The 112,500-nt window shown below is 38.7% G+C and overlaps 1 protein-coding gene across 1 annotated transcript; it reads left to right on the top strand.

Moving 5' to 3' along the window:
• Positions 1-10,940: 10,940 nt before the first annotated feature.
• On the top strand, positions 10,941-62,421 carry LOC138853507 (CBP80/20-dependent translation initiation factor-like). The gene is made up of 7 exons (XM_070090480.1): positions 10,941-11,675; positions 23,020-23,119; positions 29,808-29,967; positions 38,462-38,613; positions 40,883-40,989; positions 53,279-53,386; positions 53,652-62,421. The coding sequence occupies exons 1-7, from the start codon at positions 11,601-11,603 to the stop codon at positions 53,877-53,879; spliced, it is 930 nt and encodes a 309-aa protein (XP_069946581.1). The 5' UTR covers positions 10,941-11,600; the 3' UTR covers positions 53,880-62,421.
• Positions 62,422-112,500: the final 50,079 nt, after the last annotated feature.

Here is a 112,500-nt window from a genome sequence, read left to right as displayed (position 1 = left end):
TGGAATGCAGGCGGGAGAGATACATGATTATATACACCTGGAAAATCCTAGAGGGACTAGTACCGAACTTGCACACGAAAATCACTCACTACGAAAGCAAAAGACTTGGCAGACGGGCTGCAGAAAACAATATGAAGTTCAACGATGAGAAATTTCAATTACTCAGATATGGTAAACATGAGGAAATTAAATCTTCATCAGAGTACAAAACAAATTCTGGCAACAAAATAGAGCGAAACACCAACGTCAAAGACCTGGGAGTGATTATGTCGGAGGATCTCACCTTCAAGGACCATAACATTGTATCAATCGCATCTGCTAGAAAAATGACAGGATGGATAATGAGAACCTTCAAAACTAGGGAGGCCAAGCCCATGATGACACTCTTCAGGTCACTTGTTCTATCTAGGCTGGAATATTGCTGCACTCTAACAGCACCTTTCAAGGCAGGTGAAATTGCCGACCTAGAAAATGTACAGAGAACTTTCACGGCGCGCATAACGGAGATAAAACACCTCAATTACTGGGAGCGCTTGAGGTTTCTAAACCTGTATTCCCTGGAACGCAGGAGGGAGAGATACATGATTATATACACCTGGAAAATCCTAGAGGGACTAGTACCGAACTTGCACACGAAAATCACTCACTACGAAAGCAAAAGACTTGGCAGACGATGCACCATCCCCCCAATGAAAAGCAGGGGTGTCACTAGCACGTTAAGAGACCATACAATAAGTGTCAGGGGACCGAGACTGTTCAACTGCCTCCCAGCACACATAAGGGGGATTACCAACAGACCCCTGGCAGTCTTCAAGCTGGCACTGGACAAGCACCTAAAGGCAGTTCCTGATCAGCCGGGCTGTGGCTCGTACGTTGGTTTGCGTGCAGCCAGCAGCAACAGCCTGGTTGATCAGGCGCTGATCCACCAGGAGGCCTGGTCACAGACCGGGCCGCGGGGGCGTTGACCCCCGAAACTCTCTCCAGGTAAACTCCAGGTAAACTCCAGACGATGCAACATCCCCCCAATGAAAAGCAGGGGTGTCACTAGCACGTTAAGAGACCATACAATAAGTGTCAGGCGCCCGAGACTGTTCAACTGCCTCCCAGCATACATAAGGGGGATTACCAACAGACCCCTGGCAGTCTTCAAGCTGGCACTGGACAAGCACCTAAAGTCGGTTCCTGACCAGCCGGGCTGTAGCCTGTACGTTGGTTTGCGTGCAGCCAGCAGCAACAGCCTGGTTGATCAGGCTCTGATCCACCAGGAGGCCTGGTCACAGACCGAGCCGCGGGGGCGTTGACGCCCGGAACTCTCTCCAGGTAAACTCCAGGTAAACACCAGGAATACTGGTAAATATATAAATTTGTGGACTGTATATTAAAAATAATAAATGGTTTTATATATACACAATTACATAACAGAAGGAAAATATATCTTAATATCACTCACCAATTTGACTGGAGATTAATGTATATCATACTCAGAAAACCTCACTCTAACTAAATCTATGAAAATAATGCTGGCCAGAATTACACACAAATCTAGAGAGCTTATCTGAGGTTCCTGCAGCTGTCTTGTCCAGTCGTCTGATATCTCAGGTTATGCAGGAATGCATATCCACCAATTTCACCTCCTATTTGAGAGGTGTCAGCACAATTTTAACCTCTAGGGCACGAAAAATTCTTCCCCATTCACCGTTTCTAATACAAATTCAAAACCAAGATGGCCAGTGTCTCCTTCTGCGCAGACGCAGACTCTCCGTTTTCTATGACATAAATATTATTAAATACAGTATGGCCATCTATTTACATATAAATACTGAATTTCTGGAAAATATATACAATATTTTCCACACTGTGGCCGGCCGGAGTTCGTTGCTAAACGATTCAAATTACTGCTTCCTTTAGGAGACGATTCCAGCCAGTTCTGGCTTGAGTGGCTGTTCTCCTAGTAGGTCTTACTACGATTTCATCTTCCGGCATCACTTGATCTGCGTTATCTTCCATATCACTCGTGTCACTTTCCCTCAGATTTTCATTTACGTTTGATTGAACACCTAATTCCAAGGGAATCAATTTATTAATTGTGCGTAAACTTTCCTGGCCACAATACAACACTTTGACATTCCTGACAACACCTTGTGCATCTGGGTACAATGTCAATACTTTGCCCAGAGGCCACAATGTTCGATGTTGTTCAGTGTCAATTAACACAATGTCACCTGGTTGATTGGTCTGTCGATTTACTGCCTCTGTCGCACCATAAAAGTGTTCACGTAGTGTAAGAAGATATTCCTTACGCCACACATTAGACCAATGATCAATTACTTTATTTAACATTTTAAATTTATTACACAACACTGCCGCATCATTGTAATCTTCATCACTTTCTCCCGGATTATCTCTATAGACAGGGGCAGCTTCCAATTTCCTTCCACATATTAGGTGAGAAGGTGTTAATACATCTGCATCAGGTGTATCACTCATGTACGAGAGAGGCCTATTATTTATACGATTTTCTGCCTCCACTAACACTGCACAGAATTCTTCCAAATTAATTCTCTTCCGGTGTAGTACTTTGCGGAGACACCTCTTCACTGTGTCTATCAGTCTTTTGTACAGCCATCCCCTGCCAAGGGGCTCTAGGAGTAATAAATTTCCAGGTACACCCTCGCTGGGTTAACAGAGATTGAACATCGTTACTATTATTTAATTCTATCAAGTGTTGAGCACCTGCTACAAAATTTGTGGCATTATCCGAAATCATCAACCTCAGACAGGATCTCCTAGCTGCAAATTTTCGAAACAGCTGTATAAACTGTTCTGCAGACAAGTCTTGTGCCACTTCTAAATGAACTGCCCTAGTAGCAGTGAAGTTTTTTTTCCTCTATATTCCATATGTTTGTCTTCTACATTAATTTCCTCATTTACAGCCATGATGCAATGTATTAAATTCAACTTAATAACACTGATTATGTACTAAATTATCCACTTTATAAAGGTAAATAGTGCAACTTACCTTTAAATAAATCCTAGCTACTTTCAGCTTAGCAATTACATGTAAAAAATTGTAATATAAATTTTAAATACACATTAATAATGTTAGCTACACTTGAGCTTAGCAATTATACATGTAAGAAATTTATATATAAATTTTAAATGTACATTAATACAAACCTTTAGCCAGCCTTGGCTTATCAAAATTATTATACAAATTAATATAAATCCTTGCCAGAATTTGGCATAGCAAAATTAATATTATACACATTAATATAATTAGCAACACTTGCCTTATCAATTACACATACATTGATATAAATCTTGGCCAGAATTGTCTTATCAAATTAATATTATACAAATTAATATAAACTTAGCCAGACTTGACTTATCAAAATTAATATTGTAATAATTATAATCCACTGCACATTAAATAAATTTGTGAACTTAACATCCACCTCCTGTCATTTCACATATAATTATTAAGTAATTAACCAATTAATGACTTCACTAATTACCTCCGGTTCAAGAAGGACCAATGGGCAAATTAAATGTGGAAAATTGCATTTATCTGAATGTAGCTAATTATGTACATAACAGTAAATGATAACAAAGATAATTATTATTTATCAATGTTACATAGACAAGTAGGAATTTGGGACACCTAGGTTGCAAAAAATGTCCCCCTTCGATACCTACCACTGTCATAACCACAAGTTGCTCTGGACCTATTAATTAAATGAAATATACATACACCAGGAATACTGGTAAATATATAAATTTGTGGACTGTATATTAAAAATAATAAATGGTTTTATATATACACAATTACATAACAGAAGGGAAATATATCTTAATATCACTCACCAATTTGACTGGAGATTAATGTATATCATACTCAGAAAACCTCACTCTAACTAAATCTATGAAAATAATGCTGGCCAGAATTACACACAAATCTAGAGAGCTTATCTGAGGTTCCTGCAGCTGTCTTGTCCAGTCGTCTGATATCTCAAGTTATGCAGGAATACACATCCACCAATTTCGCCTCCTATTTGAGAGGTGTCAGCACAATTTTAACCTCTAGAGCACGAAAAATTCTTCCCCATTCACCGTTTCTAATACAAATTCAAAACCAAGATGGCGAGTGTCTCCTTCTGCGCAGACGCAGACTCTCCGTTTTCTATGATATAAATATTATTAGATACAGTATGGCCATCTATTTACATATAAATACTGAATTTCTGGAAAATATATACAATATTTTCCACACAGAGGAAAAAAATAATGACCGTCAGATATCGTTGATAACCCGCAGACGCCTCTTGAAGGTCTGGAGATAAAGTTGTGAGAGAACATACACAGTGGCAGTTACGTAGAACAGTTCAGTAATAGAAAACAAGAGTAACAGACGTTCTATTCCAGGGTTTTATTTATTTATTAATTTATTTTTTTATTTGGACATGATACATAGTTGTACAAAGAAATATAGTGATTGGGTGTACATGCCAAAAGCCCCTTGTATGCAGAGCATTATGGGCAGCTTAAAATTAACTTAAGATTAACTAAGCAATGATATATTCAGTGGTAAAAATTATAGTAAACAAATTAAAACATGAAGTACAAATGAGTATTTCAAATAAGAAGCATTATAGTAACAAAAATGTAGCATAACAATGTAACAGAGATAACATTATAAGAGTGTGGCGGGAGTATTCCCTGGAGTATACCTGGAGGGTGTTACGGGGGTCAACGCCCCCGCTGCCCGGTCTATGACCAGGCCTCGCGGTGGATCAGGGCCTGATAAATCAGGCTGTTACTGCTGGCTGCACGTAAACCAACGCACGAACCACAGCTCGGCTGATCAGGTACTGACGTTAGGTGCCTGTCCAGCGCCTTCTTGAAGACAGCCAGGGATGTATTGGTAATGCCCCTTAAGTATGCTGGGAAGCAGTTGAACAGTGTTATTGTGTTATCTCTTAGTGTACTCACGGCACCTTTGCTTTTCATTAGCGTGGCGGGGGGAGATGTTGCACCGCCTGCCGAGTCTTTTACTTTTGTAGGGAGTGATTTTCATGTGCAGATTTGGGACTAGTCCTAGGATTTTCCAAGTGTATATTATCATGTAGCTTTCTCCCTTGCGTTCCAAGGAGTACAGTTCAAGAGACTTCAACCGTTCCCAGTAATTTAGGTGTTTTATTGTACTTATATGTGCAGTGAAAGTTCTCTGTATATTCTCCAGGTTTGCATTTACCTAGAATATACCTGGAGAGGGTTTCGAGGGTCAACGCCCCCCATATATGAAGAATAAGTTGGAATTCCGTGACCCGAACAGTTCACAATTACCTCTAAAATTAAGATATTTTTGATAAAAGCATTAATTTGGAGTAAAAGTCCCAAACTTTATAGATTTTAAAGACCTTTTTATATTTATTTAAAAATTAGAGAAATACCGTTCAGTTTCATCTTAATTAAGTGAGTTTGTAGGAAGCGGGTGTGTGCCATTTACTGGTTCCCAAACACAAGAGTCACAGCTGAAGAGAAATAAAAGCAATTCATCTTAATACTACTACTACTACTACTACTACTACTACTACTACTAATAATAATAATAATAATAATAATAATAATAATAATAATAATAATAATAATAATAGTCTTTATTTCTACATGGAACGACTGCTGCAGAATGTTAGTGACTGAAGATTACTGAACGTGAGAGATCAGATGCATTGCTAATGAGGTAATCAGTCCCTCAACCTTGAGTCGATGTGGTCAGTCCATCGACTCAAGGTTGAGGGACTGATTACCTCATTCTCCTCCTGTTCTTCAAGTTTATCCTTTGTATGGACTGATGAAGCCACTGTATGGCGAAACGTTTCCTCAATAAAGATGCCCAAGAGTTGCACATATGTCTAATTTAACAACATGTCGGCTCTTTGAACCATTCATCTACAATTACAGAACTGATAACCAGTGCAATATTATATTGTCAAACTTGTGCCATAATAAGAATTATAATACTTGTATTTTATAATTACTTACATAATCTAGTATTATAAACTTCTGTTTCTCTTATTTCAGTAAACATCTATTCAGAATCTACACCTTTGTCAAACCCTAAAATTATAACAGTTCAATATTAATTGATCAAATCTGTTCCTTATAAAGAGGAAACTGTAATTTTGTATTTGTTTTTACAAAAACTAGTGTAACAATCCATTAGCTAGCAAGATAAATTAGTTAAGTATCTTAATTATTAAGTTTAACACAATACTTATTCAAAAACCTAGTTGTTAGAGTCACTCTCATTCTTATGTTTACAAACACTGATCCTGATTTTTAACCTTGTATTAAATGACTTACATGAATCAAACAGCAACTGTAATTATTATACAGCAGACCAAGCTAAGACATTACTCAGACCTAACAATAACATAACTATCTTTAATTACAATGTCAGATCCTTGAGTAAACATTACGATGACCTCACAGCATTGCTCAATTCCCTTAATTCCAGTATGTCAATCATCACACTCACAGAAACTTGGCTAAAGCCTGGCACTACAGATGTCTATGCCATTCCTGGATACACAGCTGTACACAACTGTAGAACAGACCAGCAAGGGGCTAGAACAGCTATGTACTACTCAAATCAACTTGACTGTATCAATAATTCTTGCATAAGGGATGAGCATGGTGAATATATTATAGCTAAATTTAAATCAAAAGACCTGCAAAAACCCCTCACAGTTATAAACATCTACAGAGTACCACAGTCAAACATTTACCACTTTAGTGAAAAATTAGGGAATTTGATAACTGATGCACATATGAACAGAGACCACCTATTACTAACAGGAGATTTCAACATAAATCTACTGCATGACCAGGACCCACAAGTAACAATTCACAAACACTATGAGTAACTGCTTGTTGCTACCAACAATATCAAAACCTACAAGAATCTCCCAGAATAATATCTCTTTACTGGGCCACATCTGGACTAACCCCATATCCCCTTTAAAATCAGGCATAATCACAGACAACCCCACAGACCACTACCCTACCTTTCTCATAACCAACCTAGGTAAACTCCCCCAAGACACTACTAAAGTTACCTTCAGACTGCATAACGAAACAGCTGTAAATAACTTTATAGCAGCTATGAATAATGTCGACTGGCATAATGAGCTTGAAACATATACAGACACTAATGAATGTATTAATAATTTTATAAAAAGAACCCACTACCTCTATAACAAGCATTGCCCTAAAAAAACTTAACAGCTCACAGCAAAATGACTAAATAGTCCCTGGCTAACACCCACCATCCTCAAATCCATTAACACAAAGCACCAATATGAAAAACAGTACAGAATGGGTCAAATAACTAGAGGCCAGTCTAAACGTTACTCGCCAGCTCTTACCAGCCTGATAAGAAGGTCTAAAAAATTGTATTATGAAAACAGATTACAAAACATCAAAGGTGATATAAAAAAGACCTGGAAAACCCAATCTGATGTTTTAGGAACTAAAAGGATATCCAAAAACAAAACAATCAAATTAACAAAATCAGACGAACCTCTACTCCCACCAACTGAAACAGCAAACACTCAATGTTTTCTTCTCCACCAAAGGAAAGAATCTAGCAAGCAAAATCCCAAGCTCAAACACCCGTCCATCAGACTACCTCACAGGCACCTACCTGCATACACTCCAACCAACCCAACAGAGGTCTCACTCATCATCAACACCCTTAAGAACAAGGCAGGAGACATAAACAACTTGCCTACTTTTATGTACAAAAAAGCTTCACAAGTACTGTCACTAATCATTGCAACACTCTTTAACAAATCCATTGAATCCTCCACCTTCCCAGCAGTTCTCAAAATAGCGAGTTACCCTGATCCACAAAGTAGGTGATCAAGCCGACTTGAATAACTATAGACCAATTTCTAACTTATCACTACTCTCTAAAATCTTTGAAAAAATAATTCATAGACGGATTTATTCCTACCTCATCTCAAACAACATACTAAACAGAGGCGTCGCTAGAGTTGGTGTCACCCTGGACGGCATCTTTGGGGTTACCCCCATGAAATTCAAGGGCGGGGGGATGGGGGTAAACTCCGGTTACGTCACTACTACATGACCAGTGACAAATGTTTAGCAATATGAACGTTTAAGGACCATAAACTGAGCAAGAGAATACTTCTCAACTTTATTAATGATAAAATAAATAATCGTAGTAATATTGAGGAAACATAAACTCAAATACCACTTTGAGTACAGCCAACAGATCCTACATTTATTCATCTTCAACAATGCAAAAACAAAAACAAAAAAACTTGAAAAATAAAGAAAACATTGCAATATCAGAGAAACACTAGTTCCGATATGACCTTGAGTACAGGTAACATCTCAGTGAATCTGATCTTACATTTGACCTTGTGTACAGGTAACATCTCAGTGAATCTGATCTTACATTTGACCTTGTGTACAGGTAACATCTCAGTGAATCTGATCTTACATTTGACCTTGAGTACAGATAACATCACAGTAAATCTAATCTTACATTTCCTTGCCTTCAATTATGCAAAATCATGTATCAAATCATCAAAATCAACGAAGGATTCTTCTCTTCTGTTGGTGAGGCACTGTTTTGTGCATTAGTGTCACCTTCTTTAGAGGCTCTATGGTGTCACCCCCTAAATGGTGTCACCCGGGGCGGTCGGCCCCGCCCCCTTACGACGCCTCTGATACTAAACCCTTGTCAGTTTGGATTCAGGAATAATAAAAGCACAAATGATGCTATTATACACATGCTAGAGCTAATATATACAGCTCTCTATATATACGCAAATGGTGCAAACTTCCACACAACAAATCACAGTAGGAGTCCCACAAGGAAGCGTCCTAGGACCACTCCTCTTTCTCATCTACATCAATGACCTACCGAATGCATCACAGCTACATACGTCTTCTCACACCCAAACCCAGTCATACTGGCTAACACTGTTAATGCCGAATTGCAGAAATATCTACCTGGATGATGACGAATAAACTTACCCTAAATATTGACAAAACCTATTTCATTCAGTTTGGAACCAGAGCTACAAATGTTCCACTTACTATAACACTAAATGGATCACCCATAACAAGACATAACAGAGGGAAAATTCCTAGGAATCCACCTAGGCAGTAGCCTCAAATTAAAGACACATATATAACAAATTTCCAAGAAAATCTCTAAGACAGTAGGCATACTATCAAAGATACGGTACTATGTTCCAAAATCAGCTCTCCTGGCACTGTATCACTCACTCATCTACCCTTATCTCACATATGAAATTTGTGCATGGGAATCAACAATATCAAATCACCTAAGGCCACTAATAACCCAGCAAAAAGCTGCAATCAGAATGATAACAAATTCCCACTCGCGACAGCATACTCCACCTCTATTCAAGTCTAAATTTGCTCACCATAAAGAACATCCACACTTATTCATGTGCCTACTATATACATAGAACAACACACGCAAGCATAAACCCTCCACTCAAACTTTTCCTCACCAACCTTAACAGGACACACGACCAGAGCACAAGACATAGATCTCTTTTTGATGTACCGCGTGTCCATATCACACTGTGTAAAAACTCTATGCACATAAAGGGCCCCAAAATCTGGAATTCATTACCAGAACATACTAAAGTAACCTGGCCTGAAAATCAATTTAAGACTCTTCTAAAAAACCACTTACTTGCCCAGGACTAAATAATTAACACTCAGTATTTAACATTACCAATAATTCTCCCAATTACTTAAATCTTAAAATTTCAAGACAACATATAGCAAATTAATCATCTTTTGTTATACATTGTAATGTGACAAATTTGTACAACTATAATGCTTCAGTATCGATATGTTCAAATTTCATTGTTTCAAATACTCAATTGTACTTCATATTGTAAACTGTTTACTGTAATTGCTTTCATTGCTTGTTAATTTTAAGCCTGTCCATAATGCTCTGCATACAAGGGGTTTTTGGCATGTACCTGGAGTTTACCTGGAGAGAGTTCCGGGGGTCAACGCCCCCGCGGCCCGGTCTGTGACCAGGCCTCCTGGTGGATCAGAGCCTGATCAACCAGGCTGTTACTGCTGGCTGCACGCAAACCAACGTACGAGCCACAGCCCGGCTGGTCAGGAACCGACTTTAGGTGCTTGTCCAGTGCCAGCTTGAAGACTGCCAGGGGTCTGTTGGTAATCCCCCTTATTTATGCTGGGAGGCAGTTGAACAGTCTCGGGCCCCTGACACTTATTGTATGGTCTCTTAACGTGCTAGTGACACCCCTGCTTTTCATTGGGGGGATGTTGCATTGTCTGCTTTCGTAGTGAGTGATTTTCGTGTGCAAGTTCGGTACTAGTCCCTCTAGGATTTTCCAGGTGTATATAATCATGTATCTCTCCCGCCTGCGTTCCAGGGAATACAGGTTCAGGAACCTCAAGCGCTCCCAGTAATTGAGGTGTTTTATCTCCGTTATGCGCGCCGTGAAGGTTCTCTGTACATTTTCTAGGTCAGCAATTTCACCTGCTTTGAAAGGTGCTGTTAGTGTGCAGCAATATTCCAGCCTAGATAGAACAAGTGACCTGAAGAGTGTCATCATGGGCTTGGCCTCCCTAGTTTTGAAGGTTCTCATTATCCATCCTGTCATTTTTCTAGCAGATGCGATTGATACAATGTTATGGTCCTTGAAGGTGAAATCCTCCGACATGATCACTCCCAGGTCTTTGACGTTGGTGTTTCGCTCTATTTTGTGTCCAGAATTTGTTTTGTACTCTGATGAAGATTTAATTTCCTCGTGTTTACCATATCTAAGTAATTGAAATTTCTCATCGTTGAACTTCATATTGTTTTCTGCAGCCCACTGATGTCCGCCTGGAGCCTTGCAGTGTCTGCAATGGAAGACACTGTCATGCAGATTCGGGTGTCATCTGGAAAGGAAGACACGGTGCTGTGGCTGACATCCTTGTCTATGTCGGATATGAGGATGAGGAACAAGATGGGAGCGAGTACTGTGCCTTGTGGAACAGCTTTTCACCGTAGCTGCCTCGGACTTTACTCTGTTGACGACTACTCTCTGTGTTCTGTTAGTGAGGAAATTATAGATCCATCGACCGACTTTTCCTGTAATTCCTTCAGCACGCATTTTGTGCGCTATTACGCCATGGTCACACTTGTTGAAGGCTTTTGCAAAGTCTGTATATATTACATCTGCATTCTTTTTGTCTTCTAGTGCATCTAGGACCTTGTCGTAGTGATCCAATAGTTGAGACAGACAGGAGCGACCTGTTCTAAACCCATGTTGCCCTGGGTTGTGTAATTTATGGGTTTCTAGATGGGTGGTGATCTTGCTTCTTAGGACCCTTTCATAGATTTTTATGATATGGGATGTTAGTGCTATCGGTCTGTAGTTCTTTGCTATTGCTTTACTGCCCCCTTTGTGGAGTGAGGCTATGTCTGTTGTTTTTAGCAACTGTGTACACACAACTACTATATTTCCTTGTACAACTATGTATTATGTCCAAATAAACTTTACATGTGTGTAGTTGTTACCCTCAAGGAAGTAGTAGTGTCACCGGCCGGGTCAGGAACCAACAACAACAATACTCAAGTAAGTCAACACCACTCAACATATTATGATTGTTATACAATAACTTTTCTTTGTCAGATGAAGCATCAGTGACTGATAAATACTACTGTTGCTGATATATATGGTAGTAAACGCTAAACATGTAATATTATTGTCAATATACAGTTTTTTTTTTTCATGTATTGAGATGACAACACTTGAGTCGAGCCATCAGTAATTATAAATATATACAGAAGTAAATTTATTTAAGTACAGGTACACATGAGTACACTTATCATATATAGTAACATGTGCAAATTACCTAGGATAACCCAAAAAAGTCAGACAACTGACTTATTTCCATTGGGTTCCTTGTAATATCTTAACGGGATTACCACTAGCCCCCTGGTTGTCTTCAAGAAGGCACTGGACAGGCACTTAAAGTCAGTACCTGACCACCCGGGCTGTGGTTCGTACATTGGATTACATGCGGCCAACAGTAACAGCCTAATTGATCAGGCCCTGATCCCCCATGAGGCCTGGTCACAGACCGGGCTGCAGGGGCATTGACCCCCCGAAACCCTCTCCAGGTAAAGTCTAGCTGTAAGATACACTAGAAATAATAATAATAATCTTTATTTACTACAAGTACATGTTGACATCAATGACATACTACTATATAGAAAGCCCCTTGTTATGCTCAGCATTTTGGGCAAATTAGGTCAGTGTCCCAGGATGCAACCCACACCAGTCAACTAACACCCAGGTACCCATTTTACTTGATGGGGAGCATAGACAACAGGTGGAAAGAAGCACGCCCAATGTTTCTACTCTGGCTGGGAATCCAACCCAGACCTTTGCAGTGTGAAGCGAGAGCGTTAGCCACCAGGCCACCAGAGCCCCAATGACATACTACTGTATAGAAAGCCACTTGTTATACAGAGCATTTCAGGTATATTAGGTCAATTTTGTCCCAGGATGCGACCCACACCAGTCAATACCTAGGTACCCATTTTTACTGATGGGTGAACAGGACAGCAGGTGTCTTATGGAAACACATCTTAATGTTTGCACCCGTACCAGGGATTGAACCCCAGACCTCAGTGTGTGAGCTTAGTAACTCAACTGTGTGAAGATCAGTTCCAGTAAAAAAGAGGTACAATAGAAATTAAGTGAACCAAGTTATTTAAATGAACATTAAAGAGAGGATCATCTTACAGTAATAGGTACATTAATGTTAACTACAAGAAATCACTCTCCTCCTTTCTGTAGCTTTATTCATTAGGTACATTTTAGTTCTCTTCCTGAATTGGTTCATACTAGGACAGACTTTGACATGTGCAGGCAATCCATTCCATCCCTTTATTGCTGTACAATGAAAGGTGTTTGAAACCTGACCATGTACTGTAGGTACTACAAATTTGTTCACTTCACCCCTAGTACCATACTGGTTTTGGTTCCCAGCCTTGACAAACTTGGCAACAAGATATTCTGGGCACTGCTTGTGAGCAATTTTATAAACACGATTTAACTTCAGTTGCTTTACTCTGTCTTCAACATTCAGCATGTCCAGTTGTAATTCATCCTGGCCTACATTCTCTCTTGGACCCAGGTCCTGGATGAATCTCACCATTTTGTTCTGGGTTATTTGTAATTGGTCTTTCATTTTGTCTGTTAAAGCAGAGCACCGTGAAGAACAAGAATAATCTACATGACATTGTATAAGAGCTAGACATAGGTTTTGCAAGCCATCAATTCTCCTGACATGTTTGGGTCAAAGAGAATTCCCAGATATTTCACTGAAGATACTGAGGTGATGAGTTCCCCATTACACTGGACAATAAAAGCATTTACTGTTTTCAGTTTACTTTTTGTGCCGAAGAGTATGGCTTCTGTATTCCCGAGGGGTAGTGATAGTTTGTTGTCTACTAAGTATTTGCTGCAGGACTCTTAGTTTTTGTGATAGTACATTAGTTATATCTTATGGGTCTTCACCTGAGACTAGCAGAGCACTGTTATCTGCATACAACAGAAGCTTACACATGATGCTGATGGGCATATCATTCACATAACATAAAATTAGTAAAGGACCCAGAATACTACCTTGGGGACCCCCACCTCCTGTTAGCAGGGGTTCTGATTCTGTATTATTGTTCTTGACAATTTGTTTCCTGTTGCTCAGGTAGGACTTAAACCAGTCTGCAAAGCCTGTGTCAGTAGTTTGTAGTTTCTTCTATAACATATTATGGTTAACTGTATCGAATGCCTTTTGCAAGTCTATGGTCACCATTCCTGTGAGATTCTCGAATCACATTTGAGTTCTCAGGTAGTCCAGTAGATTAATTAGGGAGATATCAGTTGAATAATATCTGAAACCTGTATTAATATTGGTAGAATTACCGACAATATGTTAAGTAAAAGGACACAAATGCAACCAATGTGACATTTTATTGTGGCAACGTTTTGCTCTCCAGGCTTGATAAAGCTCCTGGAGAGTGAAACGTTGCCACAATAAAATGTGACATTAATTGCATTTGTGTCCTTTTACTTAACATATCTGAAACCTGATTGGTAACTATGAAGAATGTTTTTGTCATTAAGATATGTACTTGACTACTTTACAATACACTGCTGTCTCTAAAATTTTGGACATCACACTGAGTACATATACTGACAGGCTTAAGTTGCTGATGTCAGATCTATTGTTTTTCTTGATGGTAGGAGTAACTCTGGCTTCCTAGAACCCCTCTGACATGGTATTGGTGGACAAATTTATTATATGCACAATGGGGACTGACAATTCAGAGGCACCATCTTTTAGGAGTTTGGCTGGGATGTTATCTCGTCTGGTGCTTGTAGTTGAGTTAAACCTGCTTAGTTCCTTTTCATACGAAGTTATGAGATACACCTACTTCTTGGAAACTGTTTGTGGTGATTCCTTTATTTCTGTAGTAAGTTTTAAACTTATTGGATTCTGTGTTAAAAGTATTTGATGCAACTGGCAGTTTACTGACTGATGTTGATGCAGCATTTGTGTAGATTGAATTGAAACAATTTGCCACTTTAATTGTTTCATGGTACACCTTGTTATTTATATTTAGCACTATGTTAGATCTATCTGTGGGTTTAGGACATATCTTAAAAGCTCTCATTTGGCACTCTCTTCACCAGATTCACAAATTTTTAATTTGATGTTCTATCAAGGAAAGACCTGTAAAATTATTTGTCACACTAAGCCATACTCTTCCTCAGCCTGCATTTATTGTTGACTGGTGAACTTCATCCTATACCACTTTTATATGAATTATTGCAACTACACTGTTAAACTTGTGCTAGAATCCTAGCCCTCCAGTTGGAGTCAATATCCATTGTTATGATTAGTTTCTGCACCACCCTCCCTGTTCACTAAAGGGTAAAGGAGGTTTTGTGTGCGAGGGGCTTGGACTTCCAGCAGGCATGCGTGAGCGTGTTTGATAGGAGTGAATGGAGACAAATGGTTTTTAATACTTGACGTGCTGTTGGAGTGTGAGCAAAGTAACATTTATGAAGGGGTTCAGGGAAACCGGCAGGCCGGACTTGAGTCCTGGAGATGGGAAGTACAGTGCCTGCACTCTGAAGGAGGGGTGTTAATGTTGCAGTTTAAAAACTGTAGTGTAAAGCACCCTTCTGGCAAGACAGTGATGGAGTGAATGATGGTGAAAGTTTTCTTTTTCGGGCCACCCTGCCTTTGTGGGAATCGGCCAGTGTGATAATAATTTATTATTAATTTGGACATGATACATAGAGGTACAAAGAAATACATTGGTTAAGTGTAACATGCCAAAAGCCCCTTGTATGCAGAGCATTCTGGGCAGGCTTAAAATTAACTTAAGATTAACTAAACAATGATATATGTATTCAGTGGTAAAAATTATAGTAAGCAAATAACAATTAAGCACTAATGAGTATTTCAAAGACAGGTCATATGGTCATTTACTGAGTTGCTGTGCATTCAGTAGAATGGAGTATTCTGTTTGGTAATGTAATTAAAAAAACAAAGTTTAATAGGGTCACAGGTTAAACAGTTATGAGATACAATTATTCAGTATTTATTTAGTTGTGGGTGAGTAAGTGATTTTTAAGAAGAGACTTTAATTTATAAACAGTGTGTCTTTTATCACTTAAATGGCATAATCACTCCTCACTTCAGTGGTGGTATCATTGATGTCATATTGGTAGTCAAAACACGAGCTTAAAGTTTTGGTCTAGAGAATGCAAGATTTGAGGATGGTTATGGGAATAATCAAGAGTGAGGTGAACCTTGAATGAAAGATTCTTTTGGAATAGGTACATTTTGAATGACTAAATAAAATAATGCTTGAAACAGTCAACAAACAGGGTTTCATTCATCCATACTGTCTTGTTAGACCACCTGTTAATTAGGCAAAGTAGTTTTGTCTTTACCTTTTAACCCTTAAACTGTCCAAACGTAGATCTATGTTCACGTGCGTAGCGCTCCGACCTTGATTTTCCCCATTTGAAAGCGTGTAAAAAAAACAGATCTACATTTGGAACCTGCCGCACGTCAAGGTATATCTACACTTGGACAGTTTCAGGGTTAAAGCACTGGGGGTCTGTGAATGATAAATAATTATAGGGTTTCACCTGAAATCACCAGATGCATTAGCTCACAAATGTAAGCTCAAATGATCCTTTGCTACCTTGAATCTGGGTGCACTTTTCTCTTTCATGCTGATTTACATTCTAGATAACTTCTTCCAAAATAATTCTGTCTCGTCAGCTTAATACACTGGCTCAGGTGCATAACCACCCTTAGAAATAATTTCCTCCATCATGGCAGGGAAATGTTTTGAGACCAAAGGGTCAGCATGTGCATTTCCCCACAAAACTTAATATTATGCAGCTGTCTGCACATTTAAACTGACTGAACCATCCAGAATTGAATGACCACTCTCGTGATGTTGGTTTTCATACCTGCTCATGCAGTTTTATGGTATAATAGAGTTTACTTAAATTCTGGTTGCTAATGTATGTTGATGCTGAAATGCATGGAGAGCTTTTCTGCAGCTCTGTTGAGCTAGAGTTTGGGTGTTGTTACATCAGGAGGTGACTCAAGCCTTCCTCTAAAAACAATGGACTCACTCATGAGCTAACTGTGGTGGGATTTGAAATTTAACATATAGTACTGATGCCTTTTTTTTTTTTTCTTCAAAAATTTATGGCAATCTTCAATGTGCTATACCAATCACTTCCCATGTTAGGTGGATTTTGAGACATTTCACTCATATTATATTGAAAATTTACTGTGTGCATCTTTTACATGGAACTCCACTGTATCTAATTATATACATACTCTGAAAAATAACGCTTTACAAATAATAAATGAATCACATAAATATCCATAATGATCATTAATATACAATACAGTGGTGATATGTGTATGCAAATGTTCTTGTTTACAAACCTTACACATGGAAATTTACTTGTTGTTTTTCTGAAAATATTTCCCTCTTTATTGTTTTTGTTTCACTTTTTTAAATGTCATTTAGCATATATTGTATACTAAGGCCTCTATGGTATTAGTGCTTTAGGTTCATAGAAGGGATACCACAAAACCTCTACTTACCATATTTATCACAAATGTGACAAAGTTCACTTTTGCACCTTGGTTGAAATTCCAGTGCAGTACATAGTTATACAGTTGTTTTATCTTTGAATTTTTCTAACATGTAAACAACTTTCTTGTGATTTTATTGTGATTCTATTTTCTAACTAGTTCTTCTTCTCGTTTATTTCCACATATCTCCATCAGGAAGTGGAGCAAAATTCTTCCGTAAGCCATGCATGTCGTAAGAGGCGACTAAAATGCCAGGAGCAAGGAGCTAGTAACCCCTTCTCCTGTATACATTACTAAATTTAAAAAGAGAAACTTTAGTTTTTCTATTTAGGTCACCCTGCCTTGGTGGGATATGGCCAGGTCATTAAAAAAAAAAACTTCAAGCCAATTATATAATATGACTTATTTTCATTGTGATCATTTGACCCTCTTTCCTAGGATATGATGTGCAGTGGTTAACAAAACTCTCATACAGTGGAACCTCAGTTTTCATGATTAATCTGCTCGAAAAAGTCTGACAAAAACCAAATTGTATGAAAACTGAAGCAATATTTCCCATAAGAAATAATGTAAATCCAATTAATCCGTTTCAGACACGCAAAAATATTAACAAAAAATACATTTTATAGAGAATAACTATTGTTTTACATACAGAAAACAATGAGAAATAAATATAAATGACTAATGAAATGGATAAATGAACATTTAACATCACTTTTACCTTTTATTGAAGACTCTTGTTGGCGTATGGAAGATGGCGAGGAGGGGAGCGGGAGGAGGAGAGGTTATTGTTTGGAAGGGGAATCCCTGTCCATAAGGAATTCAGGTATCAAGGCCCTATCCCGGGTTACTTCCCTTCTGTCTTTTACTGGCACTATGACCAGCTTGAGAGTCACTGAACCCCTGTTGCACAAAAAATCTGTCCAGAGAGGTCTGTTTCTTGCATATCTTTAAGATTTGCCTAAAATGGGACAAGGCATTGTCATTAAACATGTTGCAGACACGGCTTGCAACTGCCTTGCCTTTTCGCAAATTATCTCCTCCAAAACACTACCTCCCGCTACCTGTTTTTCGTTGATCCACACCAACAACAACTCAACATCTTCGATTGTTTGTGAGCTCTGTTTCGTTAGCACATTTACCCCTTTCACAACATCAGCTTCCTTGATTTCTTTTCTCTTTGCCAGGATGGAACTGATTGTTGATGCGGACTTTCTGTACATCCTGGTGAGATTGTCATGCGTACACCACTTTCGTATTTTGCTACGAGTTCTTTCTTGAATTCTATCATGTTTCTCGAGTTCTTTATCAAAGGGCTGGCACTCGGAACTTTCTTTGGCCCCATGGTGGCTTATTTAGCAGTCGCACTCAATAAACAAGCACAAACAACAATGGATTATTATGAAATGTTTCGGATGACTGTGTGGGGTGATGCTCACTCAGCGAGAAACAAAGGCAGACTGAGTCATGAACGCATGGGATGCTTTGTGTGGGCGCTTGAGTGGCTGAGTCATGCGGGCAGGTGGATGAGTTTGGTACAGACCATTTTCAACTCTACAAAAACCTAGCGGATGTACAAAAACTGGGACAAAATTTTGACGAAAAAAGTCGTCGAAAACCGAATCCTACAAAAGCTAGGGCATATGAAAGCCGAGGTTCCACTGTACCTACTTTACTGCAAGGTGAACTGGGGAAACAGGTGCAATTAAACATACTGTACTTAATATTTCCACAACTGAATGATCCAGATTCAAGTCCAGGGCCTTCAGTTGTGAGCTGAAGGCACTAACTACCCATTAGAATATAAAAAAGCAGGGTCACTGCAGCAGGCCTACTAGCCCATGCTAGGCAAATCCAAATTATGTGGCTTTGTTATAATTTTTAGTACTTTTTCTACTTTTCCATGGAGATTTAATTGCTGTTTTCTCCATTTATACCTTAGAAATTTTCTTTAAAGTTAGTGCATTTTTCTCTGGTAACCTAATACACCATTTAAGTTTGTAGTCCTATGGCCAGTTTGGGAAAACAAACATGAAGCTACATTAATTTTGTCAAATCTTTTTTACTTTATTTATAAATTGTTAATTTTTGGTCATGCCATCACACATGTTGTCATGGAAGCTTTTAAAACATTGTTCATTTATTGGATATGCTTTGTTCTATTTTAATTTGTAGTATGAATTTTTCCTTATTGGTGAAAGCTTTAACCAAAATACAGTGGAACCTCTACTTATGAGTGCACCCATGAGCAGTCGCTCAGTTGATTGTTTGCTTCCAGACTCGAGTGAAATTTCCAGATGAAAGCGGGCCTCAGGGAAAGTTCCTTGATGCTGGTGAGGGACTCTTGCTCTTGATCTAGGGAATTGGATCTCATTTGTTTGTTAGACTATCTTATTGAAACTTTTGCAATGTATGATGGAAAGATGCTTCTTAATGTACACCAAAATTGAAAGAAATCGGACCATAAATAGCGGAGTTCACTTCTCTGTCATTAGCCACCCCATAGCTGTATATTTTTGTGTTTTTTATGGTTGTATTCTCGTATTTTTGGTCTCATTTTATAGAATGGAAGATATATTACAGAAATAGATATGATTTTGATTGATTTCATGATGAAAAATACCTTGAAATTGAGCTCAATGTTCAATTTTTTTGCAATGTTTTACTGGCCATTCCAACATGCAGTCATGAATGGGTTGACATTATTTATACAATTATTACAATAATGCAGTAGTCTGCATAACAGTAAATCTTCTATTTTTTGTGTGAATAAAATTCCAAATGGTAAGCAAGAGTATTGTAATAATAATAATAATAATAATATGTACAGTACTGTATAATATAATAATTATATAATATACATAATATAATATAAATTATTATAATAATACATACTAATAATAAATAATACTATAATTATAATAATACTACGTATAAGTGAGTTTGAGACCACCACCAAGAGACAGCATTACGTGTATTAAAACAACACTCAGTCCGCATGTGATTCAACTGGCGGTGGAGACAATTCTCGTGATTTGCTTACATTTCGTGCAGTTATTTTGCAGAATTTCTTTTTTCTAACCATGGGTCCTAAGACAGCAAGTGCAAAGGACAGCGCTGAGAAGAAAAAGAGGATGATTTCCATGGAATTAAAGCTGGAAATCTTTGATAAATACAAACTAAGAGTGTAGCATTAAGAGTGTAGCAATTAAGCAATAGAAAAAGGATGAAATAAAATGAACTCCTGACAGCATACGCCGCTGTGCCCAGCATCTCTTCTCCCTCATCAACCTTTGCCAGCATCTCTTCTCCAAGGTAAATGCTGTATTATTATTATTATTATTATTATTATTATTATTATTATTATTTTTTTTTTTTTTTTACAAACCAGCCGTATCCCACCAAGGCAAGGTGGCCCAAAAAGAAAAACGAAAGTTTCTCTTTTTAAATTTAGTAATTTATACAGGAGAAGGGGTAACTAGGCCCTTGCTCCCTGCATTTTAGTCGCCTCTTACAACATGCATGGCTTACGGAGGAAGAATTCTGTTCCACTTTTCCGTGGAGATAAGAGGAAATAAACAAGAACAAGAACTAGAAAGAAAATAGAAGAAAACCCAGAGGGGTCTGTATATATATGCTTGTACATGTATGTGTAGTGTGACCTAAGTGTAAGTAGAAGTAGCAAGACGTACCTGAAATCTTGTATGTTTATGAGACAGAAAAGAGACACCAGCAATCTTACCATCATGTAAAACAATTACAGGTTTCCATTTTACACTCACTTGGCAGGACAGTAGTACCTCCCTGGGCGGTTGTATTATTATTATTAATATTGTTATTGTTATTATTATTATTGTTGTTTTCCTTATGAAACTACCTAGTGATCTAATGGAGTTTGCCTTACAAACACTCCATTTTATGTTATAATAAAAGCAGGAACAATGGCTGCTGTGCCACCACCTCCACTATCACTACTCAAATATGTACTATAATGACATATTTCAGTCATTCTAGTGTATATACATGTATCATGTTTCTATGTTAACCCTTTGACTGTTGCGGCCGTATATATACGTCTTACGAGGTACTGTGTTTGACATATGTATACTCATAAATTCTAGCGCCTTCAAATCAAGCAGGAGAAAGCTGGTAGGCCCACATGTGAGAGAATTGATCTGTGTGGTCAGTGTGCATCATATAAAAAAAATCCTGGAGCACGCAGTGCATAATGAGAACAAAAAAACTCCGACCGTTTTTTTAATTAAAATGCCGACTTTGTGGTCTATTTTCGTACAGTATTTATGGTTGTATTCTCGTTTTCTTGGTCTCATTTGATAGAATGGAAAAAATATTACAGAAATAGAGGTGATTTTGATTGATTTTACTATAAAAAGAACCTAGAAATGGAGCTCAAAGTTGGGGAAATGTTTGATTTTTGCCAATGTTCAAAAGTAAACAAATGATGCCATTGTCCAATAAATGTCCAACTAGCCATTCTAATATGCAGTCATGAATGGGTTGATGTTATTTATACAATTATTACAGTATTGCAGTAGTCTGCATAATAGTAAGTCTTCTATTTTTTGTTTGAATAAAAATTCAAAATAGAAAGCAAGAGTAATATCAGAGGGGCCTGGAGACATGACTGATGAGCAAAGAAAATGTTATTTTAGAGCCAGGAATGTCTGCATTGTTCATTCTGGACCTTATTTTGAAATTGTCATATTTTTTAGTTTTCGTGAAATTGGCCAAATTGCAAATTTCTGACCACATTATTAGGTAGTTGAAATCGGTAAATGGGCAGTTTCTTGTACTCAATCGATAGAAAAAATGAAGTTCTAAAGAAATAGCTATGAGTTTGGGCGACTGAAATAATGGAATTAGCTGAAAAAAGACTCAAAGTGGGCGAAATCGCCGATTTGTAAACAGCGCTGAGGTCGCTAACTTCTCGAGAGCATAATTCCGTCAGTTTTCCATCAAATTTCGTTTTTTTTTGGTGTCATTACAATCGGGAAAAGATTCTCTATCATTTCATAAGAAAAAATAATTTTTTTTTTTTTTTTTAAATTTTGCGACACCCGGAGACACCTCAGGATTGGGGGTTGCGACAGTTAAAGGGTTAATATTGTTTATTATGTCTTGTTAGATGAATTGTGATAGATAAATAAGTCATAGAGTTGATATTAGGGAAATATTCAAGTATTTTGTCATGCCTGGACTTCCACCACTGGAATGGATTAATTCCACTTCAGTTAATTTAAATGCGCCAAATTGACTCTACAGATGAGCAAATCCAGATGCGAGCAAGGTCACGAAACGGATTAAACTCGTAAGTAGAGGTTCCACTATATTTTATTTTTACGCATTAATGGTAATTCTTGAGAAAATTATTTTTCTTTTTATATGTTCTATTGTAGGTTATCCAGAAAGCTGAAAATTATATAATGTTCTATTGTCTTACCACCACAAGATAGAATTTTTGTTAAGAACTGGATACTGTAAATCACTTGTAAGATATTTAATAAAACTAACATCTGTCCCCTCTCCTGCAAATTAAAAAGATTTAAGATTTTTTGTAAAAGCATAATGAGTCTTTTTTCATGCTGGAGAGTATTGGGGCACAAAGATACCTTACTTGGTGGCACAGAGTAAAATAAATTTAGCTTATTGATATTACTGGCAGGAAAATTAGTAAAAAAAAAAAAAAATGGCCAAGATTTTATGCATTTCCTTATTGTATATAAAATATGTATAAACTTTATTTTTCAGTTATTCCAGATACTATACCTCTGTAATAAGAAAATGCCAGGGAGAGGAAGAGCATTTGTTAAGACTGAAGTAGTCTCTCTTCGTCAACCAGGCCACTGCAGTAAGTTGAACATAAACTGTTACAAGTTTATTTTCACAAGGATAAAATTGTACTAGAGATTATTTAGCATCGGTTGTCATGCATGGAAAATCTGTAGTTATGTAAGGCATTTTGGGCACACTTAAGATTATGTGCACCTTAAAACTAACTGCTAAATAGCACATACCCAAGTTATTTGGAGATAGATTTTCAAATACAGTGATCATTCCAAGTAATAAAACTGATTATCAATGCTTTCTCCTTTCAACACACCGGCCGTATCCCACCGAGGCGAGGTGGCCCAAAAGGAAAAAGGAAAATTTCTCCTTTTACATTTAGTAATATAGTATACAGGAGAAGAGGTTACTAGCCCCTTTCTCCCTGCATTTTAGTCGCCTCTTACAACACGCATGGCTTACGGAGGAAGAATTCTGTTCCACTTCCACATGGAGATAAGAGGAAATAAACAAGAATAAGAACTAGAAAGAAAATAGAAGAAAACCCAGAGGGGTGTGTATATATGTGCTTGTACATCTATGTGTAGTGTGACCTAAGTGTAAGTAGAATTAGCATGATGTACCTGAAATCTTGCATGTTCATGAGATAGAAAAAAGGACACCAGCAATCCTACCATCATATAAAACAATTACAGGCTTTTGTTTTACACTCACTTGGCAGGACAGTAGTACCTCCCTGGGCAGTTGCTGTCTACCAACCTATATATGTATGTATGTGATAAGATAAGATAAGATAAGATTTCGTTCGGATTTTTAACCCCGGAGGGTTAGCCACCCAGGATAACCCAAGAAAGTCAGTGCGTCATCGAGGACTGTCTAACTTATTTCCATTGGGGTCCTTAATCTTGTCCCCCAGGATGCGACCCACACCAGTCGACTAACACCCAGGTACCTATTTGCTGCTAGGTGAACAGGACAACAGGTGTAAGGAAACGTGTCAAATGTTTCCACCCGCCGGGAATCGAACCCGGGCCCTCCGTGTGTGAAGCGGGAGCTTTAGCCACCAGACCACCGGGCCACCGGTATGTGTGTGTGTATATATATATATATTTTTTTTTTTTTTTTTTTTTTCAACAAGTTGGTCGTCTCCCACCGAGGCAGGGTGACCCAAAAAAAAAAGAAAGAAAATCCCCAAAAAGAAAATACTTTCATCATCATTCAACACTTTCACCACACTCACACATTATCACTGCTTTTGCAGAGGTGCTCAGAATACAACAGTTTAGAAGCATATACGTATAGAGATACACAACATATCCCTCCAAACTGCCAATATCCCAAACCCCTCCTTTAAAGTGCAGGCATTGTACTTCCCATTTCCAGGACTCAAGTCCGACTATATGAAAATAACCGGTTTCCCTGAATCCCTTCACTAAATATTACCCTGCTCACACTCCAACAGATCGTCAGGTCCCAAGTATCATTCGTCTCCATTCACTCCTATCTAACACGCTCATGCACGCTTGCTGGAAGTCCAAGCCCCTCACCCACAAAACCTCCTTTACCCCCTCTTTCCAACCCTTTCAAGGACGACCCCTACCCCTCTTTCCTTCCCCTATAGATTTATATGCTTTCCATGTCATTCTACTTTGATCCATTCTCTCTAAATGACCAAACCACCTCAACAACCCCTCTTCTGCCCTCTGACTAATGCTTTTATTAACTCCACACCTTCTCCTAATTTCCACACTCCGAATTTTCTGCATAATATTTACACCACACATTGCCCTTAGACAGGACATCACTGCCTCCAACCGTCTCCTCGCTGCTGCATTTACCACCCAAGCTTCACATCCATATAAGAGTGTTGGTACTACTATACTTTCATACATTCCCTTCTTTGCCTCCATAGATAACGTTTTTTGACTCCACATATACCTCAACGCACCACTCACCTTTTTTCCCTCATCAATTCTATGATTAACCTCATCCTTCATAAATCCATCCGCCGACACGTCAACTCCTAAGTATCTGAAAACATTCACTTCTTCCATACTCCTCCTCCCCAATTTGATATCCAATTTTTCTTTATCTAAATCATTTGATACCCTCATCACCTTACTCTTTTCTATGTTCACTTTCAACTTTCTACCTTTACACACATTCTCAAACTCATTCACTAACCTTTGCAATTTTTCTTTAGAATCTCCCATAAGCACAGTATCATCAGCAAAAAGTAACTGTGTCAATTCCCATTTTGAATTTGATTCCCCATAATTTAATCCCACCCCTCTCCCGAACACCCTAGCATTTACTTCTTTTACAACCCCATCTATAAATATATTAAACAACCATGGTGACATTACACATCCCTGTCTAAGACCTACTTTTACCGGGAAGTATTCTCCCTCTCTTCTACACACCCTAACCTGAGCCTCACTATCCTCATAAAAGCTCTTTACAGCATTTAGTAACTTACCACCTATTCCATATACTTGCAACATCTGCCACATTGCTCCTCTATCCACTCTATCATATGCCTTTTCTAAATCCATAAATGCAATAAAAACTTCCCTACCTTTATCTAAATGCTGTTCACATATATGCTTCAATGTAAACACTTGATCTACACATCCCCTACCCACTCTGAAGCCTCCTTGCTCGTCTGCAATTCTACATTCTGTCTTACCTCTAATTCTTTCAATTATAACCCTACCGTATACTTTTCCTGGTATACTCAGTAAACTTATTCCTCTATAATTTTTACAATCTCTTTTGTCCCCTTTCCCTTTATATAAAGGGACTATACATGCTCTCCGCCAATCCCTAGGTACCTTCCCCTCTTTCATACATTTATTAAACAAAAGTACCAACCACTCCAACACTATATCCCCCCCTGCTTTTAACATTTCTGTCATGATCCCATCAGTTCCAGCTGCTTTACCCCCTTTCATTCTACGTAATGCCTCACGTACCTCCACCACACTTACATTCTGCTCTTCTTCACTCCTAAAAGATGGCATACCTCCCTGGCCAGTGCATGAAATTACCGCCTCCCTTTCTTCCTTAACATTTAAAAGTTCCTCAAAATATTCTCGCCATCTACCTAATACCTCCCTCTCCCCATCTACTAACTCCCCTACTCTGTTTTTAACTGACAAATCCATACTTTCCCTAGGCTTTCTTAACTTGTTTAACTCACTCCAAAATTTTTTCTTATTTTCATTAAAATTTCTTGACAGTGCCTCTCCCACTCTTTCATCTGCTCTCCTTTTGCACTCTCTCACCACTCTCTTCACCTTTCTTTTACTCTCCATATACTCTGGTCTTCTTATAACACTTCTGCTTTGTAAAAACCTCTCGTAAGCTACCTTTTTCTCTTTTATCACACCCTTTACTTCATCATTCCACCAATCACTCCTCTTTCCTCCTGCCCCCACCCTCCTATAACCACAAACTTCTGCCCCACATTCCAATACTGCATTTTTAAAACTATTCCAACCCTCTTCAACCCCCCCACTACTCATCTTTGCACTAGCCCACCTTTCTGCCAATAGTCGCTTATATCTCGCCCGAACTTCCTCCTCCCTTAGTTTATACACTTTCACCTCCCTCTTACTTGTTGTTGCCACCTTCCTCTTTTCCTAACTACCTCTTACTCTAACTGTAGCTACAACTAAATAATGATCCGATATATCAGTTGCCCCTCTATAAACATGTACATCCTGGAGCCTACCCATCAACCTTTTATCCACCAATACATAATCTAACAAACTACTTTCATTACGTGCTACATCATACCTTGTATATTTATTTATCCTCTTTTTCATAAAATATGTGTTACTTATTACCAAATTTCTTTCTACACATAGCTCAATTAAAGACTCCCCATTTACATTTACCCCTGGCACCCCAAATTTACCTACTACTCCCTCCATAACATTTTTACCCACTTTAGCATTGAAATCCCCAACCACCATTACTCTCACACTTGATTCAAAACTCCCCACGCATTCACTCAACATTTCCCAGAATCTCTCTCTCTCCTCTACACTTCTCTCTTCTCCAGGTGCATACACGCTTACTATAACCCACTTTTCACATCCAATCTTTATTTTACTCCACATAATCCTTGAATTTATACATTTGTAGTCCCTCTTTTCCTGCCATAGCTTATCCTTCAACATTATTGCTACTCCTTCTTTAGCTCTAACTCTATTTGAAACCCCTGACCTAATCCCATTTATTCCTCTCCATTGAAACTCTCCCACCCCCTTCAGCTTTGTTTCACTTAAAGCCAGGACATCCAGTTTCTTCTCATTCATAACATCCACAGTCATCTCTTTCTTATCATTTGCACAACATCCACGCACATTCAGACTTCCCACTTTGACAATTTTCTTCTTCTTATTCTTTTTAGTAATCTTTACAGGAAAAGGGGTTACTAGCCCATTGTTCCCGGCATTTTAGTTGACTTTTACAACACACATGGCTTACGGAGGAAAGATTCTTATTCCACTTCCCCATGGATATAAAAGGAAAAGTAATAAGACCAAGAACTATTAAGATAAAATCAAAGAAAACTCAGATGAGTGTGTATAAATAAACGTGTACATGTATGTGTAGTGTGACCTAAGTGTAAGTAGAAGTAGCAAGACGTACCTGTAATCTTGCATATTTATGAGACAGACAAAAGACACCAGCAATCCTACCATCATGTAAAACAATTACAGGCTTTTGTTTTACACTCACTTGGCAGGACGGTAGTACCTCCCTGGGTGGTTGCTGTCTACCAACCTACTACCTATATATATATATATATATATATATATATATATTATATATATATATATATATATATACATATATACATACATACATACACACACACACACACACACACACACACACACACACACACACACACACACACACACACACACACACACACACACATACATACATACACATGCATGCATGCATGACAGTAAACTGGAATATCAGTCCTGAACTGAAATACTTTCTTGATAATTACAACAGAACTCAGGCATGATACTAGACACAAAAATCTCCATGATATTTCCAATGTTCGGCTTATTCTTTGCAAAAACTCATTGTGCAATAAAAGGACCCAAAATCTGGAACTCCCAGCCTGATAACTCCAGGGCTTCTATCTGCCAGCTGCTTCACATCTACTGTAAGAAACACCTTTCCTTAATGTGATCCTAGTAACAGTTAATAATGCTGAACAATTCTTTCAATATCAGATGCATTTAAAACTACATATTCTTATTCTCATATACTTTCGTTCCTAATTTATCTTTAAAGAAATAGTTTGTCTGACTGTTTTTTATCATTAATTAATACCATTGTGAAACAAGTCCTTACTCTTGATTCTCAAATTCAGCAACTCCCATTTCCTCTGATTTAGTTGTGCTATGTAACCCCTGAAGTTGTACTGTACTGGCATTTTGTGTTAGATTGGATGCTGGTATGTACTTCTTCAGGTAAAATTTTGAAATGACATCTGGTTTCCATTGTCCCTGTGAGATGTTGAAATTGGGAGTGGTAGCTATGAGGGCAGATATTATGATTTATATTTTCTGAGATACTTGGTTCAGATTGTTGTTCTTTCTGGGGTTTCCAAATCTGGTGAGGCTGTATTTATAAACTTAGAGAGTCAAATTCCCTCTTCTGTCCATGTCTTTTAATTAACTTAACTTTATGGCAAGTTGCCTTTCTTGGTATAAGTACAGTATTATGAGCACATTTCTATGTGGATGAGAAGGGAAGAAGCCTTTCATTGATCTTTATGCTTTGTCATTGCCAAGTCATAATGTGCTTATGGCTTGGGATCTTTGTTTAGGATTATGCTCATGTGCTTGCTTGCTGTTACTTGTTCTTGTGCTTTTATATCTTTATAATGGAAAGGTTTTGTTGCCTTACAAGATGACTTTTCACTCATTTATTGCATCCTGGTGGTGGCTTTTGCCCATGGGAGAAAATGAATGCAGCATTCTCTTGCTCTGTTTCTGGCAAAAATCATTAAGTATAGTATGTGATGACACTGTCTTTCATTCTTTTTGAGATTTTATGTTAGTGAATTGTACATAGATCCTGCTTATTTTTGACTGTTACATTCTACATATCTGGGTACAGGTGGTACAGTACATTACAGCTGAGTTTTCAGGATCCCACGGCAGAAAAAGTGTTTTGAACACTAAAAGATGCCTTTCTGTGATACAGAAAATGGGAAATCCAGGATTTCCAGGGATTTTGTCATGTGTACATGCTCCGCCATAGTAACAGCTACTAAGTGGAGGCAAATGAGGCTGTACTGGGCCAAAATGAGCACTGTCTTAGATTATACTGGGAGAGGTAGTGTTAAGTACAAAATAAAGGTGACATTCCATAAAGACATTTTTCAACTTTCAAGAGGAATTTTATTTTTTATTTTTAACATCAGCCATCTCTCACTAAGGTTGAATGTAACCCTCTCCACTCCAGAAATGGAAAACATGTTCACCATCGTTCATTCAGTAGTTTTTTTTCAGAAGTGCACAGACATTCACACTTCAAATCTCTCTAAATTACAACATGCAAAAGCCAATTTTATGATAATTTTACTTTCACTGAAGTTCATCTCTTATCTGGGACAATATTAATATTGCATGGTTGAGTCCTTCAACTTTGATTTGAATGACTTCTTGTCAATAATTTTGTGTTCTTAGTATAAAATTTTTTTTTTTCAGCTACAGTAGCTCTTCCCATTGTTAAAGACGATGAAAAGGACACATGCAAGTTGAAGCGTTTATTGGATCGTATCATAAACATCAAATCTCCAGATGATCTGCAGGTTCAAGAAGTAGCCTCAGAAGCTAAAACTTTAATTACAAAGGATGAAGATTTAAGGTAATTATATATTGAATGATTTATTTAGAAATAAGCAGAATTGTTTTTATGTAAGAGGCAAGGTATTGACAGTAGTGTCATGATTATGATGTCCTCATTAATTTAATTAGTGTTATGTACCTTAATAGAAAAAACAAAGTTTAAGAAATTTTTTTTTAGAAAAAAGCTTAGTTATTTATAGCATTAAGTGTTACATTTGCAAAAGAAAATTGTTAATACTATGCATAAGGAAGAAACTTTTAAAGTTTTCTCTAAGGTTTTCAAAAAAGTGTGCAGGACATTGATACACTTGGCGGCAGTATGTTCAAGAGTCTTCAACACTAAATGCTAATACAAGTACTATCTCCTAATTTATGATGATTGGTTTTTCTGGCTGATAAATGAGACACATGGACATGGTGAATATTATGCACATAATTTGTAGCTTGGAGATTAGGAGGAGGTGCAAGTCACTAAGAGTATTATCCAAAGGGCTGAGGAGGGGTTGTTGAGGACATTTAGAGAGGATGGAACAAAATAGGATGACTTGGAGAGTGTATAAACCTGTAATGGAGAGAAGTACATGTATGGGTAGAGGTCATCCTAGGAAAGGTTGGAGAAAGGGGCTAAAGGGGGTTTTGTATGCAAGACATCCAGCGTGTGTGTTAGGAGTGAATGGAAGCAAATGGTTTTTATGACATAACATGCTGTTGGAGTCTGAGCAAGGTAGCATTTTTGAAGGGATTCATGGAAACAAGTTAGCCGAATTAGAGTCTGAAGAAGGATGGGGAAAATATTTGCAGTTTTGAACTGTAGTATCGGCACACCTCTGACAAGACAGTGATGGAGTGAGCAATGGCGAAAGTGTTTCTTCTTTTTTAGGTTAACCTAGTTCCGTGGGAGATGGCCAGTGTTGAAAAAAAAAATTTCACTGTTGGTGGAACTTGTATTAAATACAGAAACTGACGTAAGAATTCCACTTTTTGAAGCACACAGAATCAGGAATACAGACTAGGTGAAAAAAAGATAGGTCACATTTGATTAGTAGCCAACTGTTATGCAGTTTGCTGGTTTGTGTGTGCACTATTTCTTCAATGGTCAAGGATTATATGGGTGATGGGCTTTCCCAGTGTGTACATACCAATGTTTTGTTTGATAGTGTGAGGTAGATGGTGACCCCTTCAAGTCACCCACCTCCTGGCTCTGTTGTCTTCCTGGATTACTATCTGCTTTACTTGGATGCATGATGTGTGAATGAAGACTCTGATGCACCACACAAGCATTCATGCATATTTGTGTTTCTCTAGGCATGTTTGAAAGATGTGGGCTGTCTCACCAACATGAAGTTTACCACAGCCACTCCATGAGAGGTTGTAAACACCTTCGGTTACTACAACAATGTTGTGGTGTTTAGGTTTTATGAACTCTTGGATTATTTTAATTGATGGCACAGCTACAACTGTGCCTGCTTTGTGGACTGATGGGGTCCAGTAGGAAGAACAATATGTTAGTTTACAGCCATCTTACATCCAGGGTTTTCATCTATGCTAAAGGCTTTCAGTCTGCGAGAAAGAATGAGATATGAAAAATTTCAGGGAGGTGAAAGCATCCTCATTGTATCAGTGCTCATCCTCAAGATATTTCTCACTACAAGCCCTGAGAGCAAGCACTGTGTTTCTACTTAGATTGTATATTACAGATCAATTAATATATCAGTGCTTTCTAAAGATTCTTTTACTCACACTTTACAAGAGTGAGAAAACACATGTCCATATCAAAGAATATGAACACTAATTATACATAAAATGACATCAGTATATACAGTGGACCCCCGGTATACGATATCAATCCGTTCGTGAGAGCTCATCGTATACCAAAATTATCGGAAGACGAATTAATTTTCCCCATAAGAAATAATGGAAATCAAATTAATCTGTGCAAGACACCCAAAAGTACTATGAAAAAAAAAGTTTTACCACATGAAATATTAAGTTTAATGCACACAAACTGAAGAAGACATGCACAGTTAGTAGTACTCTACTAACAATAGAATACATGATGCTTACCTTTAATGAAGATCTGGTGATGATTGATGGGATGGGAGGAGGGGAGAGTGTTGAAGTTGTTAATGTTTAGTAGAGGAATCCCCTTCCATTAGGACTTGAGGTAGCAAGTCCTTTTCCGGGGTTACTTCCCTTCTTCTTTTAATGCCACTAGGACCAGCTTGAGAGTCACTGGACCTCTGTCACATAGCAAATCTGTCCATAGAGCTCTGTACCTCCCGTTCCTTTAAGATTTGTCTAAAATGGGCCACAACATTGTCATTGTAATAGTCACCAGCACTGCTTGCAATAGCTGTGTTAGGGAGATTTTCATCCATAAAGGTTTGCAGTTCAACCCACTTTGCACACATTTCCTTAATTTTTGAAGTAGGCACAATTAATTTCCACAACTGGCATAGGCTTCTCAGGGTTAGCCCCAAACCCTTCAAAATCTTTCTTAATTTCCATGCTAATTCTCATCCTTTTTACCACAGGGTTGGCACTAGAAGCTTTCTTGAGGCCCATGGTGACTTATTTTGCAGAAACAAGCACCAAAAACACTGTGATAATATGGAATGTACCAAATGTATGCTTAGATGCGAGCACACTGGCTGGCTTGTAAACACTGGCATGCACGGGGCACTTCAGGCCTCACATGGACGCGTCCCGGATGAATCGCGTGTGGCGGGTTTTTTAACGAGTGGCGAGGCAAAATTTTTGCGTTAAAATGTATCATATACCGGATTTAACGTATACCAATGCCATCCTATGCCAGGGGTCCACTGTACAGTGGAGCCTCGGCTTACAAACTTAATCTGTTCCATGACCTTGTTAGTATCTTGATTTGTTTATATGCTGAGTCAATTTTCCCCATTTAAATTAATTGAATAGCTATTAATCCGTTCTGGTGGAATTCCTGCTGTCAGAGGCAGGAAAAGTACACCTCAATATAATGCTAATATCAACTCTACAGCTTAATTATCTATCACAATTGATCTAATATGACATAATAAACAACATAACATAGAAACCTGATATGTGTATATACTCTAGAATGAATAAAATGTTATTACATATGTGGCTAGTAGTGGTGCTGGCAGCAGAGGAGAGTTTATGGTTTGGAGACAGGACAAAAATTCTCCTTCAGCATGATGCTAGTATCAACTCTATGACTTGTTTATCTATCACAATTGATCTAATATGACATAATAAACAATAAAAATAACATAGAAACCTGATTTATACTCTAGAATGAATAAAATATGTCATTATGTGACAAGTGGAGGCGGCCATAACTGCTCCCGCATTGTTATGGTATTCACTGCCATCTGGTGACGGCCTTTCGAAGTCATCTATTATAATTATTATTATAGTACATTATTATTATTATTATTATTATTGTTATTATAATGAGTAAGCACTTGGGGGGGGAGGGGATGGAAGGTATGTATTCAGGCATAATTTAGGGAACTAGAACACAGATCCAATTCCCTAGATCGAGGGACCCTCAACAGGTATGTACTACTGTTGCTACTACTACTACTAATTATTATTATAATAATACAGTATACAGTGGGCCCTCGATTGTCGGCCGTAATTTGTTCCAGAAGGTCAGCCTGAAACAGAAATGGCCGAAAACCGAAATAATATTTCCAATAAGAATTAATGTAAATCCAATTAATCCGTCTCACACCCAAAAATATTAACAAAAAATGCATTCTTTTAAAGATTAACTATAGTTTTACATACACAAAACAATGAGAACTAAATAAAATGACTAATGAAATGAATAAATGAACATTTAAATCACTTTTACCTCTATTGAAGAATCTTGTTGGCATATGCAAAACGGCGAGGAGCGGAGAGGGAGGCGAGTTTGTTGTTTGGAGACAGGACAAAATGCTGAAATATGATGCTATTATCAACTCCACAGCTTATTTATCTGTCAAAATCCATCTAATATGACATAATAAACAATTTTAATAACATAGAAACATGATATGTATATTCTCTAGAATGTCATTACGTAACATAAATAACAAAAAAAGGCACAATACCGTGACTGGAACGATACACAAATAACCCGCACATAAAAGAGAGAAGCTTACGACGACGTTTCGGTCCGACTTGGACCATTTACAAAGTCAAGTGACTTTGTAAATGGTCCAAGTCGGACCGAAACGTCGTCGTAAGCTTCCCTCTTTTATGTGCGGGTTATTTGTGTATGTCATTACGTATCTGAGGCCTGGTGGTGGTGGTGGTGTTGGGTTTATAAGGGCCACTGACAGCATAAGCCGTATATATAGTGGTGGTGGCTCTGCTACCACCGTTCACACTGAAACAATGTACGTAATTTATAAATAAGAAATATTTACACTCAATGCACCTTGGAGGAGATGCTGGCATTGGTTTAGGGTGGTGGAAGATAGGCAGGGCAGCGTATATTGTCAGTGGCCATATATACCTCCAACAGCATTGGAGGAGTCAGTATCATATCATCCTTTTTCTGTTGCTTAATCGCTTAACTTACTTGCTACACTGTTAATGCTACACTTTATCACTGGCTGGTGCTATAGCCTTTATCAACTCCTGTTTCTTTAGTATCCTACATATCGTAAAATCACTGAAGTAGGCACATTCTCCCCTCTCTCTTCCTCCTCCACTTTCGTACTTTGCTATGGGTGGACACGTCCAATACAGCCGATAACCGAAATAATGGCCGATAACCAGGATAAAATTTTAGCCAAAAAACTGGGCGATAGCCGAATCAGCCGATAGCTGAGGATCTACTGTAATAATAATAATAATAATATGTAATAACAGTAAGGAAAAATGCAGAAGGCTGCTAGTAGTTGCTGCCACAATCAGCAAAACATTGGTAACCATTATCACTCATCACCTGTCTAGACTTAAGTAGTCTATAAGTATTAGGTTAAGTCTGCCCGAAATGCCTCGGCTTGATAGTGGTTTTCTTTGCTCCAATCATATTATGATATGTAAACACACATTGTAACCTTTGCAAAGAAATAAATATTTTATTTATTTATGTATCTAAGGAACCTCCCTTGAGGGGAAAGTACGCATCCTGAAATTTTGTTCGTATCCAGAAGCAAAAAATCGACCGAACGACGGTTCGTATCCTGAAAAGTTTGCATGGTGGGGCGTTCGTAAGCAGAGGTTCCACTGTACCTTGTTATTAAAATAATGACCTTATTAATGTAATGATTTTTTAAACACAGCAGCCATCTCCTTCTAAGGCAGGGTGACCTAAAAAGAAGAAATGTAAAGTTTATCTTCTTTTCACATTTTAATTTATACCAAAAGGGCTATTAGCCCCTTGCTCATGGCATTTTAGTCGCTTCTTATGACATACATGGCTTATGGAGGAAGGATTCTTTTCCACTTCCCCATGGAGATGTAATGATATACAGCAAGATAATCCAGGCAGGCCTCGTTTTAGAGCATTTCACTGATACAGCAGTTTTCAATTGTACCCATTCTTCATTTAATCAGACTTCCTGCAGTAAATATATTCGCCACTCGCTGTAAGCTAAGGATGAAAATATTTTAAGGTAAGTAATGTGTGTTCTCCATTGGGAAGTGGAACAGAATTCTTCCTCCATAAGCCATGCGTGTTGTAAGAGGCAACTAAAATGCTGGGAGCAAGGGGCTAGTAACCCCCTTTCCTGTATACATTACTAAATTTAAAAAAGAGGAACTTTCATTTTTCTTTTTAGGTCACCCTGCCTCTGTGAGATATGGCCGGTTTGTTGACAAAAAAAGTAATGTGTGTATTGTACTATATGCACTTTTTAGGTCTAACTTTATTGTTCACTTAATATATATTAACATAAACATGTCATCAGGCTTTTGTATGCATTTGAAAGTGAAAAAAAAGGCTATGATTCACTTTACAATGATAGCCTGAAACTTAATCTGCTGTATCAGCGGGGCCCTCCTGTAATACCAGTAATATAATCAAATCAAGCACTAGACCTGAAGAGGTCGATATGCAGGAAAACCATAATAATGACTTACTTCTTCTCTTCAGTTAATAGCAGTGTAATTCTTCTGTTATAGTTGGAAGCAAAAAATATTAATGATTCCTTCAACATACAGACTCTTGACTTTCCAAATTTGTAGATGTAATTGCAATATCACTTGTTCTGTTATCTCTACTGTGGTTCCTGAAGTAAATTTTCGTCAATTGCAGGTAGCACGTGCTACAGAATTAACTGGCAAAGTCACATTGAAGCACACTAGCTTATTCTGATCTATGAAATCATCACTGTATGGTCTGAGCATAGCAGCAAACTCAAGGAGAGGTGTGACAGTTTGACCCTGTTTTTTTTCTTTTCTCTCAAGATGTCACATTTGATGAAGCTCAGCAGTCAAGTTTTCCTCTTTGAAACCATAGTTAAATGCCAGCTCCAAAATGCAAGATTTCTCTAGAAATAAATGTTCTTGAGGATTCAGTACTGATGAACCCTATAGTAATCTACACGAGTTGTTTGAAAATTGCCTGTTTAATTTATTAACTAGTATATCTATGACAGGAAAGTAAGTATTTGTGCAGAATTCATGAAGTAGTCATTTTCTGATGACATCCAAGTTGAGAATCAACAACATGCTTAAATGATGTGACTGAGAACACTGTCACATTTTTGTTGTTGTTGCACATCATTTTCAGCCACTCCACATAAATGAAGTGCATCTTGCCAGATATCCTACCATGAATTTTCATGTTTTTCCTGAAGTTCAGATAGGACTGACTTCACAATATCCACAGCAGAGGCCAGTTTGGGGCGAGGAGATAGTAGGTGGTCAGTCAGAATGTAACTTAGTGTTTTGCAGTAGTCTTCATTCATCATTGCAAGTGATTATGACATATAAGTAAGACTGTATAGGTCCCTTGCTCCTTTTACCTCTGTGTGTATATGAAGTTTTCATGTCTAGTAGGGCTGCTGAATTTGACAACAAAACATGCATTGTCTTGACAAGACCATCATGTGCATGACAGCCTGTATGATAATATAATGGAAGACTATTCTGGCAGTATGCAAATAAGATACAATGCAGGCTATGGCATTTTACTGGGAAGATGTTTCATACACCAAGGACTTTATCAGTCCATGCTGAGAAAAAGACATGGGTATTTAGGGGTTAGAGAGAAGTCCTGAGGTGTAAGAGAGAAAAGTTGTGCAGTCACATGTGAGTAACCAGCAAAATAAGTGAGGGTAGATGATGAGGAATTAGATACACAAAAGTATATAATACTGACAATTAAGGTATACAGGTTAGAAGATGGCAGTATAAAGTATTGGGAGAATAAGCCAGTAGTAATAATGTTGCTAGAATTACCCACAGTTTGTTAGGTAAAAGCACACGTGTTCAACTAATAATATATTCACCTGTGGCAATGTTTCACTCTCCAGGAGCTTTCTCAAGCCTGACAAAGCTCCAGGAGAGCAAAATGTTACCACAATGTAATGTTTCATTAGTTGCACATGCTCTTTTACCTAACAATAAGCCACTTCTGCAGTGTTCCTCCATTTTCAAATTCTCATATGAACATCTGATATAGGAGGAGATTTGTACCTCCAAATAAGTTAAATTACTGATGATTTTCATCACATGAAAGGCTGTTGATGGCTGAAGGAAATTAGGGGAGAGTTTTGGAGGGCTGAAGATTACCTTTGGTACTGCCACTGGTATCATCACCTCTCTGTCTTCCTGATTTCTTCCCTCTCTTTTCCTTGCTGTCTGTCTTATCAATTTTTTAGCCTTTCTATCTTTAGAGAGCATAGCCAATGATTTTCCTGTACTGTTCTCTCGGAATCTCTGGACTCCCTCTCCTTCATTCTCCCTTTCTGCCCCTACTAACCTCCCTCTTATTTCATTCATGGTCTCTCACTCTCTTACTTCCTATTCCAATTGTTAAGCTTTGCCTTCTGCTAAATTATCCATTTACCTATTCTGCAACCTCTTCCCTGGCTTTGTTACGTACTGCCACTGTTTCCTCCTGGAGGGAATTAAACTGCCTTTCAAAAGCCTCCCTCATTTTTACCTTCTATAGTCTCCATCAGTTATACTCCTCTGATCCCTCAGTCTTTTCTGTTATCTCTTTTTTCTGTTATCTCTGTAAGCTTTGTCTCTGCGAATCCTATAATGTCTGAGGATGCCTCCATTATTCATTCATGCCACCCCTCATTCTTATTTGTTATTCCATCTGCATTGGTGTGCCCTACCTTCAGCTTCCTTTCCATCACTAAGTTCCAGCTCATGGGTTCCTGGATTCCATGTGGGTGTGAGTATGGGGGAAAGAAGAGAGAGAGAAATAGATAGGTAGGTTGTGAACCTAACTTTTGGAAAGACAGCTAGGGAGTGAGTGATGGCATGTATGTAGGCAGGTAGGTAAATAAACCTACATTAGTACAGTTTCATATAGCTACTTCAATATAAATTATTTTCAGGTGGTTTGTAGATGAGCTATGCAGTTACGGGTATAAGGACCGTGTACTCACATCTGTTGTTGCCAAGCTCTTTGGCCTAATTGCTCACCATCAAGCTGGTGAATGTAAATTACTTACTGTGTTGATGAGACGGGTTCAGGATGAATATAATAGTAAGTGTACCATGCACAGTGTGTGGCATCGTTTGTATGATTATTTTTTACTGTGTTTCTCGAGGGCATTCATCTTTAGTAGTTAGTTACATGTAGAGTTTTTCCTAGATATTTCAGCCATGTTGATTTGCAAACTACTTACAAGAGCCATTTTTAAATATTTTTGTTGTGGGGCTCTGGAGTGGGCCCACCTGGAATATGCCCCATATTATACTACTCTGTTAATTCATCAGTCCCTCTGTATCTGCCATTCAGGAGTTGTTTTCCATTTTATTACTGTTTTGTGCTTATTTTTAACAGGTTTTCATGAACTGCAGTGTTATTTACCATCAGTTCAAAGTGTGAAGTGAATAACACTGAGATTGCAGTAGATATCTTTATTAATGACATCTTTTCATGCTTAAAAGAAACATCATTAATAAAAGTATCTACTGCATCTAACATTTTTCTATTCATACATTGTAATTGCCTCTTGCCATAACATCTCTCAGTACAGCCAGGGCTGGCCTTAAGTCGATTGGACTGATTGTTCCCAGTTGGGCCTCGCGCTAGAATGTAATCTACTCTTGGCTTGTCAGGCACATACAACAACATAAAGTGAAAAAAAAAGGGGGGGATTTGGATATAATATGTTGGTGAATTTCCCTGGAAGCAGGGGCAAAGTTGCCCAATGAGTGGTGATTGTACCCAACATTGGACATTAAAAACAGTATGCTGTGTTTTTTTTATCAGTTCTGCAATGATGCCACTTTTTTTTTTTTTTTTTTTTTTTGTATTTTTTTTTTTTTTTTTTTTTTTTTTAGGATCCTGTGGTTTCTGTAAATATGAGTGAAATGCTTACATGTATGCAATTTTATATTAAAATGTAGGTTACATCTGTTTGGTCTATTAACTCGTTTCCCACCGAGGCAGGGTGACTCAAAAAGAAAGAAAAACCCAAAGAAAACCCAAAAAAGAAAGAAAAATACTCTCATCATCATTCAACGCTTTCACCATCACTCATACATAATCACTGTCTTTGCAGAGGCGCTCAGATACGACAGTTTAGAAGTCCCTCCAAACTGCCAATATCCCAGACCCCTCATTTAAAATGCAGGCATTGTACTTCCCATTTCCAGGACTCAAGTCCAGCTAACGGGTTTCCCTGAATCCCTTCACAAAATATTACCCTGCTCACACTCCAACAGCTTGTCAGGTCCCAAAAACCATTCGTCTCCATTCACTCCTATCTAACACTCACGCATGCTTGTTGGAAGTCCCAGCCCCTCGCCCACAAAACCTCCTTTACCCCCCTCCCTCCAACCTTTTCTAGGACAACCCCTACCCTGCCTTCCTTCCCCTACAGATTTATACACTCTCCAAGTCATTCTACTTTGTTCCATTCTTTTTAAATAACCAAACCACCTCAACAACCCCTCTTCAGCCCTCTTACTAATACTTTTAGTAATTCCACACCTCCTCCTAATTTTCACACTCTAAATTCTCTGCATAATATTTACACCACACATTGCCCTTAGACACAACATCTCCACTACCTCTATCACTGCAACATTTACAACTCAAGCTTCACACCCATATAAGAGTGTTGGTACCACTATACTTTTGTACATTCCCTTCTTTGCCTCCGTGGATAATGTTTTTTCTCTCCACAGATACCTGAACGCACAACTCACCTTTTTTCCTTCATGAATTCTATGGTTACTCTCATCTTTCATAAACCCATCCGCTGATAGGCCAACTCCCAAATATCAGAAAACATTCACTTCCTCCATACTCCCTCTCTCCAATGTGATATCCAATTTTTTTTTATTTAAATCGTTCGATACCCTTATCACCTTACTCTTATCTATGTTTACTTTCAACTTTGTACCTTTACACACCCTCTGAAACTTATCTATTAACCTTTGCAACTTTTCTTTAGACTCTCCCAAAAGCACAATATCATCAGCAAAAAGTAACTGTGTCAACTCCCATTTTGTATTTGATTGCCCATAATTTAATCCCACCCTTCTCCCCAACACCCTAGCATTTACTTCCTTTACAACCCCATCTATAAATATATTAAAAAACCATGGTGACATTACACATCCCTGTCTAAGACCTACTTTTACGTTTGGTGGTTTAGATATTTTTCGATGATTTTTCATATTTGAATGCATTGCAAATGTGGAGAAAGGTTCTGAAGTTTAATAAGATACGAATTTATGTAATATTGTGCTTGAATTTTCAGAAATGTATATGAAGTAATATAACAATTGTTTATTTTCAGAAAGACTTGATCTGGTTGCTGAGGATCGTTATCGCTTTGTAACTTCAGCCTTGTTTCTTGGAGAAGTCTACCATAATGTAAAGACTGAGAAAATGGTTTCATTTAAGGTGAGTTTATTTTAGAAGAAATTTGTATGATATTCTAATTCTGCTGTTTTATGCATCTTTAGTATCTCAGATTTTAGAAAGCTTGTCTGGCACCCAAATTTGCATTATTTTGTCATCTTTTTAAGTAATCTGTAATGTGATGAGCCGTCTTGTAAGCAACACCATGGATCAGTTTTGTGTAAGTTGAAAAAGTTTGTTCAAAATTGCATAGTGCAAAATAATAATTATAGGATGTGCTGTAAATCATAATAAAAAATTTAACCCTTAAACTGTTCAAATGTAGATATATGTTCACGTGCGTAGCGCTCCGAACGTACATGTACGTTTTATTTTACAGGAGCAGTAGACATTATACATACGTATATAAGTACATTAAGGTATCACAATAAAATTAAATCTATTTATTTATTTATTTATTTAGTAAATTTAAGCATACAAACAGAGGTACAAAAAATACAGGTAAGAGCAGCATGCCAAAGCCACATATATGCATAGCATTACAGGCTGGCTTAAAATTAACTTAAGATTAACTAAGCAATGATGAAATCAGTGATAAAACATTATTGTAAACAGATAACTATAAAGCACAAATGAGTATTACAAGGACAGGTCATATGGTTGCTTGCATTGCTGTACATTCAGTCGAATGGAGTATTCTGTTAGGTAGTGTATTTAAAAAAATAATAAAGTTAGATTGGGTCCTAGGTTTAACATTTGTGTGATATAATTGTGAGTAACATATAGGATATACAATTTATAAGGTTCAGTTATTCAGTATTTATTTGGTTTTGAGTGAGTAAGTGATCTTTGAGAAGAGACTTGAATTTATAAACAGGTAGTGTTTCTTTTATATTTACAGGTAATGAATTCCAGATTTTAGGGCCTTTTATGTGCATTGAGTTTTTGCATAGCGTGAGATGGACACGAGGAACATCAAAGAGTGATCTGTGCCTTGTGTTATGGTCATGTGTTCTGTTGAGGTTGGCAAGGAGATGTTTGAGGGGAGGGTTAATATCAGAGTTAAGTTTTCTATGTATGTAATAGGTGCAATAATAAGTATGGATGTTTTGTATGGTGAGTAGGTTGAGTGTTTTGAATATTGGTGGAGTGTGTTGCCTGTAGTGAGAATTTGTTATCATTCTAACTGCAGCCTTTTGTTGGGTAATTAGTGGTCTGAGATGGTTAATTGTTGTTGAGCCCCATGCACAAATTCCATAGGTGAGATAGGGGTAAATAAGAGAGTGATAAAGGGCCAGGAGGGCTGACTGTGGAACATAGTACCGTATCTTCGATAGTATGCCTACAGTCTTGGAGATTTTCTTAGAAATTTGTTGTATATGTGTATGAAATTTGAGTCTATTATCGAGGTGGATTCCTAGGAATTTTCCCTCTGTTAGCTTTGTGATAGGTGATCCGTTTATTGTTATGTTAAGAGGTACATCTGTAGCTCTGTTACCAAACTGAATGAAGTAGGTTTTGTCAATGTTTAGTGTAAGTTTGTTAGTCCTCATCCAGGTAGATATTTTCTGTAATTCGGTGTTTACAGTATTGGCTAGCGTGACTGGGCTCGGGTGAGAGAAGACGTATGTAGTGTCATCTGCAAAAAGTGTGGGTTTGAGTAATTGCGAAGCATTTGGTAGGTCATTTATGTATAGGAGAAAGAGAAGAGGGCCAAGGACACTTCCCTGTGGGACGCGAACTGTAATTGGTTTTGCGGAAGAGCTTGCCCCATTTGCGTACACATATTGGCTTCTGTTGCTGAGGTAAGACTTGAGGTAGTTGAGGGAGTGCCCTCTAATACCATAGTGTGACAATTTTACGTGGAGCAAGTCATGGTCATCTGTATCAAAAGCTTTACATAAGTCAATGAAGATCTCCAGTGGGACTTCTTTTTTCTCTATTGCAGTGTATATATGTTCTAGCATGTGTATAATAGCATCATTAGTATTTTTATTAGGCCTGAATCCAAATTGGCAGGGGTTGAGAATGTTTTGGGAGATGAGGTAGGAGTAGATTCGTTTATGAATATGTACAGTAGTCCCCCCAGATTCGCTGGGGTTACATTCCAAGACCACCCACGAATTTGGAAAAACCGTGAATTCTGGACGCATCTAAGAGTATATAGTTAACATATTTGAGGTTGAAAGAATTGTTCAGCATAATTACATAAGGCAATTTTTCATGTTGTGCTAATTTTTAAGAACGTATATCAGCATTATGGTAGTAGGTTGGTAGACAGCAACCGCCCAGGGAGGTACTACCGTCCTGCCAAGTGAGTGTAAAACGAAAGCCTGTAATAGTTTTACATGATGGTAGGATTCCTGGTGTCTTTTGTCTGTCTCATAAATATTCAAGATTACAGGCACGTCTTGCTACTTCTACTTACACTTAGGTCACACTACACATACGTGTACAAGCATACATATACACACCCCTCTGAGTTTTCTGCTATTTTCTTTCTAGTTCTTGTTCTTGTTTATTTCCTATTATCTCCATTGGGAAATGGAACAAAATTCTTCCTCCGTAAGCCATGCGTGTTGTAAGAGGCGACTAAAATGCCGGGAGCAAGGGGCTAGTAACCCCTTCTCCCGTATAAATTACTAAATTTAAAAAGAGAAACTTTTGCTTTTCTTTTTGGGCCACCCTGCCTCGGTGGGATACGGCCGGTTTGTTGAAAGAAAGAAGTTCTTGTTCTTATTACTTTTCCTTTTATAATATCCATGGGAAGTGAAATAAGAATCTTTCCTCCGTAAGCCATGCGTGTTGTAAAAGTCAACTAAAATGCCGGGAACAATGGGCTAGTAACCCCTTTTCCTGTAATTACTAAAAAGAATAAGAAGAAGAAAGTTGTCAAAGTGGAAAGTCTGAATGTGTGTGGATGTTGTGCGAATGATAAAGAGATGATTGTGGATGTTAAGAATGAGAAGAAGCTAGATGTCCTGGCTTTAAGTGAAACAAAGCTGAAGGGGATGGGTGAGTTTCAGTGGTGAGGAATAAATGGGATTAGGTCAGGGGTTTCAAATAGAGTTAGAGCTAAAGAAGGAGTAGCAATAATGTTGAAGGATAAGCTATGGCAGGAAAAGAGGGACTATAAATGTATTAATTCAAGGATTATGTGGAGTAAAATAAAGGTTGGATGTGAGAAGTGGGTTATAGTAAGCATATATGCACCTGGGGAAGAGAGAAGTGTAGAGGAGAGAGAGAGATTTTGGGAAATGTTGAGTGAATGCGTAGGGAGTTTTGAACCAAGTGTGAGAGTACTTGTGGTTGGGGATTTTTAATGCTAAAGTGGGTAAAAATGTTGTGTAGGGAGTAGTAGGTAAATTTAGGGTGCCAGGGGTAAATGAAAATGGGGAGCCTTTAATTGAGCTATGTGTAGAAAGAGGTTTGGTAATAAGTAATACATATTTTATGAATAAGAGGATAAATAAATATACAAGGTATGATATAGCATGTAATGAAAGTAGTTTGTTAGATTATGTATTGGTGGATAAAAGGTTGATGGGTAGGCTCCAGGATGTACACGTTTATAGAGGGACAACTGATATATCGAATCATTATCTAGTTGTAGCTACAGTTAGAGTAAGAGGTAGATGGGACAAGAGGAAAATGGCAACGAGAAGTAAGAGGGAGGTGAAAGTGTATTAACTAAGGGAGGAGGAAGTTCGGGTGAGATATAAGCAACTACTGGCAGAAAGGTGGGCTGGCACAAGTATGAGTAGTGGGGGGGTTTAAGAGGGTTGGAATAGTTTTAAAAATGCAGTATTAGAATGTGGGGCAGAAGTTTGTGGTTATAGGAGGGAGGGTGCAGGAGGAAAGAGGAGTGATTGGTGGAATGATGTCACGAGGGACATGGTTATTAAACAGATAGACAAACTGAAGCAAAATAAGTCCCTGGGACCCGATGAGTTGTTTTCAAGGGTACTTAAGGAATGCAGGATGGAGCTTAGTCAGCCATTAACGAGTGTATTCAATGCGTCCATCCTTACCGGTGTTGTGCCAGAGTTGTGGAAGATGGCTAATGTGGTTCCTATATTCAAATCAGGGGATAAGTCCACTCCTTCAAATTACCGTCCAATAAGCCTGACATCTATAGTGGGCAAGTTATTAGAATCAATTATAGCTGACATTATCAGAAGTCACCTTGAAGAGCATAACTTGATAAATGAATCTCAGCATGGATTCACGAGGGGATGTTCCTGCCTGACAAACTTACTGACGTTCTTCAATAGAACATTTGAGGCAGTTGACAATGATAAGGAATATGATATTGTTTATTTGGATTTTAGTAAAGCTTTCGATAGAGTACCTCACAAGAGACTCTTAAGAAAAGTGGCAGCTCATGGTATAGGAGGTAAAGTTCTAGCATGGATTGAGGCATGGCTTACCAATAGAAAGCAGAGAGTTACCATTAATGGAGTGAAATCTGAATGGGGATTAGTCACTAGTGGCATTCCACAAGGATCAGTTTTAGGCCCTCTCTTGTTCATAATTTACATTGATGACCTTGATGAAGGAATTACGAGTGACATGAGTAAATTTGCTGATGATACAAAGATAGGCCGTATAATTCACTCTGAGGAGGATATCAATGAACTCCAGGACGATTTGGACAAATTAATGTCTTGGTCTGAAAAATGGCAGATGAAGTTCAATGTGGATAAGTGTAAGGTACTTGCCCTTGGTAATGAAAATAACCCTCGAAGCTATAATCTAGGTGAAGTAGAGCTTGATCATACAGAATGTGAAAAAGACTTGGGAGTCATGGTAAGCAGAAATCTAAAGCCAAGACAGCAGTGCCTTAGTGTGTGCAACAAGGCCAACAGATTACTTGGATTTATCTCAAGGAGTATAAGTAACAGAAGTCCAAAAGTTATTTTACAGTTCTATACATCACTAGTGAGGCCTCATTTAGATTATGCTGCTCAGTTTTGGTCTCCTTACTACAGGATGGACATAGACTCATTAGAGAGCATACAGAGAAGAATGACTAAAATGATTTACTGTGTAAGGAACCTCCCGTATGAAGATAGACTTAAAACCTTAAATCTCCACTCTCTGGAGAGGCGTAGAATGAGAGGAGATATCATTGAAGTGTATAAGTGGATGACAGGCATAAACAAGGGAGATATTAATAAAGTACTGAGGGCGTCGAACCAGGTAAGAACCAGAAATAATGGATATAAGTTGGATAAATTTAGATTTAGAAAGGACATAGGTAAGTACTGGTTTTCTAACAGAGTAGTTGTAGATGCGTGGAACAGTCTTCCTAGTGGGGTGATAGAGGCTAAGACCTTGGGTAGCTTTAAAAGAGACTGGACAAATATATGAGTGGAAGGGGCTGGGTTTGATTGGTGTCATGGGGTACGGGAGTTATTTCTTGGGTGGCTTTAGGTAGAGTTCGTTTTGATAAGGACCTGCCTCGTATGGGCCAGTAGGCCTTCTGCAGTGTTCCTACATTCTTATGTTCTTATAAAAGAGAAAAAGGTAGCTTATGAGAGGTTTTTACAAAGCAGAAATGTTATAAGAAGAGTAGAGTATATGGAGAGTGAAAGAAAAGTGAAGAGAGTTGTGAGAGAGTGCAAAAGGAGAACGGATGATAGAGTGGGAGAGGCACTGTTAAGAAATTTTAATGAAAATAAGAAAAAAATTTGGAGTGAGTTAAACAAGTTAAGAAAGCCTAGGGAGCAAATGGATTTGTCAGTTAAAAACAGAGTAGGGGAGTTAGTAGATGGGGAGATGGAGGTATTGGGTAGATGGCGAGAATATTTTGAGGAACTTTTAAATGTCGACGAAGAAAGGGAGGCAGTAATTTCATGCACTGCCCAGGGAGGTATACCATCTTTTAGGAATGAAGAAGAGCAGGATGTGAATGTGAGGGAGGTGCGTGAGGCATTACGTAGAATGAAAGGGGGTAAAGCAGCTGGAACTGACGGGATCATGACAGAAATGTTAAAAGCAGGGGGTCACATAGTGTTGGAGTGGTTGGTATTTTTGTTTAATAAATATATGAAAGAGGGGAAGGTACCTAGGGATTGGCGGAGAGCATGTATAGTCCCTTTATATAAAGGGAAGGGGACAAAATAGATTGTAAAAATTATAGAGGAATAAGCTTACTGAGTATACTAGGAAAAGTGTACGATAGGGTTATTATTGAAAGAATTAGAGGTAAGACAGAATGTAGAATTGCAGAGGAGCAAGGAGGTTTTAGAGTGGGTAGGGGATGTGTAGATCAAGTGTTTACATTGAAGCATATATGTGAACAGTATTCAGATAAAGGTAGGGAAGTTTTTATTGCATTTATGGATTTAGAAAAGGCATATGATAGAGTGGATGGGGGAGCAATGTGGCAGATGTTGCAATATGGAATAGGTGGTTAGTTACTAAATGCAATAAAGAGTTTTTATGAGGATAGTGAGGCTCAGGTTAGGGTGTGTAGAAGAGAGGGAGACTACTTCCTGGTAAAAGTAGGTCTTAGACAGGGATGTGTAATGTCACCATGATTGTTTAATATATTTATAGATGGGGTTGTAAAAGAAGTAAATGCTAGGGTGTTTGGGAGAGGGGTGGGATTAAATTATGGGGAATTAAATACAAAATGAGAAGTGGCACAGTTACTTTTTGCTGATGATACTGTGCTTATGGGAGATTCTAAAGAAAAATTGCAAAGGTTAGTGGACGAATTTGGGAGTGTGTGTGAAGGTAGAAAGTTGAAAGTGAACATAGAAAAGAGTAAGGTGATGAGGGTATCAAATGATTTAGATAAAGAAAAATTGGATATCAAATTGGGGAGGAGGAGTATGGAAGAAGTGAATGTTTTCAGATATTTGGGAGTTGACGTGTCAGCGGATGGATTTATGAATGATGAGGTTAATCATAGAATTGATGAAGGAAAAAAGGTGAGTGGTGCATTGAGGTATATGTGGAGGCAAAAAATGTTATCTATGGAGGCAAAGAAGGGAATGTATGAAAGTATAGGAGTACCAACACACTTATATGGGTGTGAAGCTTGGGTTGTAAATGCTGCAGCGAGGAGGTGGTTGGAGGCAGTGGAGATGTTCTGTCTAAGGGCAATGTGTGGTGTAAATATTATGCAGAAAATTCGGAGTGTGGAAATTAGGAGAAGGTGTGGAGTTAATAAAAGTATTATATAGTGGGCTGAAGAGGGGTTGTTGAGGTGGTTTGGTCATTTAGAGAGAATGGATCAAAGTAGAATGACATGGAGAGTGTATAAGTCTGTAGGGTAAGGAAGGCGAGGTAGGGGTCGTCCTCGCAAAGGTTGGAGGGAGGGGGTAAAGGAGGTTTTGTGGGCGAGGGGCTTGGACTTCCAGCAAGCGTGCGTGAGTGTGTTAGATAGGAGTGAATGGAGACAAATGGTATTTGGGACCTGACGAGCTGTTGGAATGTGAGCAGGGTAATATTTAGTGAAGGGATTCAGGGAAACTGGTTATTTTATATAGCCAGACTTGAGTCCTGGAAATGGGAAGTACAATGCCTGCACTCTAAAGGAGGGGTTTGGGATATTGGCAGTTTGGAAGGGATATGTTGTGTATTTTTATACATATATACTTCTAAACTGTTGTATTCTGAGCACCTCTGCAAAAACAGTGATTATGTGTGAGTGAGGTGAAAGTGTTGAGTGATGATGAAAGTATTTTCTTTTTGGGGATTTTCTTTCTTTTTGGGTCACCCTGCCTTGGTGGGAGACTGCCGACTTGTTAAAAAAAATCAGCACTATGAGAGGGTTTACTGCAATTTGTATCTAGTAAGTAAAAGCAAACTTGAAAGCCGAAGTTATTGAGTCCATATCCAGCTGCTATAGTCTTTAACTGTTGCAGTGTCTTTTATGTACATGTACATAATAATATAAGTGAACAATAATTAAATAAAGATAGGGAAGTTTTCCTTGCATTAATGGATTTAGAAAAGGCATATGATAGTGGATAAGGGAGAAATATGGCAGATGTTGCAAGTGTATGGAATAGGTGGTAAGTTGCTAAATGCCATAAAGAGTTTTTATGAGGATAGTGAGGCTCCAATTAGGGTGTGTAGGAGAGAGAGAGATTACTTTCCAGTAAAAGTAGGCCTTAGACAGGGATGTGTAATGTCACCGTGGTTGTGTAACATATTTATAGATGGGGTTGTAAAAGGAGGAAATGTTAGGGTGGGGGGGGAGGGGGATTAAATTATGAGACATCAAATACAAAATGGGAGTTAACACAGTTACATTTTACTGATGATATTGTGCAGTCCTACCATCAAGGTTGCTGTCTACCAACCTACTACCTACTATAATAATCTAATATTTCTAATATATTTCTAATATTTCTAATATTAGGGGTGCCAGGTGTAAATGATAATGGGAGCCCTTTGATTGAACTTTGTATAGAAAGGGGTTTAGTTATAGGTAATACATATTTTAAGAAAAAGAGGATAAATAAGTATACAAGATATGATGCAGGGCAAAATGACAGTAGTTTGTTGGATTATGTATTGGTAGATAAAAGACTGTTGAGTAGACTTCAGGATGTACATGTTTATAGAGGGGCCACAGATATATCAGATCACTTTCTAGTTGTAGCTACACTGAGAGTAAAAGGTAGATGGGATACAAGGAGAATAGAAGCATCAGGGAAGAGAGAGGTGAAGGTTTATAAACTAAAAGAGGAGGCAGTTAGGGTAAGATATAAACAGCTATTGGAGGATAGATGGGCTAATGAGAGCATAGGCAATGGGGTCGAAGAGGTATGGGGTAGGTTTAAAAATGTCGTGTTAGAGTGTTCAGCAGAAGTTTGTGGTTACAGGAAAGTGGGTGCAGGAGGGAAGAGGAGCGATTGGTGGAATGATGATGTAAAGAGAGTAGTAAGGGAGAAAAAGTTAGCATATGAGAAGTTTTTACAAAGTAGAAGTGAGGCAAGGAGGGAAGAGTATATGGAGAAAAAGAGAGAGGTTAGAGAGTGGTGAAGCAATGTAAAAAGAGAGCAAATGAGAGAGTGGGTGAGATGTTATCAACAAATTTTGTTGAAAATAAGAAAAAGTTTTGGAGTGAGATTAACAAGTTAAGGAAGCCTAGAGAACAAATGGATTTGTCAGTTAAAAATAGGAGAGGAGAGTTATTAAATAGAGAGTTAGAGGTATTGGAAAGATGGAGGAAATATTTTGAGGAATTGTTAAATGTTGATGAAGATAGGGCAGCTGTGATTTCGTGTATAGAGCAAGGAGGAATAACATCTTGTAGGAGTGAGGAAGAGCCAGTTGTGAGTGTGGGGGAAGTTTGTGAGGCAGTAGGTAAAATGAAAGGGGGTAAGGCAGCCGGGATTGATGGGATAAAGATAGAAATGTTAAAAGCAGGTGGGGATATAGTTTTGGAGTGGTTGGTGCAATTATTTAATAAATGTATGGAAGAGGGTAAGGTACCTAGGGATTGGCAGAGAGCATGCATAGTTCCTTTGTATAAAGGCAAAGGGGACAAAAGAGTGCGCAAAAATTATAGGGGGATAAGTCTGTTGAGTATACCTGGTAAAGTGTATGGTAGAGTTATTATTGAAAGAATTAAGAGTAAGACGGAGAATAGGATAGCAGATGAACAAGGAGGCTTTAGGAAAGGTAGGGGGTGTGTGGACCAGGTGTTTACAGTGAAACATATAAGTGAACAGTATTTAGATAAGGCTAAAGTAGTCTTTGTGGCATTTATGGATTTGGAAAAGGCGTATGACAGGGTGGATAGGGGGACATTGTGGCAGATGTTGCAGGTGTATGGTGTAGGAGGTAGGTTACTGAAAGCAGTGAAGAGTTTTTTACGAGGATAGTGAGGCTCAAGTTAGAGTATTTAGGAAAGAGGGAAATTATTTCCCAGTAAAAGTAGGCCTTAGACAAGGATGTGTGATGTCACTGTGGTTGTTTAATATATTTATAGATATGGTTGTAAGAGAAGTAAATGCGAGGGTCTTGGCAAGAGGCGTGGAGTTAAAAGATAAAGAATCACACATAAAGTGGGAGTTGTCACAGTTGCTCTTTGCTGATGACACTGTGCTCTTGGGAGATTCTGAAGAGAAGTTGCAGAGACTGGTGGATAAATTTGGTAGGGTATGCAAAAGAAGAAAATTAAAAGTGAATACAGGAAAGAGTAAGGTTATGAGGATAACAAAAAGATTAGGTGATGAAAGATTGGATATCAGATTGGAGGGAGAGAGTATGGAGGAGGTGAATGTATTCAGATATTTGGGAGTGGACGTGTCAGCGGATGGGTCTATGAAAGATGAGGTGAATCATAGAATTGATGAGGGGAAAAGGGTGAATAGTGCACTTAGGAGTCTGTGGAGACAAAGAACTTTGTCCTTTGAGGCAAAGAGGGGAATGTATGAGAGTATAGTTTTACCAACGCTCTTATATGGGTGTGAAGCATGGGTGATGAATGTTGCAGCGAGGAGAAGGCTGGAGGCAGTGGAGATGTCATGTCTGAGGGCAATGTGTGGTGAGAATATAATGCAGAGAATTCGTAGTTTGGAAGTTAGGAGGAGGTGCGGGATTACCAAAACTGTTGTCCAGAGGGCTGAGGAAGGGTTGTTGAGGTGGTTCAGACATGTAGAGAGAATGGAGCGAAACAGAATGACTTCAAGAGTGTATCAGTCTGTAGTGGAAGGAAGGCGGGGTAGGGGTCGGCCTAGGAAAGGTTGGAGGGAGGGGGTAAAGGAGGTTTTGTGTGCGAGGGGCTTGGAGTTCCAGCAGGCATGCGTGAGCGTGTTTGATAGGAGTGAATGGAGACAAATGGTTTTTAATACTTGATGTGCTGTTGGAGTGTGAGCAAAGTAACATTTACGAAGGGGTTCAGGGAAACCGGCAGGCCGGACTTGAGTCCTGGAGATGGGAAGTACAGTGCCTGCACTCTGAAGGAGGGGTGTTAATGTTGCAGTTTAAAAACTGTAGTGTAAAGCACCCCTCTGGCAAGACAGTGATGGAGTGAATGATGGTGAAAGTTTTTCTTTTTCGGGCCACCCTGCCTTGGTGGGAATCGGCCAGTGTGATAATAAAAAAAAATAATAAATAAAATAAAATTTCTAATATAATATTTCTAATATACAGTGGTACTCCGAGTTATGAACCTAATTTGTTTCAGAAGGCTGTTCGAGTGCTGATACCAAATGAATTTGTTCCCATAAGGAATAATGAAAATTAGATTAATCTGTTTCAGACCTCCAAAAATACACCTACAAAAGCACTTAATTTTTTTTTTTTTTAACAGGTCGACCGTCTCCCACCGAGGCAGCATGACCCAAAAAGAAAGAAAATCCCCAAAAATAAAATACTTTCATCATCATTCAACACTTTCACCTCACTCACACATAATCACTGTTTTTGCAGAGGTGCTCAGAACACAAAAATACACTTACATAATTGTTCGAATTGGGAGCTGCTCGTAACTCAAGGTACCACTGTACATGAAAAATAGGATTAGGTACATAGCACCTCCAAGAATGCCATACATTTTTTATTAAAGTGTTTATTTCATCAAAAATATTATAGTTCTTTATACCTTACATTGTAGATGTGGTTGGTTGTTAACCAAACACCATCATTTATGCCATCTCAAACACCATCTTCCACCATCACTTACAGCCAGTAGTTGGAGCCACCTCCATAACCTAACTGCCCTATCACCCATAACCATCTACTAGCACTATCACCACCTAACACCATCTATCAATGCCTAACACCACTTTAAACCATCACCCAGTAGATGCCTATGGCATGGAGGGGAATTTTCCTTGTGGGAACCAATCCAAATTAATTTTTTCCAGCTTTAGCTGCATTACACACAGGCTGGAGCTGCATTTTAATAATTTTGGGATATAAATATGATTAGCAGGGACAAGGGGCAAGTAACCCCTTCTGCTGTATACATTACTAAATTTAAAAAGATAAACTTTCATTTTTCTTTTTATGTCACCTTCCTTGGTGAGATACAGCTGGTCTCTTGGAAAAAAAATAGGATTAGTGTTGTAATAAATGTATGCTATCTAAATCTTTGTTTTGAGAGGCCTTTTTTATTATTTTTTAGCACACTGACCATCACCCACCAGGCAGCATGACCCAAAAAAGAAGAAACACTTTCATGAAGTTTTTTTGTCTTATTATGTTTAGTAATTTAGCCAGGAGAAGGGGTTACTAGACCCTTGCTCCCAGTACATATTTTAGCCGTCTCTTACAACACACACAGCTTACAGAGGAAGGCTTCTTCTCCATTTCTCCACTTATGATTAAAAATCATAAGTGATTTTTCTTTTCACAGTTCCTAGTTAATCCTGTGGTGACCTACCTGAAAATGATTATCAAGCCACATCTTGAAGATAATCCCAATGAAAATGTTGATGATGACATGATTATTGTTTCAAAGCAGGTAAGTCAGTTACTCAGTTTACATTTAATATTATTTTGTTTTCATTTTTTCATTCCATGGAATAAATGGGATGTATGTGTCTCCATGTGCACAACAATGCTGTAAAACGATTGGGTTCATTTGTTGGTAAAACCAATCTGCATGTTTGTTTACCCTTTCAGTATATTTCTCACTGAAGCTTTTTAGTATAAACTCTAAAAAAAATTATGGTACAAGAATTTGCCATAAGAATATTGGGTAAGGCTTAATGATTCTTCATTTGCAGTTATTGCAGAGTGGTATTTCTCTGCATGATGATCAACCTTCCGAGATATTAACCATAGTGATGACAGCGACAGAGGTTCTTTGTTGTCGTCAACTTTCACAACAAACTCGTCTGAGCCTTGTAGCAGCCCTAGCTGAACTGTGGCCTTGTTTGGTTAAGGGTAATGTAAACATGCAGACAGAGCATGCTTCTCTGGCTGCAAAACTTGGGGTATCTTTACCAATCTAGTAATTTAGTAGCTTTCTCTTTGTAACAGATTTTTGCAAATTTGTCTTATAGAGAGTACTATGCTTCCAGTTTACCTCCTCATGTATACTTGATTACACAAAACTAAGATACTGTATTATGAAAACTAACTTTGGTATATGGTATCATATATAATCATTCAAAATAGAGATACATTGTACTAGTGTTCATCATTCCCCAGCAAGACAGTGTCCAAGAGAAGAAACACATTGACCATTACTTGTTTCCTCACCACATTTCCAGAAGGGCACATAGATCATCATGACTCAACGAAGACTCGGTTAACTGCATCTCCACCCAACTTTCAAATTATAAGTATTGTACCCCTATCTCCCTAACTCAAGTCTAGCTTACCAGTTACCATACTCATATTCCATCAGTGCTTCAAATCACAAAAAAAAAAAAACCCACATTCATTCAATATAACTTGCCCACGTGTACCTGCTGGATGCTTAAGCCTCTGCCTCCAAATACATCTTGTACCCCTTCCTTCTAATCCTTCCTCAGGCATTCCTTATAACCTTATAACCATCTCGAGTTATACACCCTCTTAATCAAACTTAAGCAGTCTACCTCAACAAACCCTTCTCTGTTCTTTAAATTATTTTTTACTTACTACAATACTAATTTCCTGTTTCATTGTTTCTTATGCTTTATGTAATTTACATCATGCATTGATCTCACAAAGGATATTTCCAACGTCTTGCTTGCTACATTTAAAAGCCATACTTCATACTCAGAATTTTTGACACTTCAATACTGTACTCTAATATATTCCCAGTTTTTCATCCAGTAAACTTCACTCCTCCCAGACTCGCTCACTCTCGTCTGCACTCATCTTATGTCCAGGTCCATTAACCCGTAAACGGTCCAAACGTATATATACGTTTTTTCAACATTTGAAAGTATGTAAAAAAGGTAGATCTTCTATTTGTTTTTTTACATTTGAAAATGTGTAAAAAAAAACTTTGATCTACTTTTTTTTTTTGTTATATTTGAAAATATGTAAAAAAATGTAGATCTACTTTTGTAGCACTACACATGTGAACGTAGATCTGCTTGGACCGTTTACGGGTTAACTGACGATTATCCCTTTCTCACATTCTACTTTCACTCTTAACCACATGATGTTCATTAAATGTTTATATTCCTTTTATTTCTATAATTGTCATTCGGTACTACGGACACACCTTTAGTTCTCAATATATCACAAACCTATGACTTGACTGCTTTAAAGTTTTTCCCATTTAAACTCTCGCATCTTTCTTAACTTTGCTTTATTCACTGCTAGGACATCCAGCTTCTTTACAACATCCAATCCTTCCTTGATGTTTGTGCTACATCCACACACATTCAAACAACTCAACTTTAAATTATTTTTTTTTTTATATCATGCGGGAATGGAGTTAATCATCCCTTTGTTCCATGAATTTAATTAGCTTTATAAGGAGTGGCTTTGCTATTTTTTTCCCCTCAGCTAGTACTTCATTTTGAATGTTTTGGTACTAGCAATATAGCCTCTAATTTTCCAGTAAAGCTAAGCTGTAAATGGAAAAATGATTTTATTATTACTCTTATGGATGATTGTTTTCCGTAGTTAATTTAGTAATACATTTCTACTAGAGATGTTGGACATTGTTTCCTTTTTAATATCCAGATGTAATTCTGACAGGTATGTGTATAAAGGCACAGTGTGCAGAACAGGCTTTCACTAGGACAGTGTTTCACTCAGGGTTGAGCTTGAGTTAGCTTGATAAAGCTTTACCCTGAGACTATCCCTGTCTCAATAAAAGCTCATTCTCCATATTGGTTCCCTTTCTTTGTTTTTCTGTTTCATGTATGGTCTGCTGTATTGTAATTTACTGTTTTTTTTATTCTGAATTTACTAAGGCAAACTATTTTTTTTTTTTATCATTTCTTATATTTCAAGTGTATTTATGTGGTGACATGAAGTTAATACTGTATATAGTATTACGTATTAATGGTAGGATATATGTTTCAAATGTGCTTACAGTCTTGTGATGACTGCAATTATCTAAAGGATCCTTATCAGGGGTTTTGTAAAAGTTTCCATGTGTTATCGAGCTTTTGCTAATTGTCATAAAGTGTTCATGATATAAATATTAAAATATATGTATCTCAGGATGTGTATATATAATTAGCAAATAATATTTGTATAGTAATGCACAAGCATGTTATTGTGCATGTGTGTTTTTGCTCACTTAATTTTATCTCCATGATTTTATTTCACACTGGTTAGACATTTATTTATCATCAGGGTCAAACATAACATAATTTATTTTGTGACAGTAAATGATGGTGCAGTATAATATACTGCAGTTATGGTATTTAAAAATGTATGCTCTTATATTTTTAAGTTTTGTCTGCAGAGTATATTGGTAGACTATATTTCTATTAATGGCCACAATAATGAAATTCTTAATCCTTGTGTATCACTAAATAATGTCTTTGTAAAACTGTTATGCTATGTGGCAACACTGATATGTTTGTTAAGGAAATGTAAGTTTTCTGAGGCAGGGTGACTCGAAAAGTGAAGAAAACCTCATTAAGTTTTTTTTTTTTTACATTTAGTAATTTAAACAAGAAAAGGGATTACTAGCCCCTTATTCCTGGCATTTTAGTCGTCTCTACAACATGCATGGCTTATGGAGGAAAGAGTCTTGTCCACTTCTCTATGGAGATGAAGGGAAATAAAAAAGGAAAAAAAACACTATTAGAAAATAGAAGAAAAACCACAGGGGTGTGTATACAGTGATATGTACATGCATGTGTGGTGTGACCTAAGTGTAAGTAGGAGTAGCAAGATGTACCTGTTATCTTGCATGTTTATAAGACAGAAAGATACCAGCAATCCTACCATCAAGTAAAACAATTACAGTTATGAAGCTCTACACAGAACAAAGTGTTGTCTCGGTCATTATAATGAGCTATGAGCAGATTATAATGACAGTGTACATCCTTGTAAATTAGGAAGTTAAAATATATTGATGCATGGCAGGTGAGTGCTAAAACTCTCAGCCCAGTGTACTACACTGGTCCTATCAAGATTCATCCGACTAATACACCAAGTTTGATGAATCATTAGGCCAGCTTGGATCAGTGGTGAAGCACACTGGCCAGCAAGTTTTAGGACTCTCCTCCCTCCTCCCATGAGTTTGAGCTCCACCTGTTCTGTGATCTGTTTGCTGTTATGTTATAATTTCGTGAGTCATTCACACATCATTTTGTGCTACACAGCGTGACATCTGATGATGCTGTTTATAAACGGAAATTTCTTCTCTTCTATTTTCTCTTTTGTTATGAGCAGAATTATAGGAGTTTGCTGGAGAATGTTTGCAATTATTAGAGCTATGGTGTGACATGGGTAGAGTGATGGTGGAGGTGCTTGTCAAGGCATCAGAAGGGAAGGTGGCTTCATGCCAGGTTCACCCATCTGTCACAATATTTACAGAGTGTGACTGAAATATTTATCACTAATCATGTTGCAAGCTCTGAGGATAATGATCAATATAGTTTGTGTATAAACTTGAAATTAGTGCTAAGGAGTGTATATTAATAGTAATAATAATAATCATTGTCTTCTCTAAATTTTCAAATTAATAAACAAAACAGTTTTGTAAAGCAAACTAAGAATGGATTACATATATTCATCAATGAAAAAATTATGGTGTATTCCCACAGTATCTGAGAGTTATTTGCCCATGAATTCTGATCAGCAAATTTTGTCTTATACTCCATTTCCTGGACTCTGCAAGGCCAATTTATATATCAAAGACTTGTTATTAGAGTAGGCTATATGTTCAGTATGAGCCTAGGAAAATGCAGTATCAGCTTCACTTAAACACTAGATACCTGAATCTGCATCTGCAAGGGTGTATTCAACATAAAACAAAATCTTACTAGAGTAGTATGTATGAGTACAAAGATCTGAAAAACATCAATTGTTTCCCATTCAAATAAAGATTTTGCATTCACCATTAACATAAAAATAGTTTCATAAAAATTTATGCCACATGGATGCTTAGGGAGTTCAGTACAAAGGACTTTCCCTGTAAGTGACAGTGAGGATTACACTCTGTTGTTGTGGTCATGCATGATAGGCTTCAGCTCCACTAGGAAGGTCATGACTTGCAGAGACTAAACCAAGCATTGGCCTCTGCATTTTCCATGCATTGTGACTTGTATACTCTACTGCTTGTTTCCACTTGCCTGGAAGTTAAGCCTGCCCATGGAACTGTAGCCCTTGGGTGAACAACACTCTGGTGGGGAGATAAGGCTCAGACAGGAGATTCAGGATGGCCCCAGTGAATCAGTCAGCTGGACTTTCATCGGTCTCCACTGTGTGGTAGGATAGTGTATTTGGCAGGCATCAGAGGGTAGACATCCGTTTGGATTTGTAGCTGCCACTTAATCTTCTGTTGATCACTTGAGTATACCTCTTTGCTAGCCCAGGGGGACATTTGTAAGCCTTCCCTAGTTGGATTTGATGGTGGGTGGGAAAATGTTGAGCTGTAGTTTAATGATTATTGTTTTATAAGTTACTGTCAACCCTCAGTTTAATGGACCTTGATTTAGCAAGCTTCAGAAATACGTGACAAAATCTGTTGGTTATAAAGCTGTATGTGAGTGTTATGATCACAGCAAAACATTTTCTTCTCTATTCACAACAATCACTATTTCTGGCCACTTACTACTACCCTATTAGTTGTTAAATCGAAGGTTAACGTATTAATAATTACTCTGCACTGTCCCTTACTACAGCTTCATCTTCTCCTAACCTACAAATCAAATTGTATGTCGTCCTTGCGATATCCAATGGCATTTCTCTTGCTCTGCAACCCAGAAAGCTACTGCAATTTCTGATATTGTATTTAATACTACTCAACCTTCTCCCCACTACAATTGCAAGTCTCCAAGTTGGGTTCCATTACCCCTACATGAGGTGAAACTCATAAAAGTGATCAAAAATTTTCAACACTACTGCTCTTACTAATTCCATTTGGAAATTTATGGAACATACAGCTATCACCCACTCCTGTATATCACCACAACAGTTTGGATACAGAAAGGGCCATTCCATTATTTATCTCCTACTTTGGCTCGATACAGGAGGGCCTCGCTTTACACCTCTGCTTTATGACATTTCCCTAATGCAGTGGTTTTCAATTATACTCATTCTTCATTTATTTAGACTTTCTGCAATAAAATATTCACCACTCACTATAAACTAAGGGCAAAAATATTTTAAGTAATGTGTGTACTGAATATGCATTTTTTAGGTCTAGCTCTATTGCTCACTTAACCCTTTGACTGTTTCAGGCCCCTCTCTGAAACTGTCATTCTATGTCGCTCAATTTTTGAAAAAAAAAAAAAATATTTTTTTCTTATGAAATAATAAAGAATCTTTTCCCGATGGTAATGACAACAAAAGTTCGAAATTTGGTCGAAAACTCATGGAATTATGCTCCCGCGAAGTTAGCGGTCTCGGCGACATATGCGTATCGGCAATTTTGCCGACTTTGAGCCCTATTTTCAGCCAATTCCATTGTTCCAGTTGACCAAACTCATAGCTATTTCTTTAGAACTCCATTTTATCTATCAGCTGAGTACAAGAAACCTCCCATTTACTAATTTGGACTACCCAATATGGTGGTCAGAAATTGGCAATTTGGCCAATTTCACGCAAACTAAAAAAGATGCCAATTTCAAAATAGGGTCCAGAATAAACAAGGTAGACATTCGTGGCACTAAAATAACATATGCTCTGTTCATTAGTCATATCTCTAGGCCCCTCTTATATTATTATTGCTTTCTATTTTGATTTTTTATTCATACAAAAAAATACAAAATTTACTGTTATGCAGACTACTGTATTATTGTAAAAATGGTATAAATAATATCAGTGCACTAGTGAAAGAATATTAGACTCCCCAGTTGACGTGTATTGGACATGTGGTGTGATTTATTTACTCCTGAACATTGGTAAAAATCGAACATTTCCGCTACTTTGAGCTCAGTTTCAAGGTCGTTTTCATTGTCAAAGTAATAAAAATCATCTCTATTTCTGTAATATGTTTTCCATTTTATCACCTAAGACCATGAAAACGCAAATACAACGATAAATACTATACGAAAATACACCTCAAAGTCGGCGTTTTATTCCAAAAAAACGATCGGAGTTTTTTTTTTTCTCATTACGCAATGTGTGCTGCAGGATTTTTTTTATGTGGTGCACACTGACCACACAGACCCATTCTCTCACATGTGGGCCTACCAGCTTTCTCCCGTTTGATTTGAAGCCACTAGAATTATTGAGTATATATACGTCAGAAACATTGGCTCGTAAGACGTATTTATACGTCGAAAACGGTCAAAGGGTTAATATATAATAGTGTAAACATGTTATTAGGCTTTTATATATATCTGATTGTGAAAAAAGGCTGTTTCACTTCACAGCGATTTTTCCTTTACAGCAGTAGCCTGGAACTTAACCTGCTGTTTAAGTGGGGGCCGTATGTACGTGCATTCACAATGCCTTTACTGAAGGTCAGTGTGTGGTAGTTCTTTATTTTGCTTTAAAAAGGCTTATTGCACTACTTGGCCCCTGCAGTACCAACTCCCACTTTTTTCTCAAGGCCTTCATGACAGATTGATAATCTAGTGTCTTGGTCAGTAACACCTTTTTACTAGACTGTTTAAGCAGGTTTTCCAAAAGGGTGTGTTCCTAGTACAACCCTTTTTTGGTTAACCATTAATGGTCCAGCCTTGGTACTACTTTGGGGAATTTGTTTCTCTTGATATGTGAGTGATTTTTGCCCTTGCTTGTGCTAGCACACATTCAGCAAGTGTCCACATCCTTATGAAGTGCAATTGATTGTACATTACACAACTTCATCTTCTTGGTATCCAAATCAAGCTCAACCATATTCACTCGGTACCCTGTCATTCACTGTTTTGTGCTCTACTTGTATGATTCCCCTATCCCAGTCTGCTATTATGTTAAATTTCTTGGCCTTCATTTTGAATGTTGGATGTCATGGAGGTTACATGTAACAATCCTGAAAGCTATATCATAGATGACTGAATCAGGGGCTGATATGCAAGCTTTAGTCTTCATTTAGTCTTGGCTATGGGAATCAAGTGTATTCATCTGCTTCAACAGCTATTCTTTTCAAGTTTATGTCATCATCATCAAGGATTTCACCCTGATGATGACATAAGCCTTTTGTTTGTTCCCATTTGAAGGCCTTTATGTGGAGTCATTGTCTACATTATCTTGCTTGCTTTCATGATCTTCATGAGTCTGCGGCTTAGAGAATGATCACTTACATTGGTAAAACTGACTGTCAGTCATCTTTCTTTATTACATCCTTTTAATCTCTTCCTTCAGACCCAAGTTACTTCCATCATTCTGCCCTCCTTTTCTGTTTTCTCTCCATTTCTTTTCCATCCCTCCTTCAGAGATGCCAGTGATATGAATATGTCTGCTTTTTCCTTTTAAAGTCTTGTATCTCTTCTATGAACACATGCTCCCTCTTCCCTGAGCATTTACATTTGCATTCACATGCTACTGTTATGTATACTGATGGTTCTAAATCTTTTGCTGGTATGGGATATGGAGCAGATTGTCAGATATGGGTAGTATTTTCACTGCAGAGTTTATTGCACTTCTTGGATTTATCATTCCCACTTCATTTATTTTAATCTGATTCTCAAAGTGCATTGCAACTTCTTTGGAGCTTTTTCTCTTCGCATCTCATTGTCCCTTGCATTCAACACTGGCTGTGTCGCTTCTTCATTCTGGTGCTCAGAGCAACAAATTTGCACGTTCCATGGTTCAGGACTCATCACTCTCTCAGGGATCTTCTCTTTTCAGACAATTTTCTGGTTTTGGTTCAGAGCATTTGCAATCAATTGCAGCATGTTAGAGAGCAACAAGCTATTCCTGATAAAGCCATAATTGAACAACCACAATTACATATTTACCCCACTTGGAGAGGTGCCCAGTGCCTCTCTGCAAAACTGTTCAGATCTTATTGATGATCAAACACTTCATGATTGATTGTACTTTTTATCAAAAAGAACATAGAATTCATTTCTAGTCTTTTTGCTTGCTTCCCTTTCAGAAAACCTTACCATATTGCAGACAAAGACTGATTTTTTTTACTGACAGTGACTTTATACATGTATCAACTTAGTTTCCTCCTTAGCTCCTAAGTTCATCCCTCACACTCCTCAGCCATGCAGTACTTTGTGAACTGTTCTGGTTTTGCACATTTTATGAATATAATGATAATAGAAAGGAATCCATTGAATCATGTGACATGGCCAGCTACAGTGGACCCTTCCTTTTTGTCGATCTCCGTTATCGCCGATTTCCATTTTCGCCAACTTTTTTCGTCAAAATATTGGTTCCATTTTCATCGATTTCCTCCGTTTTCATCGATGGTACAGAACCTATCCAGTGCCCAGAGCACACACAAAGCTGCCTCCCACACGAATTCTCAAGCAGTGTCGTGTTGTTTCTTGGTGAGTGAACATATCCTGTGAGGTCATACGAAACATTTCATAATAATCCATTGTTTTGGGCACTGTTTATTGTTTGTAACTGTTAAATAAGCCAACTTGGGCCCAAAGAAAGCTTCTAGTGCCAGCCCTTTGGTAAAGAATGTGAGAAACATGATAGAATTCAAGAAAAAGTTTGTAGAAAAATATGAAAGTGGTGGTAGTAGAGGGTGGTAGTGGTGGTGGCAGTGGTTGTGATGGTGGTAGTGGTTGTGATGGTAGTGGTTGTGATGGTGGTAGAGGGTGGTAGTGCTTGTGATGGTGGTAGAGGGTGGTAATGGTAGTGATGGTGGTAGAGGGTAGTAGTAGTAGTAGTGATGGTGGTAGAGGGTGGTAGTGGTTGTGATGGTGGTAGAGGGTGGTAGTGGTTGTGATGGTGGTAGAGTGTGGTTGTGGTAGTGATGGTGGTAGAGGGTGGTAGTGGTTGTGATGGTGGTAGAGGATGGTAGTGGTTGTGATGGTAGTAGAGGGTGGTAGTGGTAGTGATGGTGGTAGAGGGTGGCTGTGAGGGTGGTAGTGGTTGTGATGGTGGTAGAGGGGTGGTAGTGGTTGTGATGGTGGTAGAGGGTGGTAGTGGTTGTGATGGTGGTAGAGGGTGGTGGTGGTAGTGATGGTGGTAGAGGGTAGTAGTGGTAGTGATGGTGGTAGAGGGTGGTAGTGGTTGTGATGGTGGTAGAGGGTGGTTGTGGTAGTGATGGTGGTAGAGGGTGGTAGTGATGGTGGTTGTGATGGTAGTAGAGGGTGGTAGTGATGGTGGTTGTGATGGTGGTAGAGGGTGGTAGTGGTTGTGATGGTGGTAGAGGGTGGTTGTGGTTGTGATGGTAGTAGAGGGTGGTAGTGATGGTGGTAGAGGGTGGTTGTGATGGTGGTAGTGGTTGTGATGGTAGTAGAGGGTGGTAGTGATGGTGGTAGAGGGTGGTTGTGATGGGGTAGAGGGTAGTAGTGGTTGTGATGGTGGTAGAGGGTGGTAGTGGTAGTGATGGTGGTAGAGGGTGGTAGTGGTTGTGATGGTGGTATAGGGTGGTAGTGATTGTGATGGTGGTAGAGGGTGGTTGTGGTAGTGATGGTGGTAGAGGGTGGTTGTGGTAGTGATGGTTTTAGAGGGTGGTAGTGGTTGTGATGGTGGTAGAGGGTGGTAGTGGTAGTGATGGTGGTAGAGGGTGGTAGTGGTTGTGATGGTGGTAGAGGGTGGTAATGGTTGTGATGGCAGTAGAGGGTGGTAGTAATGGTGATTTGTGCAATGTGGAGTAGGATTGAAAGATTTGTGGGATTAAAAAACAAAGAAGGGAAGTGACCCCAGATAAGGACTTGGTACCTAGAGTCCTTATGGAGGAGGATTCCCCTTTATAGTATGGGCCTGTTGGCCCATACTAGGCAGGTCCTTCACAATCCATCCCACTAACAGAATATTTGCCTAACTCAATTTTCAGTGCTATCCAAGCAATAAGCTTTGATAATTATATTTACTCATGTGCAAGTCCCTCTTAAGAGTTAGCTTGACATCAATCAGCAGTTAATTCTTATCACAGGACTGACTGTGGTCATGATCACCCCATCTCTAGAGAAGCAACATGGCAATTTTAAATACAAAAGCCATTAAAGAAGTTCCCAAAACTTAAAACTGGAATAAAACCACAAGCACAGCAGGAGTTTATAGCATTCCATGTTGGAGATGTAGCAAATTCTACAATCCAAGAGTTGTAGACAACCTTCAAGAACACAGGTATGTAAGCAAAATATAGAGCCAACAACACCTGGGCATTTCGTGAAAATGATAGTGCAAAACGAAGGTGTGTTGAGGCAACTACGATCCACCTCACCAAAACAATAGAAAACAGGAATGTATACATTAGCAAAACCTGTCAAATATATTGTCCAGGCTCAATACACAAAATATACAGTTCCTTGACTTGATGTCTAGATCCAGTCCCCATTTGATTTTCATCTCCACTGGCCTCTGAACCATCTGACCTGACCTCAGGATGCCTGTATACTTTATGAAACTGTTTTTGCTGATGTGCAACTGAAAAAGCCCCACTATAGGTTAAGCATTGTATAATATAAGGCATTTTCCTGCTAAAAGTGTCCCTGAAAGTACTACTAAATTACCTACTTCATCATTACTTACCTTACCAATTCATCATTTTAAAATATAAGCTATCATTGAGAACTACATAATCACTTTTCAAGATCATTCAACCTTAGTCCAAAATGCACTACATGCTAGTGGCTTTCTTTTGAGCTTAATAATATTTTATTACATGTAAACTACATGTATACTGCAGAAAAGAAATAAATTATTTGTATTTATAAGTCAGACATACACCCAAAATGTTTACCCTTGACAGTGGATATCAGTTCCTCTCTTCTTAAGCTTGAGAGAAAAGACAACCTTCCAAACCATGAAGAATATTTTTAGAAGGGTATGGATTTGCATTAAATAACTTTCAAATAATTTTTTTTCTACTTTAGCCAGATAACTCAGTCAAAGCCTTACAATTCCCAAAATGAATGTTTATACATTTCCATTTATGTCATTTTATTTAACCAAATGTGCAAGTACAGTGTACCTGAACCATGAATCTCTAGTTATCAAAGCATTTTGTTTTGTAAGTACATACAATATTTATTTGATGTACATTAATGTGTACAATTGTAAATAAGTGTGATAGAGACGTGCCTCTAACATCACATTTTTTTCTTGTTGCCACTATGTATCTTTTAATGGTTTGAGGATCATTGCCTCCACATCCCAGTCTTGGATGATGGCAGTGAGCTCATAGCAAGTATGAGGTGACAGTTCACTGTTTTCTTAAATATGTCCTATAATATAGTTATGCATGATTCTTAAAATGCAGTGAGATATCAGGAAATACATTGTGCCATCTGATACACTGCTCATTCTCTTAACCAACATAAAATATGCAAGAGATTCTTTTAAAATTAAGTTTTTCTGGATCCATTTTTTAATAAGTTTTTTAGAATGCACAGTCATGGTTATTTTCACAAAATTTCAATATATTTGATCAAGAAAAATGAGAGAATACAAAATGTAATTCTTCATAACCAACTCTAAAAAAATATATCTTGATCAGTTTACCAAAAAAAAAAAAAATGTATATTACATGCATGTAAAAGAGAGACATGCAAAAATTCACTGCAACTGATACACTAGAGAAACATTTTATACAGTAGTCCCTATAAATTTGCAGGCTTCCATATTTGTGGATTTTTTATTTTTATGTAGAAGTTTAACCTGAAGAATAACCAGTGAATAATTTAATTACTCAGTGTTTTTCTGGCTCAATAGCTTTCTCACTGAGGTATGAATATCAATATTAACCAGCCTATAACTTCTGAAACACAAAATGAACTCAGATTTGAAGCCAAATTTGTTATGCAGACGTAATTTTGTATTATTCACTTGTTCTACTGTCACGAATCTAGAAATGTTATCCCCCTGTGAATTTGTAGGCATGACTGTATTCATAAATTAAATCATGTTTTTTGATCAATTTGTATAAAATAAATATGGTATGAATCCAGTATGTAATCATGGAAAAAAATCTGCTGAAAAAAAATATGAACCTAAATTTAAATTTAAATTTTGTTTTACAAAACAAATGTGATACAGTCACACATGTATGAAAGTCATATGGTATACAAAAAAATAATGCATTTAACAGTATAAAAATTTTGCTTGAAAAAAAGTAGATTTATCTACATTGACTAATTCACAAGCAATTGTGTTACCATCCCTGATGAGAACTTTCTCTTTCTTGTAATATACTGTGGACAATAATTATTTGCGCAGCTTCTAGACACGTTCTTAATGTAAATGAATGATACCTGTGGTACTATCAAAAAATGTAATACGGGATGTGAGAATATGCAAATTAAATATCATAAATACAGGAAACATTAACTGGAGGGATTGCTCAAATAATATAAATATTGTTGTTATTGCAAATACTTTGATATTGTAAATGTTTTTTATTATTTATTGAGGAACTGTTTGTGTCATTATAATCTTTTTGTAATTTCAAATGCTAAACTGGGCACATGACTGCAGTGTCCAGTAGAGCATTTTTCATTCCCTTAATCAGGTAATCCTAAGTGCTTAGTTCTGATTGTAATAATAATCAGGTAATGAATTGTTTGATATCCAAACTATTGGAGTATTAATTAATATTCTGTTTAACCCTTTCAGTGAGCATCACACAGAACTATGTCATTGAGGCCGGGCTCCCTCACGTAGTTATCCGTCATGAGCTCAGCTCACTCAGATAAGTTGTCAGTAGTGTTACTGATTCCCTGTGTTATACTTGTGTAGTTATCCCCAGCTATGTTATACAAACTGGGGATAACTAAACAAGTATATCACATAGGGAATCAGTAAACCATACCCCCGGCCGGGATTGAACCCACGGTCATAGAGTCTCAAAACTCCAGCCCGTCGCGTTAGCCACTAGACCAGCTAGCCACAATAAGATTCATCCAACTAGGTATATTTCTACACCATAGGAAGGTTAGCACAGGCACCACTGTGACCACAAATGCAAGTTTTTACAGTAACACTACTGACAAAGTTGTGAGTGGTAAATTTTGGTCTAGATATGAGAGGATGGGTCTGCACAGTGAGTGTGCACAGTTTAAAAAAAAAAATCCTGCCCTATTCAGTGCATGATGGGAAAAGCAAAATTGACCATGTGTTTGGTTTAAAATAGCAAATTTGAGGTGCTTTCTAAGATGGTTTTTATGGTTTTATTAGTTGCTTGTTGGTATCATTTGATAGAATGGAAGACATACTACTGAAATAAAGATGATTTTAGTTGGTTTCAGGACCGGAAGTAGCTTGAAATTGGGCTCAAAGGAGCGAAAATATTTGATTTTTGCCAATTTTCCTGAGGACGGATAAGGTGTCCTCTTACACTCCCCAACCTGGTTTGTTTTATGGGTTTTTAATAGGTCATATTCAGTTATTGGGATGCCATAAACTACGACCAATTATTCCTGGTTATATTTTTTTATCCAAGAAATAGAGTAAATCTTCTACTTTTGTGTGATTATGAATTGAAAATTGAAGGCAAGTGTAATATAGTGGAGGCCTGGGGACCTGTTTAATTAACATGGAAAATGTTATTTTAGTGCCAGGAATGTCTGTATTGTTTATTTTGGGCTCAGTTTTTAACTTGGAATTTTTAATTTTGTGTAAAATTGGCCTAGTTACTGACTTGTGTGCATTTTATAAGGTAGTTATTTCATACTTTTGGTGTCATTATCTTCAGAAAAAATTCTCTACCATTTCAGAAGAATTTTTTTGTCTTTTTAAAAAGCGAACACTGGGAACAATATTAACCCCTTTCATTGTCCAACCCCCAAAATTAATATTTCTGAAATGATAATCTCTTTCTGAAGGTAATGAGACCAAAAGTATGAAATTTTAATGGAATGGTACCTTACAGAATTATGCAATGCACCCCTCAAGGGAGGTTCCTAGATCTAAGGAATTGGATCTGTGCTCTGGTTCCCTGAATTGAGCCTGAATACCTTCCACCCTCCCCACGCGCTGTATAATCCTACGGGTTTAGCTCTCCCCCATGATAATAATAATATGCAAGCGCAAAGTTAGCATTCTCAGTGTAATTTACGCATTGGCGATTTTGCCCACTTTGAGCCCTATTTAAAGTCAATTACATTGCTCCAGTTGACCAAATTCTTAGCTACTTCACTAATATGCTTTCCATTCTATTGATGGAGCAAAAAAAATTCATGCTATTCAACTAATTCAACTACTCTATAATAGTGCACAGAATTTGGTAATTTGGCCAATTTTATACAAAATTAAAATTAAAAATAGTCCAAAATAAACAGTGTAGACATTCCTGGCACTAAAGCAACAACATTTCCTCTGTTAATTAATCATGTCCCCAAACCTCTCCTATATTGCATTTGACTTCCATTTTGAATTCATAACCACACAATAATAAAGACTCACTATATTTCTCGGATAATAAAATATAACCAGGAATAATTGGTCATGGTTTATGGTATCCCAATAATTGAATCAGACCTATTAAAAGCCCATAAAACAGACTAGGGGTGTTGGGGGCCTTACCCATCCTCAGGAAAATAAAAAAAAAATCTAATCTTTCTGCCAATTTGAGCTCGATTATTACTTCCCATCCTGAAACTAGCCAAAATAATCTCAATTTCAATAGTATGTCTTCAATTCTATTAAATGATGCCAAGGACCAACCAATAACTTCATAAAAACCATCCAAATAAACACCCATAATTCATAATTTTAAACAATTCTCACTGTCAGTTTTGCTTTTCTCATCATGCACTGCATGGGACAGGTTTTTTTATACTGTGCACACTCACTACAGATACATTTCTCTTTTTTTTTTTTTTCAACAAGTCGGCCGTCTCCACCGAGGCAGGGTGACCCAAAAAAGAAAGAAAATCCCCAAAAAGAAAATACTTTCATCATCATTCAACACATTCACCACACTCACACACTATCACTGTTTTTGCAGAGGTGCTCAGAATACAACAGTTTAGAAGCATACACATATAAAGATACACAACATATTCCTCCAAACTGCCAATATCCCAAACCCCTCCTTTAAAGTGCAGGCATTGTACTTCCCATTTCCAGGACTCAAGTCCGACTATATGAAAATAACCGGTTTCCCTGAATCCCTTCACTAAATATTACCCTGCTCACACTCCAACAGATCGTCAGGTCCCAAGTACCATTAGTCTCCATTCACTCCTATCTAACATGCTCACGCACGCTTGCTGGAAGTCCAAGCCCCTTGCCCACAAAACCTCCTTTACCCCCTCTCTCCAACCCTTTCGAGGACGACCCCTACCCCGCCTTCCTTCCCCTATAGATTTATATGCTTTCCATGTCATTCTACTTTGATCCATTCTCTCTAAATGACCAAACCACCTCAACAACCCCTCTTCTGCCCTCTGACTAATACTTTTATTAACTCCACACCTTTTCCTAATTTCCACACTCCGAATTTTCTGCATAATATTTACACCACACATTGCCCTTAAACAGGGCATCTCCACTGCCTCCAACCGTCTCCTCGCTGCTGCATTTACCACCCAAGCTTCACACCCATATAAGAGTGTTGGTACTACTATACTTTCATACATATCCTTCTTTGCCTCCATAGATAACGTTTTTTGACTCCACATATACCTCAACGCACCACTCACCTTTTTTCCCTCATCAATTCTATGATTAACCTCATCCTTCATAAATCCATCTGCCGACACGTCAACTCCCAAGTATCTGAAAACATTCACTTCTTCCATACTCCTCCTCCCCAATTTGATATCCAATTTTTCTTTATCTAAATCATTTGATACCCTCATCACCTTACTCTTTTCTATGTTCACTTTCAACTTTCTACCTTTACACACATTCCCAAACTCATCCACTAACCTTTGCAATTTTTCTTTAGAATCTCCCATAAGCACAGTATCATCAGCAAAAATTAACTGTGTCAATTCCCATTTTGAATTTGATTCCCCAAAATTTAATCCCACCCCTCTCCCGAACACCCTAGCATTTACTTCCTTTACAACCCCATCTATAAATATATTAAAAAACCATGGTGACATTACACATCAAGGTCCCAGGACCGAAACGTTTTCTAATAAATATGTTATAGCGTTTGCTTATGTGTCTTTCTAAACCAACTTGTCGGTATTTATTACCAAGGTTTATACCAACTTAGCTCAGTGGTGACATGTACTTAGCCAGTGGTGACGTGTACTTAGCTCAGTGGTGACGTGTACTTAGCTCTGTGAAGACCTGTTTGTGTGCTCTCTGTGAATCTGAACCAGGATGCCCTCTCTTGAGCAACTTTACCAGCAGCTGAGAGAAGAGCTCAGATTTGCTAAGATGGAGATACGGCGATTAACGGAGGAGAACAAGAGGATTCCTAGTAATCCTCCTGTTGTGAGTCCCCAGGTTAAGAGGGGAGCTTGGTCAGTGGCCGGGCAACATGGAACCAAGCTGAAGATCAAGAAGACGGTTGGAGAGGCAGAAACAATGAGAAACCAGAAGACTACCGTGGAAACTTCCAACCCATTCTCAGTACTACGTGACGAATGTGAGTGTTCTACTGGGAATGCCACAATGAGCACCAAAGAAGCATTGGCAGACGTGAGTGAGACATCCCTAGAAACCCCAACGAAGACCATCGAGAACGTCTTGACGAATTCTACAAGTGGTGTAATGCTACCTGGCGAATGTGAGTCGACTACTCGGAGCATCACGACGGACGACGCCAAGGAAGGTAAAAACATTGTTGTTGTTGGGGATAGCCAGATTAGGTACATGGATAGGGCATTCTGCTTGAAGGATAGGAGTAGGAGGCAGAGAGTGTGTTTTCCTGGGGCTGGGATGAAGGATATTGTTAGCCGTCTGGATGACATCATGAGAGGTAATGGGAGCAATCCTATTATCTGTCTCAGTGCTGGAGGCAACGATGTTGGCAGACGTAGGAGTGAGGACCTGATTAGCAGGTATAGGTCAGCAATAGAGATAATTAGGAGGAAGGGTGGGAAACCTGTCATATGTGGCATTTTGCCAAGGAGAGGAGTTGGAAATGAATGGTTGTCCAGAACAATTGGTGTCAATTGCTGGCTGGACAAATACTGTAAGGAAAATGCAGTAACATTCATTGACAACTGGGACCTCTTCTATGGCAGAAATGACATGTATGCCAGGGACGGGGTTCACTTATCTAGGTCTGGGGTGGGAGCACTGGCCAACGCAGTGGAGGGAGCTGTTAGGTCTTTAAACTAGGAATAGTTAGTGGTATGGGTTTTGGCGGGAAAACTGTGAAGTCGCAGGGTAGTAATATGAGTACTAGGAGAACTAGTAATAGGCAAAATGAGGTGGATATTGGAAAGCCAGTGGCACTAATTGACAAGGACAGTAATAGGTTTAGTGGAAAAACAGAAAGGAGCAGGAAGGGTAAAGAGAGAGGAGGGTCTTTAAATATTTATTACACAAATAGTCGCAGTGCTAGGAATAAGATGGACGAGTTGAGACTAGTTGCTAGTGCAGGTAACATAGATGTATTTGCGATTACTGAGACGTGGTTTAATTCAAAAAGTCGGGACATGCCTGCAGAATGTCACATCCAGGGTTTTAAATTGTTCCAAGTAGATAGAAGTGTCGGAAAGGGGGGTGGGGTGGCATTGTATGTCCGAGATCGCTTGAACTGTTGCATAAAAACGGGTATTAAGTCTGAAGTAACACATACAGAGTCTGTTTGGATAGAATTTTCAGAGGGGCATGAAAAATTAATTTTAGGTGTGATATACTGTCCCCCAAATTTAGATAGGGACCAGGGGAGACTACTATGGGAGGAAATTGTTAGGGCCACAAGGCACGATAATGTAGTAATTCTAGGAGACTTTAACTTTAGTCATATTGATTGGAATTTCTTGACTGGGAATTTAGAATCATACGACTTCTTAGAAGTAGTTCAGGATTGTTTTTTGAAGCAGTTTGTGACAGAACCTACAAGGGGTAATAACCTGCTTGACTTAGTTCTGGCAAACAACGAATCCCTTGTTAATAATTTAGAAGTTTCAGAGGAACTGGGTGCTAGCGACCACAAATCAATTACATTTAGCATTGAATGGAAGTATGATAGTAGGGATAACTCAGTAACAGTCCCAGATTTTCGCTTAGCAGATTACAATGGGCTTAGAGAAAACTTATCATATGTTGACTGGGGTAACGAAGAGAGCTATCAATATGACAGTTTTCTGAACACAATACATGCTGCTCAGAGAACGTTTATCCCTTACAAAGAAATTAGATCAAATAAAAATGACCCAAAATGGATGAATAATAGGCTGAAATATCTAATAGGGCATAAGAAAGGAATTTATAGGCATATCAAAAGAGGCGAGGGTCATCTTATGAATCAGTATATTGACATTAAGAGGGACATTAAAAAGGGGATAAGAAAAGCTAAAAGGGACTATGAAATTAAAGTTGCTAGGGATTCTAAAACTAACCCAAAAAGTTTTTTCTAGGTATATAGAACAAAAGTTAGAGATAAGATAGGTCCCCTTAAAAATAACTATGGGCATCTTACTGACAAAGAGAATGAAATGTGCTCGATTTTAAATAATTATTTTCTCTCGGTTTTTACACAGGAAGACACTAATAATATTCCGGTAATTAATTTTTATAGTGGGCCAGAAGAAGATAAATTATGTAACATCACAGTCACTAGTGAAATGGTTGTGAAGCAGATAGACCGACTGAAGCAAAATAAGTCACCAGGTCCTGATGAGGTTTTTTCAAGGGTAAGTTCTTAAGGAATGCAAAATGGAAGTCTGTGAACCATTAACTAATATTTTTAATTTATCTCTTTAAACAGGTGTAGTGTCTGATATGTGGAAGATGGCTAATGTAATTTCTATTTTTAAAACAGGGGACAAGTTGTTACCGTCAAATTACCGCCCAATAAGCCTGACCTCAATTGTAGGCAAATTACTAGAGTCAATTATAGCTCAGATTATAAGAAGCCATCTCGATAAGCATAGCTTGATTAATGATACTCAGCATGGATTCACAAGAGGCCGGTCTTGTCTAACTAATTTGTTGACTTTCTTCAGTAAAGCTTTTGAGGCTGTTGACCACGATGAAGAATTTGATATTATTTAAGATTTTAGTAAGGCATTTGATAGAGTTCCGCACCAAAGACTGTTGAAGAAAGTAGCTCATGGCATTGGGGAAAGGGTGCTCTCGTGGATCGAATCATGGCTCACAGACAGGAAGCAGAGAGTGTCCATAAATGGGGTTAAATCCGAGTGGGGATCAGTAACAAGTGGCGTTCCACAGGGATCAGTCTTGGGCCCTTTGTTGTTTATAATATATATCAATGATCTTGATGAAGGAATTACTAGTGATATGAGCAAATTCGCCGATGACACGAAGATAGGTAGGATAATTGATTCAAACGTAGATGTTAGGGAACTTCAGGAGGATTTAGACAAACTCTACTCTTGGTCAGAAAAGTGGCAGATGCAGTTCAATGTAGATAAATGCAAGGTTCTGAAGCTCGGGAGTGTCCATAACCCTAGCACTTATAAGTTAAATAATGTAGAAGTTAGCCATACAGATTGCGAAAAGGACTTGGGGGTTATGGTAAGCAGCAACCTTAAACCAAGACAGCAATGCCTAAGCGTACGTAATAAGGCAAATAGATTACTGGGATTTATATCAAGAAGTGTAAGCAACAGAAGTCCAGAGGTCATACTGCAGCTTTATACATCATTGGTAAGGCCTCACCTAGATTATACAGCTCAATTCTGGTCTCCATATTACAGAATGGACATAAATTCGTTAGAAAACATTCAGCGTAGGATGACTAAATTATGAAGAAAGATTGAAGACTCTTAAGTTACATTCACTTGTTAGACGAAGAATGAGGGGAGACCTGATCGAAGTGTATAAGTGGAAGATAGGTATTAATAAAGGGGATATTAACAAGGTCTTGAGGATATCTCTCCATGAGAGAACCCGCAGTAATGGATTTAAATTAGATAAGTTTAGATTTAGAAAGGACATAGGAAAGTATTGGTTTGGAAATAGGGTAGTTGATGAGTGGAACAGTCTACCTAGTTGGGTTATTGAGGCTGGGACTTTGGGTGGTTTCAAATTTAGGTTGGATAAGTACATGAGTGGGAGGGGTTGGATTTGAGTGGGACTTGCACATCAGAGCTTATTTCTTGAGTAGCATTGAAAATTGGGTTGGTCAAATGTTTGTTAGTGGGATGAATTGTAAAGGACCTGCCTAGTATGGGCCAACAGGCCTGCTGCAGTGTTCCTCCTTTCTTATGTTCTTAAGACCTACTTTTACCAGGAAGTAGTCTCCCTCTCTTCTACACACCCTAACCTGAGCCTCACTATCCTCATAAAAACTCTTTACAGCATCTAGTAACTTACCACCTATTCCATATACTTGCAACATCTGCCACATTGCTCCTCTATCCACTCTATCATATGCCTTTTCTAAATCCATAAATGCAATAAAAACTTCCCTACCTTTATCTAAATACTGTTCACATATATGCTTCAATGTAAACACTTGATCTACACATCCCCTACCCACTCTGAAACCTCCTTGCTCATCTGCAATCCTACATTCTGTCTTACCTCTAATTCTTTCATTTATAATCCTACCGTACACTTTTCCTGGTATACTCAGTAAACTTATTCCTCAGTAACATTTATGAAGGGATTCAGGGAAACCGGCAGGCCGGACTTGAGTCCTGGAGATGGGAAGTACAGTGCCTGCACTCTGAAGGAGGGGTGTTAATGTTGCAGTTTAAAAACTGTAGTGTAAAGCACCCTTCTGGCAAGACAGTGATGGAGTGAATGATGGTGAAAGTTTTTCTTTTTCGGGCCACCCTGCCTTGGTGGGAATCGGCCAGTGTGATAATAAAAAAAATAAATAATTTTTACAGTCTCTTTTGTCCCCTTTTCCTTTATATAAAGGGACTATACATGCTCTCTGCCAATCCCTAGGTACCTTCCCCTCTTTCATACATTTATTAAACAAAAGTACCAACATTTCTCATATCAAGGCCAAATTTACCACACAACTTATCAGAGTGAGCCGAGTTCATGACAGAACTATGTGAGGACCCTAGCCTCAATGACAGTTCTATATGATGGCCAGAGAAAGGGTTAATTTTGGGGGTTTGGACAGTGAAAGGGGTAATTTTGGGGGTGTGGACAATGAAAGGGTAAATTTTAGGGGTCTGGATAGTGAAAGGAGGGCAATTAAGAGAGTCACCACTGTATTTCATTTTAGTGAATACTGACTGAAAAACAGACTGAGTTGTATGCTCATTCCTATCTAAAGACAAGAATGTCCTTTTCCTTCATCCTTTGTCAACATGATATTTCTGTCACATGATGGGTTAAATGGTTTATCATTTATTGGATAATATTAAAAAAAATTACTGTATATGGCAAGTGAATATTCATATACGATACAGTATATACAGGTAACATTTCGGTATTGACAATACATGTACTATCTTTTTGTGTATCATGGCAGAATATTGCAATACAGTGTGTATATTATTATACCTCAGGAGACTTGCAGCTACAGTGTATTACCAGTACACAAGTTGCAGCATAGCATTTAAGCAAAAAACATATTTATATTTGATGACAATGTTGTGCAGTTTGTTGTATTGTTTGATGGCTGTTTTTTTTTCTAAGAGGAATAAATTAATATAAACATTGTAAATGTATTATTCATAATATATGCTGGCAAAACAAAACCCTAGCTCCTTGATTAATATAATGTAATATTGCTTTCTTAACATCTTGTTAATGACTATATTTTAGTATTTTTGTATATAAATTAATGTGTAAGGTTTAGGAAAGCTTTAATTAAAGTAGAACCAGTACAACCTCTCCTCACTTACCGACATACTCGTTTACTGACAACTCGGAGTTACAACAGGTTCTCAGAGTCGGTATTGTATGCTGTACGAGAACTTGGGTCACGAAAACGGGCAGCGTGGCATCTCAGCGTCAAACATCTCAATCTCCTTCTTACAGCCACTCAGTACACTTGCTTTCACAGTCTCCAAGATTACATATATGTACTTTATTATGCACCCCATAGTACAAGATAGAGTTAGAAGTGCACCAGCACTTGGAAGAGGAAAAACAAGAGGAAAATGGAAGAAGTACAAATGAAGTTGACTGTAAAGGGGTTAGCTGGTGTGTTCATCTGTGTGTTTACAGTCTCTCGTGGCAGCTTAAGAAGTGATTAAACTCAGTGAACAAGGTATGTCAATGGTAATAATAATCATAATTATTTTTTTTTTTTTTTTTTTTTCAACAAGTCGGCCGTCTCCCACCGAGGCAGGGTGACCCAAAAAAGAAAGAAAATCCCCAAAAAGAAAATACTTTCATCATCATTCAACACTTTCACCACACTCGCACATTATCACTGTTTTTGCAGAGGTGCTCAGAATACAACAGTCTAGAAGCATACACATATAAAGATACACAGCATATCCCTCCACACTGCCGATATCATAATAATTAATAATAATAAATAATAATCACTTTGGAGCTCCTTAAATGTCATGTATTTTGTATAGGTTTAGTAGCTGACATTGAAAGCACTCCAGAGCGATTGTTGCTGTTATTATTAATTATTATTGTTACCATCGACATACCTTGTTCACTGAGTTTAATCATTTCTTAACCCTTCAACTGTCTAAACATAGATCTACATTTTCGCGCACAGCACTCCGACCTTGCTTTTCTCCATAAGAAAGTATGTAAAAAAAAAAATGTAGATCTATGTTCACTATTGTAGCGCTCTAAATGTAGATGTATGTTTGGACAGTTTAAGGGTTAAGATACCATGAGAGACAGAGAATGTAAACACAAACGAACACACCAGCTAACCCCTTTACTGTGAACTTATTTTGTACTTCCTTCATTTTCGTCTTTTTTTCCTCTTCCAAGTGCTGCTGCACTTCTGACTCTATCTTGTACTATGGGGTGTACAATAAAGTACAGATATATAGATGAAATATGTAGTTGTGGGGATTGCTTGATGGTGAGACGCTGTTTTTCTTTCAAATATACATATTTAATTCACCATGGCATCATTACAAAGTGGGTGGAGCTATAGCAGAGGGAAAAGGGAGCAGTAACTAGTTTTTATTAATTTGGGCTTCTTTATCATGCTTCTACGTTGTTTATGTTATACCTAATATTATTCTGGAATAAATATGATAGGTAGATAACCTTTATTGATAGTAATAGTATGATTGTACAATATTTTATAGTGCCATAAGGCACACCTCCATGACGCATGGAAGTGTGCCTCACAGCACTATAAAATATTGTATAATTATACTATTACTATCAATAAAGGTTATCTATCTTACTTATTCCAGAATAATATTAAGTATAACATATAGTAAACCATTGTATTACATGATAGTTACGTTCCTGAAAACGCCGTGTTAGGTCAATCCGTGTTAGATAAACTGAAGAACTTATGGGAAAAATAGGGTTATGTTGCTAAGAGCCCCAAAAATGCCAAACAATTTTTTTTTAGATCTCCAGATATTACAAAAATAAAAGTGAACATGTAATTGTTGTTCATTGTTGTGATGTACTACGTTTTTACTGCTTAAGACTACAGATACAACAAAAATAATAGTATTTCTTACCTTAAATTGTGGGTGCTGGATTTGTTGATGATTGTGAAGAGAGTGGAGTGTTATGTTGTGGCTCTACTGGGCTGAGGTGAATGGCAGAAATTCTGGTACTGAAGTTGATGGTTGTACTGGAGTGTGCATAAATTCTGTAGTGGATTTCTGTTCTATTTTACCGTGCAGTATATTATACAGATGACAGTAAGGCATCAGCTACTCTAGACAGTTTCAGAGCACTGCTTCTAGATTTGTAAGGGTCCTCTTCAGTGATAAAGTCTAACTTTAAGTCAGTCAAGTCAATCAGTAAATCATTCGAGTCAGTCAATAAGTCAGTAAAGTAAGTCAGTCAAGTAACTCAGTAAAGTCCATAGGTTAGTCAAGTCAGTAAGTCAGCCAAGTCAGTAAGTCAGTCAAATCAGTAAGTCATGCCAGTCAGTCAAGTAAGTCAGCAAGTCAGAAAGTCAAGTCAGTCAAGTCAGTCAGGTAATCATTCATCACACAAACTCATATATTTACCTCATTCTTTTTAACTGTACAAACTGATGCTTCATTAAGGCCATAGGCTATCTCTTGTCTAATATCTCTATTTTTTTCATTAACTCTAAGACTTATATGCTTATACCTCTTCTTGCCACCTTCAGCAACACTCATATGCCTATTGGGTTCCATTATTGTTTGGCAGATACAAGATATGGCAATTAAAAGTTCAAAACACAGTTCACAAACACAGCTAGCTCCTAGGGAGCATTCATACTGGACACATTCATGAAGGCTGGGGTGGGTGTGTTGGGGGTGGAAGGGGATGGCAGTAGGTCTCCCCCGCTGACCCACAATAAGGCAGTAGCTTGAGTTGGGGAAATTTTTTTCCACGCCTGCAAACGGAACCGTGTTAAGTTAATTTTCCAAAGTGTTGTATAAAATTGTGCTGCAGTTTTTCAGTAGTGCAATAACCAAAATGTGGCAAATAAATCCATGTAATACTGTATAACAGTCTACTGTAAATAATGTAGAAGCATGATAAAGATGCCCAAATTAATAAAAACTGACATTACTATGGACCCCTGGATGTTGTAGTCGTCGGATTTCGTAATGTTCGGTAATCATATCATTTTTTTGTCAAAATGTTGGCTCAGTGATCGTTATTTACCTCGGTAATAGTCATTCGTCCCAAACGCGTACAAGTGGCCCCGAGTGGCCCCACACACCATCCCACACCATTCACAGTCAATCTGCCATTGTTTATCAGCGAGTGACCATTACCCCAGGCGTTCATACGATACATTTCATAATATTCCATTCTTTTTTGTGTTTGCAACTGGTAAATAAGCCACCATGGGCCCAAAGAAAGCTTCTAGTGCCAGCCCTTTGGTAAAGAATTCAAGAAAGACATCATTGCAAAATATGAAAGTGAGTATGTGTGGCAGAGCTTGCCAGGTTGTATGAGAAACCCCATACAACCATCGCTTCCATCATGGCCAAGAAAAAGGAAATTAAGGAAGCTGTTGTTGCGAAAGGTGCAAATATGCTCACAAAACAGATTGCAAATACTCAAAGATGTGGAGACTTTGTTGTTGGTGTGGATCAACCAAAGACAGTTAGCAGGAGATAGTGTTATGCAGTCGATAATTTGTGAAAGGGCAAGGCAATTGCATGATGATCTCATAAAGAAAACGCCTGGAATTAGTGCTAATGTTAGTGAATTTAAGGCCAGCAAAGGCTGGTTTGAGAGATTTAAGAAGCATAGTGGCATATACAGCGTGGTAAGGCATGGCGAGGCTGCATGTTCTGACAAATATGCGGCTGAAAAATATGTTCAGGAATTCAAAGGGTACATATCTCCCACCAGGCTGGCTCCACCAGGCCTCCCGCCAGGCTGGCTCCACCAGGCCTCCCGCCAGGCTGGCTCCACCAGGCCTCCCGCCAGGCTGGCTCCACCAGGCCTCCCGCCAGGCTGGCTCCACCAGGCCTCCCGCCAGGCTGGCTCCACCAGGCCTCCCGCCAGGCTGGCTCCACCAGGCCTCCCGCCAGGCTGGCTCCACCAGGCCTCCCGCCAGGCTGGCTCCACCAGGCCTCCCGCAGATGGTGAGCAATTCAAACCCCAACAAGTGTTCAGTTGTGACAAAACAGGCCTCTTTTGGAAAAAAAATGCCAAAGAAGATCTACATCACGCAGGAGGAAAAGGCACTGCCAGGACTCATGCCTATGAGAGACAAGCTGACTCATGTTTTGTAGTAATGCTAGTGGGGATTTCAAAGTGAAGCCTTTACTGGTGTATCACTCGAAAAAATCCCAGTGTGTTCAAGAAAAACAGTTTTGCCAAGAATAAATTGTGTGTGATGTGGAAGGCAAACATTAAGGCATGGGTCACGAGGGAAATTTTCCTTGATTGGTTCAATGAAGTGTTTGGCCCAAGTGTGAAGAATTACCTCCTGGAAAATAAATTGAAACTCAAGTGCCTTTTGGTAATGGACAGTGCTCCTGCTCATCCTCCAGACTTGGATGACCAAATTGTGGAGGAGTTTTGTTTCATTAAAGTGAAGTTCTTGCCCCCTAATACCACTCCTCTCCTCCAGCCCATGGACCAGCAGATCATTTCAAAATTCAAAAAACTCTACACAAGCAGTTTCAAAAGTGCTTTGAAGTGACCTCAGACACAGAATTGACCCTAAGAGAGTTCTGGAAAGATCACTTCAGTATCCTCCATTGCATAAACCTTATAGGTAAGGCTTGGGAGGGAGTGACTTAAAGAAAATTGTGGCCAGAATGTGTCCAAGAGTGGGATTTTGAAGGGTTTGGGGCTGATCCTGACAAGCCTATGGCAGTTGTAGAAAGTATTGTGGTATTGGGGATTCCATGAGGTTGGATGTGAGTGGCAAGGATGTGGAAGAATTGGTGGAGGACCACAATGAAGAGCTAACCACTAAAGAGCTGCAAGGCCTTCATCTGCAACAGCAACAGACCACAGCTCAGGAAATTGCAGTGGAGTGAGGTGCAAACATTTATGGATGAACATCACCCTGACAAAGCTGTTGCAGGTCATGTTGGCAACATGTACAATGACAATGGCTTGTCCCATTTTAGGGAAATTTTAAAGAAATGCCAGAAACAGCTCTCTGGAACAATTTTTTGAGCGACAGGGGTCCAGTGACTCTCAAGCTGGTCCTAGTGGCATTAAAAAACAAAGAAGGGAAGTAACCCTGGAAAAGGACTTGGTATCTGAAGTCTTTATGGAAGGGGATTCCCCTTCCAAACTGTGCTGTGTAGGTCTTGGGACCTGTGGCTTAGTTCCTATGGTGAACTGTCCTCTGAACTATATTCCAAACAATAGTAACTCCTCCATCCTCTCCCCTCCTCCTGTCTTCCATACATCAACAAGTCTTCAATAAAGGTAAGTGTCATGTTTTTATTGTTTTATTCTTCATGTCTCATTGTTTTCTGTGTAGGTAAATGTAAAAAACTTACTTTTGTGTAATACTTTTGGGTGTCTGGAACGGATTAATTGGATTTACATTATTTCTTATGGGGAAAATGAATTCGGATATCGTCAAATTCGGCTTTAGTCACACTCTCTGAAATGGATTAACCCCTTGACTGTTTCGGTCGTATATATACCTCTTACGAGATACCGTGTTTGACGTATCTATACGCATAAATTCTAGCGGCTTCAAATCAAGTGGAAGAGGGCTGGTAGGCCTACATGAGAGAGAATGGGTCTGAGTGGTGGGTGTGCACCCTATGAAAAAAAATCTGGGACTCAGCGGTGCATTGTGGGAATGACATCTTGGTAGTCCATTTTCACCATGCCTCGCGGTAAGAAGTTCCTCACTCCTCGGCGGATTGGAGGTCTTTTGTTCTCAAGTGATAGCTCTAACAGCGATGGAAGTGTCAGTGAAAGTGAATCTCATGGTTTTTAAGCAGTTGTGATCGAAAACAGTGCCCAGAATAACGTAATTAGTGATGAAAACCCAGATGACCCACAACCTTCCAACCCTGGTGCTGGGCTGGCTCGTTCATGTTCACCTGTACCAGGACAAAAGAGGAAACTACTTGCCCGTGTATGAGACTCAGATGTGAGCAGTGAAAGTGATAGTGATAGTGATTTCAAAGCTATTGAAAGCAGTTCTAGTTGCAACAGTGAGCGTGATTATTCCCCAGTGAAGCGGCAGTATATACGATGTCGCTTGCGGTCTGGTAGTGTGCCATATGCTGTTCCAAGGGGAAGGAGTAAATCTCGGAGCACATCCCTTGGCCCTACACCACAACCTGATAGTGAAGATGATGATATTGTTACGATGGGTATGAATGATATGAATGAGGCAGCAGGTGGTGGTGGTGATTGATGGTGGCATGAGTCATGTGGCACCAGCAGTGGGGCACGCTTCTACCGACGCTGCTGACTCAGCACAGCTACAACCAGCCTCGCCCAACCCCACACTCCCACAACAACCACAACCACATTTCAATATCCAGAACCCACCAGCTGACCGCATCTGGGATTGGCAGCAAGGTGACGAGTTTGTTCCCAGTCCCCATGACTTTGATGAAACACAAAGTGGAATATGACCATCATGTACACTTGGGAACAATGCCACTGAACTGGAATGCTTTCAGTTGTTCTTCGATGAACCCCTGATGGACATTATTGTCAGGGAAAGCAATACATACTTTGAGTACACCATGGCAAACACAATTCTTTCACCAAGATCATGCCTACACCAGTGGAAGGACACAACTGTTGCAGAGATGTATCTGTTCTTTGCCACAATAATGCTTATGCCACATGTGTATAAGCACACTGTCAACACATACTGGCCGACAGACTGCCTGATTTCAACCCCAGCTTTCAGTGACATTATACCAGTGGATAGATTTGTGCTACTGTTACGTATGCTACACTTTTCAGACAAAGCAAGGCCTGACAGAAGCGACAGGTTATATAAGATCAGAAATGTGTTTATGTACCTGAAACAAAAGTGCTGTATGTATTTTTATCCCTTCAGGAAGCTTGTTATTGATGAGTCTTTGATTTTGTTCAAAGGAAGACTCATTCAAGCAGTATATACCAAGCAAGAGGAAACGCTTTGGTATAAAGTTATTTGTTTTGTGTGATTGCAAAACTGGTCTGGTTTTTGGATATAATTGTGTACACTGGCAGTAAAACATTGCAAGATACCAGGAAGTTACTGGGTATCTCTGGCGATGTGGTTAGAACAATGATAGAACCATATCTTGGTAAGGGGCATATTTTATATAGTGACAACTGGTACACAAGCCCTTTACTCAGTGATTTCTTGCGAGTGAACATGACAGATGTGTGTGGCACAGTGCGTGGAAATCGTAAGTATATGCCTAGGTTCAACGTTGGCAGTCGTAGAGGTGAGGTGCAGGTGTTTGCTGCCAATGACATCATGGCATTTCAGTGGCATGACAAACATGATGTCAAACTGCTGACATCAGTTCATCGACATGAAATGGTAGACAGTGGCAAGCAGAATAGAGAGACCAATGAACCCATTGTAAAACCTGCAGCTGTGATGGATTACAATCTCAATATGCACTTAGTGGACAAATGTGACATGCAGATTGGGTTTGCTGATTGTGTTTGCAAGAGTTACAAGTGGTACATAAAACTCTTTCCATCTTCTTGACATTTCCATGCTGCCTGCTTATAATATGTATAAGTTGAAAACCAACAACAAACCCAAATACAGTGAATTTTGTTTGTCAGTCATCAGACATAATATTCAAGTACCAAGGAACAACACTTGCAATAGACCAGCGTCCACGAAATTATCAACACATGTCCTCTCATCTGAGGCCTGGTGATCACTACCCCATACCACTGCCTGCTACTGCTCTCAAGAAAAATGCTCAGAAGAGGTGTTTTGTCTGTGGACATACCACAAAGTGCCCACAAAAATGCAGAGACACTCATTTTATGTGTGAGGAGTGTAAAACACCATTGTGCTTATACCCATGTTTCAAAGAATTTCACAAGCTGTAGCAGTTCTAGAAAAGTGTCCAGCGATTGTACATACATATGTATATATATTATAGAACAATCATAATAAACAATTTTTTATATTGTTTGTGTAAGTTTTATGAACATTATGATACTAGTGTTTTTGCTATAATTGTGTTACATTCAACAAGTGTATATATGAACATTGCACCATACTTTGGTCTCACAGGCCACAAAAGTTATGTGAAAAAAATAAAATAGTGAAAAAAACAGGAAACTGTTGTATAAAAGTAAACCAAAGTTTACCGGGTGAGCAGCAGTCGCCTCTGTTGCCATACATGGCTCATTTTCTGCAAACTTCACGCCTCTATATCTCGGTAAGTACTGATGGGAAATTGTTTTTTTTTTTTTTTTTGGACTAAAACAATCAGAAAAATAATCTTAACATTTTCACAAGAAAAAATAGTTTTTTTTTTTCGAATATTTTGCGACACCAGGAGACAGTTCAGGATTGGGCCTTTCGACAGTCAAAGGGTTAATTATGATAACCGGGGGTCCACTGTATATGAAGAGGTATTGAAGGGTGGGCAGAGGGTGGGGTAAAAAAAAAATTACTGCAACCATTACTGAAAACATTATGCACCTGAAGGGTAACAATAGATCATTCTTATCCTATGCAAAGACTGAAAAAAGTGCAATTTTCTCAATTTTTTTTCCCAAGTAATCAACTATGTGTGTTTCCTGGAATATCTCGGAAGTAAATTATTGACCTATTTCATGTTGTATCACCGTTAACCCTTTCAGGGTTTCCGACGTGCTAGTACATCTTACGCGCCAGGGTTAGTGACATACTAGTACGCATAAATTCTAGTGTCCTCAAATCAAGCAGGAAAAGGTTGGTACTCAACATCAACTGCCCTGCATACCATCTAAAAGGGACCAGGAGGCATAGACCCCACAAGACAAACAATAGTAGCTATGACAACCCAACTCCAGGTGATTTTTTAGTGGCAGGAAACGGAAAAAGAAAACGGAAGGAAATAACAAAAATAGTCCACCTTGGAGCCTTGTTGGACTGGAGGCGCAGCCAGTGGCCACCCATGGCCCTCCAGAACTACAACTACTGATGCCAATAACAAAATCCCCCCAACAAACACAGAATACAACCTTGTTCATATTTGCTAATATACAGGGCCTTAAGCCATCCACCAACAACAAAATACCTTTAATCAGTGGACTTCTAGAGGAGTCTAATGCAGTGTTTGCAGCCTTCACAAAGACTCACATAAAAGATCACTTTGACAGTGAAATATGGATAAGTGGTTACAACCTTTTTAGATGCGACAGAAAGAACAGGCAACAAGGGGGTTTGGCCTGTATGTCAAAGAGTCCCTCATCTGCATGGAGTTGTTGAACACCACAAATGAGGTAGTTGAAGTTCTATCAATAAAGATCGAGAACCAAAACCTAGTCATTGTGGTTGTATATAAGCCACCAGATGCAACCTCCCAACAGTTCAAGGAACAGCTACTGAAAATTGATTACTGTCTGGAAAGCCTTCCAGCTCCATTCCCAAACATCTTGCTGCTTGGTGATTTCAACCTAAGGCATACAAAATGGAAGAATATAGCGAATAATATTATAGCTGAAACAATCCCCGGAGGTAGCACAGATGAAAGGTCACACACACATGAGCTACTAAGTCTCTGCAAAAAACACACCTTAAGCCAGCAGATAGTGGAGCCAACAAGACTAGAAAACACACTTGACCTTATCTTCACAAATAATGAGGACCTGATAAGAGATATAAGAATATCAAAAACAACTAATTCCGATCACAACCTAATCGAAGTCCAGACGTACATGCATAGGGGTCCTGATCAGCAGAATGCATGTACCTGTGAAGGTGTCTTCACAAAATACAACTTCAACAACAAGAACATCAACTGGGGCCAGGTAAACCATGTCCTAAATGAAACATGTTGGGAAGATATCTTAAATGACATGGATCCAAACCAGTGCCTTGAAAGGATCAACTTCCTGGCAGCTGAAGCATGTTCTAGGCATATTCCCCTAAGAAAGAAGAAGAGCAGGAGTAAACTGGAGAGAGAAAGACGCTCCCTCTACAGAAGACGACGAAGAGTCACTGAGCTCCTCAGGAGTGCTAGAATATCTGATGCACAAAAGGAGGAGCTGACCAGGGAAGTGGAAACTATCGAACTTAAGTTAAATGACTTAAAGGAACCAGGAAAGACAGGAGGAGCTTAAAGCTATTAGTGAAATTGAAAGAAATTCGAAATACAGTGGAACCTCAAAAATCGAACTGCTCCCAACACAACCAATTATGTAAGAGTATTTTTGTAAGTGCTTTTATAAGTGTATTTTTGAGGGTCTGAAATGGACTAATCTAATTTACATTATTCCTGATGGGAATAAATTCATTCGGTAAAGGCACTTGAACAGCCTTCTGGACTGAAGAAAGTTCAATATTTGAGGTTCCACTGTACAGTGGACCCTCGCCTAACGCTATTAATCCGTTCCTTAGAGCTCAACGTTAGGCGAAATTATCGTTAGCCGAATTAATTTTCCCCATAAGAAATAATGGAGATCAAATTAATCCGTTCCTGACACCCGAAAGTATGAACAAAAAAAAATTTTTACCACATGAAATATTAATTTTAATACACACAAACTGAAGAAGACATGCACAGTTACATGACACTTACCTTTATTGAAGATCTGGTGATGATTGATGGGATGGGAGGAGGGGAGACTGGATGGTGTTAATGTTTAGAAGGGGAATCCCCTTCCATTAGGACTTGAGGTGGCAAGTCCTTTTTCGGGGTTACTTCCCTTCTTCTTTTAATGCCACTAGGACCAGCTTGAGAGTCACTGGACCTCTGTCGCACACCATATCTGTCCATAGAGGCCTGTACCTCCCGTTCCTTTATGACATTCCTAAAGTGTTTCACAACATTGTCAGTGTAATAGTCACCAGCGCAGCTTACAATAGCTGTGTGAGGGTGATTTTCATCAAAAAAGGTTTGCACTTTAAGCCACATTGCACACATTTCCTTAATCTTTGAAGTAGGCAACTTCTTCAATTTCTCTATCCCCTCCTCCAAAGCAGTTTCTTCAGGTCTGGCCTCTTGCTGTTGAAGATGATCTAGCAGCTCATCAGTGGTTAGTTCTTCATTGTCCTCCTCTGCCAACTCTTCCACATCCTCCCCACTAACCTCCAACCCCAAGGACTTCCCCAATGCCACAATGGATTCCTCAACTAGCATAGGATTCCCAGGGTTAGCCTCAAACCCTTCAAAATCCCTTTTGTCTATTATTCCTCATCCTCATATCAGACAGAGAGAGAGATATACACCACAGCACTGTATCATCCTTTGCGGATGATACTAGGATCTGCATGAAGCTGTCATCTGCTGAGGACGCAGTTAACCTCCAAGAAGATATAAACAAAGTTTTCCAGTGGGCAACGAAAAAAATATGATGTTCAATGAGGACAAATTCCAACTACGTACTCCGTTATGGAAGACTGGAGGAGATAATAACTAGAACAGAGTATACTACAAACTCTGGCCATACAATAGAGCGGAAAAATAATGTAAGGGACCTGGGAGTAGTAATGTCTGAGAATCTCACTTTCAAGGATCACAACAGTGCCACGATTACAAGTGCAAAGAAAATGATAAGATGGATAATGAGAACATTCAAAATGAGAGATGCCAAGCCAATGATGATCCTTTTCAAATCACTTGTTCTCTCTAGGCTGGAATACTGCTGTACACTAACATCTCCATTCAAAGCAGGTGAAATTGCAGATCTAGAGAGTGTACAGAGATCCTTTACTTCACGTATAAGTTCTGTCAAGCACCTTAACTACTGGGAACGCTTGGAAGCACTTGACTTGTACTCGCTGGAATGCAGGAGAGAGAGATATATCATAATCTACACTTGGAAATCCTGGAAGGAATGGTCCCGAATCTGCACACAGAAATCACTCCCTACGAAAGTAAAAGACTGGGCAGGTGATGCAAAATACCCCCAATTAAAAGTAGAGGTGCCATTGGTACACTAAGAGAAAACACCATAAGTGTCCAGGGCCCAAGACTGTTCAACAGCCTCCCATCAAGCATTAGGGGAATTACCAATAAACTCCTGGCTGCCTTCAAGAGAGAGCTGGACAGATACCTAAAGTCAGTGCCGGATCAGCCGGGCTGTGGCTCGTACGTTGGACTGTGTGCGGCCAGCAGTAACAGCCTGGTTGATCAGGCCCTGATCCACCGGGAGGCCTGGTCATGGACCGGGCCGCGGGGGCGTTGATCCCCGGAATAACCTCCAGGTAATCCAGGTAACTAGTAGATGTGAGAGAATGGGTCTCCACAGTCAGTGTGCATGGTACAAAAAAAATCGGGGACCCAGTGGTGCATTGTGGGAAAGTCATTTTATTACACCTTGTTCACCATGTCTTGCGCTAAGAAACTCCTTACTCCTCAGCTAATTGGGGCTCTTTTGTTCCCAAGTGACAGTTCAAACACAGATGGAAGTGTCAGTGAAACTGAATTTCATGGTTTTGAGGAGTTTGTGACTGAAAGCAATGCCCAGGAAACCTGAACGAAAGAAGGATAGAAGGAAGAAAGGGAGGAAGGAAGGAAGAGATGAGAGGAAGAAAGGAAGGAGGGAAGGAAGGAAGGAAGGAGACCATCAACCTAGGATAACCCAAAAAATTCAGACAGTGACTTATTTCCATGTGGGTTGGTGAGGTGAAGAGGAAGTTGACAGGCAGTGAGGGTGGTGAGTGATGGTGTTATTTGTCATTGTGACACTAATTATGCTGGTGACTCAGCATATTTACAAGTCCACCCCCACACAACAACTACGAGCTTCACAGAAGCTGTAGCAGTTCTGGGAAGTGTCCAGTGACTTTATATGTGTATATATGTGATAGAAAAATAGTAATAAACAGCATTTTTTATTGTTAGTTTGTGTAAACATGTTTTGTAAGAAATATATTGACTGTCCGGTTATTGTGTAGCATACAACAAGTGAATATACATTCACTATACCTTATATGGTCTCACAAGCCATAAATTCTATGTAACTGTATTTGTGTATACCTGAATAAACTTACTTACTTAAGGTAGGTAGGTAGGTAGGAAGAGATGAGAGGAAGGAAGGAAGGAGGGAAGGTAGGTAGGAAGAGATGAGAGGATGGAAGGAAGGAAAGAAGGAAGGTAGGTTTGTGGGGAGGAAGGGATGTGTTGTGGAAAGCAGTGATTGTTGGTGAGTGGTGGTATGATGCATCATTGTGACACAAGACACACCGGTGACTCAGCATATTTACAAGTCCACCCACACACAACTACAAGCTTTCAGAACCTCTTGTAGTTATAGGAACCTGTCCAGTGACTCTTTATGTGTGTATATATATGATAGAAAAATAATAAACAACATTTTTTATTGTTTGTTTGTGTAAACATGTTTTGTAAACAATATAGTGACAGCAAAGTCTGTGCTGTTATTGTGTAGTATACAATGAGTGAATATATACCAAATAGTCTTTATATTGGTCTCAGAGGCCATAAAAGTTACTTGAAAAAATAAAATATTAAAAAATAAAAAAAGTAGAAAAAACTATTACCAGGTGACCGGCAGTCGGCAATGTTGCCGTATGCAGTTCAATTTCTGTCAACTTCACACCTCCATATATCCGTAAGTATTGGTCGCAATTTTTTTTTTTTGGCCTATAATACTCGCCAAAAAAAAAAAACTAGATCATTTCATAGGAATTTTTTTTTTTTTTTTCGAATATTTTTCGACCCTGAGAACAAGTTTGGGAGAGGGCCTGTCGACCCTGAAAGGATTAATAATGAATGGATTGAAAGGATTTTCACAGCAAACATAAATTTGAATGTTTTAATTTTGGGTGGTGACATTCTTGAAGTATCAGTAAGGGGTAATTCCTTGATTGGCGACATTCGTTTACCGACATGGTCTTAGGAACAAAACTCCGTTGGTAAGTGAGGAGAGGCTGTGTTTTGTTAACAAAAAAAAACTATTTATTTTGAGTTTATAAACTGTAATAAGTATAATAATAAATAATACATTGCAGTATTCATTGTACAAATCATTGTGTATAGCTTGCTCTCACTATTCAGAAATTGACATGTATTTACCCATTGGCCTCAAGATACAAAAAGCCCCATGGCTTATGCAGGCTCCTTCCATTTTGTCTCGAGAGTTTTCCCGAGTCAGTTTTGAACTGTACTAGCCTTTTCTTTGACAGCTCTGGTGGAGAGCTTGAAGTTATTTCCTGTTGTGTATGTCACAGTAGACTTTTTGAAGGTGTGGTCAAGGTTTACAGAATCCAGCATATTTAGTATTTAAAATGTATTTTTAAGGTCAGCCCTCTCATGTCTTGTTTGAGAGCACTCTCAGCTATGTTGCCCTCACCAGCTATGAAATTATATTGGCTTTACTGTTTAGCTATAATTAATGCTACATTGCTGGAAATGTTATGTAGGAACTGTATTTTGGAAAATTATATCACTAGGTTACCATAGTTTATCATCATTATTATTGTTTTCTAGTAACTATACAATGCATGTTCATAAATTGTGCATGTATTTATTAAATGATATACTCCAAGTACTTTAATAATTTTGTACAGAATCTCACTAAGGAAAGTAGAACTTGTCTGTAACAAGGGAGTTTGAAGGTGTATCTTGATGAATGGTACTTGTTTCTGCTCTGTACTTTCTCTATGCTAAATTCAAATAATACCAAACCTGGACACCCAAAGTACTATAATTATTATAGTTTATAATAATTAAGGTATTTAATAAATTCTTAGTCAGCCTATTTATTCTTATATCTATTATAATTTTGTGTTAGGATTATATGTTCCATAATGTGATATTCTTTATTTTTTTATATGCCTGCCACATCTTATAGAATACAGTATCTCCCTAAGTGTTTGTAATTATGTTTATTAGCTAGATCACTATCAAAAAATATTTAGATTTAGTGGCAATTGAACAAACTTTCAAGTGTTGTAATATGACTAAGGGCAGATGAAAAATGTTGCTCAAGCAATTGCTGGTAATTGGCAGCACAGAATAACTTTATCTGTTGCATGATTATGACATTCACTAAGAGTATGTGTGAATTTGGGCATGATTGCTATAAATACTGTATTGAATACTGCAAAATTAATCTTAACCCTCTGAGAGTCCATCCCTTAGTTCTATGGCTTTGAAGCCAGGGTCCAATCCACAGTACTGCATCACGAGCTCAGCTCACTCAGATAAGCTGTGGCTTAGATATAGAGAGAATGCATGTGTGTGGTAAGTGTGCATCATACAAAACAAATCCTGCAGCATGCAGTGCATAATTTGAAAAAAAAAAACTGCGACCATGTTTTTGGATTACAGCAGCGACTTGCAATGTATTTACCATGAATACAACCATAAAAGCAATTTTATGGTTGTATTCACAGTTTCTTGGTCCCATTTGATAGAATGGAAGATATATTTCAGAAATAGAGATGATTTTGATTGGTTTTAATACTGAAAATATCTTGAAATTGAACTCAAAGTAGCGGAAATATTCAATTTTTGCCAATGTTCAAGAGTAAACAAATCACGTCACGTGTCCAATACATGTCACCTGATGGGTCTCGTGTGTTATCGAATGCACTGATATTATTTATACAATTATTACAATATTGCATAACAGTAAATCTTCAATTTTTTGGCGTGAATAAAAATTCTTTGTGAATAAAAAATCAAAATGGAATTCATCTGTAAAGCGATGCCTGCATTGTCTATTCTGGACTCTTATTTTGAACTTTGTGTGAAATTGGCCAAATCACCAATTTCCAATCACTTTATTGGGTAGTTGAAATAGTTGACTGGGCGATTTCTTGTGCTCGATAGATAAAATGGAACATATACAGTGGACCCCTGGTTAACGATATTTTTTCACTCCAGAAGTATGTTCAGGTGCCAGTACTGACCGAATTTGTTCCCATAAGAAATATTGTGAAGTAGATTAGTCCATTTCAGACCCCCAAACATACACATACAAACGCACTTACATAAATACACTTACATAATTGGTCACATTTGGAGGTAATCGTTATGCGGGGGGTCCACTGTACTAACGAAATAGCTAAGAATTTGATCTAATGAAAGTGAAATTGGCCGAAAATAGGACTCAGTGGGCAACATCTCCAATGCATAAATATCGATGACACAGCAAAATTCGCGAGAGTATAATTTTGTCAATTTTTTTTTTATATCAAATTTTGTACTTTTTGTTTTATTGCCTTCAGAAAAAGATTTTACCTTTTTTTTTTTCCTTTTTTTTTTTTTTTACCTTGTGGATAATTTTCAGATTAGGGGTCTGGACTCTCAAAGGGTTAAATTATTTAGCCTATTGCTGTACATTTTCCTCACAGTGAGTGAGGTAATACTCCAAAAAATATACACTTGTATCATTATGGTCTGTGTAAATCTACATTTTAACGTTTACATTTTTAATGATACACTGCATTTATTTTTAAATACTTTTTAGGGTATATCAAAACATAAACACTGTGATATAAATTAAACATTATTTAGATGTGAAATACAATACTTGATTTGTTGTTGCTTTCTTCAAATTGAGTTTTATATTGAGCACAAAGGTACAGTACTCATTTTAACAAATAATAAGCACTGGTGGTAATGAAGAGTACAGAGTAAAACAACATTAAGAAATGGATCTGGTTAAAAAGTGGAAAATTGTTTAAGAAAAGATAAAGGAACACACAAAGGTTATTGATCACTAATTATTGACAGTAATCAATTATTAAAGAATGATTTGTAATGACACTGTCTTTCATTTTCATTATACAGCATGGGTTTAGTGGTTTATATTATTATTCCCTATATAGAAGTAGATCTGTGTATTCTGCCTTGTAAATAACAGGTGCATAAATTATGAAAGAATTCACTCCAGAATACTGTATTACATGTACACGCTTCAATAGTTTTGCAGTAGTAAACATTTGTGGTATGTAGCAACACTATTCCCATCAAGGGTGGGGAAAAAGCCTGTAGTGAAGAGGCTCTTGATCTAAGAAACTGGAACTTTTTGTATGCTTCCTCAGACAAATTCTGATTGCCCCCACTCCTCCCTTCCACCTCCCTTTCCCTCCCTTTCAGACTTTGTGGATTTCCCCTTGCAAGTTACAACTCTTAGATTGAGAGAAAGGAGAACAATGTCTGTTCCATTCCGTCAGGGCTCTTTGTAATGGTGGTGTTTGCTGTGGAAGCTAGATCATCTAGGAATGTGCTGAGCTGTCCTCCTGAGTTCCAGAGGACAGCTTTGGGTATCCTCTGGTTGCCTGTTGGTTCCGGGATGTGGCAGCCAAAGGGGGTATACAACTCGCCAGGTTTCCGACCAGCCTCTCTTTCATCTGCTGAGGTGACTCAGCGGATGTGAGGTTGCTATCTTGGATTGCTGGTTTACTGGCAAGAAGGGTAAGGTAGAGAGCAGGTTTCACGCATCTTCAATACTACCTGCCATGCCGAGGGTTCTCTTGAACAAGGGCGATATACAGTCTCTTTGTTTCTCCTTGGAGCTACTCTTTTTTTTTTTTTTTTTTTTTTTAAGAAAAAGAAAGCTTCATGCATGCCCATGTCCATGATCTGCCTCCTCTTGGGCCCCTTCTCTCCTCGGCAGCATCCTTAAATAGCCCAGACACATCCGTGAACTCGGTACTGCCTTCAGACAGCACTTTGTTGCCTGACTGGTGCAGGAATTCCATCCGACATGTTTGATACTTCTAACCTTCACTTGACCTTGACTATAATTTTGGCTTTCCTCCCTATGGAGGACTGATCAGCTCCAGACCCCATCCAAGCAAGCAACCTCAAACTGTATCTGATGAAACTGACCCTGTTACTTGACCTTTGCGGGTTTAGCACTTAGTTTTGATTATAATAATAATAATAATAATAATGATCCTGTTACTGCTACTTCTCACATTTATTCTCAGAAATAACCTTCTCAAAAGTCTCTTACTCATTCAATCTGTATTCCAAGGTAACTCATGGACAAAATTCTTATTCTTCAACCAGTGACAATTGCAGATTATCTGACCACAGTACCAGCAAAGTGCTCTTGCAATATGTTGAACACGTATCCTTTTATGTTCTCGACAGCAGTATGCAAATTGTCACTGTGCAGACCTCTGAGCAAGCTCACATCATCATCCTTCTTAGCTCTGTTGACGACACTCCTGTCACAATACAAAAGAATTTATGACCAAAACTTGCTATACAGCTCCCCTACCTGACTCTAATATGGTCACCGTGCCCCACCTGGTTTGTTTACATTCTCCGTGAGCACCGCGTCTCTCATTGTGTCTGGAAACTTTCCAAAATTTCAAGTGTTTTTAAAAGTTATTTCATATTTTATATATACGTATTCTGATAATTATACTTGTGTATACCTGTACCTAAATACTTACACACTGTGCTGGCATGCAGGTACACATTAAAATTAGTAAGAGTGTCTTATGTCTCAAGATTCCATATTAATAATGATAATAATAATACATGTACTCAATAATAATCACTGAGTCTCATTAAATGTTGTATATTACATTAATATACACATTTTTATTAATCCATCTATGATTTTTTTCCAAAATTATATAATAAACACAATACGTACATAACATATAATCATGATAAATACACCCTACAGTAGAATAAATTAACATAAATATGAGATGTGGTAGTTAGACGACTTGTACGAGTGACGGCAAAAATAACATTTTCTCTAGTCTAGTATTTTCCTTGTTGACAATCATGGCCTATTTACAGTGGAATATCCATGGCCTCAGAGGTAATTGGGGTGAGCTTCAGATGCTGCTTTCCTGGTTTTCCCCTGTTGGTGTTTGCTTACAAGAACCAAAATTACACTTGACTGTTTTCCAACCCATCTCGAGCTATAATTTATTGTATTCTTCGGATCCTTTTTCTGATGGAACCTTTAATGAAAGTGCCCTTCTTCTATGCAATGATATTCTGTACCATCCACTGTTTGTTCATACCTCGCTGCATTACACTGCAGCCTGTATCCACTTGAATAAGTGGTTTACAATATGTTCTTCATATCTCTCTCCTCCTCGGGCATTATCTATCCCATTTTGCCTTTCTTGTTTTATCCTTACCACCACCACTTCTGTTACTTGGCGATTTTAATGCCCACCATTTCCTCTGGGGGGTCTCATTGTGACTCAAGTGGCATTCAGTTGGAGGCTTTTCTCGCCTCTCACCCCCTCCATGTTTTAAATACGGGTACTCCTACCCATTTTGATCCTCGTACTCGTACTCTCTCTTGCATCGATCTATCAGTCTGCTCTTCCTCCACTGCACTAGACTTCGCCTGGTCTGTTCTAACGGACTTACATGACAGCGATCATTTTCCAATCATTCTTACTTCTCCTTCATATTCACCACCTTTCCGTAGCCCTCGCTAGCAATTTGATCAGGCAAACTGGGACCTTCACTCGCAACTCACTGCTTTTAGTGAGGTTCCTTCTTCATCCTCCATTGATGAGCTCCTACACCTCTTCTCGACATCAGTTTTAACCGCAGCTTCTCATTCTATACTCCAAACCTCAGGCAGGCATTCTCAGAAGTGCATGCCTTGGTGGTCTCCTGCTTGTGCTCGTGCAGTACGTTTGAAACGTGCTGCGTGGGGCAGGTACCGGTACAATAGAACTGATGAGAGACTTCTTGATTTTAAGCAGAAGCGTGCGGTTGCTCGCCGTGTCATCCGTGATGCTAAACGCACTTGCTGGCGAGATTATGTTTCCACCGTCACCTCTGCTTCCTCTATGAGTGCAGTCTGGAAAAAAGTGAGGAAATTGAGTGGTAAATACTCTCCTGACCTGGCTCCTGTTCTACTGGTTGCCGGTGTTGATATAGCAAACCCTCTTGGCGTTGCCATTGAAATTGGCACTCATCTGGTCTGTATTTCTCAGGGGCTCCATCAGTGCCCCTCATTTCTTTCCTCAAAGTCTGCCAGAGAGTTAGCGCCCTTGGACTTTTCTTCTCTCAGAGAAGAACAGTATAATGTGCCTTTTACACTTCAGGAACTGGAGGCAACACTCTCAGCTTGCCGATCATCGGCAGCTGGGCCCGACGACATTCATATTCGTATGCTACAACATTTACATCAGACAGCCCTTGCAGTCCTATTATGCCTTTTCAATCTTATTTGGTCACAAGGAGTTCTTCCACAGCTGTGGAAATCTGCCATTGTTCTCCCTTTCCGCAAGCCAGGCACTACGGGACATGAAGCCTCCCACTATCGTCCCATTGATCTTACCAGTGCAGTTTGCAAAGTGATGGAACGCCTGGTAAATGGACGTTTAGTGTGGCATTTAGAGACACACAACAGTCTCTCCACTCGTCAATATGGCTTTCGTAAGGGCCGTTCTACCATAGACCCCTTACTACGCTTGGATACGTATGTTCATAATGCCTTTGTGAATAACCACTCGGTTATTGCCATATTTTTTGACCTTAAGAAGGTATATGACACAACTTGGAGGCATAATATTTTGGCCCAAGCCCATTCCTTAGGCCTCCGAGGCAATCTACCATACTTCCTTAAGAGCTTTTTAACTGAAAGACATTTCCATGTTCGGGTTAATAATGTGCTCTCCCCGGACTTTATCCAAGCTGAAGGTGTCCCCCAGGGATGTGTTCTGAGCACAACACTTTTTCTCCTTGCTATAAATGACTTGGTCTCTAGTCTTCCATCCAATATTTGGTCATCACTCTATGTTGATGACTTCGCTATTGCCTGTGCAGGCACTGACTGTCACCTCATTACAGTTTCTCTCCAGCATGCGGTCGACCGTGTTTCCAACTGGGCCACCACACATGGGTTTAAATTTTCCAGTACCAAAACTCACCAAATTACTTTCACTAGACGCTCTGTCATCTCCGATCATCCTTTGTGCCTCTATGGCTCCCGTATCCCTGAACGTGATACAGTCAGGTTTCTCGGCCTCCTCTTTGACCATAGGTTATCCTGGAAACCTCACATTACCTCTCTGAAGGCAACTTGTCACAGCCGGCTGAACCTTCTTAAAGCCCTTGCTCATCTTTCATGGGGAGCTGATCGTCGAACTCTCCTTCATCTACATTCCACCCTCATTTTATTGAAACTTGATTATGGTGACCAGATCTATTCAGCGGCCTCTCCTGCTACTCTCTCTAGCCTTAACCCCATTCATCACCAAGGATTACGTTTATGCCTTGGTGCTTTTCTCTCTTCCTCTGTCGAGAGCCTCTATGCAGAAGCGAACGTTCCATCCTTATCCGATCGCCGTGATGCCCATTGCCTTCGGTACTATGTACGCTTTCATGATCTCCGCAATCCTTCCATTTATAGGATGGTCACCGATATTAGTAGACTTTATTTGTTCGCCGCCCCTGTTTGCTCCGTCCCTTCTCTCTTCGCCTACATTCGCTCTTCAATTACCACCTTTCTATGTTCATGTTGCATCTCACTTTTCCCTACCCCCCTGGGAAGTTCCAACTGTTCGAGTCTGTTCTTTCTCACTCCCTTGCTTGAAAGCCCAACTGTCTACGGTAGCTTCCCGCTCTCTTTTTCTTGACCACTTCCACTCTCATTCTCATGCCATTGCAGTGTACACAGATGGCTCTAAGTCTTCTGATGGCGTAGGATTCGCAGCAGTGTTTCCGGACAACGTCTTACGAGGGCATTTACTATCTTCGGCTAGTATTTTTACTGCTGAATTGTATGCCATTCTTGCAGCACTTATCCGTATTGCATCTATGCCTGTATCATCGTTTGTGGTTGTCTCAGACTCCCTTAGTGCTTTACAGGCTATACAGAAATTTGATACACCTCACCCCTTAGTCCTCCGTATCCAACTTTGGCTACACAGCATCTCTACCAAGCATAAAGATATTGTTTTTTGTTGGGTCCCTGGTCATGTTGACATACAGGGCAATGAACAGGCAGACACTGCTGCACGGTCAGCAGTACATGACCTAACAGTTTCATATAGAGGTGTTCCATTTATGGACTATTTTTCTGCAATAGCTACCCACCTTCACTCCCGTTGGCAACAACGTTGGTCTACTCTACTCGGTAACAAACTTCATTCTATTAAACTGAGTATAGGTTACTGGCCGTCTTCTTGTCACCAGTGTCGAGGTTGGGAGACTACTCTCTTCCGTCTTTGCATTGGCCATACTCGTCTTACTCATGGATATCTCATGGAGAGGCGCCCTGCTCCTCTCTGTGAGAATTGTTAGGTTCCATTATCAGTCAGCCACATTCTGGTAGACTGCCCACTTTATCAACGAGCACGCAGAATTTACCTCCAACGTCGTCTTTGCTCCACTGCTCTCTCTTTACCTTCCCTTCTCGCTGATGGACCTACCTTTCATCTGGACTCTCTCATTGACTTTTTGACAACAACTGACTTACTTCACAAACTCTGATGACGCCTTTAGCCCTTTCTGCCTCAATCTCTTGCTACCCTCTACCCCCGCACTATCCCCTGCCCCGCTGTTTTCTGTAACCTACTGATCATCCCTTTCCCCTTCTGCCGCCCAATACCCTCGCTTCCTTCCCTACCCTGCAGCGCTGTATAGCCCTTGTGGCTTAGCGCTTCTTTTTGATTATAATAATAATCTCAACTCATTAAGTATAAATTGTGGCATGCTTGTGTCAGAAGCCAGACACAGGTATGGCAAGATTGTGGACAGTGGAGTCAGAGTGCACATGCTGTGGATTCCACCTCACATTGGTATTCAGATGCATGATGGCTTAGCACTTCTTTTTGATTATAATAATAATTTAGATGCATGATAGAACTGATAAATTGGCTAAGCTGTATGCTTTCAAAGAGGGAGTAGATTACGATCTTGGGTTGTCAGTTAGCAGTTTGAGAACAATAATACGAAAAGAATTTCAATTGAACCTTATTGACTTAAGACTTAGGGAGATTGACACAAGTCAGTCCATCTATCATTATTCCATCATGCAGGAGGAGCCACATGTCTATGGTGCATCCAACAAGATAAGCAGACTCTTGGATGTCACTACCGCCCGGCTCCAGCTGGGTTACAAGTATCTATGGCAGGTTAAATCACCACCACCAGATGTAGACCAAACGAAATGTAAACTTTGCCAGATGGACTATTGTCACACCTTGCATCATTATGTACTGGAGTGTGATCAAATTAATGAATTTAGATACAACTCACTTAGAAATGTTCAAGAAATGGCAAAGTATTTTATCCACAGTGGTATATTAGACCATTCTGGAGAAATACCCTGACTTTGCTAGCTGTAAATAATGCATTACTATGTGTGTGTGGGGGGGTGGGGGGGTGCGTGCTTGTGTGTATGCATATATTTGTACGCTCGTGTGCATATGTCTGTGCGTGCGCCCTCGTGTGTGTGTGTGCGTGTGTGTGCACGTGCGCGCTCGTGTGGGTGTATAACCCACTTAATATTTGTATTTATAACTCATTACATTTGTGACCAGGTGTGGACGTATCAGTCCCTGGACCCATTATGTACCTTTGTAATCTTTTGACTACCGCCCACAGGATGGGTATGGGGTGCATAATAAACATATTAAACTAACTTTTAGGAAAAAAATGAATTACATATTGTGACGAAATCGTATTAATATGCAAAGCATTTTGGGCAGTATCGTTTGTTTATACTGTAAATTGTGTAGAATTAAATCAGGCACATGGCGGCAACGCTCTCGCTTCATATGCTGAGTTTCTGCGGTTCGATCCCCGGCAAGGGTGGAAACAGGCGTATTTCCTTACACTTGTTATCCCGTTCACCTAGCAAGCAAGTAGGTACCTGGGTGTTAATCGACTGGTGTAGGTCGCATCCTGGGGGACAAGACTGAGGATGCCAGTGGAAATCAGACAGACAGTCCCTGGATGTCTTTCTTGGGTTATCCTGAGTGATTAACCCTCCAGGTTAAAAATCCGAACAAACTCTTATCTCTCTTAATCTGTGGAAAATTAAATTTACCTGGATGTAACTCATAAGATACAAGTAAATGGTAACAAAGATAATTATTCTTTATCAAGGTTACAGAGACATGTAGGAATTTTAGGACACCTAGGTCGCAAAAAATGTCCCCCTTCGATACCTACTACTGTCATATCCACAAGTCACTCTGGACCTATATTAATTTCAAATGAAATATACATCACCAGGAATTCTGGTAAAAATATTAATATAAATATGTGGACTGTATATTAAATTTAAAATGTGAATACATATACATTGAAGGAGAATTTATAATAATAAGACTCACCAATTAGTCTGGAGATTACGGTGTGTCATGCCCCCCCTGCCTAAATATGAAGAAAATACTGGCCAGAATCTCAACATAAATAGACAACGACTTAGCTGGGGTTCCTAAGCTGTCCTGTCCATCTGCTTAATGCTCATGTTATGCAGGGCTGCAAATCCAACAATTTCGGCTCCTATTTGGGAAGTTTCAAACACAATTTAACTTCCAGAGCGATGAAATTTATGCACATTTCATTAGCGTGCCTGTACCACATTCAAAACAATGGTGTCTCCTCCCTCTGCTCCTCAGCGCAGGCACAGAGCTTCCCTGTCGGTTCACTTCTTTAAAATGCGCTTTAGAGCAATAGTAATGTATTAGTCAGGTATATTTACATTATAAAAAATATACAGCATAATTTGGGGAAATTATTTTCCACATAACCCTCCATTTCTCTGGATTAAGCTTTATTGTCTCCCACTCTGGGCCCCCTCATGATCTGCATGACAACTACTGGTTTAGCCTTCCTTTTTAATAAATAATGAAATATTTACTGCCAAGAAGACAAATTTGTCTTACAAAGATTATTTTACATTGGTTGTGTCGTACAAAGAAAAGTAACAAGTTATGAAAAACATTTAAGGTCGAATAGTAATAATAATAATAATAATAATAAATTATGTTTTGGAAAATGATTAGTCCATGTTTTTGAATATAATAATAATCTAAGAAATTGGAGGTATCAGTTCCTCCATGGGATCAAACCTGATGCCTTCCATTCCTCTGGGAGCTGTAACTTCTATAGGTTTAACGCTCTCCCACTGATCAATTTGTTAGTGGATTAAATAGATCCACCCCTTTAAGTTTGGCTTGGAAAGGTATAAATGAAATAACCAGGAAAAAGACTGGTAATGTTGCTCATCCCTTTCCTCTTGAAAAAGCAAATGACCTCATAAATGACTGGTCCAAAACATCCAGGCATGAAAACCTTCCATCTCATATTAGAAAAAAATTAGAGTGCTTCTGAAATGTTGAACCTGATTAATTTTAAGAGCCAAAATATTGGTGAGAGTGATTGCCTCTTCACCGAGTATGAATTAGATAATGTATTAACTAAAGGTCGATCAACTGCTCCTGGAGGGGATGGTATAACCTATGATATTCTCATGATGTTGGTGAGGGGCTCTTGATTTAGGGAATTGGATCTGTGCTCCAGTTCCCCGAATTAAGCCTGAATGCCTTCCACATCCCCCCCCCAGGCGCTGTATAATCCTCCGGGTTTAGCGCTTCCCCCTTGATTATAATAATAATAATATGATATTCTCAGAACTCTAAGGCACGTGCCTGATAACCCTTTGTTGGCACTGTATAATCTCAATTACATTGAGGACGTTCTTCCTACTTCCTGGACCAATAGTCTCATTGTGCCTATCCCTAAGCCCCAACAGCCGGATACATTTAGACCGATCTTCTTAACTAGTTGTCTTTGTAAAACTTTTGAAAGAATGATACTTAACAGACTGTACTACAGAATCAGACACCAACTTCCCCCCACCTCTACGGTTCATGAAAGGTAAAAGTGTTCAGAACTGTAGTTTCACCTTTCTCACTGCACACACCTCTACTAGTTTTACCACATTTCTTGATCTAAAATCTGCATTTGATATCGCGAACAGAACCGTTATACTACATTAACTAGCCAAAATGAATATTGGCGGTAGCTTACTCTGCTGGATAATAGGATACCTGTCAAACAGAGTATCCTCTGTCCTCTACCAAGGCTTTAGAAGTCTAAAGAAATGTCCCTAGGTACACCGCAGGGAGGAGTTCTCAGTCCCATGCTATTTAATATTCTGATTAATGCTCTCCTAAATACTCTACCTTCCTCACCTAAACATATAGCTATAAGCTATGCTGATGACATCATGATCCACACAACAGGGTATAAGAAGATGAGTACCATTCTTAATGAAGTTCAAGCAATTTGTAATCGACTAGGCCTCATAATATCTTCCTCTAAAACAAAGATATTAACAAAAAACGACATCCCCCACCCATCTATTTGCAGGGTGAAAACATTAGCTATGTTAAAACTTACAGACATCTTGGTGTAGATGTACACTTTAACAAATCCACTATACCACAACTAAATAAGAAATGCAAAGATAGGCTAAATGCTCTCAAAGCTGTTGCTGGCTACAACCCCAACTATGGTGCTAATGTGAGAATCCTGAGAATGACGTACATAGCCTATGTTAGGTCCTTAATTGATTATGCTGCTCCCATGTTGACATTAGCTGGAGAAAGTTTTCTCCGACCCTTGGAGTTAATGCAAAATGAAGCTCTCAGAATTATTCTTGGCTGTCCCAAATCTACAAAGGCTCTTAATATGAGGAAGGAGCTTGGTATTTCTAGTATCAGTGATAAGATTGTTGAGATTAACACTGTACTCTGTATTAGAATGTTAAGAAATGAACCAGATACTGTCACAATGCATCTTACTAAATGTCTCGAAGTAGATACACACAGATCTAAATGGATTGTGAAAACGTGCAACTGCATAAAGTTTTATAACCGGCATGAACTGTATCACTGTAGACAACAAGAGCATTTCACCCCTCCATGGAAGATGTATTTATTTAATATCATATACTTGCAAGTCCCTCCCAAGAAATTCATTGCTAGTAATCCCTTCCTTAAATCACTTGTTAAAGCAACTGCTCAAGAAGAAATTTCTCGCCTAGCTGGTAGTAATAAGTTATTACAAGTTGTATACACTGATGGATCTAAAAAGGAGTCTTCTGGCAGGGCTGCATCTGCTCTTGTTGCCACCTCCCTAGTTAAGAACGATAATAAACTTGTTGAACTAGGCATAAGAATTAACAACTGGGCGTCTACATTGCAAACTGAATTGTTTGCAATCCTAATGGCGCTAAAGCTAACTTATGACACTGAGCTTGTCATCATTGAATGATCTTAAGTCATATAATGACTCCAACAACATGCTCATTGGAGAAGCCAGGTATAGTTACTCAAAAATCAGGGACAAAGGAATTAATGTACAATTGCTATGGATCCCATCACACGTTGGATTACTGCTTCATGATAAAGTTGATATGTTAGCCAAGAAGAGTACCCAGAAGGAGAATGTAGAATATAACTTTAGTATATCTGTGTTTAGCATTAGGAATAATATTAGGAGAGAAGTAAATAATGAAAATGATTGTTATATGAATGTAGTTAGAAGCCTGAGTAGATCTATAACCCACTATGATAACATGAACGTAGATAAGTATGTTTATGGAGCAACTTGCAATGTGAACAGACTGACTGATGTTGTAGTGGCCAGGCTTAGGCTTGGTTACAAGTACTTCTGGCAGTTTGGGAGACACACAGATGATGATCAAACTAAATGAAAATTATGTGATCAGGCATATGGTCACTGTTTTGAACACTATGTGCTTAATTGTCCACTTATGGAGGAATACAGAGATAGAGAGTATAATAACCTATGTGATATGTCAAGATATCTTATTAATGAAGATAAGATACCAGATATCTGGTATATCTAGTATATCTAAATTTGCTTGTAACAGATAATTGAACTATAGATATGTAGATGTCAATCCATATGTATTCTTATTAACCCTTTTGGGTCCTAGTTCCTAGGCCTTTTGTGTATCCATATGCTCTTGCGCTACCGTCTACAGGATGGATATGGGGTGCACAGTAAACTAGCCACTTCAGTGGCAAAATCTAATCTGTCTCATTGATGCAACAATTATGTTTAAGATGGAAGTAACGATACAATTATCGCATTGAAATGTAATAATTTACCCTGAGCTTCGTTTTCTGTAATTCTATGTTTTCTTTCTTTAAAAAAATACATTAAGTATTAGTTTTAAAGTTATCTGAATGAATTACTTTATTATTTTTCATAAAAATAAGAGTAAAAGAACTAGAGTTGAACTTCAAATTATTTGAAAAGAATTCATTTCAAAAATTATAATACCTGTGGAGGACTCGATCCAGAATAAAAAGATGGCTTCGGTGAGACGTAGCCCCCATTGTGTTACCGTAATGCAGCTTCCGCATTACTTTGCTATGACACGGACCTCACCCAACCGCAGACTCGGCCTAAGCCTCCTCGTCATGAGAGCGGACACGGGTACAGCCAAGGCTTCACCACCCGGCACTTTCTGCCAGAGGTCTGAGGAGCTTCCCCGGGGAACAACACTACCCCGATAGCGGAACGCCCACCGAACACCCGAGATTCGGGGACGCTTACTGCTTCCTGCTGACTCTGCTGTAACTTGCATTTTACTGCCTCTTGTTGATTCTTAGTAGTTCAGTATGTAGATATAAATCCATATGTATTCATGTTAACCCCTTGGGGCCTAGTTCCCGGGCCTTTTGTGTATCCACATGCTCTTGTGCTACCGTCCATAGGATGGATATGGGGTGCACAATAAACTAGCCACTTCGGTGGCAAAATCTTATCTAAATCTTAGTAGCGCACTCGCCTCATGCACTGGATGTCCGTGGTTCAGTCCCCGGCACGGGTGGAAATGCTGGGCATATTTCCTTACAGCTACTGCCCCTGTTCAATGACCTGTAAGTAGGTACCTGGTATGTGCGTGTGTGTGCGTGCATATGTTAGTTCTTTATTCTTTTTACACGTATAAAACATTATTATTATGATTATTATTATTATTATTATTATTATTATTATTATTATTATTATTATTATTGTAGTATATATATATATATACGTCCAGTAATTTGGACCTTTTATTACAGTACTATTGTTGATGAGTGTACAGGTTATGGTAATACCCACAAGATGTGGAATTATATACATTTCATTTAATTAATGTCATAAATGTACATATATGTCTTCAACATTGCACATTGCTGATGACTTTTGGTGCCGGTAAGAGGTGTTGGAACAAGCTGTTGATCCCGGGAAGCTCAACCACTGCCTGCCTGGACTATGGTCTTTACTTCTTAAAATGAAAGTTATTCCTCATTGCTTCATTCTTTCGGCCTTTTCTGCTTTTCTTACATCTTAAAACTCTTGAGAAACTCAGCTTGCTTTCTCTTGCACTGAACCTTGCACTCAGCTTTGCACTAGGATTTGGTCTCACTAAGAGGGAAGTCCACGAGGAAGCGCAGTTCACTGTATGGGAGCACAAACGGTACATCAAGACGAATGCAAACAAATAAAAAATCTCTTACTTTTAACTCCATCTGTTAAGCTCAAAACAACTCAGACACGGGATCAAACTATTCAAACGTTTATTCACCTACAAACAAAAACGGTAAACACGTTGTAGCCCCCCCCCCAGAAAAAAAATCTTAACGGCCTCTACAAAGTGCAAGGAGCTCAGCCTCAGAATAAATTGCACCTAAAAGAACTTATCCTTGCCCCTTTTAACATACACTCCACTGGTGCTCTTCCTCCCAGCTCGAACCAACATTCAAAATAAGGCTCTGCTATGGATATTCAGTACTAACTGGCAGGACCATATCACAAATGAATTATTTCACACTAGAGCGCATCTTCCATCTACTGGAAAACACAACGACATTCTGGAGACTCTCCGTGACACCCGAACCACTTGCCTTAGGAGACAGTACGAGGTCCACGAAACACAATTTCTTTCAGCTCTGTGATCCTTCGCTTTTCCCTATCTACAAATAGCTACAGAAAGCGCCGCACGAGCAAGTCTTCACAGGACTCACGAAATCGTAATGACACGATTGCAAACAAACCGCGGGTTCAATCCCGGCCGGGGTATGGTAAGTCTTCACAGGCGTGGACCTTTAGAAAGATACAGATTTTCACCTATTTTTTACCCTTTCTTTCACAATTTTTGCAGTTAAATTATTCCTAAGGTGCCCTGAGGTGAGTGCCGAGTGTTTGAGAGGAGATGGTGCCGTTTCCTTTAACAACCACTGCTGCCTCCCTGGACCGAGTCATGACGTGCAGTCTTGCGAGTAAATACCATGCGAGCCCTGAAACACCCAGCAGCTGGATTAAGCCCTGGTTCTTTCTCGTTTGTCGGTTCTCTGAACTATTCATCTACACTCATTTTCCTGGTCTTCTCACAAAATATATTTTTACTTCATCCCGTCTTCCAAACTTAACCCCCACAAGGGGTTAAGTTTGGTAGACGAGATAACATCAAGCAAGAAACAAGGAACTGCCATTTCTAATAAAATGCGAATTTTAGCTCTTCCTGTCTGTGTATATACATTAAAAGAAATTCAAAATATTAAATAAATTTGGTGTAAGGGAAACCTGAGTCCTGCTGGAAGTTATATATCTGGAGTAAGAAAATTCTTTGTCCTGCTTTAAGTCATATCGTAGGTAAGAAATTTTCATATCCTGTTGACGCCCTCATGTTCTGGGTAAGAAAGCTTCCTTGACTGGGAATATTTAAATACTGGGGACATAGTACCTTGACAGTGCGATGTTAAAAATTGCACCTTATATACATCCATCATGTATATGGTAGTCAAAATGTTAAAGAGGATCTTCTTCGGATTATGATTAATAACTAAAAGAAAAGTCAAGCATTGCACCTTAATTCTGTTAGGGTTTTAAGTCCTCTTCCCTAGGCTGTGACGCACAATAATCGACCATAACACACAGGTAAATACGTACTGCTAGATGAACAGGGGCAGCAGGTTTAGGTAAGGTTCGTCAGGAAACAGAAGTGTTTCCTAACGCGGGTCTTAGTCAGATGACCCGCCATTGGAGCTTTTGGTCATTGACCGAGGCCTTCTGCTGGCATAGCGGTCCACCCCTTTAAAAAATATGGTCATAGTTATAACTATTTAGTTACTAAGGGCAGCAGGTGTACGTAAACCTGCCCTTATGTTATGCCTCGCCCAAGGACTGGACGAGGCGTAACATTGTGTCGAAGCTCAAGGACTGAACGGGCTTCGACACAATGTTAACTAAGCATGTTGCAGCAGGTAACACACTGTAAGAATAATAAATTAATTTAACAAAAGATAAGTTTCATTCAGGAAATCTAAAAATGATTTGACAGACAGAAATATAAGTTTGTCATGGTTCAGAAGGCACATATGTATTGTGGACATAATGTTACTTAATAGTCACAAGCTGTGATTGATTTCTATTGGGGTCCTTATTGTCTCATATTTAGACATGTATGTCGTCCTGTATTCAACATAGCGATATTAAATCTAATAACAATAAAAAAAATAACTTACTCTTATAAAACATGCAATAATTGTCTGTGTTATACAATATACATCAGATTAATGCTTCAAAATTAACTGTTATCAGTATATTGTTTTGTTAATAATACAGAAAGTCAGTTTTCTCCCTGTCTACAGCTTCATTCATTAGCCCTGGTTTTCGCATGGTCAAGTAAATCACTCCAGTCCTTTATCGCTGTACAATAGGTGTTTGAGGTCTGGCTACCTAATGTGGGTACTAAAAAAATTATTCCCTTTCCCTAGACTGATATTGATTATGTTTCTGTGTTATGATATGTTGGGCAGGTCACAGGCAGCGCCTTGGCACCTGGCTAGCGACGCTCTGCCATTGCTTCCCGCCTTGTGGCCATGTGATATACCTGTTAATAAACTTTGGCTATGTTACCTGCTTATTCTTTATTCACACTCACACAGGTTCCTAACCTTTACAAATTCTGAAACAAGATATTCTAGTTCTGAGCAATTTTGTATACAAGTTTTAGTTTCAACTGTTCATTCAGCCTGGCGGCCTACATGTGCTCTTGCGCTCAGCCCCAGAAGGAATTTATCTAATATGGGTTATTTGTAATCTGTTTTTTTTTTCTTTTTTAATAGAACAGAGTTCCACGAATAACAGGAGTGATCTGCATAAGAACATAAGAATGGAGGAACACTGCATCAGGCCTACCGGCCCACACTAAGCACGACTTTCAGCCAACCATTCCCATCCACCCACTTGTCCAGCCTTTTCCCAAAGCTTCCTAATAATTAGCTTTAATACCTCAGTTACTAATCAAACCCAGCCCTTCTCACTCATATATTTGTCCAAGCTCTTTTTAAAGCTGCCCAGGACTTAACCTGTACATATTACCCTACTCGAGAAATTTTTCCACGTATCGACAACTCTGCTTGAAAACCAATACTTACCTTTGTCCTTTCTAAATCTAATTTTATCTAATTTAAATCCGTTACTTTTTAGTACTATATTTATATCGCCTTTGTTTATGCCCTTCATGGTATAACAGAGAGTTGGCTACACAGTGAACTCAAACACATCAACTTTACCATAATGGACTGAATATCGGCTCTAAGTCAAGGGACTGATTACCTCAAACTCCTTCCCCTTTTCCACCGTTCTTCTTTATAATGGACTGAAGAAGCCACTGAATGGCGAAACGTTTCCGTAATAAAGATTCCTGTGGAAAATTTGGATAATTTTCTTGTTATTTGTGTAATAATTGAAGGCGATAATAGTGTTTCATTCATTCATGTTGATTCGCCGGTACTTCCGGTCCGGGTCTTCTCCAGATGATGACCCAGCAGTGGCTCCCCGGGTGGAGGGTGTCGTTCATCTTCTTCTTTCTACTTTCTTCTTTCTTGGGCCCTCCGGTTGGAGGGTGTCTTCTTCTATCTTGCGTTGACTCCCCAGGAGGGAAGTGTCTTCTCGCTTCAGAACTGCAGTCGGGCAGAGGCAGCAATTACAGGGTCGATTGGAGCCACACCCCAGCTTTAGCAGACAGCAAAGTGCTGGGGAAACTTATCTCTTCGGCGTGAGGTCAGTGGTATAATAGTGTTTATAAAATAGTGTTGGTGTGTATCTTTAATGCGACTTTTGAAAGATTTTAAGTCACATGAGAACTTATATTTTCTAATTTCCTTATTTAAGGTAATCAGTTAATTAAGCAAAATGTAATTGTTATAATGTTGGAAAAGCTAATATTCTGATAAGGAAAATGTATTACACACCTGGAAATGTCACTGAATTTAAATAAATGTGTGTAAAAGATAAACATTTAGCGATGTGGACGGAAAGATCGAAAAAAATGGAGAACGAAAACATTACCTAACATGTGCTGCAGAATTTAATCGTGGGTCATCGAGGCCGATAGAAAGAATATCGGCAAAAATTGGGGACCATGAAATAAGTGAATATAACGTGTATCTGGAAGGGTCGAGATATATACCTGGAGAGGGTTACTCCAGGTATATATCTGGACCCTTCCAGATACACGTTATATTCACTTATTTCATGGTCTCCGATACGAATGAAAAAAGGGATTTGTAGCTGGAGATTCTACATTGCCTACCACATGTACCATCTAATAATTAATGTAAACCTCAGACAACAGGTAAGGGATTGGCCAAAATTAGCGTACCTTCTTGTGAGGGGGAGTTAGCATATATCACCAAGACCATAATTTGGTAAGTAAGATATATTTATAACTTAATTGAACCACTGCAATGTATAATTATTAATACACAAGAAACTGCTTGAGCTAAGTCACATAGTTTCTCTTAGAATTGTTATACAATCCACAATCTAATTTGCCAGTGTTACTGGCTTAAATTTTTATAATATTCAGGAACCATATATTCCTAACCTAAAGTTCCGAAGTGTGAGTTGTGGAGCTGAGACAGTGGACACTGAAGGAGGGACAGTGTTGTGACCCATTGTCACTGAAGTCTCACATGTCTCCCAGAGTTCTCCCCAGTTATGTGGGTGAAAGGTTAATTCAAGACTGTCCTCGTAGAAATTCACCCACACATAATTTATCCTAACCTAACCTAACCTAACTTAACCATATCTAACCTAACCTAACCTAACCTAACCTAACCTAACCTAACCTAACCTAACCTAACCTAACCTATCCTTGCCAAAACGAACTGACCTTACCCTTACCTAACAACTTAATATTATAAAGGCTAAAACATAAGTTATCACCATACTCAGCCTAGCAACTCTTCTCCATACTGTCCAAGTGACACTACATGACCTCTAGCGGAGTAAATGATTTCTCTTAACTCCCAGCCTTACTATAATTTGTGCATTTTTTTTCCAGAAAACACTGAAAGATTTTATGCGGTGGTCAGTCTACTCATAATTTCTGGCGTTCTATGACTCGAGTCATATATATATATATATATATATATATATATATATATATATATATATATATATATATATATATATATATATATATAATATATATATATAATATATATATATAATATATATATATAATATATATATATATATATAATATATATATATATAATATAGGGCAAGGAGGAATAACATCTTGTAGGAGTGAGGAAGAGCCAGTTGTGAGTGTGGGGGAAGTTCGTGAGGCAGTAGGTAAAATGAAAGGGGGTAAGGCAGCCGGGATTGATGGGATAAAGATAGAAATGTTAAAAGCAGGTGGGGATATAGTTTTGGAGTGGTTGGTGCAATTATTTAATAAATGTATGGAAGAGGGTAAGGTACCTAGGGATTGGCAGAGAGCATGCATAGTTCCTTTGTATAAAGGCAAAGGGGATAAAAGAGAGTGCAAAAATTATAGGGGGATAAGTCTGTTGAGTGTACCTGGTAAAGTGTATGGTAGAGTTATAATTGAAAGAATTAAGAGTAAGACGGAGAATAGGATAGCAGATGAACAAGGAGGCTTTAGGAAAGGTAGGGGGTGTGTGGACCAGGTGTTTACAGTGAAACATATAAGTGAACAGTATTTAGATAAGGCTAAAGAGGTCTTTGTGGCATTTATGGATTTGGAAAGGGCGTATGACAGGGTGGATGGGGGGGCAATGTGGCAGATGTTGCAAGTGTATGGTGTAGGAGGTAGGTTACTGAAAGCAGTGAAGAGTTTTTACGAGGATAGTGAGGCTCAAGTTAGAGTATGTAGGAAAGAAGGAAATTTTTTCCCAGTAAAAGTAGGCCTTAGACAAGGATGTGTGATGTCACCGTGGTTGTTTAATATATTTATAGATGGGGTTGTAAGAGAAGTAAATGCGAGGGTCTTGGCAAGAGGCGTGGAGTTAAAAGATAAAGAATCACACACAAAGTGGGAGTTGTCACAGCTGCTCTTTGCTGATGACACTGTGCTCTTGGGAGATTCTGAAGAGAAGTTGCAGAGATTGGTGGATGAATTTGGTAGGGTGTGCAAAAGAAGAAAATTAAAGGTGAATACAGGAAAGAGTAAGGTTATGAGGATAACAAAAAGATTAGGTGATGAAAGATTGAATATCAGATTGGAGGGAGAGAGTATGGAGGAGGTGAACGTATTCAGATATTTGGGAGTGGACGTGTCAGCGGATGGGTCTATGAAAGATGAGGTGAATCATAGAATTGATGAGGGAAAAAGAGTGAGTGGTGCACTTAGGATTCTGTGGAGACAAAGAACTTTGTCCTTGGAGGCAAAGAGGGGAATGTATGAGAGTATAGTTTTACCAACGCTCTTATATGGGTGTGAAGCGTGGGTGATGAATGTTGCAGCGAGGAGAAGGCTGGAGGCAGTGGAGATGTCATGTCTGAGGGCAATGTGTGGTGTGAATATAATGCAGAGAATTCGTAGTTTGGAAGTTAGGAGGAGGTGCGGGATTACCAAAACTGTTGTCCAGAGGGCTGAGGAAGGGTTGTTGAGGTGGTTCGGACATGTAGAGAGAATGGAGCGAAACAGAATGACTTCAAGAGTGTATCAGTCTGTAGTGGAAGGAAGGCGGGGTAGGGGTCGGCCTAGGAAGGGTTGGAGGGAGGGGGTAAAGGAGGTTTTGTGTGCGAGGGGCTTGGACTTCCAGCAGGCATGCGTGAGCGTGTTTGATAGGAGTGAATGGAGACAAATGGTTTTTAATACTTGACGTGCTGTTGGAGTGTGTGCAAAGTAACATTTATGAAGGGATTCAGGGAAACCGGCAGGCCGGACTTGAGTCCTGGAGATGGGAAGTACAGTGCCTGCACTCTGAAGGAGGGGTGTTAATGTTGCAGTTTAAAAACTGTAGTGTAAAGCACCCTTCTGGCAAGACAGTGATGGAGTGAATGATGGTGAAAGTTTTTCTTTTTCGGGCCACCCTGCCTTGGTGGGAATCGGCCGGTGTGATAATAAATAATAAATAATATATATATATATATATTATATATATATATATGTATATATATATATATATATATATATATATATATATATATATATATATATATATATATATATATATATATATATGTATTACATTGCGTGTGTAATAATAACAACAGCAACAATAATAATAATAAAGTAATTTATCGTTAATAAGGTGGCTGTTAGCAGCCAGCTTATTAACTAGGTATAGTAGAGTAATTCTGGCCTGGACTCTGGTTAGTAGTTACCGACACAGTGTAACATCGTCACTCACAAGGACGTAGG

The sequence above is a fragment of the Cherax quadricarinatus genome, chromosome 32, assembly GCF_038502225.1.
Source record: "Cherax quadricarinatus isolate ZL_2023a chromosome 32, ASM3850222v1, whole genome shotgun sequence".
In the NCBI taxonomy this organism is placed as follows: Eukaryota; Metazoa; Arthropoda; class Malacostraca; order Decapoda; family Parastacidae; genus Cherax; species Cherax quadricarinatus.
Note: the sequence above shows the minus strand (reverse complement) of the source record. Positions and strands in the feature narration are given on the sequence as shown.

What these genes read in the sequence shown, in the direction of transcription:
- LOC138853507 (XM_070090480.1), top strand. Translation starts at nt 11,601, where the DNA reads ATGTGTGTAGTTGTTACCCTCAAGGAAGTAGTAGTGTCACCGGCCGGG. An exon ending in CCAACAACAACAATACTCAA is followed by an intron (nt 11,676 to 23,019) that starts GTAAGTCAACAC and finishes TTTATTTTTCAG; the next exon opens with TTATTCCAGATACTATACCT. An exon ending in TCGTCAACCAGGCCACTGCA is followed by an intron (nt 23,120 to 29,807) that starts GTAAGTTGAACA and finishes TTTTTTTTTCAG; the next exon opens with CTACAGTAGCTCTTCCCATT.